The sequence below is a fragment of the Aethalodelphis obliquidens genome, unplaced genomic scaffold, assembly GCF_003676395.1.
Source record: "Aethalodelphis obliquidens isolate GAN/ISIS:26980383/991018 unplaced genomic scaffold, ASM367639v1 scaffold74, whole genome shotgun sequence".
NCBI lineage: Eukaryota > Metazoa > Chordata > Mammalia > Artiodactyla > Delphinidae > Aethalodelphis > Aethalodelphis obliquidens.
The window spans coordinates 4,453,695-4,597,873 of record NW_020838018.1 but is presented as its reverse complement, the minus strand read 5'-3'; the positions used below and the strand labels follow the sequence as shown (position 1 = coordinate 4,597,873).

Genomic DNA, 144,179 nt, shown 5'->3' with positions numbered 1-144,179 from the left:
AATTATTATTGTAGCACACTGAATATTGTTTATTAGCATATATATTTTAAGGCACTGACTTAACATAGGAATGATTCCCAGGGTGAAAACATGTATGTGATGTTTTAGAGAATAAAACAAAATTATTTTTATAACATATGTATATATATAAATACATATATTAGCCAATATCCATTTGTAAACCTTTATTCTATTCAGACTTAATATTCCACTTCCAAAAAGATATGTCCATGTAAAGTTAATAAAACTCAACTCTTAAAATATGTCTATGTTTAAAAGACATAAAGGTGCACTATACACCAAATTCAGTTATTTAAATTTGTATTTCATATATAAATTGGACTACACTGCATTATTTAATACTCCATAGGTACTGAATAAGTAATAAAAACTAAAAATAATATTTATCTAGATGATATTATTGACCAGAAGGTATGTCCTGAATTATTATAAATATTTCAAGAGGAGGATTATCTATAAAACCTTTTCATCTGAAGTCCTGGGTCTTATGATATGGATAGAACTTTATCTAAACATGTATAGTTTCCTTTGAAGAAATTGGTAAGAAACTCTTTGAAAAGAAGAAAAAAACAAAACAACAAAAGCAAGGGGCAATTTAGAACAGTTTATGTTGCTCTTTGTTTTACTAGATCTTATTTAATTTAAAATCAATTTGAAATCTCTAGTAATATGTAATGTTTACTTAAGTAGAAGCAATTAGACAAATAGTGTTTTAAGTACAGATGTGCCCAGGCACTCTGGTAATTCATTTTAAAGACGCCTTAAGATAATAGGCTGAGATTTCCAAATAGATTTAGGGCTAGCTAACAAAGTCACTTCTAAAAGTTTGTGCACTGATATTACAAACACCAATATAAAATATTGCCTATTATCTTTAGATCTCAATTTTGCATTAAGTTTTGGATGTATAACTGTAAAAAGCCACTTTATAATTCAGTGATATTTGGGGGCAAACTTAATAATATTTTTTCCAGAAAAAAATATAATGGAAGCAAAAAATATCTATTCAATTGGAATTTTTAAATTTTAGTCACAAAATTAATAGGGGCACATAGTTTAAAAAGTCAAATAGCACTAAAATGTTTACCTTGAAAATTAGCTTTTCACAGAAGCTGTGGAACTTGGGCAAGTCATTTACCTGTCTGTGCTTCAGTTTCCTCATCTGTAAAATGGGGATAATAATATGTCAGATTCACAGAGGTGCTGTGATGATTAAATGAATTAACGGGTGTGAAAGACTTGGTACAATGCCTGGCCATGGCAGGATATTTATAGATTCAACTATTATTGTTACTGTTCCCACCCTCAGAAGTAATCGTCTCGATTCCCATAAACAGTCTCTGTCTCTTTCAGAACAGAATTTTTCTTCCTACTCTCAATTAAATGTAAATCTGTTTGAGGGGAAGCACAGGATATGCATTCATATTTAGTTGAAGTTAAAATTTCAAAATTTGGAACACATGTACCTGATTCCTTTTTCTCATCCTTCTTGATAGAATATGGAATGCTCGTTTTCCTGTTTATCTAATCCAAAATATTCAAAACACTTTCAAGGTCTGTAGAGAACAGACTTGTGGTTGCCATGTGGGGGGGGGGGGAAGTACTGGGAGTTTGGGATTAGCAGATGCAAAGTCGTATATATAGGATGGATAAACAACAAAGTGCTACCATATAGCACAGGGAACTATATTCAATATCCTGTCATAAACTGTAATGGAAAAGAATATGAGAAAGAATGTGTATATATATATATAAAATTGGATTACTGTGCTGTATAGCAGAAATTAACACAACATTGTAAAGTCAACTATACTTCAAGAAAATAAATTAAAACAAAAAACTCTTTCAGGGTCTGAAAAATAATCATCTTTCAGAATTGAGCCTGAATTTACAGCTGGACTTACACATATATCTTTCTATCTCAAAATATATTTCATAGAGGTAAGTCATTGTCTCAGTTTTTGTTGTTACTTATAAGATTATGTTTTGATAGAGTTTGTATGGAAATACCATGTGGCATAACTGCCTATTTCACACCCTTGGAGGTGGGAAGGGTATAAGGACTCATCATCAACCCAGATTGTCATCTGATTCAACTAATTGGCATTTCAGTCTCATAAGCAACATTTGAAATTTTTACTGCAAGCAACTAATGGGATGAAGAACAACACAAGTAATCAGATCAAATAAAGGCATCTGCTGGAGTGGGATCCCAGGGTCCCACCCCACAGCTTTTTATGAAGAATTTTGTTTTCATGGAAAGGCCAGAATTCCGTAGGGATGGAGTTTCATGATCAGAAAGTAAAGAAAAACCTCTATGTATTATTAATATCAACACACACAAAATAATATAACTGCATTACACATTTCTCAATTTAGAATAAGGATAGCATGTATGAACATGTTTTAGGAAGGTTATTGAAATTCTCTAAATCACTTTGATATCCTTAAGTTTCTTAAGGCATTTATCAAAACTCCACAAGAACAGAACTCTTCTTTGTTGCTTGAGTCAATAAAAATCTGACTCAACTTCTATTTTAGGTCACAGATTTTTAATGGAGTAAACCAGGATTTCCTTCATAATGAAACTACAAGGCCTGCACTATACGGCAATTCAGTAAACTCTGAATTATAGATGCTAAAAGTCCTTTTGTCAGTTAGGAGCAGCGTAATTCTTTGTTGGGAGCAACATAATTGGAGAATTTTTCTTAAGAAAAGGAGAATTTATTAAAGCATCTCATGGGCTCGCAGAATCAATAAGAGGCTGAAGGACTGGGCTTGGGAAATAAGTAGAAACCAAATACCCCTGGATCAAGGGTGGGAGTGGGTGAGGGGGCAGGACCATATTTGCCTTTTGGTTGGACCCTGCTGCCCCCTTTATTTTTACCTGTTCAGGACCAACTGAGAGCTACCAGTCCTCTTATTTTTAGTTTTTTTTGAGGAACCTCCCCTACTTCTGGGTATGTAGTTAATGGAATTGAAATCAGGATCTCATTAAGATTTCTGCACTCCTACATTCACTGCAACAATATTATTCACAATAGTCAAGATGTGGAAGCAACCTAAATGTCCATCAACAGATAATGGATAAAACATATGTGAGATATATATAATGGACTATTAATCAGTGTTAAAAAAGAAGGAAATCCTGCCATTTGTGACAACATGAATGAATGTGGGAAACATGCTAAGTGAAATAAGTCAGACACACAAGGACAAATACTACATGATACCACTTATGTGAGGAATCTAAAATAGTCAAATCACAGAAGCACAGAGTAGAATGGTGGTTGCCAGGGGCTGAGGGAAGGGGGAAAAGAGAAGGTGTTAGTTAAAGGGAACAAAGTTAGAGTTATGCAAGATGAATAAGTCCTAGAGATCTTCTGTACAGAATACTGCCTCTAGTTAGTAACACGGTACTGTGCTCTTAAAAATTTGCTAAGGGGATAGATCTTACGTTGTGTTCTTATCCCAAAATAAGAAGAAGAAGAAGAAGAAGAAGAAGGAGAAGAAAAAGGGTGGAAGAAAAAAACAACCACCTGCTTAGCACAGAGTGCAGGTCACAACCCCACTCTCATCTGCAGGTGAAGTGGTTTCCACAATAGCAGGAAACACGCTGCCTCTCAATAGGAAATCACATCTGGGTTAATTCTGCAGAGTCAGGGGCGGGTGGGTGCTGGACAGTCGAAAAATAACAAGCAGAGTTTCCCAAATTTACATCTATTCATGTACATGAAACAGGCTGGGACCTGGGAGCCTTTTCTGCAGTGCTGCAGTGCTTGCAAATGGACAAATGTCTCTTAGAGCAACAAAATGCAAAGAAACTATAAGGGACTAAAAATAACTGTGTGCATGCACAGTTGGGGCAAATTCTGGACAAAAGATACAAAAAGACCAAAAAAGCCCAACTGCCACTTCTGAAGAGCTAGAAGCAAAAATGGGGGTCGGGAGCAAAGGCAGGGTTCTGTGCAGGCCCCCTGCACTCAGCACCACCAAAGGGGTGGGAAGACCACCTAAGCCACCCCTCCGGCCCAACCCCGGGACACACCACTACCTCCCCCCCATATAAGGAACCAGCTGCCCCCACCCCTACCCCCAGGAAGCAAGCAAGGGAACCTGTTGCTTGTTCTCACTTCCCCTGCTGCAACAGGGGTCCCAATAAAGCTTTGCCTGAATTTCTTGTCTGATCTCTGATCAATTTCTATTGATTAAGGAGGCCAAGAACCCTGGTCAGTAACATACACACTTCAAATTCCAGAAATTGTAAGTCTTGCTGAACACAATTATCTTTCAGATAAGAAAGTGTTCCACCCACTCACCAAAGGCAGAAAACCTCAAGTCTCCGCATCCAGCCCCAATCCTAGGATCTCTGGTTGTTGTCTAATCCTCCTCTAAGACGGTCACAGGCACATCTACATCATCAGAAACCCACAGAGTAATGGTGAATGTAACCATCACTATACTGGTCTATATAAAATGGTTTGACAAGGGAACGGGATGGGGGAGGAAAATGAGTTATGGAGCGTGGAAGGAAACGTGTGTAGGCATGTGCTTCTGCATCATTCGTGACACTGTGACATCCCTCAGCCATTCTCTGCTCCATGGTCACCTTGTTCTCAGCCAGCACCAGGCTCGTTGGTGTCTTCACTTGGTGACATGATCCAGACCTTCATTTCTGAAGGAACTGAGACCTTCACAGCCCAGCCAATGTGATGTTGTTGCCTCTTGAATTTTCATAAGATATAGATGTAGGGAGGCAGGACACAAGATCCCTTTGATCATCAGAAAGGATTTCTCCCACCCATCTCATAACACTTTTTTCCCAGCTTGCCTAGTGATCAACAGAGACCAGGATGCCAGGGGCAGCATCAGCTTTAATTCAGTAGAGCCACTGTTGTGCCAGCTGGTGGATGCATCCCTCCTATGGGTCAGACAATCTCTAAGTAATCAGAGTCTCAACTTAGTGACAGGAAGAAAAGGGTTTGTAAGAAGGTCATTAAATGGTTCACAAGTGAAGGTGGAAGTGGTCACTAGTTCAGAAGAATAGTCAGGTCCTATAAAACAATGTGTCATAGAAATAGTCAAGATGTATATATACACACTACTATATATAAAATAGATAACCAATAAGAACTTACAGTATAGCACAGGGAACTCTACTCAATACTCTGTAATGACCTATATTGGAATAGAATCTAAAAAAGAGTGGATAGGGCTTCCCTGGTGGCACAGTGGTTGAGAGCCCACCTGCCGATGCAGCGGACACGGGTTCGTGCCCCGGTCCGGGAAGATCCCACATGCCGCGGAGCAAGAGTGGATATATGTATATGTGTGATTGATTCACTTTACTGTACAGCAGAAAGTAACACAACATTGTAAATCAATTATACTCCAATAAAAATTAATTTAAAAAAATAAATGATACCAATAAAAAAAAAGAAAAGAAAAGAAAGATGTGACCCAGGGTACTGCTTCTGCCACTGAAGAGCTCTAGCTCAGCTGCCCTGGACCCACTCGTATAGCTGGACAGGCCATTGCTGCTGCCTGCTGTGGTGCCCCCCCCACCAAGAACTCCACAACTGCAGTCACAACAATAAAATCCGACTACTTCTTTATCTTTTCCCCACTTGTTCCTGACTCTCAGTCTTGGGTTGCAGGATCCCAGTGGCCGAGCCCAAGGTTCATGCCCTCACACTGGCTGCCAGGGGCACCAAGAAGGGGAATCTGCTACCTTCAGTTATTCTGAATGAGTTGATACACCTAATTGTTGTATTTTCATGTCTTCCCAGATGAAAGCTGTCAAGGAACAGCCTATTGTAAACAAACTTTATTTAGAGTATAATTAAAGAACCAAATTAAAAAAAGAATCCTAAGCTTCAGTTAAATAAATAAATAATAAACACATACATACATATGTACATACATCAAAAGAAGAAGAGAACGTAACAGTTTATCCTCCAATTGACACATGAATACATTCCTTACTTTTAGCAGGTTCACAGAAGCAAACAGAGACCCCGAGAGACTCAAGCCCTGTGCTCTCATTTTTCCTTTCTAGTGCCGATGAAACAGACTCCAAAGTGCTCGCATGGCTAATTATTGGCAGAACTAGAGTGAAGATGCCACACTAAATATTGAGCTTCCTGGGAACACCATCCAAGCATTACACATCCACTGCAAGTCACACGGTGCCTGTCACATAGTCAACCCTAAATAGTTTATACTAAATGACTGAGTCCACACACCTTCCAATATATTAAGCTTTATGTACCTCCATTAATAAGCATTTCACAGTTAAGGATTGAATTTTAGACTTCCATTCCCCTCACCTCCTTAATTCCATGCTAACTGAAAGATAGCACCTTGAGAACACAGGAATTCTAGACATTCTGGTGGTTCAAGTCATGTTTCAAAAGCAGAATTGTTGCAGGTCTTTTTCCTTCTTCAAATAACACTTGGCACAGAAAAAGCATATGGATGCAGCGCACTGCATTTTCCCCTGCCAGCAGCTCGCTCATGGAGCATCTACTCACGAAAACACAATGTTTAAAATTTATTTATTTATTTTATTGAAGAATAGTTGATTTACAATGTTGTGTTAGTTTTAGGTGTACAGCAATGTGATTCAGTTTTATATATATATATATATATATATATATATATGCACATATACATATGTATATTCTTTTGCAGATTTTTTCCCATATAGGTTATTACAAAATATTGAGTGTTTTTCCCTGTGCTGTACAGCAGGTCCTTAATACCCAGATGGATAACCACTTATAGGTATTATAAGGATTCCATTCAGAATAGGGAACAGTAAGTGACTCCTTCACATTAGGTCAGGCAGAGTTTTCTCAGTTACTTTTTAAGTGTTTTTTATTGATTTTGTTTTGTTTTGTTTTGCCTAAGAACTAGTGGGACAGAATCATTGAATGCGTAAGCTGAAAGGACTCTGGACTAGTCCTCTAATGGAACAAATGAAGAGAACTCACCCAGAGACCAAAGACCTGGCCAGCACTCCTATCCCAGGGCTTTATCACCACCACACATGGTCTCGGGGGCCACATTCATTGAATGCCTACCACTTGGTCTGTATCATATTTGATTTTACAGAGAAATAACAATCACCTTTTCCTCCCTATTGCAGAAGGTATTCTTGCGACTTTGATAGTGAGAATGCATTTAAAAAACATTTTTAAAGCAAATCTTTCCAAGTGTGAATATGAATATGTGGATGTTTTTGGTCTTGTACGTTCAATAATATGAAACTATGATGACTGAAAGAGTATAACTAAAGTAGGAAAGAACACTCTCTTTTCTCCCTAAAAATGTGTCAGAATCATTGGGCTTGTAAAAGCCTGGAATCACAAAAGTCGTTGATGAAAAATATGATTGGGATAGCTCCAATTAGATACTTTCTAAAATATTTGTATTTCCTCTTTCTCAAGTATTTTAAGCTGCAGAGAGGCTCCTTAACTGTAATAGGATTCATTGAAGACTGACTCTTCAGAGATGAGCAGAGCCCAGCCTGCCCTCAAGCACATGTGTGGGAGAGATGCTCTCAGTTCAAGGCAGGCTCTCTGTGACCTAAAATCTGGGTAAAGCTGCACAATGCTATGAAGGCAACTTGCAAGGAAAGAGAGGGGAGTGTGCAGGAAAGCAACAGAGCCTGGCTCTCAGGGAAGATCACGGTTCAGGGGCCAAATAGTCTGGGTTGGACCTGGTCCCCAGTCCTGAGCAAACTTGGAAACATCACGAAATCTCTTCAGTCTCTCAAACAATATGTCACTGTGAAGTCTTTAAATTCTATACCAGCTCTGTAACTCTTTATTTTCATCGCTTAATCCAGGGGTCCCCAACCGTCTGAGGCCTGTTAGGAACCCGGTGGCACAGCAGGAGGTGAACAGTGGGTGAGAGAGAGAGAGAAGCTTCATCTGCTGCTCCACGCTGCTCGCATTACCATCTGAATCACGCCCGCCACTGTAGCTCACATTACTGCCTAAACCATCCCCCTGCTTCCGTGGGAAAAATGTCTTCCACAAAACTGGTCCCTGGTGCCAAAAAAGTTGGGGACCGCTGGAATCGGTTTGCCACAATTTACCATGTAACCTCATGTAATTCTCATTAGGTTTCAGCAGCTTTGGACTTGTCACTTACCTTGACCTCAGAGCTCTACAAAATTGTTTAAATTAATGAAAAATTCCATAGACCATGATATCATGTATCTTAAGAGACTGCCTTTCTGTTAATGTTATTCATTGGTTACTAGACTTATCTACCTGTGGTTAACCTATCTCAAGAGTTAGCAAATATTATTCAGCAGAAACTAATGTTTCTAATACAGTGTGTCAAAAATTACATTAAATTTTCCCCAAGATATAGTCCCTAATACAATTTTTGCTTCTCTTATTATGTTACAAATGACAAAATGACTGCCTGAAAGTTGAAGTTGTCTTGAGCAGTTTAACACCCTCAAAAAAACACTTCTATATAGTCTTCTTTCTTACTTTAACACATTACTTTTTTTAATGATTTCTTCTGAAATAATTATAGACTGACAGGAAGTTGCAAAAATAGGACAGTAAGTCCCAAGTAATCTTCATCCGGTTTTCCTAATTGGTTACATTTTATGTAACAATAGGATACTATCAAAGCTGGGAAATTGACATTGCTACAAGGTATATGTGTGCCATATTATCATGTGTTGCCACCACCAAGATCAAGATACATAACTGTTCCATCACTACAAAGATCTCCCTCCTGTTGCCCCTATATAGTCACACTTACCTTCCTCCCACCCTGGCCCCCATGCACCATCCCTAAAACTTGGCAACCACTTATCTGTCTCCTTTTTTGTCATCTTGAGAATGCTATATAAATGTATTCATATAATATGTGACCTTCAAACACCAACCTCAAAGGTTGGCTTTTTTCACCCAGCATGTTTTTTGAGATCCATCCAAGTACTTGCATGTAGTTAATACTTTTTACTGTTAAGTAGTGTTTCATAGTATTAATGTACCATGGTTTGTTTAACCATTCACTTATTCTAGAACATTTTGGTTGTTTCTAGTTTGGGGCTATTACAAACAAAGCTGCTAGAAACAATCATGTAGAGATACTTGCATGGACATAAAATTTAATTTCTCTGGGATGAATGTATTATGATACTTTTGAACATTTTTGGAAAATCAGTGTATATAATTATGTTGTTCTGCTGCTTCTTATGTCACTGAAAGAAAAGGATGAACTTGGTGATTTGAATTCCAGCTCAAGTGCCACATAGATGACCATGTGCCCTGAAGGAGACCACTGTGTCCTGTAACTACAGGGCTGGAAATCAATCACAGAACCTCATCATGCAACTGGTTGAATTACAATGCAAGTTGAACTCCCAGTTTTGAAGGGCATCTACTGTTGAATCAATGTGAGGGCATTGATTGGGAAAGAACTGGATCCTATAAGTTGGGATGGGGACCTGTGGGAAGATCCTGATGAAGCTGGGGATATTGAGCCCTTAAATTGTGATGAATCTTTTTTTACCAGTGGTATTGGCCTCCCCAGCCCCAGCAGAGATGGTTTCCTCAAGCCCAGTGGAAGCGTCCTCTCTACATACAGGGTATCAGCCTTTTCATCTCCTTCTGAGGGGATTAACCCTGCATTGCCTGAGGAAAGGGTCCTAGCCTCCCCTGACACAACTGTCATGTAACATAATTATTAGTCTCCTCAGGACCCACCCCTACCACCCACCTTACTTCTGGACATTTAACTAGACTCAAGCTCAGCAGGTCCCTAAAGGTGGGATACAATCTGTGACTCATGAGGAAGTGCATTACATTCCAAAATAATGACTTTCATTTTCTAAGTTACACAGACAAAATCTTGGGAAATGTGTGGGAATAAGTACTAAAGGTGTGGGATAATGGAAGAAGGAATTCCTTATAAGGTTGAATGAGGCTGAATTTATGGGCTCACTAAATAGGGCTTCTGCATTTAATGTTGCAGCTTGAGGAATTAAAAAGGGCTCTAGCAGTTTGGATGGTTGGTTGGCTGAAACATAGGCCAAAAGGTGGCCCCACATGAGTACACTGGAAATGCTGGACCTGCCTCAGTTTAATCTAGAGAAGAACTTCAGAGGATTAGGGATAGAGGAATGTTAGAGTGGATTTGTCACTTAAAACCTGCTCACCTGACTGGGGGGGTTCCAGAATTTTTACCTTCCATCAATACTGTGAGGAATAAATTTATGAGAGGATCCCCAATATCCTTTGTGGACAAAGAATGTCACCTGCCATACCAGTAAACAAAGGATGTTGCAGCCATCAAGCCATCAGCCACTGCAGCCACCCCTGATAGTGCACCCTGAGGGGATTTAAGACATAGAAAAACAGGATACTGGCCCTAGATAGGTTAGGTGCATATCAAAGGAATAATTTTATTAAGCCCAGATTCTTACATTTTCCCATACATAGAAAAGTGTTAAAATCATTAACTTGAGATGTCTGGTTTTCCTTTAATTAGCAGTCAAGTTTTGATGTTTGATTACTTGGGTTTTTTTTGTTTGTTTGTTTTTGTTTTTGCAAAACTCCTCTATATTCTGTTTGTCTTTGGAACTGTCTCTAGAGCTATCTGAGAGGCTGTATCCCAGGCTTAACTCCTCAACTGTGTTCCAAATGAAACATAATTTTCAACTTTTAAGTTGTGCTTTTTTTTTTTTCAGTTGACACCTTGAATACTCTATGGTTGCTTTCTCTGTAGATCAGACCTCACAGTGGGAAATGCAGTCACTGCCTAGGGAAACCTAAATGCAAAGAGGGTAATTGAATCCTGAGGTGCTAGGGGCCAAGTGGCAATATTCAACTACTGAGGGCAAAGTGGACATGGTTACCTTAATGTACAGCAGAGTCAAAGCAGCAATCAGAGTAGTCTGACTCATGCTGACTTACGGTGTTGATTAATTGATCATAGTGTTCCTAGAAGTGAAATAGATAGGAAGCCTACTAAATTTGTACTTATCTGCATAAGCAGAAAAGTTCTAGGTCAAGTGAATAAAAGTCGAACCCAAATCATAAAAACAGAGTCACATCCCCTCAGTACATTCCTAGACACGAGACAGTTTATGGATCCCGAACCCCTGGAATGAAGGCTGGGTCTCATTGAGGAAGGACCCCAGTGCGCTACTAAGAGTTTATATTGTCAATTCTTGCTGCAGCCTTCCCCAGAATGATGTTTGGCCTTTTACCAGAGTAGCTGTGCTTTGGGGAAAAGGAAATTATTAGACCTTTTGGAGAACAACTGCCTCTGGCTTTGAAATGATACTAATTCCAAGAGACCTAAAGCATTGCAGGGGCCCAAAAGTCAGAGTAGAGGTTATGGAAGTCAAGCGACTAATGGAGTTTTAGCTCAGTTAGCTCAGTTCTGTCTCATGGACCCAGTGGTTCTCCAAACCAATCATGTGGTTATTTCTCCAGTTCTGGAATGTATACTTGGTATAGACATATTTCGCAGCTGGCAGATTCTCCACATTTGTTCCCTGACCTGTGGAGGGAGGGTTATTATGATGGGAAAGACGAAGTAAAGGCCAGGAGAACTGCCTCTACCTAGGAAAACAGTAAATAAAATTTAATACCACGTTCATGAAGGGACTGCAGAGTTTACGGCCAGCATCAAGGACTTGAAGGAGGCAGGGGTGGTGGTTCCCACAACATCCTATCTGGCCTGTGCAGAAGACAGATGGATCTTGGAGAATGACGGTAGTTTATCATAATCTTAACCAGGTGGTGACTCCAATTGTAGCTGTTGTTGCAGATGTGGATTCAATGCTTGAGAAAGTTAGCACTCACCCTGGTAAATGGTATATAAGTATATGTATTTGATCTGGAAAATGCCTTTTTATCCATCCTTGTCCATTAGGCCCACCAGAAGCAGATTGCTTTCAGGTGGCAAGGCCAGTAATACACCTTCACTGTCCTACCTCATGAGTATATCAACTTTCTAGCCTGATGCCATGATTTAGTTTGCTAGAAAACACATTTGACTCTCACTTCCATAAGATATCACACTGGTCTATTACATTGCTGGCACTATGCTGGTTGGATCTAGTGAACAAGCAGTAGCAACTACTCTAGATTTGTTGGTAAGGCATTTATGTGTCAGAGGACAGAAAATACATCAGACAAAATGCCATGGCCTCCTACATCAGTGAGATTTCTAGGGGCCCAGTGGTATGAGCCATGTCAAGATATCCCTTCTAAGGTGAAGGATAAGTTGTCGCCTCTGACACCTCCTACAACCAAAAAAAAAGCACAGCTCTTAGTGATTTCTTTGGGTTTTGGAGGCAACATATTCCTCATCTGGATGTGTTACTCCAGACTTTTTTATGAAGTGACTCCAAAAGCTGCTAGTTTAGGATGGAACCCAGAACAAGAGAAGGCTGTGTAACAGGTCCAGGCTGCCGTGCAAGCTGCCTTTGCCACTTGGGCCATAAGATCCAGAAGATACAATAGTGTTGACATGTCAGCAAATAAGGATGCTGTCTGGAGCCTTTTGAAGGCCCTCATAGGTGAATCAAAGCACAGGCCTTAAGAACTGTGGAGCAAAGCCCTTCCATCATTCTGGTAACTAGTCTCCTTCTGAGAAACAAAAGGTCTGCTGTGAACTTTGTAGAGACTGAACACTTAACCTTGGGCCATCAAGTTACCATGTGACCTGAGCTGCCCATCATGAACTAAGTGGTATCTTAACCATCAAGCCATAACAGAGGACATGCACAGCAGCACTCCATCGTCAAACGGTTATGGTATATATGTGATCAGACCAGAGCAGGTCTTGAAGGTACAAGTAAGTTCCATGAAGAAGTAGCTCAAAGGCCCACAGTCCTCACTTCTGCTACACTACCTTTTCTCTCCCAGCCTGCACCTATGACCTCAAGGGGACTTCCCTACTATTAATTGACAGAGGGAGACTCAGACAGACCTAGTTTACAAATGGTTCTGCACAATATGCAGGCACTACCCAAAAGTGGATAGCTACTGCCCTCAGCCCCTCTCTGAGACATCTCTGAATGACAGCGGTGAAGAGAAATCCTCCCAGTGGGCAGAACTTGAGGCCATGCACCTGGCTGAGGGAGAAACACTTGGCAGGAGAAATGGTCAGACACGCTGGGTGGACAGGAATTGAGAAAAGCATGATTGGAAAGTTGGTCACAAAGAAAATTGGGGAAGAGGTATGTGAACAGATTTCTCTGAATAGTTGAAAAACATGAAGATATTTGTGTCTCATGTGAATGCTCATCAAAGGGTGATCTCAGCAGAAGAGGATTTTAATTATCAAGTAGATAGGATGACCTGTTCTGTGGCAGCTTCTTTCCCCAGCCACCCCTGTCATTGCCCAATGGGTTCATCAACAAAGTGGCCATAGTGACAGGGACGCAGGTTACGCATGGGCTCAGCAATATTGACTTCCACTCATCAAGGCTGACCGGGCTACAGCCACTACTGAATTCCCAATCAAAAAGAATCAACCAGCAGCAGAGACCAACAGTGAGTCCTCAATATGGCGTTATTCCCCGAGTGATCAACCAGCTAATCAGTGGCAGACTGATGACCCTGGACAGCTTTCATTGTGCAAGGGGCAGTATTTTGTTCTTATTGGAATAGACATTTGCTCTGGGTACAGATTTGCCTTTCCTGCATGCATCACTTTGTGCAACTACCATCCATGATCTTACAGAATGCCTTATCATTGGCATGGGATTCTACAAGCATTGCTCAAGATCAAGGAATACATTTCACAGCAGATGAAGTGTGGCAATGGGCCCTTGGTCATGGAATTCACTAGTCCTACCTGAAGCAGCAGGCTTGATAGAATGGTGGAATGGCCTTCTGAAGACTCATTTACAGGGCTGGCTATATGACAATACCTCTGCTTGTTCCAGGGCAAGGTTCTCCAGAGGGTTGTAGATGCTCTGAATTAGAGTCCAATACATGGTCCTCTTTCTTCCATAGCCAGGATTCTCGGGTCCAGGAATTTTAAGGGACAAAAATGAGAATAGTTATTTTCAACTCTTCAGTACTATCCCTAGTGACCCACTATCAAATTTTTGCTTTTTGTTCCTGAGACCTTATGCTCTGCTGGTCTTAGTTGCAAAGGGAAAAATGCTTCTACCAGGAGACACAGCAATGATTCCAAAGAACTGGGAGTTAAGACTAACACCCAGCTACCTTGGGCTCCCCATGCCTCTGAATAAACAGACAAAGAAGGAAAGTAAAGTGTTTGTTGATACAAGGTTATTAGTTGTGGACTACTCTTCCACACTGAAGTAAGAAAAAGTATATCTAGATATAGTAGATCGCTTAAGGCATCCCTTAGTATTACCATGTTCTTTGATTAAGCTCAGTGGAAAACTACAACAACCCAGTCTAGGCAGGGCTACTAATGACCCAGACTATTCAAGAAGGAAGGATTTGGTCACCCACCACGGAAGAACCATGATCTGCTGAGGTGCTTGCTGAAGATAAGAAGAATATAGAATGGGTATAAGAAAGTATTTACAAAGATCAGCTATAACTGACCGGTTACAGAAACGAGGACTGTAATTGTCATGAGTACACCATTTTGTTTTTGCTATGAATATATTTGTGTTAAGTGTGTATTTGTTTTTTCTCTCTCATATTTCCTTATTATGTAACATAAGTTGTATTGATTTTATATCATAATATGTAAGTACTCTTAATTTTACATTATTGTACTTTAAGTTATATCACAAGGATTTACCTCCTCTTCTGGGGATAGGGTTAGTGTATTTTGATTGGACTCAGAATTGTTGTATCATATTAGGTGGAATTAAGACCTTGTTATTGTCTTATTTGGGGATTAAGTAAGGTTTGAGGAGATGCATATGGATGTCATGTTGACACAGGGTCGACTTGTGATGATTAGTTTCATGTGTCAACGTGACTGGCTATGGGGGACCCAGATTAAAAATTATTTCTTGATATATTTTGTGAGGGAATTTCCAGATGAAATTAGCATTGAAATTGGTGGACTCAGTAAAGTTGATTGCCCTCCCCAATGTGGGTGGACATCATCCAGTCTGTTGAGGGCTTGAATAGAACAAGAGCTGGGGGAAGGAAGAATTTGCCCCTTTTTCCTGCCTTATGGTGTGAGCTGAGATATTTCATCTTCTCCTGACCTCAGACTGGAATTTACATCACCACCTCCCCTGGTTCTCAGGCCATTGGACTAGGATTGAATTATATCACTAGCTTTCTGGGGTCTCCAGGTTACAGATGGCAGATTGTGGGATTTCTCAGCTTGCATTATCATAAGAGCTAATTCCCTGTTACAAACACATGCATGTATTCTATAGGTTCTGCTTCTTTGGAGAATTCTGGCTAATACAACATGTATCCACCAATGTAATATCACACAGAATACTTTTACTGACCTAAGAATCCCCTGTGCTCCACCTATTCGACCTACTCATCCTTTCCTCCTCCCAAACCCCCAACAACCACTGATCTTTTTACGGTCTCCATAGCTTTGCCTTCTAAAATATCATATAGTTAAGAATTATACAGTATGTAGCCCTTTCAGATTGGTTTATTTCACCTAGTAATATACATTTAAGTTTGTCCATGTCTTTTCATGGGTAGTTTATTTCCTTTTATTGCTGAATAATTTTCCATTGTATGAATACGGAACAGGTTTTTGTTTGTTTGTTTGTTTGTTTGTTTTTAATTCATCCATCTGTGGAAGGGCACCTTGGTTGCCTCTAATTTTTGTCAATTATGAATAAAGCTGCCACAATCATTCATGTGCAGGCTTTTGTATGGATGTAAATTTTCAGCTCTTTGGGGTATATACCAAAGAGCGTGATTGCTGCATTTTATGGTAAATGTATATTTACTCTTTTATCAAACTGCCAAACTGTCTTCCAAAGAGTCTGTATCATTTTGCATTCCCTACAGCAATCATGAGAGTTCCTATTGCTCTGCATCCTCACCAGCACTTGGCGTTGTCAGTGTTCTGAATTTTTGTCCTCTTCATAGCTGCACAGTGGTTTCTCATTGTTGTTTTAATTTGCAGTTCTCTAAAGACATAAGGTGTTGAGCATCTTTTCATATGCTTATATGATATTTTATACCTCTTTACTGAGGTGTCAGTTTAGATTTTTTGTCCACTTTTAATCAGGTTGTCCTTTTTTTTTTAGTGGTAAGCAGTAAGAGTTCTTTGTATATTTTCATACCAATCCTTTATCTGATTTGTCTTTTACAAATTTTTTCTCCCCATCTATGACTTGACTTCCCATTCTCTTGATATTCATATCTTTTTAAAGGTTTTCTTCTTTTCTTTGTGTGTTTATTTTGAATAATGTATATTGCTTTTTGTTCAGTTAACTAATTCTTTTCTGCAATGTCTAATCTACTGTTAATTCTATCCAATGTACTTTTAATCTCAGCTATTTTAGTTTTAATCTCTAAAACTTTGATTAACTTTTTAAAAAATACCTTCCTTTATAGGTCCAATCCCTCCTGTAGCTTCTTGAAAATATGAAGTATAATTATAATATCTACTTTAGTTTTGTTGTCTAATGCTTTAAATTTTCTATTTCTGGGTCAGTTTTAATTAGGTTCTTTTTCCCTTCATTGTGGTTCTATATTCCTGCTTCTTGATATACCTGGTAATTTTTTTATTGGATGACAGTCATTATAGCTTTTCCTTTTCTGGTGCTAAATATTTTAGTATTTCTGTACATATTTTTGAACTTTGTTCTGGGATGCAGTTAAATTACTTAAAAATAATTTTATGCTTCTGAGTCTTGCTTTTAAGCTTTTTAGGTGGAACCCAAGTAATGTTTAGACCATGTTAAGTTTTTCCCCAAATTTCAGGATTGAAAACTATTCTGAATACTCATGTATTAAACAGTTTTCCATTCTAGCTGGGAAGACCAGGCTTTCTTTTTTTTCCCCCTTTGTGAGTATGAAGAACTTTTTCCTTCTGATACATCCAGGTGGTTCTTTCCCTGCCATGAGTAGTGTTCTTACATGCATACGCCCATCTGTACTCATAGGCCTCTGTAACCTAGTTTCCATTCACCTATCCTGCTTCTCATCCCTTCATTCACTCTTCCACATTCACAGTGGGGCTTGTTTAATTTCTAGAACAAGCCTGGCTCTTTGCACACAATTTTTATTGCTTCTGCTTAGAATGTGCTTCCTCAGCCTGGCTTGACGGGCTCCAAAATGGCATTCAACTCTGAACAGGAATATCACCTTTCTTATGCAAGTAAGGTTCCCCAATTTTCTCTCAAACACTGTTTCTTGCCTTCAAATCATTTTGTGATTCAAAAAAACTTGTTCATGTGTTTTTTAAAATTTTGCTTTCCTAGGCTATCTTACCCAGGAGTTGATAACTACATGGGAACAGAAACTCTAATTTTTGCTCACCACTGATTCCTCATGTTTTGGTTAAGAGAGCACTTGGAAATATCTGTTTAAATATTGATCTTTGACATGATCACTGATTAGAAGTCTGCCTCTATCAACTATTGCACCAATGTATGCTCTCTGTTGTTTGGTTTGTACTACCAACATATTTATGGTTTATAATAATATTTTTATAGGTTTATTACAATATTAATTTTCTACAAACTCATCTTCCAGGATTTGTATTCAGTAATGATAATTAACTGAAAGTCTAATTTTATATGTGAGGTTCTGTTGCTTTTCCACTCATTTGTTACTGAATTTTAAATATCATATGTTGAAATAACTTTGGTAATTGCAGAACTACATTTTTCCCAAAGATACTTTGATATTAAACACTAATAATACATCTTCCCTTTTTTCTGATTCTGATGAAAAATCCTATCGTTGAAAGGCTTAGTAAAGAAATTTCCAAATCAATGAAAACACTTGTAACTGAAGTTTTAAAATGTAAGAAGTAATTTTCTGGTTTAATTATGTCATTGTTCTCAACATAATATCTTCCTATCATTATTAAATTTATTATTTTAGGTGTTAGTGTATAGTAGAAATTGACTTTCACATGGTTCTGAAAAGTCAAGTTGGCTTAAAATATCTATCGTTACTATTATTATAATTTAAGTGCAAGTAGGTTAGGAGAACATGGATTCAATATCATATATATAATACAATTTAATTAGTGGGGAAATATTTGGCAAATACTTAACTAGTCACCTGTATTTTTTAGCTCTGATATCCAAATGATATTTTTTGCTGGTTTTTCTGAAGAAAGAGAGAAAATCCTTAAAATGAAAAGCATTTTTTCTTTTTTTTCACAACGGTGAAGTATGCCATTTAAGAATTATTTTGACATTGAGGACTGCTTGATTTTAGGCAACAGTTATATATTTTATTTGATTTTACTGTTATGAAGTGATATTTAAATTACTCATCAAAATGAGTACTGCACTGTACTGCAAAATGAGTACTGCACTGTACTTCAAAATGAGTACTACACTGTACTGAACTCAGATGAAAAATGCAGCCGTGATATTCATCTGCAGTGCAGACCTCTCATTTTGCAGAAGACACAGCTTGCCGATACTGACTGGGTCATTTTTGGTTGTATCAAGACATAAACTTGAATGCAATCTTGATTCTGAGAAGAAAGGGAGAACACAGAGAAAACTGAGCTGAGTGAATCCTTTTTCCTCCCTAAAGGAAGAAAAATGTGTTAATTTCCAATCATTTGTAAAAGCAAATAAGCAAACACTTCTCATTTTACAAAATGAAACCAGATGGACCTCAGATGCACACAGGAAAGGGTCTGATTTTGTGATAATTCAGGACCATTAATCTAAAGACTTTCTTCTCTTTTCAAAGTAATCTCTTCAGTAGGTTACACATTATGCCAAATATTCCGCCACGTCTCAGAACGCACTTTGTACACACAGATAACAATTCAACTGTAAAATCTTGCATTGGTATATATTACTATTTCATATGATGTGAAAATGTTCCAAGTTTATGTACAGTTTTGAGGATTTGACCTGTCTCTTTAAAAGTCTGTGAGGATTTTAAGAGGAACTCTGAGCCCTTCTTTTCCACACATTCTTCTGAGTGTGTTGTGGACACGCAAGTACCACGCTGCCACAGGCCCACAGTTTCCTTCCCCTGACACGAGTTTAGAGTCACCAACTTATGCTGCATGTCTGGCTCCTGAAATAATCTGAGTTGGAAATGAGATTGCCTTCAATCCTTGTATATGACAGAGGAGAAAATTAAAACCAGATTGTTTAAGGGTTTTGCCTAAGTCCTGATAATAGGACTGTTTTATGATTTTCATAGGTTTATTAGTTTCCTTTGGCTGCTGTAACTATTCTCATAAACTTAGTACCTTAAAACAACAGAAATTTATTATCTTACAGTTTTGGGGGTCAGATGTCTGAACTGAGTCTTCTGAACTAAAATCAAGGTGTCAGCAGGAGGCTCTGGGGAATCTATCTTCTTGCTTTTTCCAGATTTTACTGAATGCCCACACTCCTTGGCTCATGGCCACATCCTCAACCTTTGAAGCACATTGCTTGCACCTCTGCTCCTGTCATCATATCTCCTCCCTCTCTCTTTGACATCTGCTCTGTATCATAAGTACCATGGTGATCACACTGGGCCCCCTGCGTAGTCCAGGATCCTCTTTCCATCTTAAGATCCTTAATGTACAAAGTCCCTTTTGCTGTGGAAGGTAATAGAGTCACTGGTTCTGGGGATTAGGATGTGGGCATCTTTGGGGCCATTATTCTCTCTAACGTAATGAGCACTTTTGCTTTTGGACCACTTCCTTAATTAAAAATATTAAAAATTATATTGTAATACTACCTTAGTATAAAGACTAATATAATTCAAGTTAATTTTTTATTATATACTCATTATTATTATATTCATGTTTTCTCCTAAAAGAGAAAGAAATTTTAAAAGAAATTAAAATTAAATGAGGCTTTCCTGGTGGCACAGTGGTTAAGAATCCACCTGCCAATTCAGGGGACATGGGTTCGAGCCCTGGTCTGGGAAGACCCTACATGCCGTAGAACAACAAGGCCCGTGCACCACAGCTACTGAGACTGCGCTCTAGAGCCCATGAGCCACAACTACTGAAGCCTGCGCACCTAGAGCCTGTGCTCTACAATAGGAGAAGCCACAACAATGAGAAGCCTGAGCACCATAACAAAGAGTGGCCCACGCACAGCCGCAAAGACCCAACACAGCCAAAAAAGAAACAAACAAACAAACAAATAAATTAATTAAACTACTTCATTGACCTACCTTACCTCATGGATAAGTAGGCCTTGGATGAAAAATTTAAAAATGCAGCACAGGTTTTTGAATTTCCATTTCCTTCTTCTTTACACTAAAACTTTTAGGCCTAATTTGGAATTTCAGAATAAACTGTGGTGTTAATTGCCCACTGATTTGGAATGTGCTGCCATTTATGGCTCTCGATTCACAGGGCAGTACAACGTTTTGGCTGATGTCTGCTGTCATTGATGTAGCTCTTAGACAAAATCCAGCAGCCACCCTGGAGAGATAGCCATCACATCTGCACAATCCTTTCCTCACCAGAAAATGCTTTTCCCAAGAGATGTGCAACTTAGTTTCCTGCATCCCACATTCTTTTGTTCATTCTAGCTTATTCGAAGATCCAGGAAGAAATTTATTTTACTCTGAAGTAAAAATCTACCTAAAAGTTCCTTCTCCAAATTGCTGGTGCACCCTTTAGCACATGGCATGAAAGAAGAGTCTGACAGTTTATGCTTTGACTTTGGGACTATTAATGGTGGCACATTGATATCAATGTCCTCCCCCAGTGAAGGGGCAATGAGATAGTCCAAGGCCTAAGGCTGCACTGGGTCTCCTGAGCTCCCTGATTTAGTTTTTTTTTTAATTTTTTTTTTTTTTTTTTTTTGCGGTAAGCGGGCCTCTCACTGTCGTGGCCTCCCCCGTTGTGGAGCACAGGCTCCGGATGCACAGGCTCAGTGGCCATGGCTCACGGGCCCAGCCGCTCTGCGGCACGTGGGATCCTCCCGGACCGGGGCACGAACCCGTGTCCCCTGCACCTGCAGGCAGACTCCCAACCACTGCACCACCAGGGAAGCCCTTTTTTTTTAATTTTTAATTTTTATGCAATTTTTAAAGGTTACTTTCCATTTACAGATTATGAAATATTGGCTATATACTCCCCCACATTGTACAATACATCCTTGAGCCTATCTTACACCCAATAGTTTGTACCTCCAACTTCCCCATTCTCTATTGCCCCTCTCCACCCCCACTGGTAAACACTAGTTTGTTCTCTATATTTGTGAGTCTGTTTCTATTTTTTATATTCACTGGTGTGTTGTATTTTTTTAGGTTCCACATATAGGTGATATAATACACTATTTGTCTTTAACTGTCTCACTTGTTTCACATAGCATAATGCCCTCAAAGTTCATCCATGTTGGTGCAATTGACAAAATTTCATTTTTTATGGCTGAGTAGTATTCCATTGTATTTAAATATACCACATCTTCTTTACCCATTCATCTGTTGATGGGTACTTAGGTTGTTTCCATATCTTGGCAATTGTAAATAAATCTGCTATGAACATTGGGGTGCATGTATCTCTTCAAGTTACTGTCTTTGTTTTTTTCACATATATACCCAGGAGTGGAATTGCTGGGTCATACGGCAGTTCTATTTTTAGTTTTTTGAGAAACCTCCATACTGTTTTCTAGAGTGGCCACACCAATTTACATTCCCGCCAACAGTATAGAAGGGATCCCTTTTCTCAAAATCCTCACCAAGTCTTGTTATTTGCAGACATTTTGATGATAGAAATTCTGACAAGTGTGAGGTGATATCTCATTGTGGTTTTGATTTGCGTTTCCCTGATGATTAGCGATGTTCAGCATATTTTCATGGTGCCTGCTGGCCATCTTCATTTCCTCTTTGGAAAAATGTCTATTCAGTTCTTCTGCCCATTTTTTAATCAAGTTCTTTGTTAGTTTGTTTTTGATGTTGAGTTGTTTGAACTGTTTATATATGTTCTATATTAAGATCTTATCAGTCATATTATTTGCAAATATTTTCTCCCATTTAGTACATTGTCTTTGTGTTTTGTTGATGGTTTTCTTTGCTGGGCAAAAGGTTTTAAATTTAGGGCCTCCTGGGGAGGCAGGGGTTGGTTGTCGCTCACTGAAGGGGCAAGAACAATGATAGCAGAGACCCCAGGAAAAATTTTTTTTGTTTTTTTGTTGTTTTTATTTTAAGAACAATTTTTAGATTTAAAAAATGTTTTAATATATTTTTAATTTTTCTATTTTTATTTTCCTTTTTTGTTTTTTTTCTATTTTTTGTTTTGTCATTTTGTGTGTTTTTCTTTGCTTTATTTTTTTAGTTTGCTTTCTGTTTTTGTTTTATTAGTTTTGATTTTATTGTTTATTTTGGTTTGGGGGTTCTTTGGTTTGTTTGGTGGTTTTCTTGTTCTTTATTCTCTTTGTGTTTTGTTTGTTTTTTGTTAGTTTTTGTTATTTGTCTTGGGTTTTGTTTGACTGTTTTCTTTTCCTTTTTTCTTTTTTTGCAGAGCTGTGCAGATTTTGGGGTCTTGGTCCCATGGCTGGGGGCTGGGCCTGGGCCCCCAGGGTGGGCACCAAGTCCAGGATGCTGGACTGCCAGAGAATTCCCAGCCCCATGGAATATTAACTGGTATGAGCTCTCCCAGAGTTCCCCGTCTTGGCACTAAGACCCATCTTGGCACTAAGACCCGGTTGCACCCAACTGCTTTAAAGCTCCAGTGCTGGATGCCTCAGGCCAAACAACCAACAACACAGGAACAGAGCCCCACCCATCAGCAGACAGTCTGCCAAACGTTGTACTAAGTTCATAGACACTCGAAAACACACCCCCTGATGCTGCCTTGCCCATCAGAGTGACAAGACCCAGCTCCACTCCCCAGAGCACAGGCACCAGTCCCTCCCATGAAGAAACATACACAAGCCCCTGGAACAACCTCACTCACCAGAGGGCAGACACCAGAAGCAAAAGGAACAATGACCCTGCATCCTGCAGAAAGGAGACCACAAACACAGTAAGTTAAGCAAAATGAGATGACAGAGAAATATGTTGCAGATGAAGGAGGAAGGTAAAAACCCATAAGACCAAATAAAGGAAGGGGAAATAGGCAATCTACCTGAAAAAGAATTCAGAGAGTTTGTGAGGACTATTCCAGAGTGTTTGGTCTGAGCAAGGCAAAGTTTGCTGAAGTGAATAGCTCTCTGCAGACCTTGGAGCATTAGCTCCTGTCTGGGTAAAGACAATCTCCACATGGCAGTTGTGAAAACCATAAGCAGAACTGCAAATTTTATCTTGCTTATCAGCACCAGCATCTTTATTTCCCAGATACAGTGCTGTATGAACAAAGGAGTTTACCTTTGCACCAATAGCTGGATGTCAATTTTTGGGTCACTAAGCTGTCTCTCCTGAAAAGCACCTAGTAGAAAATTACACTTTGGCTAAATTTGGACTGTATTCCTTTCATCTCCCCTTGCCTGGAAAAATATTGCAATTAATCCCTCACTGTTTTGTAGTACATTATTTCTTTATTGGCTTATTAAGAGACATTATCCTGTATGCTATTAGCCTATGAAATGATTATAATTCCCAGAGTGAACCTGTGTTGAATAAAATAATGGCAAAGACCATCTCAGTCTGAGCACAATTTGCTTTGAAACAAAACAATATGTGAGTTTAAAAATATTAATTAATAATTTGTTTTATCTCAGAGAGAGAAAAAATTATCAAAAAAGAAATTCTAACATGATACAAGTTGTTCAGCACAGCAGGAGCTCCTGTTTCTCATCCCGTCAGTAATATTATGATTAAAATAATTACATTCTTCTGTATTTTTATATTTCTTCTATATTTTAATAGCCTTATAAATTTATAATATTATTATTATTTTCCAGGACTAATATATATTCACTTAATATTTCTTTGATGAAAATGATTGTTAATTTAGGGTCACACAATGCCATGATGAAAAATATAGACATTTTAGTAGCCAGGTCATAATCATGTAATTATTTTTCTTGTGAAACATTCTAAAGTCATGTGAAATATCCATTCTTATAACATACCTATAATATGAGACTAAGGAATTGGTACATATAGGTCTACAACAATATTGGTTTGTCTTTTTAAAAAGTACACATTTACAAATAAAAAAGAAAAGAGGGTCAATTCATATAAGAAAAAGAGATAATTGAGAAGATACTGCTGCATGCAATAATTTTCACAAATATTAACATGGATTAACACTTTTCTTTACATAAATTGTATTACAAAGGAACAAAACAGACAACAGGAGGGAAGGAAAAAATATAGATCTATTAAAATGTATTTTAACTTACATGACTACCATATTAAAACAAGAAGATATAGGTCAACATGGTAATTCCATGGTAATCACAAATCAAAAACTGACAATAGATACACAAAAACTAGAGAAAAAGGAACACAAGTATCCTATTAAAGAAAATGATCAAATCACAGGGAAGAAACTAAAAGAAAAAGAAAAGAACAGAGAAGAATTACAAAACAACCAGAAAACAAGTAATAAAATGGCCAAAAGTACATACCTATTAATAATCATTTTACATGTAAATAGAATAACTGCTCCAATCAAAAGATATAAGGTGGCTGACTGGGTAAATAAAAAAAGAACCCATCTATATGCTGCTTACAAGTGACTCACTCTGGAGGTAAAGACACACAAAGACTGAAATTGAAGAGATGGAAAAAAATTTCATGCAAACGGAAACAACAAGAAAGCTGGGGTAACAATACTCACAGAAAACAGAAAAACAAAATATAATTTATAATAAAGTCTAATACAAAATGCAAATAATTGCATTCTATAATGATGAAAGGATCAATAAAAAAGAGGATATAAAATTTGTTGACATATATGTACCTAATATAAGAGAACCTAAATATATAAAGCAAATATTAACAGACATAAAAGAGAAATAGACAATAATGGAATAACAGCAGAGAACTTTAACACCCTACTCACATCAAAGGACAGATCATCCAGATAGAAAATCAGTAGGAAAGTTGTGGTCTTAAACCATATATACCAGTTGGACTTAATAGATAGCTATAGAACATTCCATCCAAAAACAGCAGAATACACATTCTTTTCAACTGCACATGGAACATTCTCCAGGACAAATTACATTCTAGGCCAAGAAACAAGTGTCAAAAAATTTAAGAGGATAGAAATTATACCAAGTTTTTTTAAACCACAATAGTATAAAACTAGAGATTAATTACCTGAAGAAAAATTGGAGAAAAAACAAACATATGGAGACTAAACAATATGATACGAAGAAACAAATGGGTCAATGAAGAAATCAAACAGGAAATCAGAAAATAACTTTAGACAAATGAAAATAAAGGCATAACTTCCCAAAATCTACGGGATGCAGCAAAAGCAGTTTTTAGAGGGAAGATTATACCAATACAGGTCTACCTCAAGAAACAAGAAAAATTTCAAATAAACAACCTAACCTACCAGCTATAGGGATTAGAAAAAAAAAAAAAAAAGAAAATAATAATGATCAGAGAGGAAATATATAAGAAAGAGACCAAAAACTTGACAAAAAAAGATCAGTGACACTAAGAGCTAGGTTCTTGAAAAGATAAACATAATTCATAAGCCAGGCTCATCAAGAAAAAAAGGCCAGCTTCCAGGAAGATGGTGGAAGAGTAAGACGCGGAGATCACCTTCCTCCCCACAGATACAACAGAAATATATCTACACGTGGACCAACTCCTACAGAACACCTACTGAATGCTGGCAGAAGACCTCAGACCTCCCAAAAGGCAAGAAACCCCCCACGTACCTGGGGAGGGCAAAAGAAAAAAGAATAAACAGAGACAAAAGGATAGGGATGGGACCTGCACCAGTGGGCGGGAGCTGTGAAGGAGGAAAGGTTTCCACACACTAGGAAGCCCCTATGCGGGCAGAGACTGCGGGTGGCGGAAGGGGGGAGCTTCGGAGCCGCAGAGGACAGCACAGCAACAGGGGTGCAGAGGGCAAAGCGGGGAGAGATTCCCACACAGAGGATCGGTTCCGACCAGCACTCACCAGCCCGAGAGGCTTGTCTGCTCACCCGCCAGGGCTGGCTGGGAGTTGAGCTCAGGCTGTGGTCGAAGCACCGGGAGAGGACTGGGGTTGGCAGCATGAACACAGCCTGCAGGGGGTCAGTGCGCCACGGCTAGCTGGGAGGGAGTCCAGGGAAAAGTCTGGACCTGCCGAAGAGGCAAGAGACTTTTAATTCCCTCTCTGTTTCCTGGTGCGTGAGGAGAGGGGATTAAGAGAGCTGCTTAAAGGAGATCCAGAGACGGGTGCGAGCCACGGCTAAAAGCGCGGACCCCAGAGACAGGCATGAGACGCTAAGGCTGCTGCTGCTGCCACCAAGAAGCCTGTGTGCGAGCACAGGTGACTGTCCACACCCCCCTTCCGGGGAGCCTGTGCAGCCAGCCACTGCCAGGGTCCCAGGATCCAGGGAAAACTCCCCCGGCAGAACGCATGGCTCGCCTCAGGCTGGTGCAACATCACACCAGCTTCTGCCACCGCAGGCTCGCCCAGCACTCCGTGCCCCTCCCTCCCCCCGGCCTGAGTGAGCCAGAGCCCCCGAATCAGCGGCTCCTTTAACCCCGTCCTGTCTGAGTTAAGAACAGACACCCACAGGTGACCTACACGCAGAGGCGGGGCCAAATCCAAAGCTGAGCCCCTGGGAACTGTGAGGACAAAGAAGAGAAAGGGAAATCTCTCCCAGCAGCCTCAGAAGCAGCAAATTAAAGCTCCACAATCAACTTGATGTACTCCGCATCTGTGAAATACATGAATACACAATGAATCATCCCAAATTGAGGAGGTGGACTTTGGGAGCAAGATTTATGATTTTTTCCCCTTTTCCTCTTTTTGTGAGTGTGTATGTGTATGCTTCTGTATGAGACTTTGTCTGTATAGTTTTGCTTCTACCATTTGTCCTAGGGTTCTATCTGTCCGTTTTTTGTTTTGTTTTTAATTTTTTTCTTAATAATTATTTTTTATTTTAATAACTTTATTATATTTTATCTTTATTTTATTTTACTTTATCTTCTTTATTTATTTTTTCCTTCCTTCCTTCTTCCCTCCCTCCCTCCCTCCCTCCTTTCTTTCTTTCTTTCTTCCTTTCTTTCTTTCTACTTCTACTAATTCTTTCTTTCTACTTTTTCTCCCTTTTATTCTGAGCCATGTGGATGAAAGGCTCTTGGTGCTGCAGCCAGGAGTCAGTGCTGTGCCTCTGAGATGGGAGAGCCAAGTTCAGGACACTGGTCCACAAGAGACCTCCGAGCTCCACATAATATCAAACGGCAAAAATCTCCCAGAGATCTCCATCTCAACACCATCACCCAGCTTCACTCAACGACCAGCAAGTTACAGTGCTGGACATCCTATGCCAAACAACTAGCAAGACAGGAACACAACCCCACCCATTAGCAGAGAGGCTGCCTAAAATCATAATAAGTCCACACACACCCCAAAACACACCACCAAACGTGGACCTGCCCACCAGAAAGACAAGATCCAGCCTCATCCACCAGAACACAGGCACTAGTCCCCTCCATCAGGAAGCCTACACAACCCACTGAACAAACCTTAGCCACTGGGGACAGACACCAAAAACAATGGGAACTATAAACCTGCAGTCTGCAAAAAGGAGACCCCAAACACAGGAAGATAAGCAAAATGAGAAGACAGAAAAACACACAGCAGATGAAGGAGCAAGATAAAACCCACTAGACCTAACAAATGAAGAGGAAATAGGCAGTCTACCTGAAAAAGAATTCAGAATAATGATAGTAAAGATGATCCAAAATCTTGGAAATAGAATAGACAAAATGCAAGAAACATTTAACAAGGACCTAGAAGAACTAAAGATGAAACAAACAATGGTGAACAACACAATAAATGAAATTAAAAATACTCTAGATGGGATCAATAGCAGGACAACTGAGGCAGAAGAACGGAAAAGTGACCTGGAAGATAAAATAATGGAAATAACTACTGCAGAGCAGAATAAAGAAAGAAGAATGAAAAGAACTGAGAACAGTCTCAGAGACCTCTGGGCCAACATTAAATGCACCAATATTCGAATTATAGGGGTTCCAGAAGAAGAAGAGAAAAAGAAAGGGACCGAGAAAATATTTGAAGAGATTATAGTTGAAAACTTCCCTTATATGGGAAAGAAAATAGTTAATCAAGTCCAGGAAGCTCAGAGAGTCCCATACAGGATAAATCCAAGGAGAAATATGCCAAGACACATATTAGTCAAATTGTCAAAAATTAAATGCAAAGAAAACATATTAAAAGCAGCAAGGGAAAAACAACAAATAACACACAAGGGAATCCCCATAAGGTTAACAGCTGATCTTTCAGCAGAAACTCTGCAAGCCAGAAGGAACTGGCAGGACATATTTAAAGTGATGAAGGAGAAAAACCTGCAACCAAGATTACTCTACCCAGCAAGGATCTCATTCAGATTTGATGGAGAAATTAAAGCCTTTACAGACAAGCAAAAGCTGAGAGAGTTCAGCACCACCAAACCAGCTTTTCAGCAAATGCTAAAAGAACTTTTCTAGGCAAGAAACACCAGAGAAGGAAAAGACCTACAATAATGAACCCAAAACAGTTAAGAAAACGGGAATAGGAACATACATATCGATAATTACCTTAAATGTAAATGGACTAAATACTCCCACCAAAAGACACAGATTAGCTGAATGGATACAAAAACAAGACCCATATATTTGCTGTCTACAAGAGACCCACTTCAGACCTAGAGACACATACAGACTGAAAGTAAGGGGATGGAAAAAGATATTCCATGCAAATGGAAACCAAAAGAAAGCTGGAGTAGTAATTCTCATATCAGACAAAATAGACTTTAAAATAAAGAATATTAGAAGAGACAAAGAAGGACACTACATAATGATCAAGGGATATATCCAAGAAGAAGATATTACCATTGTAAATATTTATGCACCCAACATAGGAGCACCTCAATACATAAGGCAAATACTAACAGCCATAAAAGGGGAAATCGACAGTAACACATTCATAGTAGGGGACTTTAACACCCCACTTTCACCCATGGACAGATCATCCAAAATGAAAATAAATAAGGAAACACAAGCTTTAAATGATACATTAAACAAGATGGACTTAATTGATATTTATAGTACATTCCATCCAAAAACAACAGAATACACATTTTTCTCAAGTGCTTATGGAACATTCTCCAGAATAGATCATATCTTAGGTCACAAATCAAGCCTTGGTAAATTTAAGAAAATTGAAATTGTATCAAGTATCTTTTCTGACCACAATGCTATGAGACTAGATATCAATTACAGGAAAAGATCTGTAAAAAATACAAACACTTGGAGGCTAAACAATACACTACTTAATAACGAAGCGATCACTGAAGAAATCAAAGAGGAAATTAAAAAATACCTAGAAACAAATGACAATGGAGACGCAATGACCCAAAATCTATGGGATGCAGCAAAAGCAGTTCTAGGAGGAAAGTTTATAGCAATACAATCCTACCTTAAGAAACAGGAAACATCTCAAATAAACAACCTAACCTTGCACCTAAGGCAATTAGAGAAAGAACAAAAAAAAACCCAAAGTTATCAGAAGGAAAGAAATCATAAAGAGCAGATCAGATATAAATGAAAAAGAAATGAAGAAAACGATAGCAAAGATCAATAAAACTAAAAGCTCGTTCTTTGAGAACAGAAACAAAATTGATAAACCATTAGCCAGTCTCATCAAGAAAGAAAGGGAGAAGACTCAAATCAATAGAATTAGAAATGAAAAAGGAGAAGTAACAACTGACACTGCAGAAATACAAAAGATCATGAGAGATTACTACAAGCAACTATATGCCAATAAAATGGACAACCTGGAAGAAATGGACAAATTTTTAGAAATGTACAACCTGCCAAGACTGAATCAGGAAGAAATAGGAAATATGAACAGACCAATCACAAGCACTAAATTGAAACTGTGATTAAAAATCTTCCAACAAACAAAAGCCCAGGACCAGATGGCTTCACAGGCGAATTCTATCAAACATTTAGAGAAGAGCTAACACCTATCCTTCTCAAACTCTTCCAAAATATAGCAGAGGGAGGAACACTCCCAGATTCCTTCTACGAGGCCACCATCACCTTGATACCAAAACCAGACAAGGATGTCACAAAGAAAGAAAACTACAGGCCAATATCACTGATGAACATAGATGCAAAAATCCTCAACAAAATACTAGCAAACAGAATCCAACAGCACATTAAAAGGATCATACACCATGATCAAGTGAGGTTTATCCCAGGAATGAAAGGATTCTTTAATATACACAAATCAATCAATGTGATAAATCATATTAACAACTTGATGGAGAAAAATCATATGATCATCTCAATAGATGCAGAGAAAGCTTTCGACAAAATTCAACACCCATTTATGATAAAAACCCTGCAGAAAGTAGGCATACAGGAAACTTTCCTCAACATAATAAAGGCCATATATGACAAACCCACAGCTAACATCGTCCTGAATGGTGAAAAACTGAAAGCATTTCCACTAAGATCAGGAACAAGACAACGTTGCCCACTCTCACCACTCTTATTCAACATAATTTTGGAAGTTTTAGCCACAGCAACCAGAGAAGAAAAGGAAATAAAAGGAATCCAAATCGGAAAAGAAGAAGTAAAGCTGTCACTGTTTGCAGATGACATGATCCTATACATAGAGAACCCTAAAGATGCTACCAGAAAACTACTAGAGCTAATCAATGAATTTGGTAAAGTGGCAGGATACAAAATTAATGCACAGAAATCTCTGGCATTCCTATATACTAATGATGAAAAATCTGAAAGTGAAATCAAGAAAACACTCCCATTTACCATTGCAACAAAAAGAATAAAATATCTAGGAATAAACCTACCTAAGGAGACAAAAGACCTGTATGCAGAAAATTATAAGACACTGATGAAAGAAATGAAAGATGATACAAATAGATGGAGAGATATACCATGTTCTTGGATTGGAAAAATCAACATTGTGAAAATGACTCTACTACCCAAAGCAATCTACAGATTCAATGCAATCACTATCAAACTACCACTGGCATTTTTCACAGAACTAGAACAAAAAATTTCACAATTTGTATGGAAATACAAAAGACCCCGAATAGCCAAAGCAATCTTGAGAATGAAAAACAGAGCTGGAGGAATCAGGCTCCCTGACTTCAGACTATACTACAAAGCTACAGTAATCAAGACGGTATGGTACTGGCACAAAAACAGAAAGATAGATCAATGGAACAGGATAGAAATCCCAGGGATAAACCCACGCACATATGGTCACCTTATCTTTGATAAAGGGGGCAGGAATATACAGTGGAGAAAGTACAGCCTCTTCAATAAGTGGTGCTGGGAAAACTGGACAGATACATGTAAAAGTATGAGATTAGATCACTCCCTAACACCATACACAAAAATAAGCTCAAAATGGATTAAAGACCTAAATGTAAGGCCAGACACTATAGAACTCTTAGAGGAAACCATAGGCAGGACACTCGATGACATAAATCACAGCAAGATCCTTTTTGACCCACCTCCTAGAGAAATGGAAATAAAAACAAAAATAAACAAATGGGACCTAATGAAACTTCAAAGCTTTTGCACAGAAAAGGAAATATAAACAAGACCAAAAGACAACCCTCAGAATGGGAGAAAATATTTGCAAATGAAGCAACTGACAAAGGATTTATCTCCAAAATTTATAAGCAGCTCATGCAGCTTAATAACAAAAATCAAACAACCCAGTCCAAAAATGGGCAGAAGACCTAAATAGACATTTCTCTAAAGAAGATATACAGACTGCCAACAAACACATGAAAGAATGCTCAACATCATTAATCATTAGAGAAATGCAAATCAAAACTACAACGAGATATCATCTTACACCAGTCAGAATGGCCATCATCAAAAAATCTAGAAACAATGAATGCTGGAGAGGGTGTGGAGAATAGGGAACACTCTTGCACTGTTTGTGGGAATGTAAATTGATACAGCCACTGTGGAGAACAGTATTGGAGGTTCTTTAAAAAACGACAAATAGAACTACCATATGACCCAACAATCCCACTACTGGGCATATATCCTGAGAAAACCATAATTCAAAAAGAGTCGTGTACCAAAATGTTCATTGCAGCTCTATTTACAATAGCCCAGAGATGGAAACAACCTAAGTGTCCATCATTGGATGAATGGATAAAGAAGATGTGGCACATATATACAATGGAATATTACTCAGCCATAAAAAGCAACGAAATTGAACTATTTGTAATGAGGTGGATAGACCTAGAGTCTGTCATACAGAGTGAAGTAAGTCAGAAAGAGAGAGACAAATACCGTATGCTGACACATATATATGGAATTTAAGAAAAAAAATGTCATGAAGAGCCTAGGGGTAAGATAGGAATAACGACAGAGACCTAGTAGAGAATTGACTTGAGGATATGGGGAGGGGGAAGGGTAAGCTGTGACAAAGCGACAGAGAGGCATGGACATATGTATACACTACCAAACGTAAGGTAGATAGCTAGTGGGAAGCAGCCGCATAGCACAGGGAGATCAGCTCCGTGCTTTGTGATCGCCGGGAGGGGTGGGATAGGTAGGGTGGGAGGCAGGGAGACGCAAGAGGGAAGAGATATGGGAACACATGTATATATATAGCTGATTCATTTTGTTGTAAAACAGAAACTAACACACCATTGTAAAGCAATTATACTCCAATAAAGATGTTTAAAAAAATTAAAAATAAAATTTAAAAAATTTTCACACACAAAAAAGAAAGGTATTAAATTGGAGTCATGAAAATAGTCAGTGCTAATAGACTCTCGTTTTTCATTATCAAGAGGAGAAAAATAATTTTTCTCAGTGTATTAATAGGATTTATTTTAGCATAACTATTGTAATATTAAGGAAGCTTTCATTTTTTAAAGTGGCTCTGGTGACAATACAGAAATATGAAGTACTCAGTAAAAACAGGATGAACGAAGAAGAACGGCTAGATTGAAGCAGTGGAAGTGGACAGTGGGGGAGGTCTTGGTCAGCTAAAGAGCAGAGAGAGGCGTGAAATATGGGGGCAGGGGAAAAATAACTCTTGTTTTAGGGCAATAGCTTGCTCACCCCACAAACTATTTGCTTATTAGATAGGGGTTTCTAAGAAATTATCATTTTAAACTCTTTACCTCGTTTATTTCCACTCATCCTAAATCTCAGTGAGTGCCCTGTCTTGACAAAGCTCCTGTAAACCATTCACTTGCAGACACTACAACCTGTTAGAATGGCTTTCAACAAAAAGAAAAGAGATAGCAAAGGCTGGCGAGGAGGTGGAGAGAGAGGAATGCTTGTGCACCACTGGTGGGAATGTAAATTGGTGTCACCACTATGGAAAACAGTATGGAGGGTCCTCAAAAAATTAAAAATAGATTCCATATATATGTGTTACATTACAGTACTTGGTTTTTTTTTTTCTGACTTACTTCATTCTGCATGACAGACTCTAGGTCCATCCACCTCACTACAAATAACTCAGTTTTGTTCTTTTTCTGGCTGAGTGATATTCCATCATATATATGTACCACATCTTCTTTACCCATTCATCTGTCGATGGACACTTCAGGTTGCTTCCATGTCTTGGCTATTGTAAATAGTGATGCAATGAACATCTTGTTACGTGACTCTTTTTGAATTATGGTTTTCTCAGGGTATATGCCCAGTAGAGGGACTGCTGGGTCATATGGTAGCTCTATTTTTAGATTTTTAAGGAACCTCACATGGGGGGGTAAGGGTAAGCTGGGACGAAGTGAGAGAGTGGCATTGACATATATACCCTATCAAATGTAAAATAGATCGTTAGTGGGAAACAGCCACATAGAACAGGGAGATCAGCTGGGTGCTTTGTGACCACCTAGAGGGGTGGGATAGGGAGGGTGCGAGGGAGACACAAAAAGGAAGGGATATGGGGATATATGTATACATATAGCTGATTCACTTTGCTATACAGCAGAAACTAACACAACATTGTAAAACAATTATACTCCAATAAAGATGTTAAAAAAAATTAAAAATAGAACTATCACATGATCCAGCAATTCCACTTTTGGGCATATATTCAAAGGAAAAAACCCACTATGTTGAAGAAGATATCTGTACCCCCATGTTTATAGCAGCTTTATCTGTAATAGCCAAGATGTGAAAACAACTTAAATGTCCATCAATAGGTGAATAAAGAAATAAAGGAAATATAGTGTATATATATATATATATATATATATATATATATATATATATATATATACACACACACACACATACTTACATATAGACACACAATGGAATATTACTCAGACAAAAAAGAAGGAAATACTGCCATTTACAACAATGTGGATAGACCTTGAAGGCATTAGGCTAAGTGAAAAAAGTCACAGAGAGAAAGACAAATACTGTATGATCTCACCTATATGTGGAATCTAAAAAAAAATTATTTTAAAACAAACTCACAGAAAAAGAGATCAGATTGGTATAAGACCCAAGGGTTGGATAACTGAATGAAGGTGGTCAAAAGGTACAAACTTCCAATTATAAGATAAATAAGTACTGGTAAGTACTGGGGGTATAATATACAACATGATGACTATAGTTAACACTTCTGCATGGTATTTTTGAAAGTTGCTGGAAGAATAAATCCTAAATGTTCTGTATGAGATTATGGATGTTAACTCAACGTATTGTGGTAATCATTTTGAAATATGTGTAATTCAAGTCATTATACTGAACATCTTAAACTTATAGTGCTGTATGTTCAATTATATCTCAGTAAAACTGAAATAACTTTTTAAAATAAAATAAAGGTAAAAAGATGTTAAAATGTTGCTTTCACACATATGCATAGGTACTATTTAGGTCTAAGAAATCATTGTGAAATACTGACAAGTCCTAACTTGTGATGACTCCCTCGTGATGGACTTAAAATAAAAACCTCTTTTTGGAACTTAGGACAGTGCAGATACTGTCAAGCTAATCCATTCACTCCCTGGATGAGCTAGAAATATTAGAACTTGTGTTATGTGTCCTATTAAATTTCAAAATGCCTCCTCTTCTCTTCTCTCCCTGTTTCAACTATGCTTCTTGTTGTGCTCTCATTTATTAATTTATGAGGGAAAATAAGTCCACATGCCAATTATGGTTCTAACTGTGGTTTTGCATTTAGTACCTTTGTGGTAAAAAGAAATTTTCACCATAAACAAAATGACATCCACCGTGCACTAAATCTTTTATCATTATTTTGTGGCACATGGTCAGAAGAAGCCTCCATGCTCAATGCTCATTGAAGTCAGGTGAGGATCTGGGGGAGTCCGGGGAGATTTGACCAACTCAACTGTCTTTGCTGGCTCCCTGGGGTACTCTCCTCTGCAGCTACTGTCAGGGCATCTCCCCCAACTCAGCTCCCTGTTGGATGGGGTGGTGAGAAGGAGCTTCTTCTAGTTCTCTCTGCTCTTACATTTTATTAGTTAATTGATATTTTCCCTCCTATAGACCCTTCTCAATGGCACCACAATCTACTCATACTCATTCTTAAATCTGTCGAATATTTACTGAATGCTTACTTTGTGCAAGACAGTGTGTTCAATGCTGGCAATACTAGAGGCAACACAATAGACTCACTTCCCTTCACCCCTCCAAAGGGCTTAGTCTAGTGAGGGAGGCAGAGAGGAATCAGATAGTCACTCAAGCACAGAGTAGCCAGCCAGGTTCAGTGTGATAGAGGAAAAACACCAGACGGGGTAAGAACTTAGAGCTGAAGCACCTGATCTAGCCAGTTGGAGGACAGGGTGTCAGGAAAGGCCTCAGTGATGCAACAGGTGAGAAAAGATGTGGAGGAGCAGGAGGGAAGGATGGAGGGGGCTCTGCCCAGGCAGTACTGAGAATAACAAGTTCTAGCAATTGATACAATGTTAGTCTGGCGCAACTGATTCAGCAACAGTCCACAAATATTTATGTACTATGCAAACAGGGGAAGTACAATGTCTGGAGTCCCACAGCACATGGCCCCTGCAGTTGTGCATCCTTCCTGGTGTTTATCCTGCTTCCAGTTCTCCCAACACAGCTTGAGCCGATCCTTGGTCCACGAAGCTAATCAACTGCTGTCTCTGCTTTGGCAGTGCTGGCAGTGGTCACCACTGGTCATGTCTGGGGTCAGCATTGCCCATTTCTTAGCCACCTGGTGTCTTCAGTGTGTCTCTGGCATCCATAGCTCTGGGCAGGAACCACCTTGTGTGACACAGTGTAATAGAATCCTGCAGAGAAACAGAGCCAACAGGATGTGCATATATGTATATAAACAGAGAAAATGATTTATTATAAGGAATTGGCTCATGCAATCATGGAGGCTCTTAAGCCCACAATCTGCAGTATAGGCCAGCAGGCTTGAGATCCAAGAAAGCCAGTGTTTCAGCTCCAGTCCAAAAGCAGTCTGTTGTAAACCCAGGAGAGCCAATGGTGCAGATGAAGTCTGAAGGCAGGCTGTTGGAGAATTTCCTCAGGCCTGGGGAGGCCAGTCGTTTTGTTCTGTTCAGGTCTTCAGCTGATCGGATGAGGCACACAGACATTATGGAGAGCAATCTGCTTTACCCACAGTTCACTGATTTAAATGTTAAACTCATCCGAAAACACCCTCCAAACTGACACATAACATTAACCATCACACTCAAGATCACATTCTGATTCTCACTCTGGGTCCCTAGAAGAAGGGGCTCCTCTTTCTGAATCCCAAGTGGCCACATCCCAGTGCTTGTAGATGAGCCAGCCTTGCAGAAAAGGCAGAAATATAACCAGGGAACAGGGAACCTGTGCCATCACATAGTCATTTTCTTCCCTCAAGCTTGGTTGGGTTTGAAGAAGTCATCATTACTGCATCTCTCAGGTGGAGTAATCCATTCTTCTTCCAGCACTGGTAGCCCTCAAACATCTCTGCTCTTCCATACCCATGGGACATTGTTATCATCTAGATGCTGAGCGATCATCATAGTTGTTCTCCAGTAATTATTTATTAAAAGACCCTGCAGAACAGACACAAGTTTCTTAGAACTAACTCTAGCAAGAGTGTCATATTTAAAATATTTCCTGCACACATAAAAATACAGAGAAAATATCAGAGGAACATATTCTCCTTCCTCAATTCCAAGAAGTTATCAATTTTGACACTCAATCAATTTTATAACAGGGTTGAAGGAGAGGAAAGAAACAGAGTAAATATGCCCTTCAATTTTCAAACTCATATTAATTATAGAAAATAGTATAAAAGTTATGCCTAGCCATTGAAGGCATATGGTAATAGGCTCAACGTCTTGAACTATTTTAGTAGTCCAAAAATCAGAGTGGCTGCATATTTTTAGAACATTGATGAACACATGTACCTCTAGAGGAAAGAAATTAGAGAGAGAAGAATCTGAAATCCATGTCTGCAGGAGAATCAGGGTGAATACATATGATTAGCTGAAGGCATGAGACCTGGGTGTCATATGGAAGAGAGACCAAATTTGCTCAAGGATACAGGTCCAGAACAAGGGGCTGGGACTTCACAAAGAAGGATGTTTGACTCTCCCACTGCACATGGGCTTCCCTGAGACCCTCTCTGTAGGTCTGGGTGGCAGCTGGGGGCAGGAGTGTCATTATGCACAGGACACTCTAATGGAAGGAATTAGATGCTGATGCAAGAGGAGAAAGGAAATGTGGTTGGAAGGGACTTTGAAGATTGCTCATATGACACTCTAATGTTACAGATGAGGAACCTGGAGCCCAGGGAATAGATTCATCACACAGTCCATATGTGTGGGACTCTGCTGAAACCCCAAAAAGCCCATGTCAGGACTCTTGTGTCTGTGCTAGCTAGTGTTCCCAAGGGTTACCACAACCTCCCAGGAGCCTGGATTTACAGACACAGCTTTGCTGTCTCTCAAAAGTGTGTTTTCTAAGAAGCTGGTTCTTGTTCACAGTTCTATAAATATCCCCACTGACACAGGCGTGTTATTCCTTGTTTATTTCATCGGCAAAGTAAATCCCCTTTTCACGTTTGTAGGCTCCAGAAAATCCTGCGATCCACAGAATCTTGTTTATTCACATTAACAAAGCTTCTTCTCGAAGTTTTATCATTTTCTAGAGGATTTCCCACAAAATATTATATTTCATGGAGCATGTGACTCATCAAGTTAAGGCACTTATTTCCATTTTGAGCACCTGCTGGTTAGCTATGTAAGCTAATGTCCTTCATACCGAAATGGAGATTTACCAACTGGTTTTCAATTGTGCTGATAATCTCAAAAAAACTGTTTTTCTAACTTGCTTATTCCAGAAGACATTCATTTCTTTAACAATAAATGTAAGCAGGCAAAATATAACTGAAGTCCAGCCTCATGAACAGACGTCATACTCCTAAGCTACTTTACATGCCCACACGGTCAGTACAAAGAAGTCTGGACTATTTAGGTCACCTCACGGTCAGACCAGAGAAAACACTAAAGCAATGGGAAGTTTCAGTCAATGAAAACGCCCTCTAACAGAATGGGACATGCACACAACACATTTAACAAAGTATAAGTTCTGGTCGTCTAATAGAAGGAAGAAAATGTGCTTAAAACGGTAATTGTGTTTATCATGAAATTACCCCCTTAGCTTCTTTAAAGTACACATTATGTATTTCAGAAATAAAAAACCACAAAAAAATTAAATGAGATGGGTTTTCTTTGTGTTAAAATTTAAAGGAAGGTTTTTCTATATAGATCAAGCAATAGAAAATTATAAGCATAGTAAATGTCTTCAATGGCAGCTTCCTAAAAGTCATGAAAACAATTTTAAAGTATATGTTTCTCAATGTCTCCTTGCCATTTACTTATTTTCTTTCTCTTGAGTGCAATTAGTCAGTTGGACTTAATGTCAGCCCAGGAGAAGGGAACCTAAGTAAGGTAAATACTCTGAGGTAGGGTGGGCAGGATCAGAGGCCAATTTGGCTTATTTCCTAGTTGCTTCTAAGCCCTTCTGGAAGAAGAGTTTTGTAGTTGTTTCATTAAGGAGGGTTTGAATGAAGAAACCTGGCCAAATGAGAATCAGCTCCATTTCCGCTCTGGAGTAGCAGAGCTGCAAAATGCAACCCCCCGTCTCTAGAAAGAAGGGATGGGAACATAGAAGAGTTATCAAAGACATTTAATACTGATAAATCCAAACTCTTCAAAGAGACATCATCTGGGTCTTGATTGTAGTTTTTTCAATCATCCCCCAACTACCTAAGACCTTAGCCAGGGTCAGCCAGCCTTGCCACCACTGTTATGCTCAGCACAAGACCCTCCTTCCTGGAATCTCTCATTGTTGATTTTACACGGATGTGAGGGATATATGACTGGTATCATTCTCCCCACTATGCTCTAATTTGTCGACTTCTGCTAGGTGCCCGGCATCCGAAAATACTTCATAAGTATTTTTCTGTAAGGAATAAATAAATCAATTATACTTTATCAGGCCTCCTACTTGGGCACCCTTCCAGCCTTTCAAATCCCACGGTCCTTTCCTCATTCTTTTTCTCCTCATAACTGTGCTTCCTCTGCCCATCCTCTCACTGCTCAAAGCTTCCTAGACATTGCTGGCAGACGAGCTTTCCAAAAACACAGCTGTGTTGGGTCACTCTTGAGCTCAAAATCTTCTAGGGCTCCCCCAAATCTGGAGGCCACTCTCCAAATTTCAGGTCCTGTGATCCCCGCCCAGCACGTCCTCCCTCATTCCTCTTCCTACATCCCTACGTGGACCAAACAGGACCATTCACAGGAACCTCCACACATTCCTCGTGGTACCTGCTCTGCCCACTGGTCATGGCATTCTCACCCCCTTGAATCCCCTTCGCTGCCTGTTACAATCCTATCCAAAGTCAACACCAAACACTTCTTCCTCCAGTTAGATTTCCTCTATTGCTCCAGCTGCAAATGTGACACCTTCTTTGCTCTTCCTTGGTGTGTTCATTTTGTATTTGCTGCTGTAACAAATTATCACAAAAAGTGTGTTAAAATAACACAAATTTATTCTACTTGGTTCTGGAGATCAGAAGTCCAAAATGAGTCTTATTAAACTAAAATCAAGATGTTGGCAGGCCTGAGTTCCTTCTGGAGGCTCTGGAGGAAAATCTGTTTCCTTGCTTCGTACAACTCCTGAAGGTGCTTCTATTCCTTGCCTTGTGGCTCGTTCCTTCGTCTTCAGCATCAAGTCACCAGCATAGCATCTTCAAATCTCTCTCTCACTCTGATAACTGACTCTCCTTCCTCTCTCTTTCACATTTAGGGACTCTTATGATTACACTGAGCCAGCCCAAATAATCCAGGATAATTTTCTCCTCTGAAAATCCTTAACTTAATCACAGCTGTAAAACCCCTTTGCCATGTAAGGTGACATAGGTTGCATGTATCAGGATGCAAAAATCTTTGGGGGACCACTTGACATCATATTAATACCTTTCTTGTGATTCATAGAACATTCCATCTACTATTAGTTACTTTTGTGCGTGCTTTGCCTCTCCTACAAATTCTTTGAGGAATTTAAGCTGAAAGAATCAGGCTGTATTTAGCTTTATGCTCATGGCAAAGTGTGTGGAGTGGAAACCAAACTCACAGGGCAGAGAAGCTCACAGCCAAGTGAAAGTCTCCTTGCACTGAGCTGGAGAATCATAAGTAAATGCAGGACCTGTTTGATGGGTCCTTTGATCCAAAGGCCTGTGCAAGCACCTCTTCTTCACTAGCCACAATTTTCCACCACTTCCATCAACAACCAATGCATTTAAAGTGTAATATCTCACAATAACTAAATAGCAGTAGGAGAGCACATCACCATTTTGTAGATTTATCCTCTCAGTTAAATTATAAGGAATACCAAACAGGTTTTTTCTGCATTATAGAAGACTATGAACTTAATGTGCATAGATTATTATGCACACTGTAGAATGTGTAACACAACTGAAAGTAAGAAAACAAACTGCTTTCTCACAAAATTTGGAAATAATACTCTTTCAAAATTCAAGAACATTCCCTCTCTATGTTTGATTTGCACCCAATTTCTTGGGTACATTAAATGGCTCTTCATCATCTAAATATTTTGTATCCTCTTGATCACAGTGTTTCATTCATAACAAAGATCTTCTGAAAATACGTAGTCGGTTGAATCTAAATTATCAAGTGTCATATATTAAAATTTATACCTGGTTACATATTTACATATGAATTTAAAACTAATTTCAGCTTCTCATGGCCAATAGCTAAACATGTTTGATAAGTTATCATTTTAATACCCTTCCTACCTTATCTCCAAAGCTGCTTGTTATACTATTTTTTTGTAAGTGTGTTCTCTGGTACTTTCATATTTATGGTATTTTGTTCATAATTGCTGATGCCTTAAATACTATTCTAGTGGTTTCTAAAGTCAAATAAGCCTTTTCAATTTTCTAACATAGAATCAGAGAGTAAGTTTTTACTATACAACTATAATAAATTGTTTTTTGTTTGTACAAGTTGTTTTCCTTTAAGTTAGCAGGTCTTTATTGAGCATTTTAAAAGCCTCTATTAATTAAAAAAGATTAACTTGTCTAATTTCAAGTGTATGATATAGAAATTAAAATGATCAAGAAAAATACCGTATGCTAACACATATATATGGAATTTAAGAAAAAAAATGTCATGAAGAACCTAGGGGCAAGACAGGAATAAAGACACAGACCTACTAGAGAATGGACTTGAGGATATGGGGAGCGGGAAGGGTAAGCTGTGACAAAGTGAGAGAAAGGCATGGACATATATATACTACCAAACGTAAGGTAGATAACTAGTGGGAAGCAGCCGCATAGCACAGGGAGATCAGCTCGGTACTTTGTGACCGCCTGGAGGGATGGGATAGGGAGGGTGGGAGGGAGGGAGATGCAAGAGGGAAGAGATATGGGAACATATGTATATGTATAACTGATTCACTTTGTTATAAAGCAGAAACTAACACACCATTGTAAAGCAATTATACCCCAATAAAGATGTAAAAACAAAAAAAAGATGACAAGAAAAAAAAAAGAAAGTCAAGTAAAATAGTGCATGTTTCAAAACGTAACCATAAAAATTTATTACACTGGCACAGAATATACCTGCACAAAGAGGGCCACCTCTCATTGGCTCTGCCAGAGAGGTCTATCTACATCAAAGACAATTTCTTTTTCACAATCTGTTAACTTTCTATACTTCCCAATTCAAGACCATGTTATTAATGCCTTTTTGTCTGACACAAAGGGCAGAAATCAGGAAATCAGGAAATACAGTTTTATGTCTATATCTACCATATATACTTAAAATGTATATACTTAAACCTTATAAAAGTTAACCCCAGTATAGCCAAAAATATGTTCACTAAACCTTAAAATTATTAGAATGAATTATAAAAACAAAGAAGAAAAATATAGAAATATATAAAAAACAACAGAAGACTTTAAACAGAAGCCGTCAAACAGATAACAGGAATAAAACTAATACATCTGTCAAGTAAATAAAATGGGATAAATTTGCGTCAAGAGAAAAATTTCCCCAAAGAGATCATAAAGCAAAACCTAACTATACCTGCATAAAACTATCTAAAAACTATGTGAATTGGAGGAGGTCAAAGATAAAAGTATGGGAAAAGTTATACCAGATGGAGCTAAATGGTGACAAATAGAAAACAGACAAAATAGAAATAAACCATTGAAAATAATAATAATACAAGGCAAGAGTATAGTCAAGGTAAAAACCAGTCATGAGATAAAGAGGAGCATTTCATAAAGAAAACCATCACAAGTGGAAACCTAACCAAATCACCCCAAGATCAAATACTAAACATCAACAGTAGAGGTAGTATTAGCATTTGTGGGGTGGATACAGGCCGTTTCATGGGGCTGCTGGCTGTGAGATCACGGAGTGTATAGTCCCCAATTTTCCCGTTCCAGGGAATACGTAGACACCCCATACTCAAGGCTCTTGTTGGAATATTTCAGTTGCCTTATATTTTCTGGCTGCTATGGTGAAAGTGTGAGAAGAAATCACTTCACAATGGTTTCCAGGCTCTTGCTGTGATGACCTGTGACATTTGAGATGGCCTAGAAATTACTAACAAACATCCTTTGGCCTTCCTTGAGCAGAATATTTTGGACTTTCTTCCTTATAATTTTTCTATATTATTTCCTTTCTTTTTCTACATTCTTATTGAATGAATTGCTGTGTTAAATTCTGTTTTCTCTTCTATTACATTGAAAGCTATGTCCTCTAGTTTTGTTCTATTATTGATTACTAGAGGATTTTAACACTCATATTTAAAAATACATACTTAAAATACAAAGTTTAACAATATTTCTGCACTCTCCTTAAAAATTATAAAATGCTGAACATAAACCCTCTTCCTTTTACATATTTATAAAAGCTGAAAATTTTAGTTCTTTCTTTTTAAACCTAAACCTTCCATTTTTCTAAATAGTCATTATTCCTTTGGATTTCCTTACCTATACTGATTTATTTTCCAGAATTATGTTTTGTATATCATCTCTTCCTTTAGGAATCTTTCTTTTTTCTCCTTCCTCTCCTCCTCCTCCTCCTCCTCCTCCTCCCCCCCTCCCCCTCCCCCTCCCCTCCCCCTCCCCCTCCTCCTCCTCCTCCTCCTCCTCCTTCTTCTTCTTCTTCTTCTTCTAATACTTCCTTTAGAAGTAACTTTAATGATGGCTTATTGGCTCTAAAATCAATTTTTTCCACTAAAATATTTGCTGTGGTTACATTTCTGGGTTTTCAATATTCTCTGTTGCATTCTGGCCTCCACTGCTGCTGGGGGGGATGGTTCAAGCAGTAGTGAGAGCTATGGGGAGCAATGAGGAGCAGCAGATGAAGCTTCACTCGCTTGCCAGCCGCTCACCTCCTGCTCTGCAGCCCTGTTCCTAACAGGCCGTGGACCGTTACCAGTCCCCAGCCCAGGGATTGGGGACCCCTGGCTTATAAGGTAACCATCATCAATTTATTTTCTTTTTGCTTAATTTGTGTTTTCTTTATGGATACTTTTAAGATGTGTGTTTTACCTTTATTGTTCTCTGAAGCATGCCTCCGAGATATTGTGGGTTCGTTCCAGACCACCTAAAGATGGTGAGTATCACAGTAAAGTGAGTAACACAAATTTTTTGTTTTCCCAGAACATATAAAAGTTATGTTTATACTATAGTATAGTCTATTAAAGTGTGCAATGGCATTATGTCTAAATATATATATACATACTTTCATTTAAAACTTTTCATTTAAAACATTTTTATTGCTAAAAAATGTCAAAACAATTAAAATAGTAACATCAAAGATCACTGATCACAGACAACAATAACAAATACAATAATAGTGAAAGAGTTTGAAATACTGCAAGAATTACCAAAATGTAACATAGAGACATGAAGTGAGAAATGCTGTTAGAAAAACATGGACATATATACACTACCAAATGTAAAATAGATAGGTGGTGGGAAGCAGCCGCATAACACAGGGAGATCAGCTCGGTGTTTTGTGACCACCTAGAGGGGGGGGGGATAGGGAGGGTGGGAGGGAGGGAGATGCAAGAGGGAAGAGATATGGGAACATATGTATATGTATAACTGATTCACTTTGTTATAAAGCAGAAACTAACACATCATTGTAAAGCAATTATACTCCAATAAAGATGTTAAAAAAAAAGAAAGGAAGAAAAATAGTACCAATAGACTTGCTTGACACAGGGTTGCCACAAACCTTCAAGTTGTTAAAAAAAAAAAAAAAAACAATAGTTGCAAAAGCACAATAAAGCAAAGAGCAATAAAATCAGGTATGCCTATAATTTCACTATTATATGTCTAATTGTTACTTCCTTGTGTTTTATCCTGTTTTAATTTTATCATACTTCCAGAATAGAAGGTCATCAAAACTGGAATTGCAGGTCATTGTGTTTAGGATCAGATTATTACAAACAAACTGATAAAAGCACTTTACTCAACAGTCTCAAATGTTCATGACATATCACATGGGGAGTCATTACTAAAATCTCCCACAAGAAGATAAAGAATTTAGCTTAATAGTATATAGAATTTCAATTGATTTTTGGTTACTGATTGTTCAACAGCCTTGTGAAAGTCCCTTAGTAATTCTAATAAGTTTTCTATAGATTCTTTGAATTAGCTCTAAACAATGACATCATTTGCACAATTCTGAGTAGAAGTGGAAATAGTAGTCATTTTTGTTTCATTCCAAATTTTACATGAAAAATTTTAATATGTTACCATTAAACACAATGTTTGCCATGGATTTTCTTTATTTTTACTTTTAAAAGTTCGTCTATCAAGTTTAGGAAATGTCCTTCTATTTCCAGTCTGCAAAGAGATTTCATTATACCTGAAAGTTGAATTTTATCACATGAGCTTAAAGTTTACTATAGATTTCAAGACATTTTTTTTAATTCTTTAAAATTATTAGCAATTATCTTTTTGAATGTAACTTCTCTGTCACTCTTTCCAATTTCTTCTTCTATAACTCTTTCTATTTATATATTTGAATTTCTCAAGCTCTTTTTATATCTTTTAACACATCTTCCTATTCTAATAGTTTTATCTCTCAATTTAGTTCTTCCAGATTATCTTCTTTATTGTGTTGAATATTGAGTTTATTTTGATTATTGTTTTTATTACAAATACTGTACATTTTAAACTTGTTATCTCTCTAACTGGTACTTGTTATGTTAGCCTATTCTTATTCCACATCTTCCTCCTTATGTTTCATATTTTTTAATTTGCATTAGACTTCGTTATAAGTTTAGTAATTTAATTTGTAAGCTCATTTGAGCAGGGGGATCTTCAATCTGTGATCTCTGTATGTGTGGTGTATGCTATGGTTTGTGGTGTGTGTGTGTGTGCGTGCATGTAGACTGTATGTGGTGTGTGTGTGTGTGTGTATTGCTGGTTTTGGGGTTGTTGCCCCCAGGCTCCCAGCCCTCTCAGTCCAGAACCAGGTTCTATAGTGGTTCAGAGCTCCTGCACCCTGGGGATGTTGAGGACACCACAGACCAGCATTGGCTTGGTTCAGATCCTGGTCAGGAGTCTGGACTTTGACCCCCTGCTGCTCACATTTGTTGTTCCATATAAGTAGTAGGGCTCAGATGGCATCAGTAACTGGTCCTTTTCTTCTTGTTCCAGGAATGAAAATTCCCACCCCAGGCTCTGTTTTCAAGTGCTGATCCCTGTCTTGTAAAAACCATTCCTGCTGTTCCCTGCATGAGCTGACCTGACGATCAAAACCTGGCAGGCATTAGCTCCATGACTTTAGGCGCACTCACTGCTTTTCCCCATGGTATTGTGGATTTTGTTTAAGAGCTTATGTCTCTTTGCTTTTCTCTCATGTATTTTATCCATTAGTGGCATATTGGGAGCAGAGGAGTTGCATTTATGTGGTAATCTATTGAATGATTTTTACTGGAATTTCCTCTAAACTGTCTAAAAAATGTGTAACCTTGATTAAAAGCTCTCAGGGAGTCTCTGTTGTTTTGAATATAAGGACTACATTCCACATAATGATATAAAAGGGCTTCTATATTTTTATTTTTGAAGAAGCTCCTCTAAACTTTTTATGTCTCTCATGTTTTAGAAAACTATTTAAGACAATTAAATATTTTGAGTGTATATAACACATGGCTGGATACAGGAAAACATCTAGAACAATTTCTGGTACATAATGATCAGTCAATACATGTTAGTGGCTATTGCCATTTTCATACCTAGCCAAATGTATACTCCATCATTTAATCCTAAAGACCTCTTCATTAGCTGTAAATCATTATTTTCATTTTGTACCTGATGAAATTGAATTGTCACTTGAAGAGTTTAGATAGATTTTCCATTATCCAGAGATAGTATAAAAAAGTTAAGATTTGAATTCATGTCACTTCTTTTCTTTTTTTTTCCCACTATATACTAGGATATTCTTCTAAATCTATAAACCATGATGGTCATAACATAAACAGATTTCAGCCACATTTTCAGATACTGGTAGAAAAGACTCAGTGTGGAATGTTCTTATTTAAGTGCTAACATTCTTTTCACCTGTCCTCCTGGCAGACATGACTAATCAATCATTGCATTTTTCTCCTCTGAGTTGAGGCTTTAAGTAGCCACAATGAATCGATCAGATCTTATAAAAGGGATGAAAGAAATTTTCCATCCCTGTCCCAAATATACTACCAAGGACTGACTGCTTTGAAGAAAGCAAATGACCTCTTTTCAAGAGTTTCTCACTTTCAGAAAGTTTAAACCTACAACCTACTTTTAAAAGAACAAAACCTGGAATAATAGATTTTACCAATGAAATTAAAAGTGGTACAGTTCAATCATAAATTATTACTTTGAAAAACTGTCATACCTAATTTGCTGTATAAAATTGCTGATTATTTTAAACATATTTGAAGTGAGTTAATTGGTTCCATTGTCTCCTCAATAATTTTTGAGTGGGAAGCATTGCTTAGGAACAAAAGATACCCAGATGACTTGGTGATTATAGATCATGAGAAATCAGCACAACCAAAAACATGTGCAGGTCAGGAGGATCTTTTAGAAAATCAGAATTATAAGGAAGAGGACACTGCAGACAGACAAAATTTTTTGTTTTTGTGACCACATCAGAAATGTGACCCAGCAGCATGTTCTAAATGTCAGCAACAGCTGACCTCCCCAGATCCTCCTGAGACTTTCACACTTAACCTGCGTGTGTCCCTTGAATTCATTGAATTATGCTTTCTTTTTCTACTAACCCACCCTGATACATTTTTCTACTTCTAACCCAACACATTCTTTTCTTATAAGTGCTTGCCACTCAATAGTAATAGAGAAAAATTAGGGAAACAGAGTATAAAATATGGTTATTACTACCCTGGAGCTAAGAAACTATTGTGCTATAAAATACAAAATAATGTTGTTTACAGAAAAGCAGAAATGCCAGAAAATACTCCAGAAGTTTAAAACAGAAACAGATGCCCCTGGAGTTAGGAGAGAGTGTTCATGGAGCAGAAAGAATTTGAGGGGGGAGAGATAAACTGGGAGATTGGGACTGACATACACACACTAGTTTATATAAAATAGATAACTAATAAGAACCTATGGTATAGCACTGGGAACTCTACTCAATACTCTGTAGTGACCTATATGGGAAAAGGATCTAAAAAAGAGTGGGTATATGTTTATGTATAACTGATTCACCTTGCTCTACACCTGAAACTATCATAACCTTGTAAATCAACTATACTCCAATAAAAAATAATTGAAAAAGAAAAAAACAACAGCAACAAATTAAAAAAAAAAAAAGATTTTGAGCTAAATAACATTGTGTTCCTGTTATTTTTGTCAGGTTGCTAGAGGTGGCCCATGAAGGAGGAGGTCACAGCTGACATCTCTGTACCTGTCTTCATACAAAGTAGGTATTATCAGTGAGGCTTGGACACACAAGTGTGGCAGGAGAAGAAACCCAACGTCCATGGGTGGATGGATGAGGCCCTCTCATGTGCTTGTAAGCCCTGGCTTGAATTTGTTTTGCTGACTGTTTCCAGGAGAATCGGTACAAGAGGAAAATAAGGATACTGATTATCCAATGAAAAGAAAGGGAGACAGGGAGGTAGAATGTCCCTGGAGACAGGCCCCTACACTTTTCCTTCCATCCAGAAACTCTTTATTGACTCTGAACATTACATCTTCATTCTTAATGACTATCCCATTTTCTTCATGCATTATGGGGCAGGAAGAACCATGGCTTCCAATAATGCTGGGAATATAGCTGTACTATGTGGATCTTATCTGCTTCAGATCTTTCAGTGATGCTTTCTTGTCCACATTTCTTAAAATGTCATCAGAAGTTTATAGAATCTGGCCCCACCTCTCTCTCTGGCCCCTGTGTCTATAATTGTTCCCATAAATCCTATGCTTAGCTTTAAACTGTTCTGCGGACACACTAGTTTCCCTGTGTTTTGTTTTGCTTGCTCACTTGATTGATTTCTTTATGTCCTTTTCCCTGAAATGCCCCTCCTTACCACCTGGGCTCTCCCACTGCATCTTCACGACTAAGCATCTCATCTTACCTGAGATGCTTTTTCCAGCCCCTTCAGTCAGAGTAAGTGACCACGTCTTCCAGGGGCCCTCAGGACTCTATGGAGAGCTCAGCTTGAGTCCTCAGCACACCATCTGTTCCTGATACCCCGGTTTACTTTGTTATCACCTCTCATCTCCACAGCAAATAACATGGGTTAGGCATATGGGAGACACTCATTAAATGCACTAAATGAATCAATGAAAGAAGAGATGAACACAAATGATATCATGGATCACTCCTAAAATCATACAGTATTTGTAGTCTATCAAAATATCTCATTCACATCTCTTCTATCACAGTGAAATAAGGTAGATTCCCTGCTCAGCACATCTGTGATCTTGCTTTTAATCTGCATCAAAGGCCCTGAGGATTGCTTTAAATCCTCCATTCAGAATAGTCATGTCTTTGTCATTCAGTAATAACTCTTTGATGGTCCTGAAAACTTACCTTTTCTTTTCTTTTTTTTTTTAAGTTTACCTTTAAAGCACAACCTGAGCTGGAAATTTGCAAGAACATTGTAAAACTAAATTTTTTAAAGTGAGATAAACCTTAAAATAGGTTTGATTTTTCCTTTTAGAAGAATGTGGTATGCACAACAGAATCACTTTACATCATCCAGCATGAGCAAATCAAGAGGCAGGGAACTAAAGGCATGAAAAACTGGAGAAGCCATTTCAACCCAAAATGTCCAAAATGAAATGATATTGTGATGTGAAATATTATTTCACTATGTTTGAATATGCCTGAACTTTCTGAAGAAATAATGGTCTTTTGCAGTTTTAGGGAGAATGAACTATACCAAATACGATTGTGCAGTGCCTTAGTTCTGGTTTTGTTCTGTGAATAATGAACATAATATACCCCAAAATCATAACAAGTTAGAGAAAAAAATCCAGTTAACATGATTACTGTGTTTTACTTTTTAAAAATATATATGTATGAATTTGCTTTCATCAGATAAAAGAAAAGCAAAACCACAAACTGCCTAAATACTATATGAGATAATATACAAGATGCATAAATAGCCCATGTTTGGGACTTGACAATTCACTCAAACGGCATTAATTCACTTAGGAATTGAATAAATATCATAGGTCTACTGTATTCATTTTCTATTGCCAAGTACCACAAACTTAGTGGCTAAAACAACATTTATTTGTTCTCTCAGTTTTGTATGTCAGAGTTTCAGGAGGGCTTGACTGAACTCTACCTCCTAGGTCATGAGCTGAAATCAAGGTTTTGATGGGTGGGCACTTCCAGGGAGATTCTGGGGAAGCAGTAGTCTTCCAGGCTTATTCAGATTGTTGCAGTTGTAGGTCCGAGTTCCCCAATACCTTGCTGGTTGTCACATGGAAATCATAATCTGCTCCTAGAGTCACTAACATTCCTTCTCATGGGGCTTCCTTCATGTGCAAGGCCAGGGATCGTGCGTCAAATCCTTCTGGAGCTTTGAATCGCTGACTTTTCCTTTTGTCTCTGTCTTCGGCAACCAGTTAGAGGAAGTTCTCTGCTTTTAAGGGCTCATGTGATTAGATTAGGACCACCCTGATAACCTCTTTATTTTAAGGATAACTGTACCACACAACGGCATGGTCATAGGGCTGCTATCCCATCACGCTCACAGTTTCCAGGGGTTAACATGGAATCTGGGAGTTTTCTCAGACTTCTGCCTACATGTGTAAGTCTTGGAATTAGACCAACAGCAGATCACAGAATGCCAGAACTGAAGGAAAACTTGGAAAATAGTAGCTTCACTTTTCAACTAAAGCATAAATCCCGCACGTGGAGCAAAGAGGTTTCATTTAAATACATCTAATGATAGGGAATTTCCTGGGTGTTCAGTGGTTAGGACTCTGTGCTTTCACTGCCGAGGGCCCAGGTTCAATCCCTGGTTGGGGAACTAAGATCCCACAAGCCACACGGTGTGTCAAAAAATAAATAAATAAACAAAATAAATACATCTAATGATATAAAACACATTTTCTCATTTTTTTGACCAATTTGATGATTGAAAAGCAAGAAATTCTGTGATGATATTTGCTCCCAATATTTTTTTGGAATTTATTTTTTTATTGAAGTATAGTTGATTTAATAATTTTTAATTTTAAAAATTGAATTCAATTTTCTTTCTGACATATAGCAGGCTTTTTATTTGTTTCAATACTCCTGTGACTTTGTTTCAGCCTAGAAATACTCAATATCTCATAAAATGTAGGCTGACAAGGAATACAACCCTATATATATGGCCTCATTCTATATAACATATAGACATTGCCTCATTCTATATAATGTATAGACATCTATCCACGTGGTTTTCTCTGCTACTATTCTTCCTTTTAAAATTGTGCTTACTTCAATTTCAGACTCGTGTTCTTATGAGGAACTTACTTTTATGAATAAGCTTCTAGAAATTTGGAAAGTCCACTAATAATAAAACAAAAAAAAAGTATAATTTCTTTTAAAATGGCTGCCTGTGACTGAGTACCACCTTATTATATCATTATTTGAAGAATCATCAAATATTCCAAAAAGCATTCAAAGTCCCACAAGAGGCCCCTACATTTCAGCCTCCTTTGACACCCTTAAAAGGAAACATATATAAGTAAGCAAGTGAAAAGAAAAATGCCGCTTCAGAGAACCCTGTGAGTCCACACGTGCATTTATGGTTTAACCATCTGCTTATCCAAACATCCAGGAGGCCCTTTGTGAGCTCAATAACCCTGGTCCTGAGTGGATGATCCCATGGTGAGCAAAGTCGATTTCTGTGGGCTTGCTGATTTCCAAAACAAGAGAAAATAATCAAAAGAAAAGGACTGACTACCACTGAAGAACTAATAATTCAGAAAGCTTAAAAATTTTGAGCAGGGATTCCCTGGTGGCGCAGTGGTTGGGGGTCCGCCTGCCGATGCGAGGATGCGGGTTCGTGCCCCGGTCCGGGGGGTTCCCGCATGCCGCGGAGCGGCTGGGCTTGTGAGCCATGGCTGCTGGGCCTGCACGTCCGGAGCCTGTGCTCCGCAACGGGAGAGGCCATGGCAGTGGGGGGCCCGCGTACCGCAAAAAAAAAAAAAATTTGAGCACATTTTACCTTTTTTCCTTTGTTCATTCCAGTCCTGAGAAAATCTTAAAGTTCATTGGAAATATTTTTGATAGTTAAATTATGAGTTGAAATGTCACAGGTCAAAAGCAGCTTTCTGCTGAAGCCATGTTCCCCAGCCTGGCAGCCTGCTGGTCTGTGCTTGTTTTTGTTTTGGCTATTCAATCAAGTAATAGGTTAGAGTCGTTTTCATAAAAGTTTACTTTTTGTAAAATAATGATGATATAGCATTATCATCCGGGATATTATGACAAATAATTAGTGCCCTATGAACTTGAGTAACACAGTATGATCTTTCTTTTGGTGAAATCTGTGTAACACTTAAATAATATTCACCTGAAATGTCCAAACCTGTTTCTGAAATAAATAGATTTTTCTCTTCATCTAGAAGGAATTTCTGTGATGGAACTGGACAGGAAGTCCCTGCTTCCCCCAAGAATGTACTATGTTATATTATGTGAATATGATAAATATATTGTAATCTATAGTATTTCTAATTCTGAGTTTATTGGGTTATCAAGAAACCTATGTGGGAGACAAGCAGGTATAATTTACTGTCATGTTGGTGAACTTCCCAGAAATTATAAAAGTTTATGACTCTGGTGATTGGGTATTACACCCTCTCAAAGTCACGTTGCTCCCAGTTCTGTTATTTTAACCAAATGTCAGCTGATAGGTCATTGATTTTCAACATGGAAACTTGGAATGAATTAAAAACAATGGAGGGTCCTTGCCATAACAAAGCCCTCCTGCCTCCTCCAAGTTCTTTATGTGAGTCAGAATTCACCACACTTAAAGTAATTAGATTGAGAAATATGAAAAAAGTCAATCCTGAACCCTGTCTTATTCCAGTAGTGAGTGGTATTTATTTACAGGTACATTAACTAACTGAAAAATAAGCTCCAGCCCTTCCATCTTATCACGAGGTGCATTTTCAGTGAGTTTTACTTTTGTTTCATGCTTTGCCTTGTACGCTTCACTACTGGATTAGTGGAGCTTGACATAAGTTTTTAAATAGAAACCTCTCAACCTGCAAGGAAGAGAGACAGACTGTACTTTAGGAAAAGTTCCCCAAGGATTGAGCCCTGGGCTCCCTTCCCTACCAAAACTGCGGCACAGATACCAGGGAGAAGAAAGAAAAGATCACTATTAACATGACCACAAAGTACCACACTTTACATTCTAGTAGAGAGGCATCATTCACTCATCTTGGAAAGGGAATGTTTAATTGGGGTAGTAGGTTTACTCTGATGGCTTCTCTGCTAACCTCGTTAATGGGAGACTGGCTGTTAGTAAAGGACCACCACTCGCCTGGAAGCAAGGTATGAAAACTTGGGGCAAAATATCTAAGTGGACACAAAAATATCTGCTGTCCTGAGCAGCTATAAGAAAATATCATAGACTGGTGGCTTTAATAACAAACTGTTTTTTCTCACATTTCTAGAGGCTGGGAAGTCCCAGATAAAGGCAGATCTGGTGTTTGGTGAAAGAGTCCACTTCCTTGTTCATAGACAGTCACTTTCTCATGGAGTCCTCACAAAGAGGGGAGAGAGACAAATACCATACGAAATCACTTACATGTGGAATCTAAACTATGACACAAATGAACCTATGTATGAAACAGAAACAGACTTCCAGACATAGAGAGCAGACTTGTGGTTGCCAAGGGAGAGAGGTTAGGGAAGGGATGGAGTGGGAGGTTGGGTTAGCAGATGTAATCTATTATATATAGAATGGATAAACAACAAGGTCCTACTGTATAGCACAGGGAACTATATTCAATATGTGATGATAAACCATAAAGGAAAAGAATATAATAAAAAGAATGTGTATATATACATATAACTGAAGCACTTGGCTGTATAGCAGAAATTAACACAACATTATAAATCAACTATACTTAAAAAAAAGTGGGGGGAGAGAGAACTCCTGTCTATTTCCCTTTTTTTAGGGCACTAATCACTTCATGAGGGTCCCACCCTGATGACTTAATCTAACACTAACTACCTCCTAAAGAATATCATTGCATTGGGGGTTTAGGGCTTCAACATACAAATTTGGGGAGAGGGAGAAGCAAGTATTCAGTCCATAGCTCCTGCCAATATAAACCATAGAGAGATAAGCATCGCAATCTCTGAGTTTCTGCAGCAGTGTCTCTTGGGGAAAGTGGAGCACATCCTTTCATCTTGGATGGCCCCTAGGTAGCTCCATGCTCTTTCCTTCCTCAAAGTCAGTCTGGGCTACAAGCTGATGAAGAATTTTTCTCCCGTAGGTTCCACATTCACAACTGAACACCCAAACATTTCAGCCACGTCTGGTTCTATGGATATTCTCCACACATGCCAATTTCCCACACTGATTCTTTCTTTGTAACATGGAGGCTTAACAAGAACATGTGTTCTCCCTTCTGTGTTTACCAATTTTGTTATTTTCACAATGTAATTCACCCTCAGGCCTGTGGGATCCCTTTGCTAAACTCTGGGTCACTGGAGATGTGGAATGAGGGGGGATTAGTCTTTACTGCTTAAGGTGAAGAAGAGAATAAATATAGATGAAAATTACTTTTTAAAAATCTCTTAGGAAGTAAATCAGACTAATGCATGCAAGACACAAATACACTGTGGTCAGTTTGAGAAACAGGGAGAGTGGTGGAGAATTTCATCCACACTTTTTTCAATGTATCTACCAGGAGAGGACACCCTTCAAGTGCCAGCTGCTCGTGAGCTAGCACTCTGCCTTCCAGACAGCGTGGAGTCGTGTTTATTGTCAAGGTGTGCACAGTCCGTGAGCATTTAGCACACACACTAATCACAGCTTCGTGTCTCCAGTATTGCAAAACACTTCCAAGTCAACGTGGTTTCCAACTGAAAACAACTTACTGTGTCATTTGTTTCATTACTCCCTGTTGTCAGAGGGTCCTTTCCTAAACTCCAAAAAAGAGGCACTGGTGCTAGATAGAAATACCAAGATGAGAGAAGAGGAGAAGACTGAGGAAATGCAACTTTTAGGGAAAATGGGTTTATTTTAAGGTAGGATAAAGTCAGACAAAGGAAAGCAGCATTTCTAAGGTAAATTTCTACTACTTCCTTCCATGAGTGTTACAAATACACCAGGAATTACAACATGGCACGTACTCAAGCACAGGTTGTTTCTGATTCTCTCCAAATAATGTGTGAACAATTTTGATCAGTAGGTTTAATTCAAGCAGCCAAACCAGTCACGAATATGGACAGAGCATCACACACAGGCACCGATCATCATCGCTGGCTTGGGAGAGATCAGTTTCAGGTGTGTTGGAGCTGGTAGGGAAGAAGTGTAAATGTGACTTAAGAAGACTCACTCCTTCATTCATTCATTTGATAAATACTGCTGTTTTTTTTTCACCCACCCATAGGCTCTACCAATGTGTGCCAAGTAGTAGCAGACAGACCAGGTTGGCACATAGGTGGTGTTCAGAAAACACTTGCTCCTGATGACAAATTGAAATTATAAGGGAGTAGACATAGCCCAGGCATACTAAAGTGGAGTCAGGCAGCCATGGAGGATCTGGTCTCAGATACTTCCCTGCACTGTGTGAACTTAAATTTTCTCTGAAATGTATCAAAATGTATTAAACTCTATCAAACAAATACCAGGCATATTTGGAACAACATCTGCCAGCTGCAACTTTATGGTTTGAGGTTGTTCCCCTTGTAACTCTGCAACCGTTTGAGATCCCAACGAATCCTTTCTTAACAGACCCCCCTGCTTCTTGCCAACTCCAAGTACAATTATCGACAAACAACTTATGGAACTATCTGTGATCTTGCAGTTTTTGCCTTCAGAAGCTTCCTCAATTTTGTAGTCCAGCTACAAAATGTTCTTGAATCCAAGTTTTCTGAGCTGAAGTCCTAACAAACCCCAAACCAACACCTCTTTATTTCCATCTAGTGTCTATTTCTGAAATCTGGGTGAACACTCCACATGAATGTAATATAGGTGCCCAATCCTGGGCTTGACTGTGCTGAGCAATGGGCATTTGTACTTTGAGTGCAAATCTTCTCACGTAAAGGGAGAAGACAGAGCCTCACTGGCCGGCAGGAGAAAGGCTGCTCTCAGAATCCGGAGACCCATGGTCCCCACAGTGAAGGAGACAAGGGCTGCCCAAGAGCAAGCGTGTCTAACTGAGCTGTTAGAAGACCCCATCTCTGGCTTAGCTCCAGCCTGCAGGGCATCAGCCTCTTTGAGCCTTTAGTTAGAAGCTGCATCAGCAATCCTCAAAAAAGCTAGTGCAACACTTTCCAACAAAGGAACAAGAATCAACATACAGTTGGGCTTTTTCTGAAAGTAGAGAAAAATTTAAAAGCCAAATTCAAGTAAGTTAAGACCTAAAACCCACTTTTCAAAGTAAGAGAATTCTTGGCATTAAAACAAAAGAAAGACATCACAGGGAAAAAAGATTGATCTATTTGGTTACATGAAATTTAATAAATTCTCTAAGTTAGGAAACAACTAAGTTTGGAAATTTAACACAAAGTTAAATTATAACATATGGGGGGAATATCTGTAATAGCTGAGAAAGGGGTGTATAAAAAGAGCATTCCGATCAATTAAAAATTATAATGATCCTAATATATAAATGAGCAAAAAAAAGACAAATCACAAAATCTGAACTAGAAAGGGCAAATGTATATAAAAAATATTGTCTCAAACGAGTAAATATAATTAAAACTATAAAGCAAGTGTGTTTTTTCTTTCACCAATAAGAGTGAAAAGACACAAGACACCCACAGGATTTATACCAGCGATGAGTGCTCGTGAACATTGTAGTAAAAAGGAGTAAACTGAACAGTTTATTTACATTCATTGAAAATAAAAGAAAAAATATTTATCCTGGTTAAAAAAAAAGGGGAATAAACTGAAAAGTATAACTCCACTAAAAAGGAATTTGATAATGTACTTCAAGAGTTCTAAGAAGGTTTAGATACTTCGACCCTGTAGTTCTAATTCTAAGAGTGTGTAATAAAGGAATAGTGTGAACTTTGAATAATGCATAAGAGTTATTTATGCTAAAAAACTGGAAACAAACTTGTGCAAAATAGGAAAATATTAAGTAAATTATGAAACACTAATAAGATGGAATATTTAAGATGTTTAATGTTTGTGTGGAGTATTTTGATGACATGAGAAATTATTATGGCAGAGTGTTAAAAAGAAAGAATAAAATTGCAAATAGAGTAAATGTCAACTTTGAAAATAAAAAGGAAATAAAGCTTGAAGTAAATATTTTTAAATGGTATAATACACTGATGTTAATTTCCTAGTTATAACAAGTGTAACAGAGTTATGTAAGTTGTTAACGTCAGGGGAAACTGGGTGAAGGGTACACAGGAACTTTCAGTACCATCTTTGCTACATTTCTGTAAGTCTAAAATTATTCTAAAATAAAAAGTTCATTTAAAAAATGTTACAATGTATGGATGGCACTTGGGAAAGGAAAATTGCAGTGAATTATTTTCTTTATTTCATATTCCCATCCTTTTGAAATTTTAATGTATGACTAAGTATTCATAATAAGAAAAAAAAAAAGAATCTCTTTTTTAAAGCCTCAGATTTAAAATCCCCAAGGCATCATTTATTGGTGGTGGAGAGACAGAAAAGTGTATTGACTTACATACACTCTCACAAAATGCAAAAATGGAGTGAGGATGAGGAAATTCAGAATCCATAATGACAGGACACCTGAATGCCTCCTGTCCATGAGACTCTGAGGGAACACAGTGGTGATTTAGTTGTATCATTTCCCCAACATGGGGCAGAGATCACCAAGGCTTTATAAACACATGATAAGGGTGAACCCCACCATTACCTCGGGGGCTCATTGGGGAGAGGCCTCTGACCAGCCTCGCCTGCGGGAACATAATGTGAATGGATGGAGAGTCTGAATCCAGAAATGTCTCCAAAGAAATGGTTTATTTCAGACACTCACTGAGCAAACAGACTTCCCCAGGAAGTGCACTCTTTAAAAATAATTAAGAATGGGCCAGAATTAACATATCTATATGTGCTAAGTGCTTCTAAAGGGCAAAAATATTTGAATTCTAGTTCAATACACTATTCCTGTTGTGATATTGATTACACAGTTAATTTCCTTCACCATGTTCCTTGATGCAAAGTGTCACAGTTTCCAAGGAGTCAAGGTCAGAATTAATGAATGTTTATGGGCGACTAAGGTGCTCCAACTTTACTTGTGAGGAGTGTTTGAGATCCTCCAAGATAGTCAGCTGGACACTCAATGACATTTTTCACTCATATTTTTACTAGTGCATTTTTGCCTCTCTAGGTTGTGCCTGTGGAATAGAATCATCAGCCATCATGACTTATCCCCACCCCACCCCCTTTTTTAGGTCTTTTTTTTTCTACCAGCTTTACTGAGATATAATTGACATACAGCAGTATATAAGTTTAAGGTGTACAGCATAATGATTTGACTTACATACATCACGAAGTGATTACCACACAGTAAGTTTAGTGAACACCTGTCCTCTCATATAAACACATAATTAAAGAAATAGAAAAAATTTTTCTTCCTTGTGATGAGAACTCTTAGGATTTACTCTCCTAACAACTTTTATGTATCACATAGAGCAGTGTTAATTATATTTGTCACGTGTACGTTACACATGCGGTGATTATTTATCTTATAAATGGAAGTTTGTACCTTCTGACCGCCCTCATCGATTTTCCCCTCCCCTGACCCCCTCCTCTGGTAATCACAAATCTGATCTCTTTCTCTTTGAATTTGTTTTTGAAGGATAACTGACCTACAACACTATGTTAGTTCCTGTTGCACAGCATAAGGATTAGATATTTCTATACATTCCAAACTAATCACCACAATAAGTCAAGTTACGATATGTCACCAGTTATTGACTATATTCCCCACACTGCGCATTTCATACCCAAGACTTATTTGTTTTGCAACTGGAAAGTTGTAACTCTTCATTTCCTTCACTTACTTCTTTCCTTTTTAATTCCAAGTTGTAATACTTGCTTGTTTTATGATCAAAACTCATGGTGGTCCCCAACTCATCTTGAGATGGACATGTCTTCACTGCAGAGCATGTCAGGCACCATGGGTTTATGTTTCTGGGACTGTCCTGGTCTTGGCAAGGAAAACCCTACATCCCTCCCTGGGATATGAAAGTGCTGGGTTTTGGTGATGGGTGGTTGTAGAGCTTGGGAGGAAAGCTCAAAAAAGAAGGGTTGAAAGTAACACTGTGTTTGGTGTCAAATGGTTGTGGCAAAGATTATCCCCCGACCACCGGCCGATGTCGCCACCGTGATTTGCAGTTCAGGACGGTGGATGATGTATTCCTGATCTGACCTAAGTGTGCAGCCTGAGTGTTGTAATCCTGAGAGTTACAGTTCCTCTACTTTGCATGTGGGTTCATTACTGTGCTTTGATAGTGCTAGTTTAATTTTTAACCTTATGAATAGCGTAAATACGTTTGCTACTTCTATTGAAGGTCCCCTACTAGATGTTTATATTTTATTATTTATCATACAATCACTCTCCTCTCAACCTCTAATTGAATCCAGCCACTCTTGACCCTCAGTCCCAACCAAAAGAGCCCAAAAGTGGATTAAAGCTACAAATGAGTAAATAAGGGCATAATAGCTATACCAATAAGATAAAACATAAAATGAAAATGGCACAAATATTCTCTTGTTTAAGAATAAACCCTCCTTACCTCCTGAGAAGGAATATGAAGAGTCTCATGGGACTTAGCCCTTAACCTATGGGAGCTGACACTATCTCTGGGTTAACAGTGTCTGAATTGAATTGAATTGAATTGAATTAATTGAAGGACACCCAACTGGTGTCAATGAATTGCTTGGTGGTATGGAAAACACACACACACACACACACACACACACACACACACACACACACATTGAGAGGCTGAGCTATAGGTGGAATTATTGACTTGAATACTCAACCCTCTTTATGGCCATGCCCTTTCCCATTTAATTTTCCAATTCCACTCATAAAATATGGAGTGCGTTTCCCCATTCATCAATGGTGGGTTCAGCCAGGTGACTGACTTGCTTTGGTTCCTTCTAGGTACGGACTCAAGTGGTCTCCCATTTTCCACTTGCCCTCCTGTGTCTCTGCAATTGCCAGGTGAAGAGCATGCCCAGATTAGCCCTTACTCTGAAGATGTCAGATTCTTGGAGGAGATCTTGATGCAACTTACAAGTTGTCAAGCAGAGCTAAGCCTGACCTAAATGTGCAGACCTCTGGCCAGTCTGCTGGCGTAGAGGACATGCACGCTTCTTAACTGCCTTGAGAGTTGATCCTCCAAAAGAATGATCTTCTGCATTATTTTGTCAGCAACAAACTGATGTAGGGTGGACTGTGCCAGTCTTCACCCAGATTTGCCCTCAGATTATTCCTCATCTTTCCTCTGCTCTTCCTCTGTATTGCAGGGGGCTGGCTCCTACAGGCTGCCTTTCCCAGGCACCCAGGTTTAGCTTCTAGATGGTTCTGACAGTAAAGGCACCGGTGGGATATTGAGAAGCATGAGGAAAGGAGAAGCTGGGGCCCTGTGGCTGCTCCTTCACCGCTCCAGGTCCTAGTGAAGAAGCCCACCTGTGGTGCCAGGTCCCAGCAGTGATCCTTGTCATCAGGAGCCCTCCCTCCTGCCTGGGCCCTGCGATCTGGGGCAGTAATCCTCAGTTACACATCTCTGGGTGGCCTCAAGTTTCCATCTGGTTTGTCACTTCCATGTGTACCCTACCCCTGCAATGACTCCTCCCTCTTTTCCTTGGCATGTTTACAAAATTTATTTTATTGGTGTCATGCTATATGTTGGGTTTTTGCTTTGTTTTTGTTTTTGTTCTGCTATTATATACAATACTGCTGTCTTCCCCATACAACTTAAAGTTCCCCTGTTTTAAAGCTGAGTTGGTTTCTGTTTCCCAGTTAGGCCCTCGTTAGGCAGGGTGTGGTGATCCCTGGAGAGAAAGAAAAAATAAGGTGCATTATGACAAGCCCAGGTAATTTAGAAAGATAACCTCACAATAGGAAAGGAATTGAATTGAGACACTGTCATCTCAGCCTGATACCCAGAATAGGAATTCCCTTGCAGCCTCTAAGAGGGCCATCAAATGTGACCTGGGTCTTCATGGGGACAGAACACTCAGTGCTTGTGGAAGCAGCGCATTTTCTGGTTTTGCTCTCTCAGTCCCTGGTGAGGTCTTCCTTATAACAGCCAAACCCTTCCCCCTCCTCGCTGCTCTTCACAGATTTACAGCAGGTAGTTTTTGCACTTTCCCTTCTCCTCCCTGCCCCACTATCTTTTTTTCTTCCCCAACTTTTTATGCAAAGCTTACAGACCTCCAGCATCATGGTGCAAGGAGAATCTGGGAGCATTGCTTAAATGGTTCTTAAGGCCATCTTCCCCTGCTGATGGACTGGTGCAGATTTCAGGGGCCAAGACTTACCTTGACTGGAATACCTTCATTGGCCGGAGTCTGAGGTTGCATTAACCTTTGATGCAGCCACATTGGCCCACTGGTTTATATGTAAGTATTCAGTCCAGTAAAACACCTGGCAGCTTTGGGAAGCCATGAGAGCTTGTCACACGGAACACTCAGTGAAAAGTCTCCAGATTGTTGACTTGAAACAAATAGACTGCCAGATACTTCTCCAGCAAAGATGGGTTTATTTGGGATCCACAGAAAACCACAATTCAGGTTCTGTAACCATGGTAAACCATGTACAAGTCCCCATGCAGCAAAGGAAGGATAACAATTTTATAGAGAGGAAAAGGAATATAAGCAAAGAGTTCATGGCTTTTCATTGGCTGAGTTGTTGCCAGGAAGGAAGAGGAGTCTTTCTTCTTCCTGTTAAGTTCTATTAGCCTCACTGGGCATGAGGACTTCCTCTTCTGGTCTCCCAATTCTGTTGTGCTTTTTTTGCGGTATGCGGGCCTCTCACTGCTGTGGCCTCTCCCGTTGCGGAGCACAGGCTCTGGACGCGCAGGCTCAGCGGCCATGGCTCACGGGCCCAGCCGCTCCACGGCATGTGGGATCTTCCCGGACAGGGGCACGAACCCGTGTCCCCTGCATCGGCAGGCGGACTCTCAACCACTGCGCCACCAGGGAAGCCCCGGAAATTCCATTTTTAGTGCTCTAGTTTCCCTATCTTTTATACAGATGATGATGATGATAATAATAACAATGTAGAGTTCTTATTTCCAAAACCACTTGGAGAAAATGATATTTGCAATTTTTAAGAAATATTATAGAGTTATTATAAATTATTTGGTTGCAACACAAAAATATGCAATGTCACCTCAAAAATCAATATTTTACTCAGTTTATGCAAAAAAAAAAAAACCCCAAAATTCTAATGCATTTCTATAATGCTCCCAGTTGAAAACAAAATCATTTTTAAAAGGACTGCCAATTCATTCATACCTAAAAACTTGACTCATCTTAGCACATGATTTGGTTTCTCCCAGTTAGTTTTTGAGAAAGATTAGATGACAGGTGTTCAACCAGGACTTTCTGTACTACTTTTTGGATGATTAATGGGACTTGGCACAAGAATGGGGATTTAGAAAAGAAGTAGGAGATGCTTTGTTGAACAGACATGGAACTTCATTGTACCAGAATATAGGTATCATTTCAGAGAGGAATCTCTCCCTGAGAAAACATTTCCATGAAAAATAAAACCATTCAGGGCTTCCATGGTGGTGCAGTGGTTGAGAGTCCGCCTGCCGATGCAGGGGACACGGGTTCGTGCCCTGGTCCAGGAAGATCCCACATGCCGCAGAGCGGCTGGGCCCGTGAGCCATGGCCGCTGAGCCTGCGCGTCCGGAGCCTGTGCTCCGCAGCGGGAGAGGCCACAACAGTGAGAGGCCCGCGTACAGCAAAAAAATAATAATAATAAAATAAAACCATTCAGGAAAACAAACTCCGAAGGCAGTAAAAGAAAGGGAAGTTGGCATACCTACCCGTGAAATCTTAGTTAAAATAATGTCAGCTGTAAAGCCAGGGTGAAGTGGGCTGACTGGAGATTGCTGAGACCAAATGGCAAAACAAAAGCTTAAACTGAAAAGACTCTAGTCAATATAAGAATGAATTAACCATTTTCTACATGCTAAAATTGTGCAGAAAGTCTTTTAAGCTTTTAGAAGATAATTTGTTCTGACCCTATTAGAGGCCATGGCAGTCCTGCCCAGACTAAGATTGAGTCATAGAGAATTCAGAGGAAAGAAAGATTAATATAAGCTCATTAGACTGTCAACCTAAATAAAGAGGTAAACTGAGGCAAGCTCATATGAACAGAAATTGAGTTTTTTCTACACTAGCAGAAGCATTACAATTCAGGAAATGCATGCATTAGCGCTACAGGCGACTCCATTGAGGGCTTGGGGTCAGCTGTATTTATGGGCAAGAAGTGCAAAGAGGGGAAAGTCCAGTTAGAGTCCAAGCAGTAAGTGCATTGGCTTGAGGATGGGGAGAGATTCTTGACGAATGTTCAGTGGTCAAGAGATAAGTCTAGGTTTTCTGTAAATCAGGTCTTTATAGGAAATCAGTCTCTCCATTCTTAAGGTTCATTCTTCTGACAGTGTGTGCATGTGATTCTCCATTTCACATTCTCCAGTTCCATTTCAGATTGAAATCCTTTTACATATCTAAAGGAGAGGTCTAACGCCTTGGAGCCCTGGTTTTTCTACAGCTTTTGTTTGGGGGAATCAAGTCCATCCATCCTCTCAAATTCACTTGGCTCATGTCCCAGCACCTGACCGGTCAGCCCCCTCTCCTGTGCCTTTAACAGAAGCTACCACTTCAGGGAACACTGACCCCACCACCCACTTTCTAGCAGTCTTTCCACTGCCTCGAGATCCTATTCCTTACAGGATGACCCGGGTCCCAGTTGACACCAGACTCATGGAGAAGCACCTGGACCAGGAAGTGTCACAGGCCAGTAGGACAGCACTCAACCCCTTCTTCAGAGGAGGTCCTGCCATCCAGTGCCCCAGGCACAGCTCAGGTGAATGAGGTGAGAGCAGGTCCACCTTGGCTCAGAAGCTCCAGCCCCACAGGAGCCCAGCTCTCTCCTACCATCCCCACAGACCTGGCTGCCTTGCTTCCTACCAGGGACAGTCCCAGTCACCCTAGTCAGGGAACCACAGCTTCCCACCAGACATGCCCATGCAGTCATGCAACCCCAAAGCCAGATGCAATTTACCAGTCAGGGTTATTTCACCATAATTGATGCTGCCTGGTGGCACGGGTGGTAACCCCCTTTCTCAGGGTTCAGGGAAGCACAACTAGAAAGTCAGCCTGAGGTCCAATGTGCCCTCCAAGGAGAGGATTTTGCCAACCCTCCACCCACAGGGTTACCTGGTATTTTGATCACAGTGGTCCTTCAGAAGAGGGTGGTTTCTATTATTGGTTGGTTTGGTTTTGGAGAATAAAATAATGGAGATGAGCCCCATGTTTCCCTGAACTGGGATGCACTGTTTTCTTCTCTTCCACATCAGTGGTTTTAATTCAGCACTCTTTTAATTCATAGCTCCTTTGCACCTCTCCACATCCCACAACCAAACCCCCATAATCGAAGAAGTAAACCTGAAAAGATGATACTGGGCGAGGGAAGCACACAGACATCTCCGGGCGAGTTGGCACAGGTTGTGTATTCCAAACAAAAGGGGAGTGTGAGCAATTCAAATAAAGAATATAAATATGTAATGTCTGGAGGTCTGTTGAACAAATTGACACTAGTATTTATGTATATGGGAAGGTAAGAAGATCTTTAGCTTTCAACACTACTAATTGCTGTTTTGAATTTTCAACATGTTTCTTCCTTTCACAATTCTGGAAGAAAAAAGAAAGCAGGTATTCATAATTTATGTGACCCTGCTGAGCCCAAGCAAGGATCTTTAAATGGGGAGGAGGCGGGATCCAGGTCTCCCAGGTCCTGCGTGATTGGTTTACAGGCAGGCAGATGGAGCCCAGCTGAGTGCCCAGTACGAAAGCAGCAGACACTCCTTGGAACTAGAGAGGTCCCACCGCTTGATTCCTTGGGGGGCCTGCTGCCTCTGGTCCCCTGGAAACAGCTCAGGGCTCCTGGCACATTTGAAAGTCTTTGGCTCCCTCTTCTGGACAATCTCTGCACAGCAACCATTTCCCTCGGTAAAAGCTGAACAGATCTCTGTTAACACAGAGACGGAAATCAAACACTGAATAATTCATGGCAATTCCAGCTCTGATATCCTTGGAAATGATTGCTTACTTCTCAAAGGACCAAACTCCAAGAAACAAGGAGTCCGAGTGCCTGGAGTGAGGACCGTTTGCTTTGGCTGCATCCCCCTCTCCATCGAGGTTCAGAGAATTTTCCACTGCTATCCCAATAAGAGATTAAAAAACATTTTAAAACTAGTATTTCTAATTAGTATCATGCTATTAAGCTTCAGCCCAAACTTTGGAGCCCCATACCCATGTTTTGTCTTTGTCTACATGGAAGCCAAGGAGAGACAAAAAGTACCGGTCCTCACACGTGTTCTCACAGCCCAGACTGCCGGCTCTGCTTGGGGCAGTGACACTGGGGTGATGCCCATATCAGGTCACAGTGAGATCCATCAGAGCACTAAGCCTTGGGAACGTGGAAAGTTGAATAATGACTCTAAGGTTTCCTAATCCCTGTGACGTGTGACTATGTTATCTTGGGTGGCAGGTGTGATTAAGTTAAGGGTCTTGCGGGGAGTTGATCCTGCAGTACCTGGATTGGCTCCATGTAGGCATCAGGGTCCTTATAAGAGGAGCCAGAGGACGATTGGACTACAGACAGAGGGAGCTCCGTGACAGAAGCAGAGCGACAGAGAGAAAGAGATTTGAAGATGCTGAGCTGCTGACCTTGAAAGGGGAAGGGGGCCGTGAGCAAAGGATGTGGGCAGGCTCTGGCAGCTAGGAAGCAGATTGTCCCCTGCAGCCTCCAGAGGGAGCACAGCCTTGTCAACCTATTTTCGACTCTGACCTCCACGCTATAAGAGGATAAATCTGTATGGTTTTAAGCTACTGGATTTGTGGTCATTCATTACAGCAGCAATCAGAAACTAATATAGGCATGAAAGGGTTAAATGATGGACTCTGTTTAGTGAAGGGAAGGAGCAGCTGCCTCCCCTTCTCCCCTCTCAGGTATCTCCATGATAGCATAACAGGCCCAGTAAGAGACCAACATCTCAAATTTATAGTTCAAGGTCAAAGGCCTGTAAAACCCTTGGAACTGTAAACACACACACCTCCAAAATTAACTCAGTGGTCACTCACGAGGTATGCCAGCGATGTCACAAAGACAGCCACTTGTCTCTCAAGGAGATGAGAGAAGTTTTCACTTTTTTCCTTCTGCTTTCCTGTACACATCTGCATGAAATTCTTGGGAGACTTTGTAATCTATTCATGCTTGCTTAATAATAAACTCTCTCCCTCCATCTGTCTCTCTCTCTCTCTCTCTGCCGCCCACCCCTATACTGTACAGGGGATGCATCCTTTGTCATTGTCTTTCCCCAGCAAGGCCCCACAGCCAGACCATGTCCATCATTCCTGAAGTCGTACATGGGCTGCCCGAGGCCCAAACACCAGCTGACATCACTTTTGGATGCCCAGGTGACAAGATGGTGAGTGCCCTGGACGTTTCTGCTAGAACTCTGACCAGAGGATCAGGGGACCTCAGTGCCCTTCCAGGCTCTGCCAACCAAAGGAGCAGAACCTTGGGGAATCCACTCCTTTGGGGGATCCCAGATTCCTAAACTGAGAGAGTTGGTCATGAGCTGGCCTCCAGGCTCCTGCAGTTTTCAGATCCTAACAACAGAGGGTAGAGATGGAGCAAACACCTCTCTCTTTCCGGATGCTAGACCGTGACAGTTGTCACATGGCTCCAGTGACTGGACACATCTGTGCCAACAACCCACAGACCAAGCCCAGAGGAGGGGCTGAAAGCCGAGGGGGCTGGTTCTCACACACGTGCACTGGTTCCGAAACCCTGGCTTGAAGTGTAGGGGGAAGGATGGAAGGCCCAGTGACAAGGCCGAGAAGAATCAGTACAGCTCACAGGCTTTCCTGATTTAGACAGGTGTACAGTCGGGACTGTTGTCCTGCCCACAGGGCATCTTCATTCAAGAGCTCATCACAGGAAGTTCACTGTTCTCGCCAATGTTATTGACCGTCAGGTCAGTGAGTCTAATAACAGAGTTAATTTGGAGAAAACACTGTCATTTCAGCCTGTTGGAATCCTGAATGTGCAGGAATAAATTAGAAAGATAGTTCTATTGTTTGTTTGAGATAACAGCTTGGGAGGCAACTCACAAGAGAATGAACTGCAAAGTGTTTCTCGCTGGTGCTCATTTTCCTAACGAACGTCCCCAAATTGCTACTGAAACACAGCTCAAACACCTCGATTCTAAGATAGTCTGAATATATATGTATGTATAACTGAATCCCTTTGCTGTACACCTGAAACTAACACAACACTGTAAATCAACTAGGCTCCAATAAAATTAAAATATTGAAACAAGAGCCCAGGTACAAATTGCCACGTCTCTCTCTGACACCATGACTGTGGACGCATCTGCCAAGAGGGAGCCTCCATCTCACCCACGTTGGACATACAGTGTCAGCAGAAATAAACTCGTGTTGTGTTGAGGCAGAAGAAAATAAATTCTAAGATAGTCTATATTTACCTCACTCAACTTAAGGGAAAGAGCAGACCCAGTTGTGGTAATGCGTCCCAACCTGAGGTATATTTATCTCTTTATTGTGCCTTTTCAGTGCACACGTCCTTGACCATAAACCCAAGACTTGCACAAAGAAGATAAGCGAAGAGGTTTTTTGAGAAAAAGAAGTCGGATTCTCAGAGACAGTTCTCCCATCATACAAAGTGGAAGGAAATCCGCAGAATAATGAAAATTAAATACTATATCACTTTTAGTGCCATCTCATCCTACCCAAATCATCAGTTAAATGTAAATATTACTCGAAACTAATTTTTGGGTAGCATCCTATCCCATTTTATCCCACATCCCATCCTATCCCCCATCACTTCCTTCTGTCATCATTTCTGTACACACAAATCTGTCTTTTTTTTTTTTGTGGTATGCGGGCCTCTCACTGTTGTGGCCTCTCCCGTTGCGGAGCACAGGCTCCGGACGCGCAGGCTCAGTGGCCATGGCTCACGGGCTCAGCCGCTCCACGGCATGTGGGATCTTCCCGGACCGGGGCACGAACCCATGTCCCCTGCATCGGCAGGCGGACTCTCAACCACTGCGCCACCAGGGAAGCCTGAAAAAAAAATATTTTTTAAAGAAAATAATCTGTTCAGAGCAAAGGCTTTTTGAGTTCTGTATGACAACAGAACAATATTAACATGACAGAACTTTCAAAAGCCATTTTGACATGTAATTTTACCTTTCCTGATAGTCCATGTTATTCATTTTGTAATCAGCAACTGTCTAGACAAAGTAAATAAGTACATAAACTTCATTGCTACATTTTTGGTAGCTGAGGAAAAGAGAGCAATATATGTGGAAAAATCAAATGCTGCTTTAGGACAAAAAAGGTCATTGTTTCCTGCTGTAACTACAACAGTAAGATTTATATATTTCTGTTATATACATATATATAAACAGAAATTTGATTTTAGATAGTACAGAATTCTTTTAATATAATTTTCATATACTGTTCATATACTTTAAATGTAATTTGAAACAACAAATATTAAGCAGTAAAAAAGAACAATGAATAACTCCCACTGGCATAACTGATTTTTTATTTTATGTTTTGTGTGTTTTGGTCGTATTTACTTCTCTAGAGCTTTAACATGGACATATTCAAAGGAGCCTGTTGTTAGAGACCCATCAGAACCTAGACCAGGTCTGCGCTGTGTAACACCGCCACCTTGTGGCCAAATAGCTCATTACACAGCAACCCCAAATTAAATTCATATTAAAGATACGATCTTTCAAAAAAATCATAAACAACAATTGAAGCAACCAGATATATACAACCCATAAGCAAAGACACAGGGACTAGGATATTTACATGTTTTTCACACATCAAATACATTTTAATATTTTGTGATGTGTGACTCTTTACATTCCTAAACATTCCATTTTCTGAAGTTAAATTCTGACAGGTTTTTAAAAGAACATTAACTAAGACACACAGAAAAATATCAGATACCTCTTAACCTCCCGACCAACTCTGCTTTCCCAGGACTCATGGAATGTTATGTGTGTGGTGTGTTTTAATCACTGTTTTTCTGTTTATAAAATTATACATGTTCATTTCAGAAAATTTAGAAATTACAGAATTTTCTTGATACCAAAACCAGGCAAGGATGTCACAAAGAAAGAAAACTACAGGCCAATATCACTGATGAACATAGATGCAAAATTCCTCAACAAAATACTAGCAATACAGAATCCAACAGCACATTAAAAGGATCATACACCATGATCAAGTGGGGTTTATTCCAGGAATGCAAGGATTCTTCAATATACGCAAATCAATCAATGTGATAAACCATATTAACAAATTGAAGGAGAAAAACCATATGATCATCTCAATAGATGCAGAGAAAGCTTTTGACAAAAGTCAACACCCATTTATGATAAAAACCCTGCAGAAAGTAGGCATAGAGGGAACTTTCCTCAACATAATAAAGGCCATATATGACAAACTCACAGCCAACATCATCCTCAATGGCGAAAAACTGAAAGCATTTCCACTAAGATCAGGAACAAGACAAGGTTGCCCACTCTCACTGCTCTTATTCAACATAGTTTTGGAAGTTTTGGCCACAGCAATCAGAGAAGAAAAGGAAATAAAAGGAATCCAAAATGGAAAAGAGGAAGTAAAGCTGTCACTGTTTGCAGATGACATGATACTATACATAGAGAATCCTAAAGATGCTACGAGAAAACTACTAGAGCTAATCAATGAATCTGGTAAAGTTGCAGGACACAAAATTAATGCACAGAAATGTCTGGCATTCCTATACACTAATGACGAAAAATCTGAAAGTGAAATCAAGAAAACACTCCCATTTACCACTGCAATAAAAAGAATAAAATATCTAGGAATAAACCTACCTAAGGAAACAAAAGACCTGTATGCAGAAAATTATAAGACACTGATGAAAAAAATTAAAGATGATACAAATAGATGGAGAGATATACCATGTTCTTGGATTGGAAGAATCAACATTGTGAAAATGACTCTACCACCCAAAGCAATCTACAGATTCAATGCAATCACTATCAAACTACCACTGGCATTTTTCACAGAACTAGAACAAAAAATTTCACAATTTGTATGGAAACACAAAAGACCCCGAATAGCCAAAGCAATCTTGAGAACGAAAAACAGAGCTGGAGGAATCAGGCTCCCTGACTTCAGACTATACTACAAAGCGACAGTAATCAAGACAGAATTGTACTGGCACAAAAACAGAAAGATACATCAATGGAACAGGATAGAAAGCCCAGAGATAAACCCATGCACATATGGTCACCTTATCTTTGATAAAGGGGGCAGGAATGTACAGTGGAGAAAGGACAGCCTCTTCAATAAGTGGTGCTGGGAAACCAGGACAGGTACATGTAAAATTATGAGATTAGATCACTCCCTAACACCATACACAAAAATAAGCTCAAAATGGATTAAAGACCTAAATGTAAGGCCAGAAACTATCAAACTCTTAGAGGAAAACATAGGCAGGACACACTATGACATAAATCACAGCAAGATCCTTTTTGACCCACCTCCTAGAGAAATGGAAATAAAAACAAAAATAAACAAATGGGACCTAATGAAACTTCAAAGCTTTTGCACAGCAAAGGAAACCATAAACAAGACCAAAAGACAACCCTCAGAATGGGAGAAAATATTTGCAAATGAAGCAACTGACAAAGGATTAATTTCCAAAATTTACAAGCAGCTCATGCAGCTCAATAAAAAACAACCCAATCCAAAAATGGGCAGAAGATCTAAATAGACATTTCTCCAAAGAAGATATACAGACTGCCAACAAACACATGAAAGAATGCTCAACATCATTAATCATTAGAGAAATGCAAATCAAAACTACAATGAGATATCATCTCACACCAGTCAGAATGGCCATCATCAAAAAATCTAGAAACAATAAATGCTGGAGAAAAGGAAACACTCTTGCACTGCTGGTGGGAATGTGAATTGGTACAGCCACTATGGAGAACAGTATGGAGGTTCCTTAAAAAACTACAAATAGAACTACCATATGACCCAGCAATCCCACTACTGGGCATATACCCTGAGAAAACCATAATTCAAAAAGAGTCATGTACCAAAATTTTCATTGCAGCTCTATTTACAATAGCCCGGAGATGGAAACAACCTAAGTGCCCATCATCGGATGAATGGATAAAGAAGATGTGGCACATATATACAATGGAATATTACTCAGCCATAAAAAGAAATGAAATTGAGCTATTTGTATTGAGGTGTATAGACCTAGAGTCTGTCATACAGAGTGAAGTAAGTCAGAAAGAGAAAGACAAATACCGTATGCTAACACATTTTTATATGGAATTTAAGAAAAAAAATGTCATGAAGAACCTAGGAGTAAGACAGGAATAAAGACACAGACCTACTAGAGAATGGACTTGAGGATATTGGGAGCGGGAAGGGTGAGCTGTGACAAAGCGAGAGAGAGGCATGGACATATATACACTACCAAACGTAAGGTAGATAGCTAGTGGGAAGCAGCCGCATAGCACAGGGAGATCAGCTCGGTGCTTTGTGACCGCCTGGAGGGGGGGGATAGGGAGGGTGGGAGGGAGGGAGACGCAAGAGGGAAGAGATATGGGAACATATGTATATGTATAACTGATTCACTTTGTTATAAAGCAGAAACTAACACACCATTGTAAAGCAATTATACTCCAATAAAGATGTTAAAAAAAAAAAGAAAGAAATTACAGAATTTTATTACTCTGGTTCCAAATCCATTGGGATCATTTCCTGTATTGGCGATGGTGGGAAGGGATGATTTCAGGATGCCCTGGACACTGGCTTTCCTCCTGCATGTATGGGTCTCAGGCCCCTGCTGTGCAGAGGGGACTGGATATGCTCCCCCCACTTGGGCCCACCACAGCCTCCACACTACCCTCTGCCTTACCTCCTGCACCTGAGCCTGGACTGGGCTCCTAATAAATGACGAGTGAGGGTGACTTCCATAGCACAGCGGAGAGGCTGATCCAAATTTAGTCATTGGCCCCAGACTCAGACACCTGGGTCTACGCAGGACTCGGAGAGAAAAGACACAGACCACTAGCTGGCAAGAAGCTGAAATGGGATTCATTCACTCATTCAACAAATATTTGCTGAGCTCCAACCAAACTGTGTCTAAGATACAGATGGATAAGATGGTTTGGGGCCTAGAGTTGTAATCACTAACGTGGTTCGATGATAATTAACCACAAGTCATCAGAGATAAAGTGAACACTAACATATGACAAAGCAAAAAGAAGAAGAAATATAAACACTGAGTTATCTGTAAAAATAATGTTACTCAGTGATTTGTGACCTTACCATCTGAGTGTCTGCCATGAAACATAGGAATTACTATGCACACCTACACTATTACCCATTCCAAATTTAATTTTGCTAAAAACACTGCACAATGAATATTTCATTCATGCTTACTCAGGCTTTACTGTGTCGAATTCAAGGGGTGTCGTTGTCTTCCCCAAATTAAAAGAGAACTAGAGCTGCCACCAGTGTTATTCCTATGAGCACAGGAAATAAAAACAAATGAGTAGCAGTCAAGAAAATAATATCTAATAGTAGATCTTAAGAGTTAAAATATTGTTTATGTCAAAGATGATGTTACTAGACCTACAAAGGTCATAGCCCCATGTGCCTTGGTAAACAGGCTGCCAACACTCTTTACACTGCTTAGGATTTCAAAAGCCATGTTTACAATCATTGCCTAGGCAACCTAAGATCTCGCTGAGACCAGCTCTTGAAGATGATGCAGCGGGGTCCCCAGCAAGTTCACACTGGAAGTAGAAATGATTTCCAGGTTTGGGGATTTCTGGGTCCAGGCACAGGCAGACTATGCAAACACATTCCCATGCTGAATAGCACCTAGATAACCACCTTTTAAACACACAGCTGAGCTAGAAAGAGAGCAATGAGCCACCCAGGCCAGGTGGCAAAGGGAGGTTAGAATGTGACCACTCACTCTAATGACCACACAACACTTCGCTGAGCACAAAATTCCTTCCAGTGGGGAGACAGAAAAGCAAATGAATAAGTAAAGCACATAGATGTTGATGGTAAGTTCTACGAAGAAAACAAGGCAAGGGGGGCTGGATATGAAGTGAGGATTTGGAGTCAAAATAGAATGCTTGGCAAAAGTGGCTGAAAACTGATATTTGAGCCAAAACACAAAGGGAGTGAGGAAAGGGTACAGTGGTGGCCTGCAGAGTGTGCCTGGAAGGTCTCAGAGGGGATAAACGCTCAGGAGGGCTCCCAGGAGCAGGAAGGAGCCTGAGGCTTTGACAGCTGGTGAGGGCGAGAGGCAGGGCACTGAGCTGGGGAAGCCAGGGGGCAAGGCCATGCTCCCCCTTGAAGATGCCCACAAGGACACAGGCTGTTCCCTAGTGAGGGTAGAGGCCCTGGAGGGCTCTCAGCAGAGCGTGTGACTTGGTTTATCAGGCTCACTGTGGCTGCCGTGAGAAGGGATGCAATCACCTTCTGATCACCCCATTGATAAGGGAGGGATTCCTGCCCTGGACATGTGACACCCAGTACTGGACAGATGGGATGGTCAACAGGTCACATTGAAACCAATCAGGACCCTGCAGGGGCCTCCCGGGTACAAAAGCCTTTCCCTGTCCCCGTTTCTTTTTTGTAGGAAGAAGGCTTCAGCCTCCTAGACCTTCTCTGAGTTCCAAAGGGCAGATCCAAACAGTTACTAATTAGGGGAGGGAGGGAAGAAACAAAGGAGGAGCTGTCGAGAAACAACAGTGTAGTGATAAAGCAGGGTCCTGGTTCTTCCTCAAGGGGTATAGGTAACAATATATCTTTGAGTTCTTCTGCAGGAACTAAGGCTCCCACCCAGGTGGAGGATGGTAACTTCAGGCTGAGTACAAAATTCTTGGAATATCACCCTATTACCTCACCACCAACCAAAGTCACACATCCTGCATCCCTCATCCCAAATTTTTCCTATAAAGACTCTTCCCCCAAAACCATCAGGGAGTTAGGGTCTTTTGAACGTGAGCAGACTGTTCTCCTTGCTTGGCCCAGCAATAAACCTTTCTCTTCTCCAAACTCCAATGTTTCTGTTTTTTTGGTCTCACTTTGCACCGGGCACATGAACTTGCATTTGACAACAACATGTACTCACAGCCCAGGAGAGGAGGACCCACAAGGTCACACAGGTGATGTGTTGGGACCAGAGGGGACCAGCAGGGACCCTGAGAGGTGAACTTTCTAGTAGCGAAGAAGTGCCCACAGGAAGGTGGAAGGGCTTGTTGGAATAATGCTGTTGGCGGGCGGGGAACGGAAACTCACCTCTTGGGCATAAGCAGGTACCGTGCCTGTTCCCTGAGATGAGGATGGTTGTTTGACTATGGGACCTCATTTGTAGGAACACAATGGGGAGGGAAAGTGATGGTTAGGCTGTTTGGGTCCCCCACCCCAATTCCAGATGTCAAGGCAGCATCTAATATTGAACCTTGATAAAGGATCATCAAAAACATGAACTTTAGAGATGGTCCCCTTTGTAGGCAATTGAATGACATATGAAAACATGTGGCATTGGTATTGGACGTGTGTGTGCCCAGGGGTTGTGAATGTAGACTAATTAATGCCTGAGGCAACAGCGACACCCACCTGGGAGTCCATTCACCACCTTGTATAATAACTTAAACAGGAGTCTTTGAGGAGCCATTATGCCTCACAGTTAAACCAGCTGCTGGGGCCTCTGGGGGAGTGGAAGCTCCATAGAATAACCTTTGTCAAGAGCCAGCAATGATGCATCTTGAGAAACAAAAAGAGGACCTTGGTCCTATCAGAGTTCCCAAGGGGATAAGAACTGTGCTGGTGAGGCCATGAACTGTGGCCTTAGTCCATGTAGAGACATCTGTGACCTTGATTTATATCTGGGGCATCTGTGAGGCAACAGATTCCTGAGTTTTTTACCCCACAGGGACCAGTATTGCACGATGTCCCAAGAGTTTGTAAAAATGTGCAGATGGGACCAGTGGTTGGCCAGGGCATCCAGAGCTAAGATGACGCCTGAGGTTTGGCAAACTGTGTTGACCCTTGGGTCCCATGCTTTACTGGGGACATCCTGGCTGAGGGATGGGAAGCAGTAACCTTCCACCGCGGCACAGGTCCTGCCCTGGTTGGTTTTCTCCCCTTCCTACCCGATCTACATGCATATCTTTCTTACAGCCTTGTTTGTACAGGAATATTTCTGCAAGTTTCCAGTTAGTTTTCAGTGAGAAGTATTCGACAAGTAGATATAGTTTTAATGTGTTCATGTGAGGGAGGTGAGTTCCACATCCTCGTACTCTGCTATCTTGATCAATCTCGACCTCTTTGGATTTTGTTCTGCCTTTTGAAAGTGTAGGTTTGTGTCTTTAGGAAAATTTGGGACATTTTTGGCCATTGTTTCTTTGAATACTCTTCCAGTCTCACTCATTCTCTCACCTCCCCTTCTGAGACTCTGGTAATACGTATGTTAAGGTTTTTTTATAGTCTCAGAGGTCCCTGAGACTCTTTATTTTTTACCCCACTCTATTTTCTCTTTGTTGTCCAGATTGGATAAATTCTGTTGTTTTGTCCTAAAATTCACCGATTTTATCCTCTGTCTCCTTCACACTACTACTGAGACCCCCCAGAGACTTGTTGTTTTGTTTTTATTGCATTTTTATGTTCTGTAATTTCCATTTGATTCTTTATTGCAACTTCTGTTTCTTTATGGATATTTTATATTTATAAATTTGCTTCAAGAGAATCCATAATTGCTTACTGAAGTGTTTTTGTGATGTCTGCTTTAAAATCTTTCTCAGATAATTCCAACATCTGATCCCTCTCCATGTGCATGTATATTGATTGATTTTTTTCATTCAAGTTGTGAATTTCATGGTTCTTAGTGTGACTAGTGACTTTCAGTTGTATCTTGGACACTTTGGGTGTTATATTATGACACTGGATCCTATTTAATATCCTATTTTAGCAGGCAGACCCTTTACTGAGGTGTAGCATGAGAGCCAGGCAGGTGTGTGATCAGCTTCCTGCAAGGACTTACTGACATCACGCTTGCAAAACTGGTGTGCTGACTCCCATTGTCTCGTTGCTGAAGGGTGGGCTAGAGTCCAGCTCCCTTCTGGTTCTACTGAAAAATTCCCAGTCAAGGAGGGGCACTGTCTCACACTACCTTGTTGCCTGCAATTTGGAGTATAAGCTCAGCTCCATACCAGGTCCTACTGAAACCAAGGTGGGTTATGCAGTCTGTTGACCAGTCTTCTTTTCACTACATGTCCCAACTTGTGGGTGCCTGGTGGGGGCAGATGCTCAGCTCCCCATTGAGCCCCACTGACACCAGATGGGGAAGGAGGACAGTGGAGCGCTGACTAGCCCTGCGATGGTCAGTCTCATTGCAGTCATTGGGTCTGGGGCTTCAGTTCTCCCCTGCACTTTGTCCATATTGGGGGTGGGGGAAGGTGAAATTCTGACCAGCCTCAACTCACACCTTTCATGAAGTCCTCTGGTTTCTCAGGGTGGGTGGAAGCCCTCAGCTCTCTGGCTTTATGAAGGCTGGGGAATTAGAGCACTTCCTGCTTCTGCCAAGCTGGAGATGGAAGATGAGATGCCTATTTGGCCCCTGACACCATGGGTGGGGGAATCTAAGCACTGCCATCAGCTTCTGCAGAGCAGGAGTAAGGAGACTGAAAGGGCAGCTCATTGCCAAGCCCCACCAAAGACACATGGCAGTGGGAGAGGGTGTTTTTCCTGTTGATTTTTAAAGTGAATAGATCATGTATTGTCAAAAAGGTTTTCTGTTCTAGTAGGCACAATTTTCCTAGTCCTTTGGCTAGGAGAAACAGGCTTTCCTTGGAATTTATTTTTCCTATGCCTATTAGTGGTTCTGGGTAAGAGGCTTCTGCAGCAGCCTCTCTGGGGTACTGGGTACTGGGTACACACTGCCATGTCATTCCTCAAGGACCAAGATCCCTTTCTTCTTCCCGCCTTTCAGAGCATTCCCATATGTGCTTGTTGTCTTATGGTCATGATTTTTTCAGTTTAAGAGGGAGGATCTGGGAGGAATGGGTAGTTCATTATTTTTTTATTAATTTTAAAAATTTTGAGAAATTTTTTAAAGTTACAAACAATCATGTAATAAGCATATGCCCATATTCTCAAATGAATCAATTATAAACATTTTTCATATTTGTCCCATATTTTTGCTCTCTACTTTTTCATTTCCTTTTACTTCTTTTAATAGAGATATGGCTTAAATAGCACTAAAGGGTATGTATTTGAATATACAGCTGGATGAACTTTTCCATACGTACACTCCTGAAACGGAGCAGGACCCTATGGTCCTTCCCCCACCTCGCCATATCCTCAGCCTGCTTTTGTCTGTGGAAAAACTTTACCCAAGGAATAAGTTTAATCAGAGAAGTGGGAAAATGCAGAAACAAAGGAAAACTGTCAAAGGAGACAAAATAATAATAGTTTAGTCATGAAGCATAGTCAAGGACATTTAGTTCCTCCTTAAGGTCTCAGGTAATATTCTGAGCCATGTTCTGTGAGCTGTCTTATGGATACTGAAAGCCCCACCAGGTAGAAGTTAACTACATAATGACCAGGCTGTAGCCATGACATAAGCTGCCACAATTCTGAGAACTGGCCTCAAAGAAATGGAAACAAATCAACCCTGGAACTGAAGATTAACTGTACTTAAAACAATCAAGATGACGCTGGTCAGACCACCAATGACCAATTTCAAGATGGCTGTCAGAGATGACTGTGCTGTTTCTACATGTAGCCCCGTCTCTCTGTCTATAAAAGCTGTTTCCCACTGACTGTCAGTGACAGGGATTCAGCCTTTGGACAGGTGTCCACCCCCGGTTGCTGGCATCCAAAATAAAGCAAACTTTCCTTTCCACCAACCTTGCCTGTTTATTGGTTTTTGAGCAGCGAGAAGCTGGACCCCACTTTCGGTTACACTCTTATGTAATTTGCCACCCAGAGTGGAATGTGGAACACTTCCTTCCCCAGGAATTTCCTTCATTCCCCTTTGCCATTAATAACTACCCCTCCCCTCCACAGTGGGAAGCACTCCTCTGACCTCCATCACCATATACTAGGTGTGCCTGCTTTTGGACGTCATATTAATGGAATCATGTCTCATAGTTTTTCATTTTGTTTGGTTTTTGTGTTTCTGGCTCCTCTGTTTCAACATAATGTTTTTGAGATTCATCCACAGCGTTGTGGATCAGTAGTTCCTCTGATTGCTTAGTAGTACCTATTATTTGAATATTTCATGGCTTGTTTATTCATGCTCCTGTTAATGAAAATAATCTTCTGGAGGAGACAATTAGAAGGCTTCTATCTAAAAAGATCTCCAAAGATCTTTTGGAGTCTTTATTTCCTATTTGGTCAGTTACTAAGCTTAGCTGTATACCACATCACTTTTCTTTCAAGAATTCTTATTTGTAACATGAGTGATATAAAATACTACTCATATGTTCTTATTTATTACGTCATAATTATGCATATATACCAAGATCGTCCTGTTTACTATTCCTTTCTCTCTTGTTTCCTCCTGAAATCTGATTTGATTTATATGTTATTTATTTTTGTGAGAACACAGATTGCTGCCCCTCTCCCATTTCTTAATTGTATTTCTAACATGTGCCCAGGTGAGGGTGACACAGCTGGTCAGAGGACCATTCTTTGAGAACCACTGCCCTAGATACAGACTGTTACCCAGGTGATGCTAAGACCACATGCCAAAGGCCTACTTCACCAAGGAGAGAGCAGTGAAACCAGCTGGGAGAAGTATGCAGGGAACTCGGAGAGCAGGAGCTCCAGAGAAGATGGATTTCCTAGTGCCCTCCCTCTCTCATCACACCCCTCACCATCTCACTTCCTTCTTTTTTTATTTTAATTTTTATTGGAGTATAGTTGCTTTACAATGTTGTATTAGTTTTAGGTGTACAGCAAAGTAAATCAGTTATAAATATACATATATCCACTCTTTTTTTTTAGATTCTTTTCCCATTTAGGCCGTTACAGAGTATTCAGTAGAGTTCCCTGTGCTCTACAACAGGTTCTTATTAGTTATCTATTTTATATATAGTAGAGTGTATGTGTCAATCCCAATCTCCCCGTTTATCCCTTCCCCCCTTACCGCTGGTAACCATAAGTTTGTTTTCTACATCTGTGACTCCTGTTTTGCAGATAAGTTCACTAGTACCCTTTTTTTTAGATTGCACATATAAGCTATATCATATGATATTTGTCTTTTTCACTTCCTTCTTTGATGTGAAGAGTCAAAGAAGCTTCTCCCCTTCCTTGCCTGTCCAGAGAAACCTCTGAAAATCCTCCAACCCAGAAATATAGGCATTGCAGAGCAGTCAGAAAATCCTAACACCAGCATTATCAAATGCACATAGGAAGTCTCAAGAGTATACAGATAGTGAGAAAAAAAGAAAAACCACTTAAACTGGTGGAAGATATCATGTAAATACTTCTTAATTTCCTTGCCTCAAAGGAATGAGATTCAAATATACGGAATTTTATTATTATTTCACTTATTATTATTTTTACTTTAAGACATGATCATGAATTTACTATTAAAATAAACCCCAATTGGCTGTTCCTGTCACAGAAATCTCTCAAAATAAAATACTTTCCAACAGATAAGACATTAAACAGATTTGAATTATTAATGTTAATATTTTTAGTAAAGATGAAACCAGGAATTTTTCATAGAAAAAAAATCAGAGGCAACCAGACTAGTTATTGCATACATAAAAATACCTCGCCATAAAATACATGTCTGGAAACTAGTGCATTTTTCAGTCCTCAGGCATGAGAACAGGCCAGTCTCAGGTGGGGCTGTCTCCAGCACCACTTCTTCTCTAATGGTGAAAAAGGGAAAGAACAGAAGACAGTCATTAGAGAAATGTCTATTTAGGGCTTCCACCCATTTTTGGATTGGTTTTGTTCGTTATTGAGCTTCATGAGCTGCTTATATAATTTTGGAGATTAATCCTTTGTCAGTTGCTTTGTTTGCAAATATTTTCTCAAGTTCTGAGCATTGTCTTTTTGTCTTGTTTATGGCTTCCTTTGTTGTGCAAAAGCTTTTAAGTTTCATTAGGTCCCGTTTGTTTGTTTTTATTTCCATTACTCTAGGAGGTGGGTCAAAAAGGATCTTGCTGTGATTTATGTCATAGAGTGTTCTGCCTAAGTTTTCCTCTAAGAGTTTGATAGTGTCTAGCCTTTCATTTAGGTCTTTAATCCATTTTGAGTTTATTTTTGTGTATGGTGTTAGTGAGTGTTCTAATTTCATTCTTTTACATATAGCTGTCCAGTTTTCCCAGCACCACTTATTGAAGAGGCTGTCTTTTCTCCATTTTATATTCTTGCCTCCTTTGTCAAAGATAAGGTGACTATATGTATGTGAGTTTATCTCTGGTCTTCTCATCCTGTTCCATTGATCTATATTTCTGTTTCTGTGTCAGTACCATACTGTCTTGATTACTGTAGCTTTGTAGTATAGTCTGAATTTAGGGAGCCTGATTCCTCCAGCTCTGTCTTTCTTTCTAAAAAAAAAATATAGATTGCAAACAAACACATGAAAAGATGCTCAGCATCACTAATCATTAGAGAAATGCAAATCAAGACCACAATGAGGTATCACTTCACACCAGTCAGAATGACCATCAAAAAAATCTACAAACAGTAAGTGCTGGAGAGGGTGTGGAGAAAAGGGAACCCTCCTGCACTGTTGGTGGGAATGTAAATTGATACAGCCACTATGGAGAACAGTATGGAGGTTCCTTAAAAAACTAAAAATAGAACTACCATATGACCCAGCAATCCCACTACTGGGCATATACCCTGAGAAAACCATAACTCAAAAATAGTCATGTACCACAGTGTTCATTGCAGCACTCTTTACAATAGCCAGGACATGGAAGCAACCTAATTGTCCATCAACAGATGAATGGATAAAGAAGATGTGGCACATATATACAATGGAATATTACTCAGCCATAAAAAGGAACGAAATTGAGTTATTTGTAATGAGGTAGACAGACTTTAGATCTGTCATACAGAGTGAAGTAAGTCAGAAAGAGAAAAATAAATACTGTATGCTAACACACATATATGGAATCTAAAAAAACATTTCTGAAGAACCTAGGGAAAGGACAGGAATAAAGACATAGATTTAGAGAACAGACTTGAGGACACAGTGGGGGAAGGGACGAAGTGAGAGAGTAGCATTGACATATATACAGTACCAAATATAAAATGGATGGCTAGTGGGAAGCTGTTGCATAGCACAGGGAGATCTGCTCGGTGCTTTGTGGTGACCTAGAGGGGTGGGATAGGGAGGGTGGGAGGGAGATGCAAGAGAGAGGGGATATGGGGATAGATGTGTACATATAGCTGATTCACTTCGTTGTGCAGCAGAAACTAACACAACATTTTAAAGCAATTAAACTCCAATAAAGATGAAAAAACAAATTTTTAAAAAGGAAACAGTCAATTTAGATGAATGCCTCATGAATTCTCATGTTTGAAATCAGAAGATCTTCAGTCTCATTTTCAAAAGTACTACTTTATTAAAAATTATTACTTTAGGTATTAATCAACAGAGATGCTACTGCAATCAACTTTAAAAGACAAAGACAAAATTGTACTGGTGACTTTTTCAAGGGCAACTGATAGGTATATCCAACTACAAATTTGGTGAATGGAGAGAATATTCAGTTATTCTGTGCTTCCCAGATACTTTTAAAAAATTAAGTATCTTAAAGTTTTTGGTACAAATCACATGGCACTTAACAGCCACAGACATCAAAGAGGCTCTGCCCTATTATATATTTTTCATATAATTATGGCTCCTTTAAAAGAAACAGCACTGCTCTAGAGAAGTTTTTATTTGTAATCCAAAGAAGATCAGCTTATTTTTCCACTTAGTTATAAAAATTACCACCAAGTAATAGGCAATAAGAGAATGAAAGTTCTTTTATAAAGTCAAAGAAAGTCATCTCCAGAGTCAGAGAGTAATCAATCCACATGCAGCTCAGTACTATTTATTCCTTTGCAAAATGCTTCAGTGACATACATTATGGTGTGTATACACGTGTTCTATATTTGCATTATGTGGAGGCTTAAGTACTGAATTTCAATTATTCCACATTCACAGAGAAATATATCCACGTATTACACTTCCATTCATACTCACTACATAAATGTTTTCTTTAAAGTTGCACAGAAAAATAAACATAACACTGCTGCAAACAGATGTCTCCACCTGAGTTTCACAGATTTATTTCTTTTTCTTCCAAATTACATCAAACATCACATGGTCCTCAAGTGGTCCCTCTGGATCACACGTGAGAGGGTGGTCATCATAGCCCCTTCAGTAGCATCCCTTTCCCTCTGGGAACCCGGAAGGAATAATGATGCTTGCTGCTGTGGTGTCGGACCATTTTCTTCTGTTGATTATCTGATGTTTTGGGAAATACCAGCTCATCTCCATCTATATGTATTTTAAAACAAAAAAAAACAATGTCATTCTTTAAACTGTTAAGAGGCCTGCCATCCAGTTTCTCATGTTAATTTCACAACTGTTAATTAACTGCACAAATATCATACTGCTCTGATTTTTTTTTTTTTTTTTTTTTTTACGGTATGCGGTCCTCTCACTGTTGTGGCCTCTCCCGTTGCGGAGCATAGGCTCCGGATGCGCAGGCTCAGTGGCCATGGCTCACGGGCCCAGCCGCTCCGCTGCATATGGGATCCTCCCGGACCGGGGCACGAACCCGTGTCCCCTGCATTGGCAGGCGGACTCTCAACCACTGCGCCACCAGGGAAGCCCCCTGCTCTGATTTTTTAAAGTTAAAAATGGATGAATATGCAAATTTCTCAAGAATTAAAACAGAGTATTAATGAACAGAATTTAATGTTCAATGTAAGCAACACTTAAAAATGAATTTATTGCGACTCTTATCTATAAAATGACATCATTTCACTGGAAGGAGAGGGCAATCATGTTGGTGTCTTTCCACTTTGATTTGCCCTCACATTTCTATGCTATGTTTTTCTCCTATCAGGTTTTTGTGGCTAAAGGGTATCAAAACTGTCTGTTATGCTTCAGGGGCAAGCATAAAGGGCCAGTCATTCTGTAAATGAAAACAATTACAATAATTGTAACTGAGCAAAGCATTTCTGAGGTCCACTGCTGGAGGAAGAGGTGCTGAGGTAAGAGTCATTCTCTTCTTCTCTCCTGGAGGTAAGAGTCATTCTCTACTTGCTGCCTCTTCTGATCTTGGGGAAAGATGCACCTTCTTTAGACTCAAGACTTACTCTGTTTAAGTTCTTAATATCTAGAAGTCAACAAAATGTCACCCAGAAACACTCAAAACTGTATTAGACTACAAAAAGAAAATAAGAGAGCTTCTTATAGGTTAAATTGTGTCCCCCAAAAACATGTCATACTAACCCCCCCAGAGCATGTGAATGTGAACTTATTTGGAATTAAGATCTTCGCAGATGATCAAGTTAAGATGAAATCATTGGGGTGGGGGGCTAATCTGATTGTGTCCTTATAAAAAGAGGAAATTCATACACAGACATGCACAGTGAATATGCCACATGAAGATGAAAGCCGACATCAGGGGTGATGTATGTAAAAGCCAAGGAACACACAGATTGCCAGCAAGTCACCAGAAGTTAGGAGAGAGTCAGGGAAAAGGATTTCTCTCACAGCCCTCCAAAGGAACCAACCCTGCTGACATCCTGATCTCAGACTTCTGGCCTCTAGGACTGTGAGACAATACATTTCTGTGGTTTAAGCTGTCCAGCCCTGTGGTACTTTTTAGCAGCCCTAGCAAACTAATTCTCTGCTACATTAAGTATTCCATGCTATGAATAAAATAAGAAAGAAAGATAAATGAATCCCTGTGGCTTTTCTCACATTCCAAATCTGCTAGAGTCTAAAATGTAAGCGGGAGAAGTTGGAGCAGGGCGGTGGGGTGGGCCGCATCTGCTTCCCCCATGTGCACTGCAGCTTGGAGCACATCTGGACGCACAGCCTGCTGGGAAGTGAATGAATTTTCACAGTGAGCATTCAAATGGTAGATTAGTGTTTCCAGGTGCTTATGTCCAACCATCAGTCCTGCTTAAAAATAGCTGGAGTGTGCCACAAGTAAATGCTTTTATCTCTACTGCTATGCGAGGATGAAGGAGAACCACTTTGCCAGGAGAGCATCCCAGGACTGTGTGTAAAGGGCACAGGTGTCCATGTCAGACCCTCACTAGCTCTGTGACCTTGGACAGTCAGTTAGAGACATGATCTCTTAGAAGTACCTCTACTAAGAAGAAGTCATTTCTTACTTGTCTTCTTATTTTTGAAATATATTAATCTAATTGTCTCCAAAAGCAAAATATTTAGGAATCCTTCACTATTCAAGCGTTGACCCTAAAATAATAAAAAAAAAAAAACAAGATTACCATTTCAATGAATAGTTTTTTAAAATTAAGTTATAAGACTATTTTCTTACGTATAAAGAATTAAGAATAAATATATTCTACTTAAACTCCCCCCTCAGAATAATGTAGTCTCAAAAAAAAGACCCCAAAAACATCAATTAAAGAAAATAAATGGTGTTACAAACTCATATTGATAAAATTTCAGAAACATGAATATCATAGATTAAAGAAATCTGAACACTAACTTAAATAGCAATATATTTCATTTTTATATTAACTTTTAAAACGTTATTAGTAACTGAAAAATTATCCTGAGAAGATTCATCTGCCTTGTGAATTCATTTTATCAAACAGTAAATGTGACTTGTTCACGTTTAGAACGCTGGAAAAGTGTATTTTAATATTTTATGTAGTGGGACCGTCCTTACAAAAGCTTTTCCCATTGCTTATAGTGTTTAAAGTGAGGCAAAATCTCACATATAATTGTAATTCATTACAATTGTAATTGTAATGAATTACAATTGTAATTACAATTGTAATTCATTACAATAATTCATCCTTTCCTGTATAAACTCCTTTTTGATGGCTCCTGCTATGTATACTCCACATATGCCAGAATTTAATCATTCTTAAATCTTCTGTGGTCTTTTAACAAAATAGAGGTTTTTACTTATAAATTTTATGTAAATTTTAGATTATTTGTAGTAAAGATACATCATTTTTATTTTATTATGAATCTGTGAGAATCTAATTGAGAATCCTAAAACACAGCTTTGGCTATATACTTTTCTTTTCTTTTTTTTTTGCCAGTAAAATTTTCCTTCACAGTGTGCAAAATTATACTAAGTGAAAATTAGTAATAAACACAAGTAACTAAACTGAATGTGGGAAGTAACATCTATAATGTATGCTATAAATATTCATATTATATTATCTATATAAATAAACAGTACATTTATTTATTTCATGACAATCCTACCTTATATAGCGCAACTAAATATCACAAAATAGCTCTTGTACTAGTAAAAAAAATTAACCAATTTAGGTTTTGGTGGTTATTTTCACTCTTAGCTAAGCCTTCAAATCACCAAGTGCACATTAGTAAGTACAGCAAAGGCACAATTGAGTTTCCATTTTCAGTCAGTAATTCATCAGTCACATGATCTCAATGTCAAATCACCTTCTTGAGGGGGATGGTTTGGATCCATTCCATGGGGTTCACATCAATGATATCCACTGCATTTTCACTGTACACTGAGAGATACGGGGCATTGTAACCTGGGAAAAGTGGAGCAGGTGACAGCAAGCATGGACTTCATGATTCATTTTTTAATTGGAATTTTTATTAGGATAATTATAGATTCACATGCAGTTGTAAGAATAACACAGAAAGACCTCTTGCATGCTCTGCTCAGTTTTCCCCAATGTAACATTTTGCAAATCTAGCATACTGACATAGATAGAGATGACCTATCCATCTCAAGCAGATTTTCCCAGTTTTACTAGCACTCATGTGTGTGGATGTCTGTGTGTGTCTGTTTGTGTGTGTGAAGGTATATACAATTATATCATCGTGTAGGTTCAGGTGTCTACAGCCAAAGTCAAGATACAAAATAACTCCAAGGATCCCTCATTGTGCCTTTTTATAATCTCACTCACCTTCATTCCATCCTCCCCTCCTTCTTTAATCCCTGGGAATCAGTATATTCTGTACTCCATTTCAAAAATTTTGTCATTTCAAAAATGTTACATGAAAGGAATCAATTTCCTCTAAGATCAGGAACAAAACAAGGTTGTCCACTCTCACCACAATTATTCAACATAGTTTGGAAGTTTTAGCCACAGCAATCAGAGAAGAAAAAGAAATAAAAGGAATCCAAATCAGAAAAGAAGAAGTAAAGCTGTCCCTGTTTGCAGATGTCATGATAATATACATAGAGAATCTTAAAGATGCTACCAGAAAACTACTAGAGCTAATCAATGAATTTGGTAAAGTAGCAGGATACAAAATTAATGCACAGAAATCTCTTGCATTCCTATACACTAATGATGAAAAATCTGAAAAAGAAATTAATGAAACACTCCCATTTACCATTGCAACAAAAAGAACAAAATACCTAGGAATAAACCTACCTAAGGAGACAAAAGACCTGTATGCAGAAAACTATAAGACACTGATGAAAGAAATTAAAAATGATACAAACAGATGGAGAGAATTACCATGTTCTTAGATTGGAAGAATCAACATTGTGAAAATAACAATACTACCCAAAGCAATCTACAGATTCAATGCAATCCCTACCAAACTACCACTGGCATTTTTCACAGAACTAGAACAAAAAAATTCACAATTTGTATGGAAACACAAAAGACCCCGAATAGCCAAAGCAATCTTGAGAAAGAAAAACAGAGCTGGAGGAATCAGGCTCCCTGACTTCAGACTATACTACAAGGCTACAGTAATCAGGACAATATGATACCGGCACAAAATCAGAAAGATAGATCAATGGAACAGGATAGAAAGCCCAGAGATAAACCCACGCACATATGGGCACCTTATTTTTTTTTTTGTGGGGGTGGGGGTTACACGGGCCTCACACTGATGTGGCCTCTCCCTGATGTGGCCTCTCCCATTGCAGAGCACAGGCTCTGGACACGCAGGCTCAGCAGCCATGGTTCACGGGCCAGCCGCTCTGCAGCATGTGGGATCCTCCCGGACTGGGGCATGAACCCATGTCCCCTGCATTGGCAGGCGGACCCACAACGACTGTGCCACCAGGGAAGCTCTGGTCGCCTTATTTTTGATAAAGGAGTCAAGAATATACAATGGAGAAAAGATGGTCTCTTCAATAAGTGGTGATGGGAAAACTGGACAGCTACATGTAAAACAATGAATTTAGAACACTCCCTAACATCATACACAAAAATAAACTCAAAATGGATTAAAGGACCTAAATGTAAGGCCAGACACTATAAAACTCTTAGAGGAAAACATAGGCAGAACACTCTATGGCATAAATCACAGCAAGATCCTTTTTTACCCACCTACTAGAGACATGGAAATAAAGACAAAAATAAACAAATGGGACCTAATGAAACTTAAAAGCTTTTGCACAGCAAAGGAAAACATAAACAAGACTAAAAGACAACACTCAGAATGGGAGAAAATATTTACAAATGAAGCAACTTACAAAAGATTAATCTCCAAAATTTATAAGCAGCCCATGCAGCTCAATATCAAAAAAAAAAGAAAAGAAAAAAACAGCCCAATCCAAAAATGGGCAGAAGCCCTAAATAGGCATTTCTCCAAAGAATATGTACAAATTGCCAACAAACACATGAAAGGATACTCAACATCACTAATCATTAGAGAAATGCAAATCAAAACCTCAGTGAGGTATCCACCTCACACCAGTCAGAATGGCCATCATCAATAAATCTACAAACAATAAATGCTAGAGAGGGTGTGGAGAAAAGACAGCCCTGTTGCACTGTTCATGGAAATGTAAATTGATACAGCCACTATGGAGAACAGTATGGAGGTTCCTTAAGAAACTAAATCTAGAACTACCTTACCGCCCAGCAATCCCACTACTGGGCATATACCCCGAGAAAACCATAATTCAAAAAATCATGTACCACAATGTTCATTGCAGCTCTATTTACAATGGCCAGGACATGGAAGCAACCCAAGTGTCCAATGACAGATGAATGGATAAAGAAGATGTGTCACATATGTACAATGAAATATTACTCAGCCATAAAAAGGAACGAAATTGAGTTATTTGTAGTGAGGTGGATAGACTTAGATCTGTCATATGGAATCTAAAAAAGTAAAAAAATGGTTCTGAAGAACCTAGGGGCAGGACAGGAATAAAGACGCAGAGGTAGAGACTGGACTCGAGGACACAGGGAGGGGGAAGGATAAGCTGGGACGAAGTGAGAGTGGCCTGGAAATATATATACTACCAAATGTAAAATAGATAGCTAGTGGGAAGCAGCCACATAGCACACGGAGATCAGCTCAGTGCTTTGTGACCTCCTAAAGGGGTGGGATAGGGAGGGTGGAAGGGAGACGCAAGAGAGAGGAGATATGGGGATATATGTATATGTAAAGTTGATTCACTTTGTTATAAAGCAGAAACTAACACATCATTGTAAAGCAATTTTACTCCAATAAAGATGTTAAATAAATAAATGGAATCATATGTTATTCATGATTAATTATATCTGCTAAGCCCAAATACATTATAAAAAATACCTTCAGAGTGGAATCCAAAGAGAATTCCATAATAATATTATAATTATCATATAATAGCTGCCTCAAAATCTTTTTTTTGATACACAGGGTTAACATAAATTAAAATGGCACATAAATGATGTGCATGGGTCAAATTATATAGTACAACACGTATGTAAAGTCTGACAACAATCTTTCTAACACCTACATCTAACAGCAGCTTTATTAAGAAATTTCATAACATTTCAAAATCTGTGGTTCCTAAACCAGGTCAACTCCCAAAAAGAATATAGTGTAAGATTAAAAAAGTATATCTGGGGAGTGAAATTAATGAGCAAAGCAGAAAGAACTTCCAGCCAGTAACATTTTTGGAACTTTCCACTTTATTAATAACAACATCTTATGGCTCCTGAATACTCACCTCAACATGAATATGTCTCCCCATTAAAGCAACAGCAATATAATTAACAACACTTCCTACACTCATGTTGTGCCATCTCTTCCCTTTTTCCTGTGGTCAACTCTTGAAAGTGTCATTTACATTTCACATCCTCCACTTCCCAGCCCTACTGACACCCAGTCCATGGCAATCTGACTTGTGTCTTAACCCATCCATTAAAACTGCTCTCACTACAAGCCATTAACCATCCATTATTCCTAAAACCAACAGACACGTTTCAGTCTTTGTCTTACTTGAAAGCTCAGCAATACTTACTTCCTACAATTCTCCCTCTCAGTTTCCTTTGTGGGCTTCTTGCTCTCTGACCATCTCTCTAATATTTATGTTTCTTGGTCCTCTGGCCTATGTCCTATTCTCTCTCACTCTGTTTACTCTCGCACTGGAAGTACAAACTCAGCGTGTCCAAGGAACCAGGCTGATGATGCCAGAAACTAGTCATTGATTTTGGTTTACCACAAATGGGATGGCCAGACATTGTGTGCTCTGATGCGTTCAGCGTGACATACAAAACTAGTAAGAAATTACTCTTATTAGAAGCCATTAATGCTCATTTTCAGTTGTAGGAAATTCAGGATGTAGAGGAAGAAGTTAGAAAGCACCACGAGGAAACAGACAGATCCAGATTGTAGAACATCCTACAGTAGAGCAAATCAATGGTGTGGAAAACCACTCAGGATTAAAAGATATTTAAGAGATAACCATAACATGCCATGTGTGGACCATTTTTGGATTCTGATTCCAAGAAATACACTGTCAAAAGAGATGTCTTTATGATAATCAGCAATATTTGAATATGGAATACTGGATGGTAAAAAAGAATCATTGGTAATTTCTTCAGAGGTGATAATAGCAATGTGGTTTTATGAGAAAATGACCATATTTTTAGAGATGTATGTTAAGGTGTGTAGAAGTGGAATGAAAATAATGTTTGGGATTTTATTTCAAATACTTCAACAACTCAACAAAAAAGAAAAAATATTAAGTTATCATATCCCTTCCTCTTCTGTCCATCCGAATCTGTCCCACCTTGTGTTTTATTATCTCAGTAATATCAGTGGCATCACTCATTTTCTCAACTAGGAAATCCTGGTTCTCTGGTCCCTGAGCTTCCACTTCTAATCAAAGCTTTGTAAAGCAAAGTTTTTTCAATTATATCTCCTCAATATCCCTCAACTTGTCTCCTCTCCATCCCAACTGTCTCTACCATACATAATTTTAATCCACAATTTCTACAATGACCTCTTAGCTGGTCTCTTGGGCTCCAGTCTCACCTCTCATTTATCGTTTACCTCACCACTAGAACCTAGGGATTTTTCTGAAGTGCAACTCTAACCATGTCAGTGCGTCTGTGATCTGGCTCATGAGAACTTCTCCAGTCCCATCTCTTGAACTCTTATCTTGAATTCCATGCCTGAAACAGTGAACTTATTATAGTTCCTCACAAAATGCGGTATCAATGGCCTTTTCCAGTTATGACAGAGTTATCTGCCATTGGAATTACCCTCCCACCATCAATACTTATAAAAATGGACAAGTCATATGAAATAACTGTTTTTAGGCATTAGTTAGTAGGAAGCACAGGACTGCCATTCGTAAAACAAGATAAATATATAAGGTGGGTCCCACATTCCCCTGTTTCTCTGCCTAAGGGAAATTTCCAAAACTGCTATGCAGGAAAATGGAACCCAAGCAGAGAGTTGAAGTTTTGCCAGATAGAGGAAACAGATTCTAATGTGTCTGGAATTTGCGAGACAGAGTACACAGAGGAAAGAGCCACAAAGAAAGGTGTCCCAGAAATCTGCACAGCTGTTCCCTTGAACTTCCTGGCCAAATCCAAAACTGCACACAGACAGAGCAAGATTCCACAAGACTCACACAGAGCATTGAGAACGAACAGAAATTTCATAGGTAGTGCAGTGCTGGAAAGACATTAGATTTCTGAACCAGAGTAGAGAGACATTGGTGAAAACCCTAGGCATTCAGTTGAGACCCAGAAAGGCCATTCTTTGGGCATGAGGACTAGAAGAAAAGACAAAATAGGCCCACCATAACAAAGTCTAATTCTAAGCCTCAGCAAAACTAAAGTAATTCATCAGTAGGTTAATTGTTTGTCAGAACAAAACACACAACATTCTCTAGAGAAATACATAATATAACCCAGAGTCACTGTATCATAGCATTCATAATGTTCAGCAAAGATAAAAAAAAAATAATAAGACCTGTAAAAAAGCAGGAAAATAACAGCTTTAATCAAAAAAAAAAAAAATCAGTAGAAGCAGACCCATAGAGGCCATATATTGGAATAATTATAAATAATTGTATAAATAGTTTAAGACTTTGTGAAAAAATATAAACAAATTGGCAGAGAGGAGAAATCTAGCAAAGAAATGGAAATTTCAAAAAAAATACTTGAAATTATAAAACAGAGGAATATAATACCTGAAATGCTTAAAAATCCCTGGACAAACCAGGTGTAAAAGATCAGTGAAACTGAAGATATAATCAATATAAATTATCTAAACTGAAGTAGAGAAGGAAAAAAAGATTTTTAAAAAACAGAGACTCAACAACTTGTAGAAACAAAGGCAAGAGGTCTAATATACATGTAATTGGATCTCCAGAAAACAGAAAATAGGTTAAAAAAATTTTAGAAAATATAATGCCTAAACATTTTCCAAAATTAATGAAAGATATCAATCTTCAGATCCAAAAAGTCCTGAAAATCCTCAGCAGAATATATACAAAGAAACTCACATGTAAACACATCGCAGTCAAATTGCTGAAAACCAAAGATAATGAGAAAATCTTAAAGTCTGCCAAATAGAAAAGACAGAGGGAACAACAATAAAAATGGTTGATTTCTCACTGGAAACAATGGATACCAGAAGAAAATAGAATGACATTTTTTAAGTGCTGAAAGAAAAAAACGCTTCTCGTTTTTTTAGCTGGCCTTTCCAGACTCACCAGTTTGGATTGTGTCCCTCCTACATGCTCCTGTAGAATACTGTATTCGCCTATCACAGCACTTGCTTAATTTAATTATTGATCTCATATCATGATTATAATCTCAATAAAGATACAGACTATTTCACCATGTTTAATATTGTGCCCTTAACTTTTAGCATAGTAAGTTCATATTAAGTGCTCAATTACTATTCTCTAAGTGAATAACGAATGCTGTATTAAATTTATAAAATGATGGCCTGCATCAATGAAATATCAAATAGGCTAAAATTATTTAGGAACATTCTATGTAGACTTTACATAAGCTAAATCTAAAAGGCAAAATGTAATCTACTTAGTAAATATTTCTTATGGTTAATTAATGCTTATGTGATTTCCAGTGACCATGAAGATATCTACTTAGGACCTTACAAAAAGCAACAACCTGGATTAAGAATATATTCAAGGTAAATTATCCTATGAATATAGTATAAATTAAAGGCTAGGTTATTTCACATGTATGACTTAGATATAACTACTTTAGAGCTATTCTACTTAAAAAGACATAGACAACTTAGGAAAATTCTTCAGTGATGTAGTTTTCAAAAATAAAACCGTCATTAACAATATTTAGTCATATGATATAGAATTGTAATAACAAGGTTGGAAAGGTACAGAGAGACAAGGAAATAAATTGTAAGATAGCCTTACGGCAATAACTTGGATTTGCTGGCCACATCAGTTCAACTGGCCTAGATCTGAGGCCCCTGTTGTCAGTGTAAATGCCAACGCTCTTAAAACATAACAGATACTCAGTACTAGAGATCTCAGTTGCACAGAGAGTGTCCACTGGTTGATGTGCAATAAATGACAGTGTAGGGTCATGGGAGTGCAGCATCCTGTATGGAATTCCTTCTCTCCTCAAGGGGTATCTCAGGAATACTGATTGGAATCCTACACAGAGCTATTTGCTGAAGATGCCCATCCACTGGACATTGGTTGGGATTTGGAGCTCTTTAAATTTTCTGTGAGAAATTTTCTTGCTCTGAAACAGCTCGTAACAGAAGATTTGGCTTTTCCTAGCCACACAAAGGCATGTATGGGCCCCTTGGCACACTGTTCCAGAAATCATGGTCTCATACCCTTTGGTTTCTGCCAACTTGTGAATATCAGTCTTTCGTCCATCCAAAGCTGACATGGGAAACAGCTGCACATGGTGACTTCGTCCTGAGATCACTGCAACCATCTGGCCATGGGGGATAAGCTCAATCTGGTGAATCTTCTTCATGTAGCCAATGCGAATAATTTCTACACAAGTAAGCATATTTGTAAGTCATTTTAAAATTCTAAATAACTTCTGTTTACTTATTTCAACTGTTATCCAAATTTTACTCATAAGCAATTAAGACATTTTTCCCAATAAAAATGATCTGATAAATCTTCTTAGTGTCATTAACTTGAGTAATTTCTCTACAAATAAAACAGCAAGTCACCTTCAAATAGCAATGTTTTCTTATTTTTTTATTTTCTTTATTGAGGTATATTTGACATATAACATTATATTAGTTTCAGGTGTACAACATAATGACTCAATATTTGTGTGTATTGAGAAATGGTCACCACAATAAATCTAGTTAACATCCAACACTGTAGATAATTACAATTTTTTCTTGTAATAAAAATTTTTAAGATCTACTCTCTTAGCAACTTTCAAATACACAATATAGTATTATTAACTATGATCATGTTGCTGTACATGACATACCAAGGACTTATTTATTTTATGATTGGAAGTTTATACATTTAAAACCCCTTCACCCATTTTGCCCATTACCCCCACCTCTGGCAACCACAGATTGTTTTCTGCATCTATGAACGTGTTTGTTTAGATTCCACATATAAGTGAGATCATATGGTATTTGTCTTTCTCTGACTTCTTTCACTTAGAGTAACAACCTTGAGGTCCATTCATGTTGTAAATGGGAAGATTTCTGTCTTTTTTATGGCTGAATATGATATTCAGCCATGATATATATATATATATATATATATATATATATATATATATAGTATGTATATATATCTCACATCTTTATCCATTCATCCATTGGTAGACACTTAGGTTGTTTCCATATCTTGACTATTACAAATAACGCTGCAAGGAACATGGAGGTGCGATATCTTTTCAAGTTAGTATTTTTGTTTTATTTGAATAACTATCCAGAAGTGGAATTGCTGGATCATATGGTAGCTCTATTTTTAATTTCTGAGGAACTTCAATACTGTTTTCCATATGGCTGCAACAATATACATTGTCATCAACAGTAAACAAGGGTTCTCTTTTCTCCACATCCTCACCAACACTTATTATTTCTTGGCTTTTTAATAATAGCTATTCTAACAGGTATGAGGTGATATCTTATTGTGGCTTTGATTTGCATTCCCCTAGTGATCTTGAGCACCTTTCATGTATCTGTTGGCCATCTGTATGTCTTCTTTGGGAAAATATCTATTCAGATCCTCTGTCCATCTTTTAATCAGATTGCTTAGTTTTTTCGCTATTGAGTTTTATGAGTTTTTATACATTTTGGATATTAACCCCTTATCAGCTATGATTTGCAAATATTTTTTCCCATTCGGTAGGTTGCCTTTTCCTTTTGTTGATGGTTTTCTTTGCTGTGCAGAAGAATGTTTTCCTATTTTAAAATTCTTTCCAATTATTACTCCAGTGGATTTAAATCAGGTTCTAATAAAATCACAGACATAAACTCAAAGGGTAGGTTTGAGAAGGACCAAAAAGGGATAGGAAGAGCATAAGAGATCAAAAATTATATAAGTTAAAAAAAATAATAATTATTCCATAGATAACATAATTACCTTAAACATAAAATTAGCATAATAAAGCACTAAACTCAGTCCTGAGATTCCAGACAGCAAGGCGAACACCCTCAATGTCTGACAAGTGGAAATATACTGCTTTTTCTTTTTCTTTTTTCTTTTTTTGTCCTTGCCAAGCAGCTTGCAGGATCTAGATCCTACCAGGGATCAAACCCAGGGCCCCGGCAATGAAAGTGCCGAGTCCTAACCACTGGACCACCAGGGAATTCCCAATATACTGCTTCTTTAAGGAAAAAAACTATCCTTTTTTTTCTGGCACTAAATTGATTCTTTTATTACACAAATATTTGTTGATTGGCTACTATGTGCCAGGCACTGTTTAAGTGCATAAGATACAGTGCTGAACAAAAAGAGACAAGTCCCTGCTCTTATGCTGGCACCTGGTGGACCTTTCATGGGTCTCCTCACCAGGACTGAGTCACCCACACAGCATGGGAAGCCTTCAATGGAGAATAGCTAATGCCCTTCAAATGCAGGTTCTCCTTTAACTGACTTATCATTAGAGTGCAAGACATTCAAGAGAACATCTATATTACAATGACTCCTCTTCATTTCATCTACTCCCCCATTTCTCCCTCAAACAACCATTAGATCCAAACAAAAACAAACAAAACAAAAACAGAAACAGAGAACTCTGCGGTCTTATCTGGGAAGTATTCACTTTATGTTGTTACTCTTTGTGGTGTCAATGTACTAGTGGGGGAGGGGGATTCAAGCAGAAGTGTTTCCTTTCATGAACCAACTTGAAGATGGTAAACTAAGTTCTTACAGCGCACTTATTAGATAAAATCACTTGTGAAGATATTTGGACACACTACTATATATAAAATAGATAACCAAGAAGGATCTACTGAGAGCTCTACTCAATCTTCTGTAATAACCTATATGGGTAAAGAATCTGAAAAAGAATGAATACATGTGTATGTATAACTGAATCACTTTGCCGTACACCTGAAACTAACACAACATTGTAAATCAACTATACTCCAATAAATTTTTTTTTTTAAGATATTTGGGCTCTGGAAGATTATGGATCTCTGAGAGTAGAAAAGTCATCATTTGACTTGAAAGCACATCGAACCAGATGTGGAAAATTTCTTTTACAGAAAAGAAGAGAACAACCTGATAATTATTATTATTAGAGTTTAAAGTTATTCCAGAACAGTAAACACTCTCCTTACCATCTAAGGTAACATGGACAACAAATAACCCTTCTTCACTTCCCAGAGCGATTCTTTTGTGATCTATATTTGACACATAAATTAAAATATCAAGTATTTTGGGGGGCAAACATTAAGTGAAGCTAATAAGATAAACTGGACAAGTTTATCAATGTTGAAAAAGTTTCGAAGTCAAATTAAATATATATTTAGCAATACTACAGTGAAAAGAAACATAAGAATAAATAATTGGCACTATGATTTTTCTTTCACATTACAGAAATAAGCATAATAAAACATTACTTTTCTCAATAGAAAGATCATTTTGCAAAGTAATCTTTATGAATACTTGGAGAAAGTATAATATTCAAGTAATGATAAACTGTCAAATTTTCTATAAGTGATGTTTCATGAATGAAAAAATTTTATAAAATAATTTGGTGACCTTGGCCTGAGCTAAAACAGCATGGGGAGGTATGTCTACAACATAGTGAGAACTAAAAAAGTGCAAAGATAGCACATTAAGTGAAGGCTTTGAATACAAAGCACAGACTTTACATATATAAGCTCATTTAATCCTCTCCATAACTGAAAAACTGGAATTATCTGCATTTAACACATGAAGTTTAGTAGCTAGTTCCGTGACCCCCAGGAGGAAATAGCTAAGTGGCTCTATTGTCACCAGCATCTAATGCAGAAGAAATGCTGTTTAAGAAATGCAAGTATTCTTGTCTATTGATAAAACTTTCAGTATTGATCTTAGCAATTCATTCATTGATTCACTTGATTTTCACTTATTTATTGAGTATTGGGCATTGGGATTTGAAAGACAGTCTCTGCCCTTAAGGTAGGTAGTTCACAGTTACACACAGGGTCACACCCCTTATGTGTTTGGGGCCAGATGTGTTTGGGAACTCATAATTTTTCAGACTTGAAAAGGTAGATTGAAAAGACTTGAAAGGTAGATTAAAGAAACACCCTTTCAGGCAGGGCCTGGGGAGCCATCATATAATCAAATATATTTTTGCAGAGAATCTGGTGAGTAGCTGTGGGATAGAAGTGGAAAGACAACCCTCCACCCCCAGGTAAGCCTCATTCACTCAGGTTTTGCTGACAAATGAATTGTGGATAAAGTTAAGGTTTTCAGATTTCAACATTGGGGCTGTAGTGAAGTGTAGGAACGTAGCGGGATAAATGTCGTAACTCCATACCTATGATTGCAGCGTCTGGGTGGTTTTGATCAGGGGTAGCTTGCTGTCATAAGCCTCTTTCAGAACATAGACTGAGCGGTCTCTGGAATTACTTTTTCTCAATATTTTGTGCAATTCACTCAGCACACCCACCCACTCACTCTTCTCATTCTCGCTATCTGCTAAGATTAGGATTAAATATCTATTACTAGGTGCTGAGAGCTGGGAAGCTGGGACCTAGAATGATTTAAGGAATATCTAGGTTATAAGAAAGCAAACATTCTTTATGCCAGCCTGTCTAGCATTTTTCATAAATCTCACCATTGTTAAACGACACTTGTAATACAGTTACCCTCTTCCTGGTAGTAAAATAGATGACGTGAGTATCAGAAGCAGGCCAAAAGCAAAGTGTCAGAATCACGTCTATTTTGATCTTCATAAAACCACCGGTGTTCTCTGACTACCTAAAATCTTGTACTTCATCAAATGAAAATAGCTACCATTTATTGAATGCTGACTCTGTACCAGACACTGCTCTAAGAAATTGACATGTGTTAATTGATTAAATCCTCACAGAAACCTCAGTGCGTAGTTATTGCTATTCTCTCCATTTTATCAGTGAGAGGACAGGAGCACAGCAGGGTAGAATGCAGGCAGTCTGATGCCAGGACCTCCACTCTGAGACTTTCTATTTCTTTAATTCTAACACACAGCTTTGCATCTTTAGATTATCTCTGAAACGGCAATATGTTCTGCAATGGCAATCATCATAATCAATTGTGATATTACAGAATGTTAAGGAGTTTTTTGTTGTTAAGTTAGAAATATTCAAAAACACTTGTTTTCCTGGTTGCTACCTGCCTATAACTTACATTATACTAGTAAATGGCAAATCAGATTTAAATTTTAAGATATATGATTAAGCTAGCAGAACTCTATATATAAAACTTTCTTTTGTGAGCATGAAGTTGGCAGCAATGACTTTATAAATTCCCACTGTAAGTCAGTTCCAAATGGCCAGGTCTTTGTAGTCTCTTGGTGGTTGGGTACAGTCTAAATAGATGTCTATCTTTGCACTAAGGAACTAAGAATACTCCTGTCTGGCCTTTGTTAAACCAAGATTCCTAGGTTGACTGTAACCACATGGGTCTCGAGGGGATAACAGTCCTTTGCTTTCTCTGTCACTTTATTTAATCCATTCCAGAATCACTTTTATTTTTTACATGAATTTTAAACAGCAGAGTGTCTATATTTTAGAGTTTGCAAAACAACATCTTTCCCCAATTTTTCCATTTTGTACTCTTGGTTTGAATCTGAATTATGACTTCAAAATGTTGCCTCAGAGGAGACTTATTTTACAAGTACCTCTAGTTTTAGAAGTTGCATATTCATGCTACTGCAGGTCCATGAATCAACGACCTTCCTCTATGTCTGATCCAGAAGTATATGGTCTCTCTTCCTCTGTTACTGTTTTTTCCCTCTTCTTTCACACCCCCCACCCCAGTACCATTCTGCTTTGTAAGCTTCCCCTGTTTTCAGTTATGAATTATATCTGTCCTGTTACCTTAGTGTGGAATGAATGGACACCCTCAGGAACATTTGTATTTTAAGTCTCAGATTTAACTGTAGAATGAAAGATGTGACACCTACAAAAAGCTATTTATAGTATTTTTGAATAAGAATAAAGGGCTAGATTTCTTGCGGCAAGTGGGAGAGGGAGAGAAACTATCTCACAGCACTTCTAAAATCTCAACCTCCAGGTACCTTCAGTAACTCAAGGAGCCCTGACCCCTAGGAACAGGCAAAAAAGGGATGAAACAAAACATACAAGGGATCCAATGGCAGTATGCACACTTACCTTAAACATACGAGGCATTTCCTTTCTCCTTACAGGAATAAAATCAGAGGGCCAGACTGAACTAACAGAAAGTGCTCCATCCCTGAAGGAAAAGCGAGACACTGGGAGTGAGCAGAATCACCTGAAAGTGAGTAAAACAATAAATAAGCATAATCCTCAATTTTAATTTCCCTGATTTTTAACATTCTTCTTTTCAGTAACTGACAGTGCTCAAAATATTGTATCAGCAGTACCCTGCCTGTCGCATATCATCAGAAAACGCAAGTTAACTCTGGGCTGTCCCTGATTCACCGTTCACAGGGAACTAGGAAGGAGCACCTGTCTGACTCCAAAGCCATGGTCCCTAGAATATGGGCCATGTGCCCTCAGATCAGCTCATCTGTATATTTTTTAAATCTTACCAAGATAGACTTGACATATAATAAACTGCACGTTTTTAAAGTGAACAATTAGGTAAGTTTTGATTTATGTATACACCTGTGAAACCATCACCACACTGTAGATAATGAACATGTCCATCACCCCCAAAAGTTTCTTTGTACAGCTTGCAACCCCTACCCCCCATTCTTAGCACTCCTCCCTCCTCCCGCACTGATCTGCTTCCTATCACTCTAGATAAGTTTACATTTTCTAACATTTTATAGAAATGAAATATACAATATGTGGTCTTTTTGTCTGGCTTTTTCTCAGCATAACAATTTTGTGATGCATTCATGTTGCCACATGGATGAATACTTCATTTCTATTTATTGTTGAGTAATATTTCATTGTATGGATATGCCACAACATATCTGCTCACCCGTTGATGGGCATTCGGTTTGTTTCAAGTTTGGGGCTATTTTAAATAAAGCTGCTATGAATGTTCATGCTGTGCTTTCTCTTGTAGAAATACCTAGGAGGAGAATGACTAGATCATATATTAGGTGTGTGTTTAGCTTTTTATTATATGATTTACAAAGCAATATATGAGAGATCTAGGTCCTCCACATCCTCCCAATACTTGAAATGATCTTTTTAATTTTAATCTTTCTTATGATGTGAAGTGGTACCTCATGGCTATTTTATTTGAATTTACCTAATAATTAATGGTGTTGAGCATGTAAGTATCTGTTATGTGCTTATTTGACATATGTATCTTCTCTATTGAAGTATCTTTTTAAATCCCTTGCCCATTTTTTAATTTTTTTTTAAAAATTGGGCTATTTTCTTATTATTGGGGTGGCCAAAAAGTGCGTTCGGTTTTTAAATAAAAATAAAAGACACATTTTTCATTTTCACCAAGAACTTTATTGTACAAGGTATTCACCCTTTCTTTCCACTACCTTCTGCCATTTTTCAGGCAACTCCATAATTCCATCTTCCCCAAACATTTTATCTTTTTGAGCAAAGAACTGTTCCAGGTGCCTTTTACAGTCTTCCAGGGAATTGAATTTTTTTCCATTAAGAGAATTTTGTAAAGACTGAAATAAATGGAAATCCGAAGGTGCAATGTGTGATGAATACAGAGGATGAATCAGAACTTCCCAGCCAAGCTGTAACAGTTTTTGCCTGCTCATCAAAGAAACATGCCATCTTGCGTTATCCTGATAGAAGATTATGCGTTTTCTTTTGACTTATTCTGGACGCTTTTCATTGAGTGCTGCTTTCAGTTGGTCTAATTGGGAGCAGCACTTGGAATTAATCGTTTGTTTTTCCGAAGGAGCTCATAACAGAGGACTCCCTTCCAATCCCACCATATACACAACATTACCTTCTTTGGATGAAGACCGGCCTTTGGTGTGGTTTGGTGGTGGTTCATTTCGCTTGCCCCACGATCTCTTCCATTCACATTGTTTTACAGTATCCACTTTTCATTGCCCATCACAATTTGTTGTAAAAATGGAACTTTTTCATTACGTTTAAGTAGAGAATTGCACACGGAAATATAGTCAAGAAGGTTTTTTTCACTTAACTTATGTGGAACCCAAACATCAAAGTCATTAACATAAACAAGCTTGTGCAAATGATTTTCAACACTTGATTTAGATATTTTGAGTATGTCGGCTATCTCTCACATAATTATAACGTTGATTGTTCTCAGTTAATATCTCTATTTGATTGCTATCAACTTCAACTGGTCTACCGGACCGTGGAGCATCATCGAGCAAGAAATCTCCAGCACGAAACTTCGCAAACCACTTTTGACGTGTTTGATTAGTCGCAGAACCAGCTCCATACACTGCACAAATCTTTTTTTACATTTCAGTTGTGTTTTTACCTTTCTTGAAATAATAAAGCATAATAGGCCGAAAATGTTGTTTTTTTCCTTCCATCTTCAATATTAAAATGGCTACACAAAAATTCACCAATTTTGATAAGTTTTTTTTTTTTTTAATGCACGTCGATATGACAGCTGTCACATACAATCTAACAAAATTGTTTCAAATGAAGTCAAAGACATCTTAGTGCTACTAGAGCCATCTTAGAGAAAATAACAAATGAACCTTTTGGCCAACCCAATACTGTTTTAAGAATTTTTATATGTTCTAGATGTAAGTCCTTTGTCAGATATTTGATTTGCCCCCAGTCTGCAGCTTTTATTACTTCTCTTGACAATGTATTTCAAGGAACAGAAGTTTCAAATTTTGATGAAGTCCAATTTATCAATTTTTAAATTTTACCTGTTGTGCTTTGTGTTGTATCTAAGAACTATTTGCCTTATCCAAGATCAGCAAAGTTTTCTCCCATGTTTACTTCTAGGTGCTTTATAGTTTTAGGTTTTACATTTAGTTCTATGGTCTATTTTGAGTTAAATTTTGTATATAGTATAAAGTATAAATCAAAGTTGATTATTTTACACATAGATATCTAAAATTCCAATTTCATTTGTTGCTAGATTTTGCAACTTGTTGAAAATATTGTATATATTAAAGTAACAGAAAATTCAGAAATATAGTTACAAATGTTTTATATATGAAAGTATATTTTATGTGCATGTTAAAAATACATATGTAAATATATTTTATATGTATATTAGAAATGTTATATATATTTCTAGGTTTGTGTTTTTTTTCAAAGTTGTTTTGGCTCTTCTAACTCTTTTGCATTTTCCTATGACTTTTAGGATCAGCTTGTCAATTTCTACAAAAAGAATTAAGAAGCCTACTGAGATTTTGATTAAGACTATGTTAAAACTATCGATCAATTTTGAGAACAATCACATTTTTTAAATACTGAGTTCTGCAATGCATGACCACAGTCTCTCTCTCTATTTATTTAGATCTTTGTTAATTCTTTCATCAATATTTTATAGTTTTCAGTGTACAAGTCTTGCACATCTTTTGTCAGATTTATTTCTAAGTATTTTTTAATATTTATTTATTTTCCTTATTTATTTTTAAATTATTTTTGGCTGCATCAGGTCTTAGTTGCAGCACATGGGATAGTCCTTGAGGCATGTGGGATCTTTTTGTTACAGCACACGGTGTCTTTGTTGTGGTGCTTGGACTTCTCTAGTTGTGGTGTGCGGGCTTCTCTCATGTTGTGGCGCAAGGGCTCCAGAGCACATAGGCTCTGTAGTTTGCAGCGTGCAGGCTCTCTCATTGAGGTGCACAAGCTCAATAGTTGGGGCTCGCAGGTTTAGTCGCCCCAGGGCATGTGGGATCTTAGTTCCCTGACCAGAGATCGAACCCGTGTCCCCTGCATTGGAAGGCGGATTCTTTACCACTGGACCACCAGGGAAGTCCCTACATTTTGATGCTATGGCAAATGGCATTACTTATTTAATTTTGATTTCTGATTATTTGTTGCTAGTATAAAGAAATGCAATTTATTTTATATATTGATCAAGCGTCCTGCAAACTTGCTAAATTCATTTATTAGTTCTAATAGCTTCTTTGTAGATTACATTGAATTTTCTCCATAGATATTCATTTTGTCTATGAATAATTTTGCTTCCTTCTTTCCAACACGGATGTATTTTATTTCTTTTTCTTCCCTGGCCTGGATTTCCAATACAGTGTTAAATAAGTGTGTTGAGACCGAACATCTTTGTCTTGTTCCTGATCTTAGGGAGAAAGCATTGAGTCTTTTGCCGCTAATTATGATGTCAGCTGTGGGATTTTCATAGATGCCCTTTATCAGGATGAAGACGCTCCCTTCTAAGTGTTCATCAAGAATATATGATTTTGTCAAATGTGTTTACTGTATCTACTGACATGATCTTTTTCATTTGTTGATATGGTAAAATACATTGATTTTTCAATATAAACCAACTTTCCTGAGATACACTACACTTGCTCAAGATGCAATATAATTTTTACATAATATTGGATTCGATTTGCTAACATTTTGTAGTTTTCCTCACATGCATGTGCTGATCAGTAATCTGCTGAATCCTCAAGCTAGATCCTCTGTAGATTCATGCAGAGCTAGTGCATGCTCTCAATCGCTCCCTCCCTCCCTCCCTCCCTCCCTCCCTCTCTCTCTCTCTCTCTCTCTCCCTCACTCTCTCCTCTCTAGCTCTGTACTTTGTCCTGTGTACTCTGGCTACTGGGTCTCTCTGGACTCTCAGCTTCATCTCTTCAATTCAGGGAGTTCACCCGGGTCTGCCTGGGATTCCACTTTCTGTGTGATATACTGGAAACTCTCACAAGGCAGTAACCTGGGGCAAGTATAGAGCTGACCTCAGTTATTTCCCTTCATTATCTGATATCCAGAACCTTAAATCAGTTCTTTTGTTATTTCACGGGGAAGGTTAAATATAAATATGGCCCCTGTTACTCCATCTTGGTTGAAAGTAGAAGTCTGTTTGATTCAGCTCACTTGATAATTTTTGGCTTCTCCAACACTTAGAACAAACTCATTTCTTTCCCCCAATGCTATCATTCTCCACTATATCCCTACAGCTGTCAATGTGACCCTCAGTTTTTCAGTCCTGATGACTTAAAACCTCAGTGCCATCTGGTATTGCTACTCTTTTCTTCATCTTCCTTTTTCTGCCACTCACCACGTCCCATGAGGTCACTTTAGTAATATTTCCTGCACCTGTCTCTTCTTCTGTAATTCCTGCAGCCACCACTTTAACGCAGACACTCATTTGATCTGAAGGATGGACAATTGTAAGCTGGACTTCTTGGCTCCAGCACCACTTTAATTTTCCCTGTCCCCAAAATGAAACACACACACACACACACACACACACACACACACATAAACACACATAAACACACACACTCACAAACCAACTTATTGAAAATCTACATCAAGAATAACTTTCTGGGCTTCCCTGGTGGCGCAGTGGTTGGGAGTCCGCCTGCCGATGCAGGGGACGCAGGTTCATGCCCTGGTCCGGGAAGATCCCACATGCCGCGGAGCGGCTGGGCCCGTGAGCCACGGCCGCTGAGCCTGCGCGTCCGGAGCCTGTGCTCTGCAACGGGAGAGGCCACAGCAGTGAGAACCACAAAAAAAAAAAAAAGAGTAACTTTCTAAAGTCACCTTCAAGATTATCTAGTTTCCTGTATCAGTTATTCAAGGTAATACCAAAGTTCTGACAAAGATGACATTAGCTGAGGTGAAGAATATAAAACAAAGTTTGTGAGTAAGGAAACAAAATAAGACAAGATGAATGTAGAGACCCACAGAATCTGTGATAAGGAGAAAGTTCAGGCTGAGCAAGCACACAGCCATCACAGTGCAGGTTACACCTGGAAAAGAAGTATAAGGGAATACTCTGAATAAATGTCTCACTACCTGGAGCCACAGGAGGTGAAAGGACCACCCAGGGAGTGTGCAGAGAAGGAAGAAAAGAAGGCCAAGGACAGATGCTCAGAGACACTAAGAGAAAAGTGTAGAGGAGCCGAAAAGGTGCAGAAGAATCGGGGGAGCAGAGAACATATTGCATTTCCCCGAAGGATACACTTTCTATAAGTTCATCGATTCAATTTTATTAAACACTTAAAGAGTGTCTGGAGTGACATTTGCAACAATGACAGAGTAAGGATCTCTGTAGATTCTCTCCTTCATAAAAGAAATGAGAAAACTAGCAAAATTCATCAGACACAACTTTTTTAGAACTCTATAAATTAACCAAGGTTTGTGGCAATCTGAGGAGGATTTATTTAAAAAAAAAAAAAAAGCCGAATCTTGGTAAGAAGTTTGAACTTTGTGGTAGTTTAACTCGCCCTAGGCCCATGCTCCATTTCCAGCTCCTCAGTAGCCTTGAAAAATGGCAGCCTGCATTCACAGTGCATCCTAGAAGCCACTGGACACCTGAGGGAGCTGGAGAGTAGAAGGAGGAAGGAGAAAGGAGCTGGAGTATTAGGCTTGATTCAGAGGTCTCCCAGGGAAAAGTCTATTCCCCAAGGGGAACTTATAAAAAACTATTTCATGCAAGCATTTTAACTGCATAGCTGCCTATGCAGTGCTTAACAGCTGGACAAAATAATAGATTAACCAAAACTCTTAAAAGGAGAAGTTAGAAAATGAGATATCCATAGGGGTTTTGAAAAGTTCTGACATATTGCTAAGAATCTAGAGCATCATGCACATGCATAGAACTGTGAACATGCTTAGGGCTATGCATATGCTCAGGAAAGACCAGAGAAGGACATAAGTTCTCACCTCTGGCTGACATTGGATGCATAGATAAATGTTTTTCATCAAATTTGGGAGGTTTTCTGACATTATTTCTTCCAATATTCTTGAGGCTTTGCACAAGTATAACATGTTGTCAACGGCCTGGCTGAGTGTTGAAGAAGTGACCCCACTTGCACACAGAGCTCTTCAGCAAAGTGTGGGAGATTCACTGGTTCCAGATGTTTCAAGAAATCTCTGCAAAATCATTAGCTAACTACTAAGCTAATAAAGTAGAGACGTCAAATAACTACACATGACTAAGAATAAAGACTTTATTGATTAGTTTGAAAAATTCACTGAACAAACAAACAACTACAACAAACAACAATAACAAATCCTGGAGAAGAAGTAGAATTTGATAACTAGAGCTGACAATAGTATTACTTGAAATGTCCAGTTTAAAAAAAGTGATACTGTATGACTTGCAAGGAAGCATAAAAGTATGACCAATACACAGGAAAAAAGCAATCAATAAAAACTATCTCTGAGGAAACCCAGATGTTGGATTTACCAGACAAAGATTTAAATCAGCTATTTTAAATATGTTTGAAGACCTAAAGGAAATCATGCCTAAAGAACTAAATGAAACTATGAGAATGATGTCTCACCAAGTAGGAAATATAAATAAGGAAATAGAAAATACAAAAAAGAACCAAACAGAAATTCAGAGGTTGATGAGTACAATAACTGAAATGAAGAATTCACCAGAAGGGGTCAACAACAGAACTGAGCAGGCAGAAAGCAGAATCACTGAACTTGAAGATAGGTCAATTAACATTATCCAATCTGAAGAAAAGAAAGAAAAAAGAATGAAGAAAAATTAGTAGAACCTCAGAGTCCCTTGGGACACCATGAAGAATACTAAAATATATATAACGGGAGTCCCAGAATGAGAGGAGAGAGAAAAGGGGTCAGAAAGGATAACTGAATGAAAATCTCAAATCAATATATAACCTAACTTTCCATCTTGAGAAACTAGGAAGAGAAGAGCAAACTAAACTCAGAACAAGGAGAAGGAAGGAAATAATAAAGTTTAGAGTGGAATTAATAAAACAAGAGAAAATCAAGAAAACCAAAAGTTAGTTTTTTGAAAAGATCACCTAAAATTGATAAACTTTTAGCTAAACTGACCAAGAAAAAAATGAAAGAAACCTCAAATTACTAAAGTCAGAAGTAAAGTGGGAACATTACTTCTGACCTTTCAGAAAATAAAAGAAGTGTAAGGGAATACTATCAACAAGTGTATGCCCCCAAAATTAGATAATCTAAAGAAAATGGAAACATTCCTAGAAAAACACAAGGTACTAAAGCTGACTCAAGAAGATGTAGAAAATCTCAATAGACTTATAACAAGTAAAGAGATTGAACTAGCAATCAAAACATATCCCATAAAGAAAACCTCAGGACCAGATGACTTCACTAGTGAATTCTACCAAACGTATTTAATACCAATCCTTCACAAACTCTTTCAAAAATAAAAGAGAAGAGAGTACTTTCCAACTTAATCTGAGGTCAGTATTATCCTAATACCAAAACCAGGCAAAAATATCACAAGGCAACAAAACTATAGACCAATATCCTGTTAATATAGATGCAAATATCTTCAAAAATTCTATTGAACCCAATCCAACATATTATAAAAAAGATTAGATACCATGACCAAGTGGGATTTATCCCAGGAATGTATGATTGGTTCTATATACAAGAATCAATTAATGTAATGCATCATGAGAATTAAGGGGAAAACAATCATGTGATCTTCTCAATAGACACACAAAAAACATTTGTCGAAATCCAACACCCCTTACAGATAAAAACACTCAAAAAACCAGGAAGAGAAGGCCGTTTTCTCAACCTGATAAAGGGCATCAGCCATGAAAAATAATGAAGTATTGATACATGCTACATGGGTGAGTCTTGAAACATTATGCTTAGTGAAAGAAGCCAGTTACAAAACTCCACATGTTGTATGATTCCATTTATATAAAAATTCAGAATAGACAAATCCATAGAGACAGAAACAGATTAATGGTTGCTGGGGCTGGGGGCAGGGGTAAATGCAGAGTGACTGCTAATTAATAAAGGTTTCCTTTTCATGTGATGAAAATGTTCTAAAATTAGATTGTGATGATGGTTTTACAACCTTGTGAATACACTAAAAACCACTGGGTTGCCCATTTTTAAATGGTGAATTTTATAATATATGAATTATATCTCAATATAAACAGCATCTGGTTTTAAGGTTGTATTTCCTTTTCTGCTACACACACACATACACACACACACACACACAATAAGAATATAAACTTCTGACTATAAATAAATAAACTCTTACAAATATTACACAATTATAATCCATAACTAAGAGGTAATGATGCACACTTTAGGCAGAAATCTTCTATTTTAAAGTTCACATGGCAATGGAGAAAACTAGAAACTTAACATAAGTTAAATGACAACACTATTTTTAAAAATTTCAGAAGCCACTTTTATTCCCAGATTTTTTGATAAAAAATAATCTCCCTTTCAAAGCTTACCTCATGTCCATCACTTGACTAACTACAACATTGGGTTTTGAGTCTTCTTCATCCATATCATACAGGAAGAGTTTGAAGTCACACACTAGAGCCAATGCCCTCTGCCATCCTTTTTTCATCCCTGCTTTCTTTGGAATCTTTAGTTTTTATTTTTCAAAAAACAAATAAAAGCAATCCAAGCTGAAGCATCAAATACTATCCATTTATTACATATAAAATTAAAATAATAAAAATGAAAATAATGTGTTACAAATCCACCACTTGTTAAAGATTGGAACAGAACTACATAACATAATTCCTTTGAGGACTAAACAATACTTGGGTGGTGAAAATACGATCAATACAATTTCCATTAACACTAGTCACAGTGTTGCCTCTACATAAGATTAAATTCAATTTTGGTAGCCTCAAGTTCAACTCAGATTTTAAATATTTCTGAAGAAGATTCTTTCACTTTTAGCTTCATAATTTATTATTACTGACTGGAAGTCAAAGTTACATCATTAGAAGGGATTTTAGCATTTGTTCATTGCAAAGTAAGGTCTAAACAGAAAACTTTGGGAAATTTGAAAATATCCTATCAGGGACACCTAAACTTTATTCTGAAATCATATTCTTCAGATGATTTTCAGTTGCATATAATTAATATCGTATAACATATCATATATATTTCTGAAAAATATTGTGCACACATTGTGAAAAGTGATTAATAAACTCTTTAAGACTTCATGTGAAACAAAAATATTGACACTTACCCAGACATGGCCTTCATAGGCTGTTCCCATGCCTTTCTGTGGGTCTAGACAGAAGGCACCTTTCTTCTGATGAAAAGGCATGGGACACGTTTTTGGAGCTTTTTCTACACAGGTTGTGTGACATGAGAACCCACATGCTTTTTGAGGGAAATAAAGAGATAAGATTGTAGAGGATATGATGGTTTGACTCCCTCAACCCCCATTGCAATTCTGTCTACTACTGTAAAGGTGAAATGCTAAAAACTACATTTCCCAGACTCCCTTGGAACTAAGTTTTGGACCTGATGTAAGCTCCACTAATAAGATAGCTCTCTATGAGACTTTTAGTTGAGTCAAGCTGGGGGAGATGCCTGATGTAGCACATCCATTTTACTGGCTTGGATCTTGATAGAGGGAGTGTGAGGTCACAGCTGCAGTGGTGGTTTCTGAATTTGATGGAAGCTCTCTTAACTCTGCAGCAACAGGGTCTTTCCTGACTCTGGCAGAAGTTGCAGGTTCTGAGGGCTGCAGCAGTGGTGGCAGCTTCCAGATTCACTGTCTTCTTGGGACAATGGTGGAGCTGTCCCAGGCTCAACAGAGACTGAGTAATGCTGGCAGCAGGAGATGCTCCTGGGAGCTTAGCTCAGAGCCTGCCTCTGCTGCCCTAGGAGAATTGTATGGGCACATAATTCCCCATTTAAAATCCTATTTTCTTTAATATGCTAGGACACATTTATGGTTAAGGCATCTGTGACTGTCACAATGCTGAGGGCAGGAAAGTTGTCCTGCTCAGCGCTGTGAGTCCCTGAGTGGACACTCGACAGGACTGGATGGGGAAACCAATGAGTACAGAGTCTGTTCCCTAGGATGACGTATGAGGTGCCTGTGTAGCACTGTGATCCACTGTTTGATATTTCCAAACATATATTTCTTTCTTTCAACGATATCTACTGTAATAAATTCATTGAGTAAAATAAAAGGATTACAACTCAAGGATAGTGTTCCATTTTCCTGTCACATAAGCTGGTAAATGTCGTCCTCATACTCTACTAGTGCTACAGAGAACAAAATTTCATTAAACACATTTTCCTAATAAGTGTGGCCCTGCCTGCAGGCTACACAGCATGCCTCCCTGGGGTGCTGTTCACACAGGTATTAGGGCATGAGGCTCTTTGGAGCTGCACAATGCAGAGGTCCCCCCCCCAAATGCTCCCAATGACCACCCGTTCATATGAAACAGATTCAGAGGAATTTTTAGTAAAGTAATCAGTTCACCGTCATGCTTCTACAATTCAAAGAGAACGAAATTTCTTCTTACCAACTAAATGCAGTGGACTGAATGTTTGTGTTCCTTCAAAATTGACATGTTGAAATCCTAATCCCCATGTGAGGGTATTCGGAGGTGGAGACTTTGGGAGGTCATGGGGGTGGAGCCCTCATGAATGGGATTAATCCCCTTAAAAAAGAGACCCCACAGAGTTCCCTGGCCCCTCCCACCACATGAGGACACAGCAAGAAGTCAGCAGTCTGCAACCTGGAAGAGGGTCCTCACCAGAACTGGACCATACTGGTGCCCTGATCTCAGACTTCCATCCAGTGAGGAATATATGACTGTGTTTAGAAGCCACCTAGTCTCTGTGCTTTGTTATGGCAGCTGACTAAACCACCGAGTTGACTAAAAAACTTAGGCACAAGTATTATGGCTCTGACTCCATGTGTCCCTTCCTCGGGTGCAGCCTTGTCTTATCAAGCCCACCATCAGAGATGTGCACTGGTGACACTTGGTGGGAGCGGTAAAGGACGTGAGGAAAAACCTGTGGGTTTTATGCTACAAAATGAAGAGAACAAACACACATCGATGGTTAAATAACTATGAAAAGGTGATTCTGGTGATTCCTTCAACCCACCCTGCCCAAAATATCATTTTATATGCCAAGATAAGCAGCTCCCCCTTTTCTTACCAGCATTTAAGATTCTTGCCCCTAATTACTTCATAGTTGGAAAACACTGATTAAAGGATCCAAAAATTACCAAGAAGAGAAGGGAGGAGGAGGAGGAGAAGAAGGAGAATTATTTAAGTGGTGATCAAATGTTCATTACTACTATTTGGAACCAAATTAATAAAGCCTGGCCTTTATTTGAGCTGATATATCCTGAACATTTAAAAATTCTAGATTGATAAATTCTTCAAATGATTCCTTAACTATTAATGGAGTCAGAATTGCCTATGTATACATATTTTTACTGGGGAGGGGTAACAAAAAATAATATGGTTTTTATACCTTCTTTGGAAAAAAAGAATAATTTTAAATTTTATCTCTATAGAAAATTATGTGTTTCATTTTCTATTATCAATAAAAAGATAATGTGCTCCAGGAATTGGAACACTCTGATTAACCAAGCCATATTACACTTTCTAGGTGGAAGGCACACTGAAATTTCTAGCTGAAACCCCAACAAATAAAACTCCAGAGGTCTTCACAAAATTATCAACAATTTGAAAATCCACTATGGATTGTCCATTTCTGTATCATGCCTCTTTGACCTGAAATTATTGTTATCATAAATTAGCAATATCTAAATTACAACAAAATCCGGTTTCTCCAAATACTAGTTGGGAAATTTTCTCACCTTCATTGTCTCTGTTTCCTGATTTGTGATGTGGACAGATTGCAGTCCCTGCCATGGGCCCTGACTGTGTACAGGGGCTACCTGCTTTTTCTCAGATCTTCAATTTATTCCCCTCTTTTCAGTACCACATGTCACCCCTGCCTCCTAAAGGACTTGGTGTCCCTAATCCCTGAATCCTCCTAGGTTTCCAAAGTATTAATTATCTTGTGACTTTTTGGCAAGTCATTTCTAAGCACCTGACATTCATATTTCTCAGCTCTCCTAACCCCTCACTCAGGTTCTTCCATCTTTCAAAATTATGTTGACTTATTTGTCTACTCTCTCTCTTTAGTCTGTTTAACAAGTTTCATTAGAAAGCAAAAGTGTAGGCATTTTTGAATCTGCTAAATTTAACCAGAAGTCTCCAAGAAAAAAGGAAGAAAAGAAAGAAGGGAGGAAAGGAGAAAGGGAGAGAGGGAAGGAGAGAGGGAGGGAGGGAGGGGTTAGAGACTAAAACTAACTTATTCTCATTTTTCAAGGACCTGTTAAGTTTATAACTAAATCAAGTATCTTAGTTGGAAGGAGGATTCTATTATGATATTCCTTTCTCTTTATCGTTGGTGTGTGAACTGGAAGGTGAGCAGAATCTGTGATCTGAATCAAAGAGACAAAAATAAATATAGGCAAGTTACCTATGTCACTAAAATTATAAGAATTAAATTATTTCTCAAGTAAGACAAAAGAATAATACTTGTTAGACAAAAACACAGTAAAACTAAAATTCTCACAAGCTGAAAATATATTTTAAGTAATTTAAATCTATGCTTTCTATTTCTACAAACAAAATATATGTATACTTCATATACTTTATATCTATTTGGCTACTTTTAAATGTGTGTCATAGCATGTGCATGTAGACTACATTAAAAGGAGAATATTAATCATAAACGTATTTAAAAGATACTTTCATTAAGTAGATATATGATCAGAGTCGTCAAAAGACTCTTTGAACTACTTGTCTTATAAATGTAGAAGGGATATATGGCCGTAAATATGTAGAAATACATTAAAATCAATTATAGAGGGTTCAGCAAGATTTTGTGAATACTAATAATCTAAAAATGGATACAGGTAATTTAGATTACATTTCTTAAATTAGACTTCAAAAGCATATGAAATTTGGCAGTCTATATGATATTTTTCTTTCCAAGGAAATAGTAGAAAATACGTTTTGAAATGGAAAGAATTGGATGCTTACAGATGTTACTGGGGAATAAAGTTTGATTGTAAGTGAAGATGCTGCACAGCTGAGCAGAGCATATAAGTATATAGACTTAAATAATGACAAATATCATGGAGAAAAAATATAAGAAATTGGTAGTAAATGCAGGAGATTCAGAACATTTGCCAAATTTTCAAAGTTATGAAGAAAAATGCCTCTTTACTATGCATCCCAATAAATAGACTTTTTCATATGGATTCATAGAATGAATATAATAAAGAATCCCTGCTAGGAGGCAATTTATTGATGCCTTAGCTCCAATTTAATTTAATTTTATTTAAAAAGAGACTATCTTCAGTCTGAAGGGGGGGGAAATTATCATATCAGTTGATGCAAAAAAAGTATTTGACAAAATTCAACATCCATTCATGATAACTCTCAACATGCTAGGAATAGAAGAGACTTCCTTATCCTGATGAAGGGCATTTACAAGAAATTAAGGCAAGCACTACCACTAATGATGAAAAACCAAATGCTTTCCCCTAAGAATGGAAACAAGGCAAAGATGTCCACTACCACTTTTCCTATTCAGGCAGAATAAGAAATAATAGGCAGTACCATACTGTCTTGATTACTGTAGCTTTGTAATATAGTCTGAAGTCAAGGAGCCTGATTCCTCCAGCTCCGTTTTCCTTTCTCAAGATTGCTTTGGTTATTCGAAGTCTTTCATGTTTCCATATAAATTGTGAATTTTTTTGTTCTAAGAAAAAAATTTTAAAAAGGTCATGAAAACCTAGGGGTAAGGTGGGAATAAAGACACAGACCTACTAGAGAATGGACTTGAGGATATGGGGAGGGGGAAAGGTAAGCTGTGACAAAGTGAGAGAGAGGCATGGACATATATACACTACCAAACGTAAAATAGCTAGCTAGTGGGAAGCAGCCACATAGCACAGGGAGATCAGCTCGGTGGTTTGTGACCACCTAGAGGGGTGGGATAGGGAGGGTGGGAGGGAGGGAGATGCAAGCGGGAAGAGATATGGGAAGATATGTATATGTATAACTGATTCACTTTGTTATAAAGCAGAAACTAACACACCATTTGTAAAGCAATTATACTTCAATAAAGATGTTAAAAAGAAAGAAAGAAAAACAGAGCTCTGGGTCCACTTTCTCTCCCATTCTCTCTACCTGCCACCTCATTGTGTGGCCACTGGGTATGCCATGTACCCTCCAGGATCTGCGAGTGATCAATCCTGTTCCTCAAAGTTCCCTGATAGTTTTTACTGAAACACATCCTGCTATCATAATAAGAACCACAAGTCTCAGTCCAGTCACAACAATGGCCCCTGTGGTGGTGGAAAGGAATGTCTGTGGGACTCACTACAAGTACTATGGCCCAGGTGAGTGCCCCGGGCATTCCTAGCCAAAAACATCACTACCAATAGGCTGAGACTAACACAAAAAACATTGTTTAATTTTGCTCATAGTGTGTTCTTTATTGTGCCTGGCTTTTTTCACTCAACATTATGCTGAGAGATTCATTCATGGTGTTGTGTGCAGCTATAATTTATTCATTTTTAGTTCATTTATAGTATTTAGTATTAGTATTTAGTGTTAGTATAGTATTAGTATAGTATAGTATTAGTATAGTATTTAGTATTATGTATAGTATTTAGTTCATTTATAGTATTCATTTATAGTATATTCCATTATATTAACATAACATAATTTCTTTATTCATTCTACACTTTGATGAACACTTGTGTTTTAGCTGTTATAAACATTCTTCTATGTATCTCCTTGCATAAAATGTGCAACCGTTCCTGTAGGATGTATTTCTAGAAATGGAATTATAGTATATGCAGGTTCATATTTCTTCAAATACTCACCAACATTTGCTTTTATAGTCATTTTATTTTAACTAGTGGCATCTCATGAAGTTTAGAACTTTTAATACGTTTATTGTCTATTTGGATTTCCTCTTTTATGAATAGCCTGTTAAGTTTCTTGCTACTTTCCCACTGGGTTGACTGTCTTTTTCATATTGATTTATAAGGCTCCTCACATATTCTGGATATGTGCCTTTTTTAGTTGTATGTGTGACAAGTATCTATCTCCACTCTAAGCCTTGTGTTTTAATGGTCTTTTTCCCACTGTTCTACACTACTAGCATCATAATAAATCAAGTATTCCCAATACATTTTTTCTGGGAACTGTTGTGTTCCACTTGTCTATGTGTCTATGATTTTACAAATACCATACGGTTTTAATTACTGTAGTTTTATAATGTCTTGATATTTTTTAGTGCCTATTTGTTCTTCAAAAGCATTTTTACTTTCTTGGCTTTTTGTGTTTCCATATAAATTGCGAATTCCATAAAAAAATAGGATTTTTATCAAGATTATATTAACCTTGATATATTATACTGAATCTTTAATCTTGATTGAATCTTGATTGAACTGATATATTATCAGTTAAGGGAGAATTAATATCTTTATAATATTGAGTCTTTCGATCTAGGATTATAGTATAACTCTCTATTTAACTTAGGCCTTTTCAAGTGTCCCTCTTTAAATTTTATAATATTTCTTCCTAGAGGCCTTTTAGCTATTTTTAGATTTGTTTCTAAATACTTGATTTCTTATGCTATTGTAAATGGTGTGTGTTTAAAATGGTAATTATTTAATATTTCTTCTTCGTCTATAGAAAGACCTTTGAGTATACTGACATTGTAGTCAATATATTCTGTACATACAATATACTCTGTATATTGATTTTTGTACATTGACATGGTAGTTAACCACCTTGCTAAACTCTTTTATTAATTCTAAAAATTTATTGAAAGACCCTCCATTTCATAATGAATAGAAATAGTCATAACAGGCATCTTTGTCATGTCCCTAAATATATAAATGGAAAAGTTTCAGTATTTCACCATTAATTACACTGTTTGCTATGAATTCTGTTGCTGGTGCTGATACGTTCCATCAGATTAAGGAAGTTCTTTTCTATTTCTAATTGGGAAGAGAGGTTTTGCTTTTGTTTTTGTATCATAAAAGAATGTTGAATTTTATCAGATGTTCCTATGCTTTTATTGATATATGATTTTTATTTTTAAACTGTTACTATGTTATGCTCATTCATTTTCTAAAGTCAAACTTTGTGTATCAGGGATAATACCAAATTAGTCATGCTGTGTTATTCTTTTTATATATAACTGGATTCTGTTTAGCAATGTTTTTTAAAGAATTCATTATGTTCAGCATTTCATGGGAATTCTCACTGTAGAGCTAAGAGTGTACAAAAGATCAAATTTGGTATGTGTTTTATGAAGATGTTCTACCATTGAGCAATAATGATGAAATATACTGAAAACAGTGTATATAATCTTTGAAGTGTTCCAAGGAATGCCATTGCTATCAGCACAGATAAAGCCATACATGTTCTTGTTAAAATTCAAACTACAGTTCAAAGAATGCTTCTGTATTTTCAGCCAAAATCCTGGATTGTGTACCTTTGTCTTTAACAGCCATACGAACATTGTTATCCCAGCCTTACCTTCAATAATCTCTTAAACCAGTGACTAAAAATTAAAGCTCTGTTTTCAGTTAAGACAAAACCTTTATTTTTCACAACAGGTATAAAACCAACAAAATACTCATTAATGTCAGAAGAAGAATTCTGTATGTTCACAAGTAAGATTAGACTACAATCTTCCCTTCTAATATTGTCCTCATCAGGTTTTGGTATCAGGTTACAGGAGCCACATAAAATAATTTGGGGAGTGTCTTAGTCAAATATATCTGCCAAAACAAAATACCATGGACTAGGTGACTAAACACAGGAATTTATTTCTCTTTGTTCTAGAGGCTGGAAGTTTCAGATCAGGGTGCCACCATGGTTGGTTTCTGGTGAGAATTTTCTTTCTAGTTTGTAGACAGCTGGCTCCTCACTATGCCCTCACATGGAAGAGGCCACCAATACTATCAGACTAGGGTCTCACTCTTATGACCTCATTTAACCTTAATTACCTCCTAAAAACACTATCTCCAAATACAGTCACACTGGGGATCAGGGCTTCAATATGAGAATTTAACGGGGGACAAAATTCATTTCATAGTTTTCTGCCTCACAAAATTCATGTCCTTCTCGTATGAAAAATACATTCATTCCAGCACAACAGTCCCAAAGTCTTAACTCATTTAGGCATCATCCCTAGTGTCTGAAGTCCAAAGTCTTATCTAAATATCTAAATCAAGTATGTTTGAGATTTGAGGTACAGTTCATCCTGAGGCAAACTTCCTCTCCAAACTGTGACTCTATGAAACCAAACATATTATGTGCTTCCAAAATACAATGTTGGGACAGGCATAGGATAGACTTTCCCAATCCATAAGGGAGAAATAGGAGATAAGGAAGGGGTGGCAGGTCCCCAGCAAGTACAAAACATAACAAGACAGACTCCATTAGATCTTAAGGCTCCAGAATAATCCTCTTTGCCTCAATGTCCTACCTTCCTGGCCCATCGAGATGGCAGCATCACCCTCAACGCCCCCTCCTCTGTGGGGTGACCCTGCCCCTTCAGCTAAATGGGACCTGCCCACATGGTTTTCTACAGAAGCTCTGCCTCTGAAACAGAGGAGCAAATAGTTTTGACCCCTGGGCCTATGATGCCAGTGGCAGCCCTTATGATCTCTGAATTGCCTTTCAGGTCATTCTTCCCTTTCCTTTAAGAATAGTGCAAGTTCACAGCCACATAGCTCTAGGTCCTCTTCTGTAGAACCCAAGAAGTCTGACAGCATTCCTTCATTCTCCCTGGCTTTCTCTGTCCCCTTTACTTCAAACTGGCAGTGTCTCGTGCTGGTTTAATGCCATCTCTATTCCTGGCCTCGGCCGAGATAACTCATTAAATCCATGCATCACACCCGTGATCTTGTTATCAAGTGGCTGTTCAGCCACACCCTCAGTGTTCTCTTCAGAACAAGCTTCCTTTTTTTGCAATATGAATAGGTTGAGAGTTTTCTAAATTTCTAATTTCTGGTTCCTTTTTGCTTAATAATTCCTTCTTCAATTCATATCTCTGCTCTTGCATTTTACTGTAAGCAGTAAGGCGAACCCAAGCCACACCTTCAATACCTTGCTTAGAAATCTCATTTGCTAAATAGCCAATCTCATTGCTTGCAATTTCTACCTTCCACAAAACACTAGAACATACTTCAGCCAAGTTATTTGCCACTTTATAACAAGGATCGCCTTTCCTCCAATTTCCAATACGCTCTTCCTCATTTCCATTTGAATGGCCCTTAACAACTACACTCCACCAATACTCTGTTCATGAATATTTATATTTTTTTTCTAAGTAGATGGAGGCTTTCTCTCCAGCTCTCCCTTTTTCTTTTTGAGCTGTCAGCAGAATCACCTTTAATGTCCATATTTCTACCAACAATCCCTTCATAGCAATCTGGGCTTTTCCTAACATGCACCTCAAATCTCTCCCATCCTCTCTCCTTTACCCAGTTCCAGAGCCGTCCACATTTGTAGGTATTTGTTACAGCAGCACTTCTCTTCTAAGCACCAAAATCTGTCTTAGTGTTCTCAAGAGGAACAGAAACACCAGGAATATATATCAGTATCTGTATCTATATATCTATATCTCCTATTGGTTATGTTTCATAATCATGTGAGCCAATTCTTTTTAATGTCTATATCTTTTTATGTATCCTTATGTATGTGTGTATATATATATATATATGTTTTTATCTTATATAAATATATATTTATATGTATATTTTATACATATTTATTTATTGTAAGGAATTGGTTCACATGATTATGCAGACTTAGAAATCTCAAGACCTGAAGTCAACAAGCTGGAGCCCCAAGAGAGTCAATGATGTAGTTCCAGTCAAATCTAAAGGACTGGGAACCAGGAGAGCTGATGGTGTAAGTTCCAGTCCAAAAGCCAGCAGGCTTTCAGACCCAAGAAGAGCCAAAGTTCCAGTTCAAATCCAGAGGCAGGAAAAGACTGATGTCCCAGCTCAGTAGTCAATCAGAAGAAGTGCTCTCTTATTCTCTGGAGGGTTAGTCTTTGTGATCTATTCATGTCTTCAGCTGATTAGATGAGGCCCACTCACATCGGGGAGAGCAATCTTCTTTACTTAGTCTCTCAATTTAAATGTTAATCTTATCCAAAAATACACTCACAAACACACTCAGAATAATGTTTGGCCAAATGTCTGAACACCCTGTGGCCTACTCAAGTTAACACATAAAATTAACCATCACAGGGATTTCCTTCTTTCCTGATTTTCTGGAAGATTTTGTGTAAATTAAAATTATTTCATCTTAAATGTTTGATAGAGCTATTTTGGTCTGGAGTTTTATGTGTGGGGAGATATTTAAAAACAGATTCAATTTATTTAATGATTATAGGAATATAAGCTTTTCTCCATTTTTTTTCTTGAGTTGATTACAATAAGTGATACTTTCTAACAATTTGTCCTTTTTTTCATATAATGACATGTTTTTTTGCATATTTTGAAATGGTTTAAAGTTATTATATACTTTATTATCTTTAACTATCTGCCCCAGATATAATGTCTGTTTTATCATTTTTCATATTGGTTTTATGTGCCTTTATGTTTGTTTGTTTCTTAATGAACCATGTCACACTTTTGTCACTTTTATTGGCTTTATCAAGGTTGAAATTATTGGCTTTACTGTTCCATTCTATTTTATGTTACTTTTTTACATCATTATTTTTTTTACTTTTGCCTTCCACCTTCTTTGGGTATAAATTGCTTTTCTTTTTGTAATTTCTTAAAATGGATGCTTAGCCCATTAACTTTTCAGGATTTCTTCTTGTCTAGTTTATGTATATAAGGCTGTAAATATTTTCTAAATACTCTTTAGCTGCATTCCACAAGTGTTGATATGTAGTATTTTATTATTCACTTCAAACTATTTTCTAATATCCATTAGAATTTCTCCTTTGATTAATAGTTTACTTAAAAAGGTATTTCTTGATTTACATTAGGAGTTTAACACATATTTTAAAATATTGATTTATAACTTAGCTTTCTCATGGTCAGAGAGCATACTTTCCATGAGTCCAATCCATTTGCATTTGTTGTTGAGTCTTAGTTTGTGGTCCATCTGCTTATTTTTGTTAATGTTTTTGTGATTTTAAAGAGAAAATGCATTCAGCATGTGTTATGTGAACTGTTCTATATTTGTCCACTTGTCCATATTTGTCCACTTTTGTTAATCATTTTATTCAAATATTGTCTGTCAGTTACTGAGATATAAATGTGTGTTCAGATCTTCCACTATAGTTGTCAGTTTGTCTATTTCTTCTTGTAGTTCTGTCAATTTCCATATTAGTTATATTTAGACTACATTATATGATCAGTATATATTTAAGATTAGTGTGACTTCCAGGTAAAATAACCTTTATTATATAATTAACTTTCTTTACCTACAATATTTTCTTTTGCTTTAGATTTTATTTTATCTGATATTTATGTAACTTGTTTTAGCTAATGTTTAGATATTAAAGCTTTCTGTATACTTATGTTTTAGATGTTTCCCTTATGGACAGTATAAGTTAGATTTTATTTTTATCTAGTCTGACAATCTTTATTTTTTCACTGGAGTAATTTTCTTCACTTTTAATCATTTTAGTTACTGATTTACTTCTATCATCTTAGTTTGTGCTATTTGTCCCATCTATTCATTGTTTCTTTTCCTCTCCTTTCTTGTCTTGTTAGATTAGCTGAATATAGTTATAATTACTTTTTCACCTTTGAACTTGTTAATACTGTTCCTATCTTATTTGTAGTTTCCCTAGAAATTAAAGCATGTACAATTAACTTCACAAATCTGAATTTGATCAAATCCTTACCCTCCTTCTGAGCAATACATGGATCTTGGGATACTTTCAATTCATTTACCCCTCTTTTGAATTAAATGTTATTATCTCCATTTGAAAGTCCATCTTGGTTTGTTTTTTAATTCGGTAGAAATTATTATCACTGTTTTATTCAGTCAATGCTAATTTACATTTGCTTATATATCTACCACTTTATTTGTTCTTTTTTCCTTTCCTATCTTAGACCTACCATTTGGGATCAGTTTCCTACTGCCTACACTACACTCTTTAGAATTTCCTTCAATGAGATTTTGTTGCTGACAGATCCTCTTCTCTTAGTTTTCATTTATCTGTAAATAAAAGAAATTCATCCTCATTTTTGATAGATAGGTTTGCTGTTATTTTCTTATAGTACATTCAATATATCTTTCCTCTTCCAGCTTCTGTTGAAATTTTTAAGAATTCACCTATTATTCCCTCTGCTATTATTTTTAGGGTAATCAATCTTTTTTCTCTGGATGACTTAAAGATTTTGTTCATCATTTTCTGCAGCTCTACAATGTATCTAGACATGAATATATTCTCCTTTATCATGCTTGGAATTTCTAAGCTTCTTGCAACTGTGGATCTAGTCTTGAGTCTGAAAAAGTCTCCGCTATGACATTTTTAACTATTGCTCTTCTCTCTCTACTCACCTTTCAAGACTTGGGTCAACTGCTGGGAATTTCTCACTTAATTCCTACAATTTTTATCCTCTCTGCTGTATTTTCTATTTTCTCTCTCCATCTTGTTCTGGTTTGTCTTTTAAATCACAAATTCTCCCTTCCACTGTCTTCATTTTGCTGCCAGTTATGTCCACTGATTCTTTTTTAAAATATGTCATGCCATATTTTATTATTGCTTCCCTGAAATTATCTCCAAGTTTATCATTGACCATATTTTACAAATTCTAAGATGCACATTTTTTTTATGTTTTAACATCTTTGAAATAGAGATATGTCTGAAAATCACTATTATTTTACAGTTATCATCAGCCAAAAAAGCAACCAAATCATTTTGTGCACAAAACCAAACTTACAAACTGGTATAAAAGGAACAAAAGCATTTGTAAGATTGGTAACTATGAACCAGGTATGAGAGCTTCTTAAAATTTTTCTCCTGTAAATATAAGAGATGCGGAATAGGAGCTGAAACTACAGCCACCATTTGATTAAGCTTCAATAAACTACTGCATTCTCCAATATCTATGTGCTTTTGCACAGGGCAAGAAGTTGATTAAAGGAGATTGAAAAAGACAACCAGCCCTGCATTTTTCAAATCTTTGCACTACCCTCTTCAACTGCCCCCAGGACATTGGTATTGCTTTTGCTTTACTATTTGCATTAGTTTTCTATTGCTGAGTAACCATTTACCACAAATGAGGCACCTTGAAACAATACCCATTTATTATCTAACAGTTATGCATGTCAAGAATCTGGGCTTGGCATGGCTGGGTAATCTGCTCAGCGTCTCACAAGGCTGAAATCAAAGTATCAGAAAGGCTGGTATCCCATTTGAGGTTTGGGGTCCTCTTTCCAGCTCATGTGGCTGTTAGCAGAACTCATTTCCTTGCAGCTATAAAACTCACGGAGGCTGCGTCTTCAAGGTCAGCATAATAGCATCTTTCTGACACTCAACCTTCTTGTAAAGAGTTCACCTTATTATGTCTGGTCCACCTAGCATAGTCTCCCTTTTCATTAACTCAAAGTCAACTGATGAGTAACCTAATGATAAGAATGATATTCTATCATTTTCACTGATCCTCCCCACACTCAAGGGGAGGGGATTTTACAGGGTATGTACAACAGGTGGCAAAAACTAATTCTAAAGGTCGATTCGAATTCTGCCTACCAGACTACCCCAAAGAGAAGGCCTCAGGGCCTCCATCTGGCTCTTCTTACCGTAATAGGCCTCCCTCACTCCCCAGACTGCAGAGATCATGCATGGATCATACCAGTTTTTTAGTATATTTATTCAAATTATATATTCAGTAACCACAGTTAGATTCATGGTCCCTTTGAGTCCACTGAGACACAGTCCCAGCCCAAAATGTCATTTACCTCCTGTATGATATAGCTCCAGGCTGACTTATGGACATTGGTGGTGCTTTGTGTCCCAGAAATTAGCGTTGACAATGAGCCAGTGTTTATCATCTCTGAAAAGTCTGGTGTTTCCTTTTGCCTAGTGCACAACGACTCTGTAATTGCCTGCAGATCCCTTCCTCCCAGCAGCAGTGGGTCCTGGTCTGCAGTCTCCTTCTACACTCTGTGAACCAGCCCCATCTTCTAAGCTTCTAGGTTCTTAAACCCCTACCCCTTCTTTTTGTTTTTCAAGCTCCAGAGATGGTAGCTTCTCCTGCCTCTGTGTCACCTCACCATTTGCTTTTTGCATTTTTAGTCCTCCAATGTCTGTTTAACCAATTCTCTGCTTTAAAATGAAGGAATGGACCCAGAGGACATTATGCTAAGTGAAATAAGCCAGTCACAGAAGGACAAATACTACATGATTCCACTTATAAGAAGAATCTAAACTAGTCAGACTCATAGAAGCAGAGAGTGGAATTGTGATTGTCAGTGACTGCCGGGAGAGGAAAATGGGGAAATGTCTGACAGTGAGTGCAAAGTTTCAGTTACGCAAGATGAATAAATTCTAGAGATCTGCTGTACAACGTTGTGCCGATAGTTAACCATATGGTTAAATGCACTTAAGAACTTTATGTTAAGCGTTCTTACAGGAATTCCCTGGCAGTCAAGTGGTTAGGACTCCGAGCTTCCACTGCTGGGGCCCGGGGTTCAATCCCTGGTTGGGGAACTACGACCCCGCATGCCACACAGCAAAAAAACATAACAAACAAAAAAACAGTGTTCTTACAACAACAAAAAAGAAGCACAAGGAAATTTTTGGAGGTAATTGATATATCTACTACTTTGATTGTGGTGATGGTTTCATGGGTGTATGTGTATGTACACAGTCATCAAACTGTATACATTAAATATGTACATCAGTTGTATATCAACTAAACCTAAATAAAGCTTTTCAAAATAAATAGATAAAATAAAATGTCTCTATTAAAATAACTGTTATAATTCCTATTTTTCTGACTGGAGCCAGACATATATCCAAGGGTTCCTCAATAATAGAATGGGTAAATAAACTACAATGTATTCATATAATAGACCATCATATATACTGAAATACAGTTGAACATATTGTTGCTGCACATGGATGAAACTCATCCATGCTGCGACACAAAAGGACATATACAGTATGATTCCACTTACGTACATTCTAAAATTAAATCCTCTTGTGTAAGGATGCATACATCGAGTGTAAAAACATAACAAAAACAAGGACGTCCTTACCATGAGCAGCAGAGTAGCAGCTGCCCACAGCAGAGAGGGAGGGCTTGCTACCAACTAGAAGGGCACACTTCTGGGGCATCAGTCATGTTTCCTGTCTTCATGTGAGCGCGGGCTACAGAGGTGTTTTATACGTTCTTCTGTATGTGTGTCATATTTCACAGTGTAAAATATATTGTTTGTTATTTTAATTCTAATACAGATGACCTTGTAACTTACATAAACTTGCAGCCTTACTTTCCATGAAAACTGTTTCTTTCCTATGTGCTTATATCAAGACTTCAGGCCTCTCCCAGGGAATAATATTAAAACAGTTTTATTGCAAGGGGAAAGTGCTACTCTGAGCACATCAGTGACTTCTGAAGTGGCTGTAGAACATACTCAAGAAATTTAGTACTTACTTCACACTGAGCCATGGCATAGGTAGTTGTATTAAAAAGTGCCAAGGAAGATGAACTTGGGTCTGGTAGCACTAAACCTGGAACACATCAGCAAAAATTTATTAAACTCAGAAAATTGAAACTAACGTTCATGACTTTTTGGACCTTAATCTCTTTAAAATCGTTCTCAAACCATATTTTCAGAGGTAATCTGGTTTATCATCTATATATACTTAAGTCAAAGTATGTTTATATTTATTTTTATATGTTAGGTACATTTAATATATCTAAGCATTCTGCATCTCAAACGAAACAATGCTTTTTAGCAAATTTATGGTAAACTTATAATGGAAGTATATAAATAAATTATATAAGTTTTCATGAATTAACTCCTGTGTGTCAAATCATAGCTTTCTTTTCCCTAATAGTATTAGGTTCATACAGAACTTGAAACAATTTTGGAAGCCCCAAGGGGATTTCAGCAATATGGTCATGCAAATGATGGCTGCTTTTTCTATGCTAGTTTCTCCCCACTTCAGGAATCAATTTCAAATTATTCCTCCTAGGTACCTAGTACAATAACCTCTCAGTATCCAGAGGAGATTGATTACAGTACCCCCTGCAGATACCAAAGTCCTCTGATGCTCAAGTTCTTTATATAAAATGATGTAGTATTTGCTTATAACCTACCCACATCCTCCTGTATACTTTAAATCATCTCTAGATTACTCATAGTACCTAATACAATGTAAATGCTATGTAAATAGTTGCTGGCAGGTGGCACATTCAACGTAAATTCTATGTAAATAGTTGCTGGTGCATGGCAAATTCAAGTTTTCCGTTTTGGAACTTTCTGGAATTTTTTAATTTAATGTTTTTGATCTGAGTTGGTTGAATCCACAGATGCGAAACCCGCAAATATGGAGAGTCAAACGTATGCACTTCTTTGCCTAAGTTTCTATAAGAAGAACACAGGAAGACATAAAACAAATATTAATTATACTTGAAACTTTTATCATATTGTCAAGGCTTTATTTATTTAGACAGAATAAAGTATCCAACGACAAGGTTTTTTTCCTTAAAGGAATTTTAAAGAAATTCCATGCATTATCATTTAGCAGTTTTACTAACTTTAAATATATTCAAAATGAAGTCTTATTGTAAGATTATAATTTTACTTAAATATGAGAGAAGAAAAAGCACAAATTCAGACTTTCTCTAACTAGCATACCTTTAGCAACTGACATTGCCAGGAGTGTGAATTTTCCAGCTATAAATCACTAAACACAATTGCTTAATAGTCAAATAAGGAAGGGTGTTCAGAAATGCCACATAATACTGCACAAGGATTGTATTGCTCTGCAGCATTTAGAGAAAAAATAATGGTAAAAATAAAATTCCAGGATAAAAATGTTAACTTGATAAAGTATTGTGATTTTATATATATATATATATAGAGAGAGAGAGAGAGAGAGAGAGAGAGAGATAGTCTTTCCCACCTATAAATGTTTTGTTATCCAAAGTATCCTATCCGCTGGTTCCGTGTAGTGAGCAATACTCTGGCCTTGACTTCTTTGCTGAAGCCTCAGCCCTGGGACCACCACCACCTGAGCACACTACATCACTTATCCTATATTCAGTGCTTCCTACACCTCTCTTGAATTAGAACCTGTCTTGGTTCTCATCTTTGCAAGGGTACTCAAGTTCTCTTTAATTGTTTCTTCTATTGTCCATAAAAAAGTCCACTCACAAATATTTATAGGACAATTTTATTTACTTCCAGAGTTTTCCTATCCTGAATTCCTTATGAGCCTACTCCCTCCCCTCCAGAATATTCATCACTGGCGCAGGCTCAGAGTCATTGGACTCTAATCCAGTCCAATGTGAGCCAAAAAACTGTGGCAAGAAAGGAAAGAGGAACTCAGACAGGTAGAAGCTCCATTAACTCATTTGCATAAGAAGTGGCTTCTGTTAAGACAATAAAATATCCCTTCAGTTAAAAGTAACATCCACAGTTGTTTTTTATTAAATTCTCATATTATAAATACCCTCATAATGAAAAGAATCTAAGAAACTCATGTATTGAAAAGGGTGACACATTCTTAGCTTCCAGAGTCATGGGCAAATGTCAGGAAATCTTAGTGGAGAACAAAAAGGTTAACAGATAGTTGAAAATGGCTTAAAGTGGGCATGCGGACCCTGAGAAAACCATAATTCAAAAAGAGTCATGTACCAAAATGTTCATTGCAGCTCTATTTACAATAGCCAGGACATGGAAGCAACCTAAGTGTCCATCATCAGATGAATGGATAAAGAAGATATGGCACATATATACAATGGAATATTACTCAGCCATAAAAAGAAACAAAATTGAGCTCTTTGTAATGAGGTGGATAGACCTAGAGTCTGTCATACAGAGTGAAGTAAGTCAGAAAGAGAAAGACAAATACCATATGCTAACACATATATATGGAATTTAAGGGAAAAAATGTCATGAAGAACCTAGGGGTAAGACAGGAATAAAGACACAGACCTACTAGAGAATGGACTTGAGGATATGGGGAGGGGGAAGGGCAAGCTGTGACAAAGTGAGAGAGTGGCATGGACATATATACACTACTAAATGTAAAATAGATTGCTAGTGGGAAGCAGCCGCATAGCACAGGGAGATCAGCTTGGTGCTTTGTGACCACCTAGAGGGGTGGGATAGGGAGGGTGGGAGGGAGACGCAAGAGGGAAGAGGTATGGGAACATGTGTATATGTATAACTGATTCACTTTGTTATAAAGCAGAAACTAACACACCATTGTAAAGCAATCATACTCCAATAAAAATGTTTAAAAAAAAAAAGAAAAAGAAAAGCGGAGGAGGATCAGGAGCATCCTGAGGCAAGTCTGAGGGAGTCTTCCATGTCTCCCATGAGGTCTCCACAGCTGCACTTTGCCGTATCCCACTTTGCCTCCTCTTACAGCTCTGAACACACAGACCTGTGTTGCCTCAACTCTGTCCAATTTGAACAATAGCCGACTTCCCCATTGCCAGTGGTTTGTCTCATGCTGCAACACATGGGAGCATTCCAAAGCTGGGAAGTGACTGATATGAATTGAAAAATTTTACCAATTACTAACATGTTTTTAGGAAATATATCATGATGCTGAAAAAAAGTAGTTCCACTGAAAGAGATTTGGCAACTGCATCAAGGTTTGTTTCTTAAGGAACCAAAATAATGGAGCAAATAAATGTGTATATATATTATTTAACTTTCAATCTGATTTACATGCCTACTTTTGAGCAAATATGTGAACTGAGATGCCCTAAATATAATATGAAATAACATGTTAATTGTGGACGATTACACAGATGTTATTTGATAGCTCTTTACACTGTATCATTCACACAATGAGAAATGTCTTTTCCTTTTCGTGTTTAATAAAGTATACTGGTCTTATAACTGTATCATTTGCAGCATATAAAACTTTCGACTTTTAATAATTCAACTTCTTGCATTGAAGTTGATCCACATGTTAACAATTACAGTTAAGTGAATAAGGCTTTAGGCATGAAAGTGGCCCTCAGAGGCTTATGTTTCTTCTCATCTCACTAAAATGACTCTTTTGGAGCATGTTTACATAAGAAATGGATGTCATATATATTTTTTCACACTGGTTTGAATTTTCTTTCTTTTATTCCTTTTACTCTCCAATATTACACCACTTCACCTACACTGATGTATTCATTAGCTATGTTTATTGTCTATTTGTATGATTATCATATTATCATCCACAGTGTTGGAGTTTAATTTGCTCTATTTTTGTGGTAAGAATGAAACAAACTGTTTCACTAACCAGCAAACAGAATGGAGAGAGGAGCCCTTTAAAAAATACACATGTTGCAATATACAAGTTACAAGCTATAATTAAAAATATGAGAAAACCAACCTCAGTAGACCCTTTAGAAGTTAAAGGTCTATGGGAAATAGGCCACATTTTGAGTTTACCTCATTCTATTTTTATTCAAAAAATTTTTTTCTACATATACGAGGTATTTCTTACTAGAGGATTTTGGGTGCCTGCGAATCAAGGAAATTTTGCAAATAAGGAGAAAACAACAGAAACGTCATTCACAGATGATTCAGTTTTCAGTATTATTGATACGATTTTGTAGAGATGCCAGAATCAATTAAAACCTGTTGAAAGTACATATGTTAAAAGTAACTAATTGCTTTCAAATTTTCATTACTTTTCATTTCATAGAAAAAAGCTTTTCTTTAAAAAAAGAAACTAAACTTTATGTCATAGGAAGAAACTAAACACATAACTATGCTTTAAGTACTTTGCAACCAGATTGTAAATAAGTTGTTTTAAAAATGGTGTCAGTCGGTCTCACCAGTTTAGAGTGGCTGGAGCAGCCTCTGGGAGGATCTTTCCGGAAATTCGCTGTCGAAAGCCGACTCCAACTTAAGCATAGCTGACATATCCAGTTTATCAAATCACTCCATTGCCCCTGGCATTTTCTACAAAATCAGATAAGTAGGTTTTGATTTCCATCTTATACTTACAAAATTTTAAATCACTTCTAGAAAAACTTAGGAGGTGCTGGGAACCATTAGTTTTCTTGAATAGTAAATAGAAAAACTGATTGTTAAATTGTATTATTTTCATTAAATTTGGGGATATTATTAAAGATTCATATGAACAGTCTCATTTTTCTGCTTATAACTATGATAGCTGCCTCCCCTCCCAAAAAAGCAGGGCTCATCTCTTATGAAAAGGCATTTTTCAGGTTGAGATCTAGACAAATTGACATTATTCAGCAACTTTATTATCATCATTTTTAGCTTTCCTTTCTTCCATTCTATGAGTCTTCCTGGGATGTGACTGACACTCACTCTTGCTCCTGTAACCAAGCTGGAATTTCGTAAAGACTCCACTTCTTTGGTTTTTTCTAAGATCAAGTCCTGGGCATCCTTTTCATCCTTGTTGCTGCAATATAGAAAGAAAAAACAAATATAAAATGCAAACATGGAAAAAAATTAATCAACCTAAATGAGGATATGAGAAAGATACATGACAGCAAATCTTAGCATAAGACTATTTAAGGAGTCATAAATAATTTACAACCAACAGGAAAGAGTGAAAGTCTAGAGATGCTACCAAAATATATAGCCCTGGATTTTCACAATGCTCTTAGAAAATGTGAAGTGGCTGGCTGGATTTAAGAAACATTGGACAGGAGTAGACGAATTCCTAGGTTCAGACCATGTAGTTGGGGAAATCATTAATTCAAGGCAAAGACAGTTTTATGGACTTAATTAAGAAATGTCATTATTCTGAACTGTTTATTCTTAATTAGAGATTAATGTAAATATTAATGTAAGCACTGAAAATCTACACTACACCCAACTGTAAAATAGCTTACTGGTAAGCATTATGTACAGTCTATACCACTTATTACTGTAACAGCCTTAAACCTCCAATTCGCAGAAGGATCGCTCAGTTAATGAGATGGTTAGTCCCATCACGCCCCAGCAAGTTCTGTGCTGGCAAATGAAAACTCAAGTATAAGAGTGAATGAAAGAAACTTTTAGACATACAAAGAGGTAGATAGTTTACAACACACAAACTTTTCTGAAAGAATTCTTCCAGGATGTTCTCTAGTGCAAAACAAAAGCCGAATTCAAGAGAGAGGGAAACAGGATACAAGAACAGTGGCAACAACTATAATTGTAACTTATGATTAAGTCTAATATACTGTCAATAAATTATAATCTGGATCTAAAATCCCATATGATATCAGTGTTAGATCTGGAGTGGAACTCTCAGAGTTCTGGGCCAATTGCAGGGAGAACACAAGAGCCCTACTCTCACTGTCTCCACTGGCCATTCAATCTTCGTGAAGCAGCAGTCATCATAGAATAATGACTGCTGGATCACAATCAATGCCTACCAGTAAATAAGCAAATTCTTTGAGCACCTTAGAAAAGACATGCCCTATAGAAACAGATTACACAATTTTGAATATTTTTATTGTTAATGAAAACTTAGAGCATCTTGTATCTTTACAGTAAGAGGTAATATCACAGATTCTCATATAACTGAACTTGAAAAATACATTTCTTCGTATCTGATCTCCAGAAACTCTGTTAGGCTCAATTATGATGTTTTTGTATTAAGTGTGATTATAGTGGAAATTTTTGAAATAAAGCTGCATCTCACATATACTTACATGTGATACATGATATGAAGGGCTTTCAGGAGAAAAAATATTTTCTTGTGTGGCTTTCCTGCATGTTAATAATCAAAGACGCAAACTGAGCACAATGCTTGAACAAATTCTTATGGATAAAAGGAAATAACTGCCTACGAACAAATCACAATTGAAAGGTTTAGACAAGACACAAGACAAACACAAACCAAAATATGTGCAGGAAAGAAACAACAGTGAAACTAGTGTAGGCGTTGGGTCACGTATTCCTGGGAACCAATTTGGTTCTAGCTGCTAGGATTTATGTGAACCTAAGTATATTAAAAGCATCTCTGGGGACTTCCCTGGTGGAACAGTGGTTAAGAATCCACCTGCCAATGCAGGAGGCACGGGTTTGATCCCTGGTCCGGGATGATCCCACATGCTGAGGGGCAGCTAAGCCGGTGCGCCATAACTACTGAGCCCACGTGCTGCAACTACTGAAGTTGAGCACCTGGAGTCCGTGCTCCACAACGAAAGAAGCCACCGCAGTGAGAAGCCTGCGCTCCGCAAAGAGGAGTGGCCCCCGCTCACAACAATTAGAGAAAGCCCACGTGCAGCAACAAAGACCCAACGCAGCCAAAAAATAAATAAAAATAAGAAATAAAATTTTTAAAAAGCATCTCTAAATTAAGACACAAAATGGAGTGTTAATATGTATTTACCTGGCAGAGTAGTTAAAAGCATCTGAAATATATACATTCAAAAAATTGTGTGTGTGTATACATGCATCAGAAGATAGATATATAGATATATATATACATATATACACATAAACATTTTGCCCCATTTATTTTATCTCTTGTTCACTCTCTTTCTCCATATGTTTCTCTTTCTGAATCATTTGAAAATAAGTCACAGACACTATGTTTTATTACCCCTTAACTACTTATATACTCACAGTACAAAAATAAAAACCTGGAAATCCAACATCGACACAACACTATTAACTAAAATATAGCCTATATTTAAATTTTATTAATTTTCTTTATATATGTGTGTGTGTATATATATATATTTGCACATTGTGGACACACAGCTTTTTTGTTGTTATTGTTAAATACACACCAAAAAAGAGTTAGCTTACAGAAATTGTCTTAATTTTTAATCTCAGTCAAAACTTGATAATTCAGGAAAGTGAGCTGAAGAATGTTTAAGAGTAATAAACACATGTAATTTCCTAATTCATTAATTTCATGATATATTTAAATATAGTGCTACCTGTAGTTCAAAGCACCATTTCCTGTTATAATTTGTAAGAAAAGAAAATAGAAATTTAGCTAAAAAAATAAGTATTCTTTTGAAAGCAGAAGCCCTGAAACCCAGCTCTAAGTATAAACACTATTTAGCATATATTTTTAAAAAGTGTAATTGAGTTATTACTGGTAAATTAATAGGAAAAGAACTGCAGACGTTGGCCTTAAGTACCTTCCTGAGGCATTCTGTAGGGGCATAAAATCATTCACCCTACAGAATAAGGGCATTCTGTCCTTGCTCATAGTGACACAAACAGTCCCAGGGTTTCCCCTCCTGGATATCTTGGTGGAACAGGGAGGCCTGAAAGTCTAGCTCCAAGTCCTGCAACTGTCCAAAGGAGTTGTCGGTGTGAGGCCAACTGCTGCTCCCTGAGGTTGGAAGGATCCTGCCTCAGGATTCCAAGGAAGGCACTGGCTTCAGTGGCAGTTAAATGAGAAGACATAACTGTACAGGCTTGATGGGCATCCAAGTATAATGGCCCATCCTGTGGGAAAGGAGGAAATCCTTCCCTGGATCATAGGGTGGGAGAAATCCAAAAGGACATTCTGGTGATGACATTGTGATACTGAATCATTCAACATAGCCTTTGAACTCTGAACTTTCATATACATACATATATATACAAAATATATATGATTTTATGTATATATATATATATATATATATATATAGGACAAGAAGAAATTGCTATAAGTCATTTCATAATTTTTTTATTCTGTTTTGTTTTGTTGAGATATTTCCTTTTGGTAACCATTAATTTTGATAAAATTTCAAACTTGCAGAAAAGCTTAAGAATAGACAAAGACCTCCTGTAAATTCTTTACCAAATTTACCATTTTAAATATTTTGCCCCATTTACTTTACCTCTTGCTTACTCTCCCGCTCCATTTGTTTCTTTGTTTTGTTTTGTTTCTGAATCATTTGAAAGTAAGTCACAGACATTAAGCTTTATTACACCTGAAATACTTAAGAATAAGGACACTCCTTACATAACCACAGTACAAAATTTAAAACCTGGAAATTCAACATCAGTACAACACTATTAACTAAAATATAGCCTCTATTCAAATTTTGTTAATTGATCTAATAATGTCCTTTGTAATTATTTTTCTCCAGGTTCAGGATGGAATCCAGGACTGCTAGCTGCATTTAGGGGACATCTTTAATCTGGAGACATTCCTCAGTTTGTCTTTGTTTTTATGACTTGGAGACTTTGACAAATACAGATCAATTATTTTCAGTTTGGTTTCCACATGATTAGATCCATGTTAGCAGCTTGGAAAGGAATTCCGTAAAACTGACATTCTGCCCAACTGCACCCTATAAGATGGCACAAACTCCAACGCCATGCGCCCCAGGGTCACTTGATGCCCATTTGTTGGTGATATTAACTTTGGGTAACCAGATTGCTTCTTTACTGTAAATTTGCTGTTCTCCATTTCTAACTAATAAGCTGTTCTGTAGGAAAATATTTCAAAATTCAGCAGTTATCCTGTTCCTCATCAAACTTTCATCCACTGACCATTCTTACCTGAATGTTATTAATATGCTCTGAAGACAGGTTTCCAATATCGTCATTCCTTCTACATTTGTTAATTGGCATTCACTATAAGAAACAGCTTTTCCTTTTCTCTCACTTATTATGTATTCTTTAATTTATTTATACATGAATATACTAATGGGCTCTGATTTCATCTTATTCCTTATTTATTTTGATGCTCAATTGTCTCCTGCATTAGTCAGCTCAGGGTACTATAACAAAATACCATAGGCTGGGTAGCTTAGACAACAGAAATGTCTTTCTCACAGTTCTGGAGGCTACAAGCCCAAGAACAAGGCATCATAAAAGTAGGTGTCACCCTGAGGCTTCTTCTTTTGGCTTGTAGGTGGCCGCCGTCTCACTGTGTGCTCATATGGCCTCTTCTTCGTGTGTGCTTGGAGAGAGAGAGAGCGGTTTTGATGTCTCTTATAAGTGCCTCACTCTCATGACCTCATCAAACCTAGTCACCTCCCAAAGCCCCCACCTCCAAATCCCATCACATTGGAGGTTAGGACTTCAACATATGAATTTAGGAGGGGAAAAAATATTGATCCCATCTGGACAATTATCTCCTATTGGTCAGAGGGAAACACTTCAAGCAGACTCTTAAGTCCTTTTCACAAGCTCCAATATTATTTGAAGGCTTAATTGTTTTCTGGCATAAGATGTACCAAGGTCATCTTGTTCTTTCACTGTCCTAGATATGGAATCAAGAATTTTCCGAGGACCCCTTTTTCTTTTTGTGGGGATTGATATTTAGAAAACAGCACACTATATGTGCTGCTTGCTACTGGCTTATTGCTCATTGCTACTGGCTTATCCCTGCTCTCGTTCCTCTCAGCAGAAAGAACTAGGTGAACATGCAAATATGTGCACACGCATATACATATATGCGCACACACATATACATATACAAACATACATATACACGTACACGTACCACTCAAATACACATACCCATGTACACACACATGCCTGTACACATGCCACACATGCACAAACTTACATATACACACACAGACACAGAGGCACAGACATATATACATGTATATAAGCTTTGTAAAAATAATAAAATGAAACACAAAATAGACATTTTAAATCTGATTCCTGAACCTGACACTATTACAGAAGCATATCTCTTAGGAAATGGAGTAGGAGCCAGGCAACATGGTGGACAAACCTCATAGAATCAGGAGTCATTGACACTTACCACACCTGTTCACCTGAGAAACAGCTGTGAAGCATGCTAAGCAGAGTGGCAGCTGTATCTCTTAGCAATACCTTGAGTCTTAAATGTTCTGTGTTCAAAATCTCTACTCCTATAGTCACAAAGGTCATTCACATTTACTTTAATGTTGGAATAAATATGGCTATATAACAACAACTCTTAGCCTATAAAACGTAGAGATGAATATCTGTTTTCCTTGGGGACTTTGCTAGTGCAGAGCCTTCATTTGGTTGGGCTCATACTGAATTATGCACAAAGAGGCAAGCAGTGGAAGGCAAGACTCCATGGGACATAATCTAGTCCCTTAATCTCAACTCTAGACCATGAGGAAATTCTCATTTAAATGAGAATTAAATGCAGTTCATTCAATGCTCTTAGCTATATTAAATTAAAAGGTAGTATTCTATATTATAAATCTCTTTTATAATGTAATCTTTGAGGACAGGATTGATACACTCATAGCATTTTAGTGGACTTTCTAAAATCTGCTAAGAGAAGGCTGGAAGGCAGTGTGAAAGAATGCTGTATCAATGCTTGCTGAATGATGGATGTTATCAATGAGACCATCCAGTGTGGGTCAGCTCAGGGACACTCCAGATGATGGTTTCCAAGACAAGAGTAGATAAGGACCAGTTGGTCTGAAAAGTGTAATTGGAAACTGTTCTACATACATCAAATTGTTTAAGAAAATTAATTAATTCAAGGAAGATAAATGATTATCTGCCACAATATGAAGTTTTGCTTGTTAGTGAGGGATTACACACATACACAACCACACACAATATTATTGAAAAAATTTTAATGATGGTTCTTTCCAGAATACTGTGTTCACTAATACATCTGGATAAGAGGAACTGTGTAGAAATCGTATACAAACTCCTCTAACCTCTTCCAACAAGCTCTAGTTTCTCCCTATCTTAAGCCAAAAAGAAAAATATTAAAACTTCAACCCTCAGCTAAGTTTACCCCAGAATGACTATAAAATAAGACTAAAATAGCATAAAACAAAAATCCAGGTCTTTGAAGCCATTTGAGGACAGCCAAAGCCACCAAGATACCAGAGTAAAGGGAAATACATAGAGTGGGCCTTATATTCACCACAACCCTTTCCTTCAGAGCATTTGTTAGTTTGCCATTCTGTGCACAGACACAAAACAAAAAATAGCAGCCCAGAGCTTACAGCAATCTTATTGGGCTGCAGGAGCTGATGGCCAAAATTTGAGAAGAAAGGGAACCAAAGAGGACTTGACATTCTGCATGCAACATCCTTCTTCACAGGGCATTTGATATATTCTAGGCTGTACCTATGGAACAAAGAAGACAAGCAAAAAAGCAGTTTTAAGAGACTATAAAATGAAAGCAGAGTTTCAGTTGTTTAATACTGCTGGAGAAATGGAAGTTGGAGTTCAGAGCCTATCAAAGAGCAGAAGTCCTTGTCAACATTCGAGGTTTTCATTTGAGACCTCAGAAAGTCTCCACCATGGGAGTCAGAACAAACTAGAAAATGCCAGCTTTAACAATGTCTGAAATACCATCTGAACTGGATTCAGGTGAACTATCCACTCTCTATCTGCCTACCAACAGAAAATCCAATCTAAGGAAAAACAGCTTCATCCTGAGCCTCTATAATTGCTTATGAAATTTCTGTTATTTAATGAAAAGGCAGTGCACTAAGAATTCAGGAAACATGATCAGGTAATCAAAAATACAAAAGTAAAAACAGACAATAGAGAAAACCCACAGGTAAACCATATCTTGTCATGTCTCCAATCCCGCAGAGGCCAACTGTGAGTCAGAATTTATTCAGAAATGCACTCATGATTAATAATTATGGAAGGGAGGGTACAGGGGCAGAACTGGGAAGAGAGAGAAGTTGAGTCATCATGAAGACCCAATTATAGTCTAAACTGACTCCATGGAGAACTCTAGATCAAGAATGGGCTTTCTGAGTTGTGTCAACTTGTGCAAAGATAGGGAGACATTTATGCTACTCATCAGTCAATGGATGTGGACTTCCCTAGGGTGGTAAAACCTTGGCAAAGTGGTTCTGCATCTACAGCTGAGGCAATCCCTGGAATTACTGCGAGCTGAAAGTAGTCTGCTGACAGAACTCCGAGAAGTGGAGCCAACAAACGATTCAGTGAAGAGGGAATGTGGGTACACATCACATGTTCAAGAGGATATAAAAGATGAAAGATAGATAAAACTAAACTGGGATTTTAAAAAGATGTCATGTTATTGGGGCATATGAAAAAACAGAAGCCAAGACAAGATTTGATGTGCAAGATATTTATTAGGAGAAACACTTGTAAGAGTGTATTAATCATGTTTATTATTTTCTATATTTTATGATGCTTTGATATCTTGAAGCCTTATGGACCCAGAGAGAGGTTGACCCTTGCAGGGTTAGCTAACTCCTAGAGATAGCAAACAACTTGCCTGAAAGCATGCCTTTGATATGCAAACAAACTAACCCAGAGCCTATACCCCCAACCACTTCCTTTATCTAATTCTCACACACACCAAGCCAGTACTCCTCCTGCCCTACATCACCTCTGTACCAGGTACCAGACAACTAGGGATGACTTCTATAGCCCAGAGTCCACCAAAATCATTCAAACTATCCAATCTTAGACCTGCTCAGATGCTTAGCCTGTCTTACCTTTCCTCCCCATGAAGCCACAATAAATTCTCTGGCCCATGCTCTCCCCTCTCCTTCTCCCTCCTGACTGACCCTGGTGCTTCCCCATGTGGCCCTGCAGGGCACAGTATGCTCCCTCCCCTTGGGAATTTTAAGCAATAAACTCCTCCTTCAAGGCAGTCATCAGTCCATATCTGTCATCTTACCATACCTAATTAAACCAAATCCAAGCTACCCACCAAAACAGAGAGGGAATGGAGAGGGACCCTGGGAGAACCCAGATATGACCCCAGGAGAAGGAAAGAGAGAAGAAAAGATCATATGTGGAAGGACCTTATACTGAAGTGCCATTCTAAGTTATGCCTGGCAAGGATGTTGGGGACACCTTAAGGCAAACTCTCCTGGCAACTTAGTCCTCCACCTCTCAGGACTATCCTGCCCTTGGTATTCCTACAAAGCTCACTGGCTGGGATCAGCCTGTGGGAATCACAGCCCCAGTACAAACACTGTGATGAATTTAGAATGCAGCAGCTGAGACCAGTGGCCAATTAAATATGGTCCCTACTTTGGGAAGTGAGAGGTGCATTCTCATGGCCACCAAAGATGGTAATTCTAGAACACAAAACATGTAACTTGAAACAGAGATTCAACAGATGGGATATTAGTGAACAGGAAGATGAGTCAATAAAATTTTTTTCGATAGAAAAATTATGGGAAGGGATAAGGAAAATATAGAAAGTTTGAAGACTGTACATGAAAAGCAGTGAAAATGTATAACAAAAGTATTTATAGTGCAAGAATAATGAAGAGGGAGAATTGGACAAAAGTAGTATTAGAATAGGTACTGACCAAGAATTTTCCAAAATTAATATCAAGTGACAAATTCAGAAAGCTCTACAAACCTCAAATCTGACAAACAAAAATTAAGCCAAATCTAAGTTTATCTTACTAAAATTGCCGACAATCAGTGCCAAAGAGGGGGAAAAGAATCATTTTGCTTTCAAATGGAAAACAATAACATTTTTCATAAAAATTATGGAAGTATCTCTCTCATTATTTGGTCAATAAAGGAAAAACAATTTTTAACTGCTTAATGAAAATAACTGCCAACTTACAATTCTATACCCAGTAAAGAATATACTTCAAAAAAGCATGTGGTTATACTGGAGATATAATATGGAACAAGATGAGTATCATTTACATGGCTGTATGGCATATTTGAAAGTTTTTAAGACAGTAAATCTTAAGAGCTCTCATCACATGGGGAAAAAACATTTTTTAGCTATATGAGATGATGGATCCTATCTATAACAATTACAAATTCACATACTATTTTACTTGGCTCTTCCACATATAAGAATTTATACTACAAATAAACCCTCAAATGTTTGCAAGAATGTACGGATAACATTATTATCTGTGGCTTTGTTTAAGGATGGCAAATGGTTAAATCAATTTTCATACTTTGACTCAATGGAATACTAAGTGGCCATATCAAGGAAATGATCATGTATTGATAGATTGATCACCACTATATTCTTAAGTGAAAACAGCAAAATATATAACAGAATACACAGTATGCTATCTTTTGTGACAAGGAGAGTATAAAAGTATATATGAGTATTTGTATCTTCCCTGAATGTACACATAAATTTTCTTTGAACAAATAGGTTAGAAATTAATAATATTGCTTGCCAGCAGGGAGTGGAATTGATTAAGTGGGAAACAGTAGAATAAGGGAGATTTTTCACTGTATGCTCTTTTGTATCTTGTTAATTTATTATCTATTCTGTCTATTAAATTATTTTAAGTAAACACTGGAAGTTTCCAGTTCTGGTAAAGATGGAACAAGCACACTCCATCTTATTGAATGCAAATAAAATCCTAGGGCAGAATAAATGGAACAGCTATCTGAGGACTCTGAAATGTAAATCGTAAAAGGTAGATTGAAGAAACAAACCAGAATCCAAGTAAGAACAATCCAGCAATAAGGTTCTTAGATATTCCCCCCCGACCTTTGGTATCTCCTGACCTGAATTCAAAGTCAACTTGAAACCTGAAATTGCACAAAAGGTGTAGAGAGAATGAATTCTAAGAGAAGCCTTTTCTTTCTGATCTACCTTTAACAATAAAGAAGGGTGACTCGTGGGGGAGAATCAGATCAAGAGGTGAAGTCAAGGGCCAAGGAGAGTTATTTCTAGACCTTGAAACCTAATTGAGGAACCCCCAATATTTACCTGGCTAGATTTCAGAATGTGTATGATAAAGTGACTACTTTTTTATCTTCCATTTTGCCTCATTTTGAATCACAATGTCTAAAGCTTCTATCCTATGCCTGCTATCATGCCCTTGTATAATTCCATTCTGCTGAAGGTGGGTGGGCCCTGTGACCTGCTTGTAGCCTATAGAATATGTCAAAAGTGATAGCATGTTACACCTGTGACTATATTGCCTTATATAAAATTCTATCTTGTTAGCATAGATTCTCCTTCAGAGCATGATGAAGTAAGTATCCATGCTGCAGAAGCTCACATGACAAAAGCAGGTGGCCTACAAGATCTGAGGGAGCCTCCAGCTGATAGCCAGCGAAAGTCATATAGCTGCAAGAAAATACATTCTGCCAACAACATGAATGAACCAGAAGTAAATGCTTCTCCAGTTAAGCCTCCAGATGAGAATACAGCCTGACCAACACTTTGACTGCAGCCATATGAGACACTAAGCAGAAGATCCATCTAAATTTTATCTGGACTCTCCTGACCCACATAACCTCTGAGATAATAAATGTATGTTCTATTTTAGCCACTAAGTTTAAGGCCATTTGTTATGCAGCAATAGAAATATGAATATAGTGGAATGAAATGTACTGAACGACAGAGAGAAAAATAGATTGGAACACAAAAAAGGAACAGAGCCTCAGACCTATTAGACAGCATCAAAGCGTTTAATATTTGTGTCACTGCAGTCCTAGAAGAGAAGAGAAAGTGTGCAGAAAAAAATATTTTAAGAAATCATGACTAAAAACTTCCCAAGATTGGCAAAAAACATAAACTTCCACAATGAAGAAAGTCAGTGAATCCAAATAAACCCATACACAGATACATCATGAGCAAACTGCTCAAAAAAAAAAAAAAAAAAACCAGAGAAAAATAATGCATAACACAGAGACAAACAGTGATTTGAATGATGACATGTTTCTCATCAAAAACCATAGTGGCATAACTCAAAAAGAGTCATGTACCACAATGTTCATTGCAGCTCTTTACAATAGCCAGGACAAGGAAGCAACCTAAGTGTCCATCGACAGATGAATAGATAAAGAAGATGTGGCACATATATACAATGGAATATTACTCAGCCATAAAAAGAAATGAAATTGAGTTATTTGTAGTGAGGTGGATGGACCTAGAGTCTGTCATACAGAGTGAAGTAAGTCAGAAAGAGAAAAACAAATACCATATGCTAATATATATATATGGAATCTAAAAATTAAAAAAAAAAAAAGGTTCTGAGGAACCTAGGGGCAGGACAGGAATAAAGACGCAGACATAGATAATGGACTTGAGGACACAGGGAGGGGGAAGGGTAAGCTAGGATGAAGTGAAAGAGTGGCATGGACTTATAAATACTACCAAATGTAAAATACATAGCTAGCAGGAAGCAGCTGCATAGCACAGGGAGATCAGCTCAGTGCTTTGTGACCAACTAGAGGGGTAGGATAGGGAGGGTGAGAGGGAGACGCAAGTGGGAGGAGATATGAAGATATATGTGTATATATAGCTGATTTACTTTGTTATAAAGCAGAAACTAACACACCATTGTAAAGCAATTTTACTCCAATAAAGACGTTAAAAAAACAAAAAAAACCATAGTAGTCAGAAGACAGTGGAACACATGTTATGCTAGGAGGAGAAAAAAAATCTATGTGCATGTAAAATATTATTCAGGAATGAAGGCAATAAAAAGCTATTCTCAGATGAAGGAAAACTAAGAGAATTCGTCACCAGCAAACCCGCTGTAAAAGAAATGCTAGAAGAGTTCTTGTGAAATAACACCCAAAGAAAATATAGAATTTCAGGAATAAGAAAAGAGAAAAAGAAATAGTAAGTATCTATTTAAATATTTAAAAATTTTCTCTGCTTAAGTTCTTTTAAATATGTGTGACAACTAAAATCAGAAATTATAACATTGTCTTATAGGATTTTGAATATATTTCTACAACATAAATGGGGGCAAGTTAATGGACTTATGTGGTGGTAAAGTTTCTATATTCAACTTGAAGTGGTAAAATGTAAAATTCTTAGTATAATGAGAAATGTTAAATATGTATATTTTAATACTTAGAGCAATCAATAGAAAATTACATAAATATTATTTTTAAAATTCAATAGATAATTTTAAATGGAAACCTAAAAACAAGTCAAATACTTCAAAAGAAGTCAAGAAAGAGCAACCAGGAACAGAAAACAGAATAAACAGAAAACAAGTAATAGGAGAGTAGACCTAAATGCACACATATCAATATTATGTTATATGTTAATGGTATAAACACACAAATTAAAAGACAGAGATGGTTGGAATGGATTTAGAGCTGACTGTATGCTGTTTGGAAGAAATGCAGTTTAAATAAATGATACACACAGGTTAAATGGGAAAGGATGAAAAAAGGATAAACCATGCAAACACTGGTGAAAGCAGAAGAGGTTACACTAATATCAGACAAAGTAGATTTCTGAGCAAGGAAAAACAACGTGAATAAAGAAAAACATTAAACAATGACAAAAGTGTCAAATAACAAAGAATACATAACAGTCCTAATGTGTATGCATCAAACAACAGAGATTCAAACCACATGAAGCAAAAACTGAAAGAATGGGCAGATCTACAATTACCGTTGAAGACGTCAATATTCCATTCTCAATTATCAACACAACAATCAGAGAGAAAATCAGCATGAATATAGAAGAACTGAACAACGTCAACTAACAACTTGATCTAATATTTATAGAACACTTCATCCAACAGGAGCAGAATTTTCATCAAGAGAGATCATATCCTAGGTCACAAAACAAACCTCAACAATCAGACAGAATGTGTTCTCTGACCATAATTAAACTATCTAGAAATCAATTATAAAATAACTGAAAATTCTCCAAATATTTAGAAACAAAAAACACACTTTTAAATAATCTATGTGCAAAGAGGAAGTTTCAAGGGAAATTAGAAAATATTTTGTTTGAACTGAATGAAAATGAAAATATAGCTCATCAAAATTTGTGGAATGTAGCTAAAGCACTAGAGAGAAATTTACAGATTTAACTGTTTATTTAGAAAAGAAGAAAAAATTCAACTCAGTAATCTTAAATTTCCAACTTAAAAACTAGAAAAAGAAGAAGGAAAAAATGCAAAACTAGTGGAAAAAAAAGAATTAGTACAGATAAGAACAAAGGTCAGTGAAATTGAAGACAGCAAAACAGTAATGAAAATGAATAAAACCCAAAACTGATTCTTTTTTAAAAATTAATAACTTTGATAAACCTCTAGCCAAAATAACAACGAAAAAGAAAGAGAAGACACAAATTATCAATATCAGGAGTGGAAAAAAAAGGATATCACCCCAGACCTCACAGATATTAAAAGGATAATAAGAGAGCAATATAACAATTCTAGGCACATAAATTAGACTTAGATAAAATAGATGAGTTCCTTGAAAGCCATAAACTATACTAAAGTTCACCCAAGAAAGACTAGACAAGCCAAAGAGTACTATATCTAACAAGGAAATTAAACTTATAATTTAAAAATACCCCTTTGCAAAAGACTACAGGCCCCAATAGTTTCACTGGAAAATACTATCAAATCTTTAATGAAGAAATAAATCTTC

General features: G+C 38.1%; 1 protein-coding gene across 1 annotated transcript; it reads right to left on the bottom strand.

The window, feature by feature from the left end:
* Window positions 1-83,185: 83,185 nt before the first annotated feature.
* Window positions 83,186-133,328, bottom strand: LOC113612272 (serine/threonine-protein kinase MRCK alpha-like). Its single transcript, XM_027092036.1, is given in 13 exon segments — window positions 83,186-83,316; window positions 85,173-85,257; window positions 86,449-86,546; window positions 93,623-94,219; window positions 96,991-97,053; window positions 98,181-98,195; window positions 98,198-98,396; window positions 100,018-100,099; window positions 109,170-109,306; window positions 109,925-110,064; window positions 111,629-111,731; window positions 130,275-130,368; window positions 133,141-133,328. Coding segments are annotated over 13 exon segments (1,932 nt in total).
* Window positions 133,329-144,179: the final 10,851 nt, after the last annotated feature.